This window comes from Barbus barbus, assembly GCF_936440315.1.
Source record: "Barbus barbus genome assembly, chromosome: 45".
Lineage (NCBI taxonomy): Eukaryota > Metazoa > Chordata > Actinopteri > Cypriniformes > Cyprinidae > Barbus > Barbus barbus.
The window spans coordinates 22,377,490-22,521,668 of record NC_136723.1 but is presented as its reverse complement, the minus strand read 5'-3'; the positions used below and the strand labels follow the sequence as shown (position 1 = coordinate 22,521,668).

The 144,179-nt window shown below is 36.2% G+C and overlaps 4 protein-coding genes across 5 annotated transcripts; 3 read left to right on the top strand and 1 right to left on the bottom strand.

Annotated features, from left to right (window-relative positions):
- The first annotated feature begins 24,615 nt into the window (after window positions 1-24,615).
- On the top strand, window positions 24,616-94,943 carry LOC306864151 (3',5'-cyclic-AMP phosphodiesterase 4D-like). 2 transcript variants are annotated; one of them, XM_079407897.1, is made up of 16 exons: window positions 24,616-25,756; window positions 62,898-63,089; window positions 64,718-64,780; window positions 71,430-71,466; window positions 71,985-72,061; window positions 72,204-72,244; window positions 77,753-77,865; window positions 86,750-86,843; window positions 86,944-87,113; window positions 88,500-88,598; window positions 88,872-89,036; window positions 89,464-89,563; window positions 90,198-90,352; window positions 90,439-90,561; window positions 92,310-92,492; window positions 94,021-94,943. In XM_079407897.1, exons 1-16 carry the CDS (start codon window positions 25,671-25,673, stop codon window positions 94,495-94,497), a joined length of 2,175 nt encoding a protein of 724 aa, XP_079264023.1. In that variant the 5' UTR covers window positions 24,616-25,670; the 3' UTR covers window positions 94,498-94,943. The 2 variants fall into 2 exon arrangements, with proteins under 2 accessions (XP_079264023.1, XP_079264022.1); XM_079407896.1 differs by lacking the exon at window positions 24,616-25,756 and adding an exon at window positions 46,767-46,915.
- A 6,159-nt stretch (window positions 94,944-101,102) lies between these two features.
- Window positions 101,103-127,605, bottom strand: LOC306864557 (ras-related protein Rab-3C-like). The gene is made up of 5 exons (XM_079408652.1): window positions 127,490-127,605; window positions 125,841-126,050; window positions 114,399-114,517; window positions 108,234-108,358; window positions 101,103-105,074 (listed from the first exon to the last, which is right to left on the bottom strand). The coding sequence occupies exons 1-5, from the start codon at window positions 127,511-127,513 to the stop codon at window positions 104,881-104,883; spliced, it is 672 nt and encodes a 223-aa protein (XP_079264778.1). The 5' UTR covers window positions 127,514-127,605; the 3' UTR covers window positions 101,103-104,880.
- A 1,770-nt stretch (window positions 127,606-129,375) lies between these two features.
- On the top strand, window positions 129,376-130,963 carry LOC306863824 (ATP synthase subunit C lysine N-methyltransferase-like; the record flags this gene model as incomplete). The annotated part of the gene is made up of 5 exons (XM_079407368.1): window positions 129,376-129,525; window positions 129,571-129,606; window positions 129,675-129,815; window positions 129,887-129,937; window positions 130,763-130,963. The coding sequence occupies 5 exons, from the start codon at window positions 129,376-129,378 to the stop codon at window positions 130,961-130,963; spliced, it is 579 nt and encodes a 192-aa protein (XP_079263494.1).
- Window positions 130,964-133,565: 2,602 nt separating this feature from the next.
- On the top strand, window positions 133,566-138,193 carry LOC306863924 (serine/threonine-protein kinase PLK2-like). The gene is made up of 14 exons (XM_079407524.1): window positions 133,566-133,784; window positions 134,063-134,170; window positions 134,256-134,372; window positions 134,459-134,588; window positions 134,765-134,948; window positions 135,036-135,234; window positions 135,331-135,478; window positions 135,564-135,658; window positions 135,740-135,875; window positions 135,968-136,048; window positions 136,132-136,291; window positions 136,372-136,501; window positions 136,977-137,087; window positions 137,179-138,193. The coding sequence occupies exons 1-14, from the start codon at window positions 133,575-133,577 to the stop codon at window positions 137,368-137,370; spliced, it is 2,001 nt and encodes a 666-aa protein (XP_079263650.1). The 5' UTR covers window positions 133,566-133,574; the 3' UTR covers window positions 137,371-138,193.
- Window positions 138,194-144,179: the final 5,986 nt, after the last annotated feature.

Below are 144,179 nucleotides of genomic sequence, written 5' to 3'. Positions count from 1 at the left end.
TAGGGTGAGTGATTTAATCAAACAAATGGAGTGCATAACTCCATTTGTGATGGATTAGTGACAGTCATTTTGGAAGATATTTGTCTTTGTATAGTGTTTTGGTTGTATATTGCAAGACTTGGTGTTTGAACAGGAAGGAATTCCTAGGAGTGTGAATGTGTGTTTGTATAGAGTGATTTATGCTCAAGGAAACGCTGTTGGGTTTACTGTTCGGGCGTGACAGACACTAACGTATGAAAGCATGTATACACACACACACACACACACACACACACACACAGAGAGCAGCTGTGGAGCTGACTTCACCTTCAGGAGCAGCACTCACTTGAGTCGCTTTCAGTCACTCTGTTGCCAAAACGCTCATGAATTAGCACAAGATTTGTTGCTGTCCAGACCATTGAAATGGTAGTTAGTGGATTAGTATATGGATGCTAGGATGTTCTGGGTGACTGCTTATGCAGGGCTCTAGACTCATTTTTCCCCACTGGTTGCTCTTTTGCAGCTAACGTTCTCAGTCGGTTGCAAGAGCACATAATTTGGTCGCTATTTATTTATTTATTTTTTGCTACAACATGGGATTAATCAAAGCATGCTGATGAACTTTTATCATAGTTTAGTTATATAGTAACGAAAGTGTTCAACATGCAACCCGTTCTTATTTGTTATTTGAATTTTGTGAACGGGAATTCCTCTTTTGCTGTGTTATAAGCCTGGCTTCATGCGCTTTCACTTTCAAATTCGCGGTCTTGGTGTCACGTTTTACAAGAAAAGATAATCATCTATGTTGCTTATATCTGTACACCTATCACAAAAGATGGATTTATTGTTATTCTTAATTAAAAAGCACAACAACAAGAAAACAGTAGGCTACAATGACAAACTAGCTTACATAACGTTTATTAACAAAAACAAATAAAATGAGGCATGGCGTACACCACATGCTGGATTATATACCAACTAATAAATTACAGAATGTATTGCAAACACTGAGGAATCAAATAAATAAGGAAAGAAAGCCTCCATAGTGTAACATGAGGTAAACCGCAAAGATAACAAGCTTTTGAAAATGAGAAAAAACAAAGAAAAGTAAAACTGAACTTGCTCGATGACAGTGCTTGCATGTTTTTAGTATTTTTCCCACAAGTATACCAGCATGTTCACCTTCTGGTTTAAGAAGTGGTCTTTTACTTTACTTTAGCTTGAAAACCAAATCCTCTGTCTGCCATCATTTCCTCGATATTCACACACTTTCGCGCCCGTGCTGACATGGTGAGTAAACCAGGCTCTACGCTTGAAGCGCTCGCACTGAAAGCACCTCTCTTCATGTGATCAGTGAAATCTGACTCCTGCTACAATGTGCCGCCGCTCTGCAACTTGCGCTGTACGGAGCAGACACTTTGGAGCAGCACAGACATGCACTCACACAAATGCGACCACGTCAAATTTTAACTCGCACATTTTCAAAAAAATGCTGCAAATGCAACCATTTTGGTCACAGTCTAGAGCCCTGTAATGTGCTGCTAGCAGGATACTAGAGCTCAAGTTAAAAGTAGGGGTGCTCCGATCAGGATTTTTTAGGCCGATCACAGAAAGCAGTATCTGCCGATCCGTCACCGATACCGATCTTTTTAAAGCCTTCATTTTATTATGTAGAATTATTTATAGTGATACTCCAATCAGGGTTTTTAGACATTTATTCAGGGCCTGAATTTAATTTTTGAAAATGAATTGCCCTCTTAGGTGACTCTTGTGAGAGGGGATTTTTTTTAATTTGAGGGGTGGAGGGGGCATTTTTTTTTTTTTTTTACATTTTTCAAAAATATGTGATCCTGGACCACAAAACCAGTCTTAAGTGTCAATTTTTCAAAATTATGCAGCTTGACAAGTTATGGACCAAAGTTTAATGTTTAGGTTTTTTTTCAAAGAGCTAAAATTAAGGATGAGAAAACACACGTAGCATCATGGCAGTAGTTTTGAAGTGATATTTGCAGTCAAATCTAATCTAAGCTACATTTTGGACTGTTGTTTTGTTATAAAATTAAATTAGTTTAATTATAAATATTTTAATTATAAATTATTTGGAGAATTTAATTATTAATTTAAGTCATTTGTAAGATAAACTTGTATAAAATCTAAAATATACAAAGTATGTTTTATAAATGATTAAATTATGTATAATTGGAATAATTTAGATTTTAAGGGGAAACCATTTTAATCAGCCAGGAGACATTAATTATCAAGTTAATGATATTTATGTTACATAAGATTTCTATTTTAAATAAATGCTGTTCTTTTGAACTTTCTATTCATCAAAGGATTCTGAAAAGGTTTCCACAAAAATATTTATTTTTCAACATTGATATAATATATAATATATATACATTTCAATAATCAGAAATGTTTCTTGAGCAGCAAATCGGCATATTAGAACGATTTCTGAAGGATCATGTGACACTGAAGATTGCTGAAAATTCAGCTTTCATCACAGGAATAAATTACATTTTCAAATTTATGCACACAGAATCCAGCTATTTTAAATTGTAAAAATATTTTACTGTTTTTACTGTATTTTTGATTTAAAAAAAGCAGCCTTGATAAATTAAAGAAATCTTACGGACCTCAAACTTTTAAACTGTAGTGTAGGTTATAGAACTTTTTTTTTTTTGTAACGGAAGTTGTTTTGCTTTTGTCATTGAATTTTGTTTTTATCCAAAATACGGGGAAGCAGTGGTGACTTCATGCATGCTGGTGCAGGACTGATGAGCGAGACATTAATTAAAGACGAGGTGAATCCACAGGCTTGACGCTGATGGTGCCATGTGTGTGTTTAATTGAGAGGACATGCATGATGCACCCACGTCCCTTTTGTTCACAGAACACAAGAGGCTTCGCTCATCATGTCAGCGGCGCTCATGTGTAAACACAAAACCCTCCACCGCACTGTAAATCATTATTTACCTCATTGTCTGTCACAGGAGCGCAAACAGTGTGAGAAGCAGAGTTTATAATTCAATGAGAACTAGAAAACACAACTACAACTCAATGCTGATCTCTGTCTTTATCACAGACTCTTGAATGCATAGGTTTTTCCACTTGGCAGCAGATTTTGAACTGTTTGTGTAGCACTGTTTTAATTCTTAGCCTCACATGCTCATTACGCTCAAATCAGTTATTGGGTTGAAAGCGAGAGCGGTACGCGAAGTGAACTGTGTGTGGAGCAGATTAATTTAGCGTTAAGAATATTAGGTTCGGTAATGATGCAGAATGGGTTAGGGAATATGAGCACAGTCCAGACTATTGACGTCAGCACAGCGCGAGTCTGGGTCTCATGTTATCCGATGAAGAGGCAGCCGCTTGTTTTTTTTTTTCTTTTGAGTGAGCATAACTTGTTTTGACATGCTTTTCTCTACTTTGCGTATTTAATAATTGCAGATTTGACAGAAATTGGTTTCATCTCATGACAAGTGAGCCAAACGTGAACTCTGAACAATGAAATAGATCCTTATTAGAATATCATTATTATTACTAAAACAAATCTGAGATTCACAGAAACATACAAGTCATTCTTGGAAAGCTGTGGAAATCGGAGATCCCTGTGGATGTTTAATTAGATTTTTATCCATATACGCACGTAACTCAAGCAAAAGATGCAGGCGATTACCTTGCATTATATAACACAAATCACAAATGAAGCTTACATAAGAAACGGTAAGTTGAAAGACAAAGAGGCTTTTCATTTCAAGCATTAATTTTTGGGGATTTACGCAGGACCGGCCCCTGAGAAGCTGGATTGCTTCAAACACTGTCTCCTATATTAAATCTCCATGTGATTTATACATGTACACTGAAAAAACTTGGGTGTTGGATTTAGTTTGAAAGAGTTTTCAATTGCTAGTAAATTGCACAAATAATTAATAGTAACACCTTGACTTAAATGTGAAATTTTGAAGTAGAAAGACTGAAAATTAATTTTCTTGTAAAACTCCAATCTTAACAAAAAAACTACTAAAACTTCTAAAACTTGTATCTACTGTATAACCTGTAGGCTGATGATCTGAAGCAGGAGCTGTAATGGAGGGTGTTTTTGAGTTCAAGAGAGATTTCATCCCTCAGTAAAAGACCTTTTAGAGCTCCGATACATTATTTAAGAGATGCGCCTGCAGTGCTTTCCTCACAATGTTCTGTTCGAGAGGAATTGGACAGACAGTCCTAAAAGGGCAGCAAAGGGGGAATTGATAGCGTCATTTGTTTGTGCGCTGTCTGCTTTATTTTAGCGCATGATGTAAACCGTGCAAATGCACTGAAAAACCCACAGCCAGGTGCACAGATCTTGTAACGAGGTGAGTGAGACGTGCTGATCCATCTGCAAGCTTTTATTAATAAACATAGAAAAATAACATGCAGGGTCAAAACACTAGAAAACGGGTATGACACCGGCAAGACACAAAAGCAATCCAAGGGCATGCGTGGGTCCTCGATCGGCGAACAATATCCAGAGGATTTGAGAAGAGGGGTAGTCCGATAACCTGAGCAATAATCCAAACGAGGTATACACAGGGACCGAAACGGTGAGACAAGGGTAAATCCACGATACAAGGGCGAGAAACAGGAAACGAGACTATAAACAAACTAATCTAAAACACAGAATGGCTCGGTAAGGCAGCTAACACTAGGAGAGTATTATACGCAGAACCAGACTCAGAGCTAGACATACACACAGAAGGCTCGGTAAGGCAGCTAACACTAGGAGAGTGTTATATGCAGAACAATACTCGGCCATGACAGAGAGGAAGTTCAAGGCTTATAAAGCGTGTGTAATCAGTGCAATCAGCTGTGTGATCAGAGCAATATGAGATTGGTGACAGCTGTGTGTCTTCAGTGCAATGGATGATGGGAATTGTAGTTCATGGGTGAAGTGCGACAGTAGTGTGGTGCAAGAGTCAATGTGATGGAGGAGTGACCTTTGGTGGTGAGTAAACGGAAGTCCACAGACCACATTCGTGACAGATCTCTCTTTAATAGGTAAAATCAGACAGTAGAGGCAAATGTAGACCAAATACCATGTATAACAGGGGTGGCGAACTCCAGTCCCGGAGAGCCGCAGCCCTGCAGAGTTCAGCTCCAACCCTAATAAAAACTCACCTGCCTGTAGCTTCCTAGTAACCCTTCAGACCTTGTTTAGCTTGTTCAAGTGTGTTTGATTTGGGTTGAACCAAAACTGACCGACATTCGCCACCCCTGATGTATAATATCAAATGTTAGTCCAACAGGACCCGGGACCTCTAATGCTTGCCATTACTGCATTTATTTGATCAAAGATGCAGTAAAAACAGTAATACTATTGTATTGTTCTAATATTATATTATTATAGTTAAAAGAAAAAAGATTTTTATGATTATATTTTCAAATGTAATTTATTCCTGTGATGAAAAGCAAAATTTTCAGCATCATTGCTCCAGTCTTCTGTGTCACATGGTCCTAATATGCTGATTTGCAGCTCAAAAAAACATTTCTTATAATTATCAAAACTGAAAACAGTTTTGCTGCTTAATATTTTCATGTATACATGCTTGACAAAGATGCTTGACTTTGAAAGTGATTTTGCTTGTTGTGTAATGCTATAGGAAATTATATGAAGAGTTTGGTTCCAAAACGCGATAAACGCCATTTAAAAACAAATTTGAGTTTCTGCCAAAATCAGTATTGCATCTGGTCGGTATAGAAAAGTAAATTTTTAATCTTAGGCAAAATGTGATATCCGCCGTTTTATTCTGTCATGTTTTCTCCATATCTTTCCAAACCGCGACAAACGCCAGTCTTCCTTCTCTGCAGTATGCAATACATCCACTCAACCATCACAGCGCACCATTCCACGCACTGTAGACAGTAATGGAGGCGCTTTGAATACACCGGGCGTCCTAATTTTCCTCATCTACTTTGTACTTTGTGATCAACAAACATAAATCGCATGTGATTGTCATCCGCATCTCGTCAGTAAAGCCGGTTCTGTGATTAGTAGTAAATCTCCATCACGTGCTTTCAGATGGAGCAGCATTTAATACACAGAGCCGTAGAGCACTGACAACCTATGCAATATCACGTTCGCAGATGAATCGCATTTGATTATGAACATATTGCGTAGCTTGTCAGTGTAAGTGTTTTTATTAATGCCATTAATGTTTTTGTTAATACAGCATATAGCACTAGTCAACTAAATGAATGTAACATGGCAAAGATGAATGCAATTTTGGAAGTTGAATGTAAGGGAAATGTAATTTTGGAATTTCTGTGGTCTAATGTGATGTTGTTCATATCACGTAACGTGGAAGCAAGGAGAATGCAGGAGGCATGAAATAACTTAAACTGTCTTTAATGATGAAACGGGGATAATCCAACATGAAGGCTTGAACATAAATCAAAGAAACACAGGGAATATAACGAGTAAACATGACAAAACAGAACTGAACAGACAGGAACTTAAGTACACAGGGCCAGATACGGGGACTCTCAGAGGTGAATTCAAGAACCCCTTCCATCGAGGCAACACGAGAAGCAAACGGCTTGGGAATGGTCTCCATGGCCATGACAGGAGAAGCAGCCCGCTTCTGAAGAACCCCCACAGACAAGACCGATTAAAATTGTTCCTGTGAACCATACTTCAGGGGACATGACTTGACTCTGGTCAGGGGCTGGAGCCTGCATTGGACTCTTGGTCAGGACATTGGAGCGAACTTTGGAACTGAAGTGAGCCACAGCCTTGATGTTGGAGTGGCCAGCCGGCTTGATTCAGAACGGCCGGCGGGCTTGACTTCAGATCAAACGGCAGGCTTGAGTGAGCTGCGGCCGGCTTGACTTTGTGGCAGCCGGTGAACTTGACTGACGAGCGGCCAGTGGACTCGCAGCGCTTGCGTCGATCCCGCCGAACTCCCACGCTTACTTTCAGTGGGCTAGGGCGGAATGAAGAGTGGCGACTTACATGCCGCGGGGAAAAAACAGGTAAACAAAAAAACTTACAAAAACCAGAAAACAAAACGGGGAGAATGTGCGCCGCTTACTGTTTAGGTCGAGTCTTCTGTCACGTAACGTGGAAGCAAGGAGAACGCAGGAGACATGAAATAACTTAAACTGTCTTTAATGACAAAACACAGGAATAATCAATTAACTAAACAAGAACAGGAAAAAAGACCATATAAGGAAAAACAGGAAGAACTCAGGGCAAAACAAGACAAAAACGTGACAGTTCGTGTTCTTGTTCATAATGAAATTTTCTTTTATTGTTGTAATTCATTTATAGCATTAACAAGATGACCCGTTAATTTCATTTTGGGAGCGATGACTGATTGAATGTATTTTCAGTCCAGTGCCTGTATATAAGATTAGTTTTGACCAAGTTCAGAGGCTGTCATATGTGGATAAACTTACTTTGTTGTGTATTTTCAACAGTTTCAATATGAAAAATATCTTTTATATTGATTCAATGGATTTATTGCATTTAAAAAAAAAAGTGCCATGGATTTATTGCATTTTGGGGGAAAAATAATTTGTTAGGTTAACCTAAAGATGCTAATGAAAGTTTGAAACAGAAAATAGTGGTTTTCATCTGCCACTTTCTTGGTAAAGGAAACACATTTTCACTCAAATTGATTTATAGCATTTTGGAACCGAACTCTTCATATATTTGTATATATTTACTCTTATGCATGGTCAGTTACTTTCAATGGGTAATTAATTCATATGAGTGGACTCACATTAGATAGTGAGAGATGTGAAAATGAAGTGATCCAGCCCCAGACACTTATGCTGATGCAGTGTGTGTGTGTATGTGTCGCTAATTACGTGCAAAGACTGCGAGTAACACACTATTAATAGAGCTGTGTGAAGGGCTCTGGAGAGAGACATAGACAGACAGACTGGAAATGGCTTATTAGAGAGAGGAGAGTGATTGTGTGTGTGTGTGTGTGTGTGTTTTGTTGGGTCATTTCTCAGTATTCAGCACTGCTGTGTGTGAGAGAGTTGAATATTCAGACATTTTAGTCCACATCATTAACACATATTTCTTCTCTCTTTTTCTGTTTTAGGTAAGTAACACTGGTGAAGACACATGCTGTCACTGCTGATGGTAAAACACTCCTGCTACTTCTCTTTCGGCCTGATTTACACTAGAAATCACTGACAACACAGTGAGTGTGGAGCGTTTGATACTGTAGGGTGTGATTTGGATTTATGGATTCACTTTTCTGCTTATAAATGGAAGGATCGTTTCTTTGGTCAGAACAGTGTTATTGTATTTCCTTTTATTTTGTTAATGCTTCATACACAGTTTAAACTTGGTTCTTTTTACTGTTATTAATGTTGCAAATCTATTTTCAGCATTAGTTTACTCTCAAAGATTATATTTTTCTTTATTTTCATAATTTTCTGCAGTAAATTCTGCTGAAAACGACTGCATCAACCTTTTGTTTTAATCTTAATCTCTATAATAAATTTAATAAATTTGAGATAAAAAAATGTGCACTTGTACATTTTTAGTATTCATAAAAATTGCTGTTTAGTTGTAAATCTTTTGCAAATGTATATTTTTTTTATTTTTAAAATGTTAGTTGTATATTATATTATATTATATATTTAGATATTTAAATTACATATATATTTTTTATTATTTGGAGGGTTTTTATGCTGTTGAACAGTGAGCACCCCCCCCCCCCCCCCCCCACACACACTTTTTCTAATATTGCGTTAATTATTATTAGTGACACAACAGTCATTGACAGTTCAGATCTGTTTTTACATTGTAAGATCTAATGCACAGGTTTATTTTTGACCTGTCTTTTTACCCTCACTTAACTTTAGACTATTAAGTGTTGATATTTTTTGCATCTTTTTGTGTTTTTTGGACTCTCTCTCACAGAGAGAGACACAAACCCCCGTTAGCACCTGCTCAATAACTAGGGGTGCGCCGATCCGATATTCAGTATCGGTATCGGTATCGGCTCTGATACGGTCAATTTCTGCCAGATCGGGTATCAGTCAGACGAGACTGATCCAAACCCGATATTCTGCGTATACTATTCTGTGTTATTGTTAAGCCCCACGGAAGCCACAAAAAAAATCATAAAGCACCATAAAGTTTTCATTCACTATATTCCAAGTGCCGTTCCACAGTTTAATGTGAGGTACGATGAATATTAAATTCAAGTTGACTTAAACTCTTCTCTCCGCTGCGGCTGTCTGTCATCCTCCATTCAGCATTCAAACTGAGTGTCGCATTCGGTTACGAGTCAAGACGACGAAACTCTCTGCAAGATTATTAAATGTTCCTAATATTATACTTGATCTGTAAATAAAGATAAATGGTTTTGCATAAAAGGACTTTATATTGCTGGAGTTTTGTTTTGTTTCTAAATCGTGTTCATTTCTGCCGTGTTAGAGCACAACACTGGAGTAGAGAGCACTTTGAATTGTTCTTCACGAGCACAATAACTGATTTAAAACTGTTAAAAGAAAAGGCTCAATAAACTATCGCACAGATTCACATTCTAAGCACGGGATGCACATAAGCGTTTTTGTGCCACTCTGTATTGGAGCCTTTCGCAGTGTTTCCCACAGTCTTGGACTCTATTTGTGGCGGCATATATGCAAATTCATTCTCTGCCAGCAGGAGGCGCTTTTAGAGTGCAGAGAATTAGCGGTTTGCCCGGTAACGCTGTACACAAATCGGCGCTCCACTCACAAAGGCTGCTTTATCAGACATTACATGCAAAATGAAATGAAAATGGCATCCAAAATTTTTTACGTTTATTCAATGAAGTCAAAACTTTTTGAAAAAATCTATTTGTGGCTGTTACACCTGGCTCAAAGATGTAACATAAAGGGAGACGACACGGCGGAATCAATTTCAAACATAATATTTATTACAACAAAACATAATGATACAAAATTGGAGCATGGCTCTGGCAAACTGCTCGAGCAACAAAGGAGCAGCCGCCCCAACGAACTCTCGCACCAGGTTTAAATAACAGCCAAGACGAGCATCAGGTGTGCTCCAGTCACGCCTCAATCACAGAACCTGCCAATGAAAAGAGAAAACAAAACACCCAAACCAACACAATCCTAACAGTGGCAGTCAGTTTTGATATTGTGGCGGGCCGCCACAAATAAATCAATGTATGGGAAACACTGCTTTCGTATCATAATACTTTTGCACAATGACAGATTGTTAGTTAATTATTAATGACAGATTATTAGTTAATAATTAATATCCTTTCTTGTTTGTCTTGTTTGTCTATCAAATGTTGCTGTCTCATTACTGTTCTATACATTTAAAAGAAATGTCTTTTAATTTTATAGTTGGCCCTATATATTTATATATACATTTTACTTTTTTCATGAACTTATTTTACAACCATACAAAGAGCAATGCGCAACATTTTACCAGATTTAGTCCAACACTTTTATTTGTTCCCCAATAAATTGTTTTTTAAATTTTTTATAAAAGTTTAGATTTTATAAAATTATTGTGCACTCATGATTTTTCTAGAGTAACTTTTGGTACTGAATTATCCACTAACCTAGTTTATAATAGTTATTACCTAGTTATTTTTTCTTTATAAGAAAGTTGTCTATATTTAGTAGATTATGTGTAACACACAAAAGAGTGATGATCAGTTCAACACACATTGAGGTAGAGAAATTCTACACTGATTAAAAAAAACTGCGTTGATATCGGATCGATATCGGTATCGGCTGATACTCAGAAGTTTTGGTATCGGATTGGGATCGGTTCTGAAAAAGTGGTATGGAGCCACCCCTATCAATAACCTGTGTGCCGTCTCTGAAATAACTGATGAATGGTAAATACTGTAGGTTACGAGCTCAAACAGAATCAAATGCCACAGGATGGGGTTTACCGTAAGGTTGCTGCTAAAATGAGACACATATGGGACATTTTCAACCTCTCAGCATAAACAGAGTTCCTGCGAGACAGATTATTGATCTTTAAACATAAAACCTGAGGCTACCGTTTCAGAAAAAGGGAGGAATAGACCTTATTCATTGAAGATGCCATATTTAATTTGACCATAACAAAAATACGGCTGTGATCCTGTTCAGTATTATCGTACTGTCGAGTCAGAAGTCAAATCCCATGTTCACGACTCATTTTGTTTTTGTGAACATTGTATTATTATATATAATTGTGTGTCTTTAGAGGCTTTTTGTTTATTTTGGTAGGACTGCAAAGAGTAGATTGCTGAAAAAGATTTTTCTTCAGTTTCCCTAGAATTCATTATGCACATTTGCACTGTTTTCAGATTTAGTAGTATTTCGTTAATGTGACGTTAGGAGAATGAGTCATTTCTTGAGTACTGTGGCCTAATTTTATCAGAAGCTGTTTATATTAATGAACGTATCCGTCAAGAAAACCACGTGTTCCCATATTTCTCTGGATGTCTGTTCTTTCTACTAAAACAGTCCCTGTTTCTTCTGTCTTTTTTGGGAATCGTTCTCAACGTCATAGGGCCTGCAGGATTTCATGGATTTGTGTGTATGGGAAAGAGGCGCTTTTGAAGGAAATGGCAGGCTACGTTTTCCCATGATTCTGACCAAACCACAGCAGCCCCACCCACACCAAGTGGTGAAGATGTTCATAAATAAACACAAGTGGGACACTCATGAAAAAATGACTGTGTTCAGCATCTTCAACCTCAGATCTAGAATAAGCTGAAGAAACGTCAGTGCTGGTTTGCTGTAGGGCTTGAAAAATGCCATGCAAAATCTCCTTAACAAAACAAACAAACAGACACGCCATTAGCTTGATGGTACAGAAGCCACTGCTGCACTGTGCGCGGTCCACTGCTCACGGTCCACTGCTCGCGGTCCACTGCTGCCACAATATCGATACAGGGCCAGCTGTATCGAAACTCGTATCATCAAATCTCTTTGACGATATATCGTCGTATCGAACACAGCACTACTGGCAGGTATTGTCCTGTTAAGTGCACAGTGGGTTGTAAATGAGCAGGTAGATGCTTTTCTATTTCCTGTGCAGTAAGTGATGCAGTTCTGAGATCAGCATGAATGATTGATGATGACAAAGTGCTGCTTTAGTGCTGGTGAAACTGCAGGGTTTCTCCACTCCACCTGTTGTTCCACCTCTTTAATGGCAGTGCATTGTGGGTTGCTGGTCAGGGCAGAGTCTCACTGCATGCCGAAATCATGAGTAGTGCTGTCCTCCCAGCAATGCACCATCACCTTAAATCTCTAGTACTGTACTAGTACTGATACCAATCAGCATGGCTTTGGCTTATAAGACTAATGTATTTGTTTGCTATCTGATTATAAAGGTGTTCCAGAGATAAAGTGAGTAGCATTTGATGGGGACGCACCTTTATGCAGAACAGCTTTTTCTTCATCTCACGTAGGTGGCCATCATTTTAACATTTGACTATAGTGCCTTTTTTGGTATAGTGGAATAAAATGACTTAAAGCCAGTGAATTGTCACTTGCAACCAGTTTTACTTCATTGAAGTGATACATTTGCAAATGGAAGGAATTAATGAAAAACATAAAGAGAGAACGATGGTGAAAAGTGGTCATTGCTTACCAGAACAAAGCAAGATATCAGTGTGTGTTTGTTAAAGGGCTCATCGGATGCCCATTTTCCACAAGTTGATATGATTCTTTAGGGTCTTAATGAAAAGTCTATAACATACTTTGGTTAAAATTTTTCAATCGTAGTGTAAAAAACACCTTCTTTACCCTGTCAAAATCAACTCTGTTTTCATCAAGCCATTTTAGTCCATGTTGCTTTAAAAGCTAATGAGCTCTGCAACCCCGCCGCTCTCTTCCGCGGGGTGACGAGCAGACTTTAACCCTTAAATGCATGAATGTTTCGCCAATCATTATTACATATTCAGGTCTTTAGTGACCCGGACCTATATATCCAGCATTTGAGCAGATGATTTTACCATCACTGTCATCATCAGAGCGCACTTCCACAGTACATTCAGCATCTGCCTCATATTCATGATCTCAACCATATTCTCAAAACAATGACTTCAAATTCAATATTTTGATCACAGGAAGCTTATTTACCACATCCAGCATCAACTGGCAATGACATTTATATTTCATTGCATATAGTTTTTGCTATGCATTAAAGCCATTCAAACTAATTACATTTTTGCTGATGATATTCATTTGTTTTATGCCTGAAGTAATTATGAGTGAAACATCACGTCATCATTGTGTATCAAACAGTGCCTTGCATTGCACGTATTGAGTCATCAGATATGTAAATATAGTTGCGCAGAAAAAAATACTTACACATTTTCATATCTGGGGTCTCATTGTTTATAATGAATAGATTGAGGAATACTAATAAAGTTGATGTCTAACTTGAATATGAAGGAGGGAGAGGGTGGAGAATGATGTACCGGGTCGCTAAAGACCCGAGGTATGCATTTAAGGGTTAAACTTCAGCCGCAAAACTGGCTAACTAGCACGTTATTAGGAAAGGCGATTTGCAAAGATTAAAATAACCCTTATACTCACTTCTTCTGTAGATTAAGCTGGGTCACGAATGATTCGCGTGAACATAGATGCATTTAGGCAGATCGGGATTTAAAAAAAAACACTGGGTGGATTTTTATCATTATCATTATAGGATGGATGTGTACACACACTTCTAAGAGTCGACCGATTATCGGCGCCAATATTAAGCATTTTTATGATAATCGGTATCGGTCATTTTCAAAACCGATGTGCCGATAAAATTATTTAATTTTGAAACGCGCTATTTGGCTCTGATGCAGCCTGTCGGAACTCACCACTCTGTGGCCTAGAGCAGTCTCCGCCCACCGCGCATCTGATTTGTTGAGAGTCAGGAGTCCGACCAATCAACGTGGAAGACTAAAGGCACTCTCACACCGAAAGCACTTGCTAACTGGTGCTGCTTCATTACGCATCAGTTATCTCTCAAAGGCAGCAGCAGATGTTGCTCAAGTTGCAATAAATTACAATCCACTACACTGAAGTTGTAAAAACCTCAATATTATCTATTTATGGTTTCCGCGATTGGGGGAAATGTGGGGGGAATCGCGGAATCCAGTCATATCAATGGAATTTACTGTATAACGCGGAGGCACGGAATTTGTCAAAATTTGGATGAATTAATCAAAAGTAGGTCAGTACACTTAAATCGACTCGCGATATGGACTATCTGTAAACATAAAGCCGCAAAAAGACTATTTAAATATGAATTCTGCATGTTCGGCGTGTATATGTGAATGGCACAGACGCGCGGTTTTGACACACACACACTGAAGTGCGCTACGCTCGCGGTGTTTTCCGCATCTGCCGTGTCACTAAATGAGGACATAAATACATGAACATCATCCCCAGAACTGCTCTGAGAGTTACTTCATGAGCATTTGACTGTTTCGTTTGAGTAAAACGATCGTCGTATCATAAATAGGCTACAGAAACTTAAGAGGTCCTCATGGCAACCCGTCAAAATAAAAGTTTGGTTTATTTACTAATACTACTACAATTATTACAACTTTTGTTTAAAAGAACAATCACACAATACGCTATTTCTTCCATGTTTTAATTTTATTAGTAAACCCATTTGTTTGCCAAAAAATAGAGTTTAACTCTCATTTGATTAAAAGATAAATTAATGTTTTATGCCTTCATTTGCACTGCACTGTAAATGAAAACTAATGGAAATTACTGTCACATAGGCCAAGAATAAGATGCTGTCACATAGGCCAAGATTAGGATGACAGAAATTGGGACATTTCAATAGGCTATTGAACCAAGTGAGCCTATAACAGGCTATTAGTGTTATAGTTTCATTAAAATAGTTGCGGTCTTCTTCGCAACTTCTACAATTGTCACGAGTCTGTTCTGTTTTTGTCATGTTTTCCATTGACCCAGTTTCCCCGATTAGTTAATTAGCTCCTCACCTGTTTCTGTTCTCCCTTAATGATGACCTGCCTTTATAAGCCTGAGTTCTCCCTGGTTCCTATGTCCGTTATTGTTTGATGTTACACGTTTAAAGTTCTCGTCATTAAAACCTCTCTATTTTTGGATACTCCTGTCTACCCATGTGTTTGTTCTGCCTTCCTGGAGGCACGTCTCGTAACAACAATGGAGCTATGAAGACAATTAAATTATTTACACTTATTATATACATTGCACTTTTTAAATTAATCAATTGATGTGCATTAGATGATGAATAGTCACCTCTTGTAGGTTATGATTTAGTCAACCGAAAATAATTAATGAAGAACTATGAGAGGTTATGCTATTACACATACATTTCTAACATGTAAATTATTGAAGCCAAATACTTACAGTTCCCCAAGCTGTTTAGCTGTAGTATTTAGTATTCATAGGCTTAATCATGAAGCATGCAGTGGCCCCACTTTTAACTCTCTCTTTATATATTACCCTTATTGTAGATGGATGCATGGGGGAAGACAAGAGTAAGAAGTGCAACCAACACCAGGGAAGGCCGTTTTTGTCAGAGCCCTTGTTATTCTTAATTTTGACATTAATTTTCATTTTTACACCAGACATATATATTGGTTCAAAATATTGGTTATCGGTCTACTTTGTCTGTAATAATCGGTATCGGCATCGGCTATGAAAAACACATTCAAACACACATTCCAACACACATTTATGTTCAAACAACTTGTAAAGTGAATTTGGCATCCGATGACCCCTTTAAATGTTTTTACTGTAAATGCTACTGTTGAAAAGTCAATTACGATTTTTGAAATATTTTAAAATAACTGTTTTCTATTTGACTATATTTTAAAATGTAATTTGTTTCTGTGAACAAAGCTGAATTTTCAGCATCATTACTCCAGTCTTCAGTGTCACATGATCCTTCACAAATCATTCTAATATGCTGATTTGCTGCTCAAGAAACATTTCTGATAATTAGCAATGTTGAAAACAGATGTGCTGCTTCATATATTTCTGGAAACTTTTTCAGGATTCTTTGAATTGAAAGCATTTATTTGAAATGGAAATCTTCTGTAACATTATAAAGGTCTATACTGTCACTTTTGATTTATTTAATGCATCCTCGCTGACTAAAGGTATTCATTTCTATAAATAAATCTAATAATATAAATCTTACTTACCCCAAACATTTGAACAATAGTGTATGTTGGTTAGCGTTATCTAACAGGTTGTCTGGCCTAAGTGACCTCAGCAGAAAACAAACATACATTTACAGTAGATGAAATATCGTGCACTTATTAGCAGTAATCCATGGTGTATTGATGCAGTGAATCTTGTCTTGATTTGTGACTGTGTTTCTGTGTTGTTGTCTTGGACAGATTCCTCTAGTGTCTGTTTTTGCACAGGTGTTAGCCTGCAGGTCGGTGTGTAAATGGTGAGTCAGAGAACAGTTTTCTTTTGCTTCGCTCTTTCTCATGCAGCTGAGCACCGCTGAACCAGATGTGTCATTAAACGGCTTCTCAGCCTGAGAGGAAGTCTTTCTTTTTGTTACTCAAGATAATAGACTCAATGCTCTTGACACGTGGCACTGAAAGCACACTACCATTTTGCTAAAATAACCCTGATTTGTCTGTTTGTATTAGTTTGTGATTTTGTCTTCAAACGCTGTCAGATCCGATACTCAAACTTGTGTGTTCTTGTTTGAGAACTTTAATGCGAGTGTGGGATTTCTCCCATGCCGGTTTCATCATCTGTGGTCAAATGCCCGAAGGCTTTTTTTTTTGGTTTTCCAAAGACAACTCTGATCATGAGTAGGCCCACACAGAATATACAGATTTACAGTTTACATTTTCTACATTGATTTTGGAGGAATTTTGCAGAATGGCTGTAAATGGGTTTAAATGTGCTAAACAGAGCTAAGGACACTCCTTTTAGTTTTAAAGAATGAATTCATTTGACAATCTAATGAATGTTAAATTACATTAGCATAGTGTTAGTTGAGTATAATTAATGCAATATTATATATTTATTTATATTTTGAATTAGCTTTTATTTTTATATTTTTTTCAGGTTTCATTTTAATTTTAATTTGTTTTATTAAGTTAGTTACAAGCTTTTGTCATTAGTTATGTTTTTGTTATTAATTTTTTTTATTAATTTTCAGCAATTTTAGTGCTTCAACTATTTATGTTTTATTTCTGTAAACCTTCTTTGAGACGAAATGTCTTGTAAATGTAAATTGAATTATTTATTAACCAATTATTATTAGCTATATATTATTTTAGGTAATTTTCATTTTTGTCATCTAATATTGTGTATTTTATTTTCATTTTTATTTCACATTTTTATGAAATTTTTCATCTAATATTTTTATTTCAGCTTTTTTATATTTATATTTTTAGTTATAAAATTGGTTTTAATAGTTTGTTTTAGGTAACAATAATAATCCAAACTAAACCCTATCTTCATTTATAATTTAAATTTAAATTTCAAATTTTATTAAATTTTTCATCTAATATTTTTGTTTTATTTAAACTTTCAGTTATCAAGAATGTTTTTAATAGTTTGACTTTTAAAAATAACTCTGCTTTATCAACTTTTATTTTTATTTTGCCAACTTTATTATTATATGCTAAATATTTATTTGTTAATATACTTTGATTCCATAATATTGCTGTACAGCAATATGAATTATGAACAGTAAGAGCTGGTGTATTATGAAGAGTTAATTTTGATTTCATGGCAACTTTAAGGAAGGCATGCAGGCTGTGTGGAAATTTATGAATGATGGCTATTGGAATACAGCAGAAATCTGTTCTGCTTTTTTTGTACATTTCTGTCCAGTCCCTAATCGTGAGGTGAAAGCCTCTGACAGCCTTGACTTGAGATCAGCCGACTGCCAATTGCATGTTGCAGGCTGAGCGAGTGAGATTTGCATAGACGTTCTCACTCAGAAAGGCTACCAAAGTGCACAGCTTCCAGCATGACGGGTTCCTAAGATTCTGGAGGTGGAGGCCAGCGTTATTTGACTTCTTAATTGCTGGAAGGTCTCTCCAAAGTTCACGACTCCAAACTGCCAGTGCTAGGTGCCAGCAGAAGTGGGCTGTCCGCATGCTAATGAGTCACGGTGAAGTGATCGGTGTGCGTAAATGTCACCCGCTGCGCTTGCACGCAGACCTGCACTGTTGACGTCAAGCGGTGCAGCACGTGCCGCTTCGAGTTCCCCACACACATTAGACATGCCTGTCGAGGCCTGCGACTGCATGCAGGAGATCAAGGGTTCCTGTTACTAGGGTACAGTTGCTTTTGTGACAGAGTGCAAAAAGAAGATGTGATCCGATGTCATGAAAATTGAGGACTTATTTTCCATTAACAACAACGTACACTGTACTACAGCATGAATGCTGTGCAAGGTGTTAGTGCAGTATTGCATAGTGCTAGTTGTTCAAATTATTTAATGATTTTAAAGCTGCTAAAATTCCAGACCATCTTAAGATGTGCTACCAGTGATCTGAGATTCAAATAGTCTGTACTGAAACTTGACAATAAAATAATTTACTCTTATTATATTGATATTATATTCAATTTCATGAATTTAATTGCCTTGTAATATAATATAAGACAATGAAAATATATAAGATATAAAAAATATAATATTTTTTCTTTATTGCGAGCAAAAGAAATGTAATGAAATTAACTAAATATAATTATATATAAATATATAATTATATTAAAATAAAATATATATAAATACAATTTCTGAATAAAAAAATTTTCTACACCATTTTTTATACCACTGTATATTACAAATCATCTCTCTCTGTGATGAAGTAAAGATGTCTTTCGGTTCGGTCTCTTCCATTGAGACATACTTGACAGTGTTACAATTTGACTGCAGTATCCAGTTTTTTTTGTTTTATTTTGTCTGCTGTACAATTGGAAGATGCTGCATTATGTCACTTCACAGTTGTGAAGTTTAACTTGTATAACTTTTTTCAGTCTTGCGTTCATTGATAAGAAGTGACTTATAGTCCTTCTGTTGCAGCAAATCACTCAGTCCCAAATTTCACTTTGAAATCTAGATTCTGTCTGTGTGACTCCAGATGAATCATGCACTTCAGTCAGAGGAACACGCTTTATTCACAGACATGCCTAGCACCCCAAATCACCAGGAACTCTTGAGGAACATCCCGTCCAGTTGGACTTGCTTTCTGATTTCTCTTTTGACAGATGGTGTTGGACTTTGCTTGCAGTAATTCACAATGTATCTGAAATTGCTCCATCTGTTGTGAGGCTGGGTAATAAAACCATTCATCTCTACGGATCATTCATTTCCTCCTGGTGCAGAAAGCCTTTCCTCCCACATTCCTTATTCCTCTGTTATGCCATAAGCACTGTAAATACTATATATCAGGGTTGATGAAAACTTAAGAAAAAATTATATTAAAAAAAACAAAAACAAATGGGGTTTGAAATAAAACTCAAGTAGTGATATATCTTATCAAATCACGATTATTAATTTTAGTTCTTAGTGAAGTTTGCTCTAGAAGTGTATTTTTTTTGTGTAGTCTGTTTCTCAGAGTGAAGAGCAGCACTGTTCATTTGCACACGTGCAACTCCTAACATTGTGTTTTCAGAGCGTCTTTTTGTGTTTGCTGCGTGCTCCATCTCTGAAAGTGCTGCGAGTTTAACATGCATTTGGAAACTCATTATGCACTTTGTATATATAATATGCATGGTCTCTTCATCCATTTATGTCATGTAGAGTCTTGTATCATGTTTGCAGAGGTTTTGGGGATCGCCTCGAATTACATCTTACAGTCTGACACGCGTTAATGAGAAGAATGAAACCGAATGCTGTGAGAAGCATGTCAGCGGGAGTTGATGGCAGACATATAGCCTTTCCTACTGCTTTTCTAAAAATCCTCCCACTCTTGCACAGTCAGCGCCATGCACTGAATAAAGAGCTCCGTCTGCAGAGACACAGTAAAGTGTAAAGTAATCCACGCTGGGTGGCATTCGGATGCATGTACAGGCCAGTGGTCTGTTCGTCATACACTCGAAGCACTGTCAGGTTTGCTCAGCAGGGGTCGGGAAGTGACCTTGCACACCGCTGTAGCGTATACCTGCCCCGGCTGCGCTTGACATTTCCCGTTTTAACCAGCCGGGCATCCCAGAACAGCCAGTGACAACCCCGTGCTGCACCAACACAGACAAACACACACACTCACTCTCTATTGGCCTTTCCAGCCTGTCCGACTTATATAACTCCGGACCACTGCTATTTTTGAAAACACACAAGATCAAGCATCTGATATTTTGTCAACAGGGAGATATGAAGAGAAAATAAGCTACAGTATATGCAGTTATTACATTCCCAGAAGGCTGCTTGCAACAAGGCTACTGATAAACAAGCAATTTATTACAATAAAACTTTTTTTTTAATGTTTAACATTTTTCAGCACGTTGTCATATAAATATTGAGCAAGTAAATTAATCATCGTAATTTGTTTGACTAAAAAGAAATACTGATTCTATAATTTGAGTTTATCTGACTTTAACTTCAGTTTGAGTTTAATAAAGAATTGGTTTGAATCCATTTGAATTTGAGTCATTAAAAACTGATTTGTTAATGTGAATTAATTTCAGTTTGATTTGTTCAATAGATTTTTTTCATTTGAATCAATTTCAATTTGATTCATGAAAAGATTTGGCTCGTAAGTGTCTCATTATTCATTTGTGAATCTGACTAAATTAATTGCGTTTGTGTATGTTTGTGACAAATGTGACGTGACACATGGAACCCATACTCGGAATTAGTGCTCTGCATTTATCCCATATACATATTGCCTATTTTCTCTAAATAAGATGTAAACAAGATAAAAATGATTTAGTTTGCATTTCATGCTGTTGATGAAGTAGATTCAGGAAATCAAAAAGAAGGTGGATAAAATGTTTAAAAATGCAACGGAGAAATGTAATGAGATTATAAACTACATTTATTTGTCTTTATTTACAGTATTGATATTGTGATGTGTGTGCACATATCACAGTTTCCATAAAAACATTAAGTGCCACATCTGTTTTTAGTGATAATATTAATCACGTTTTCTTGAGCAGCAAATCAGAATGATTTCTGAAGGATCATGTGACACTGAAGACTGGCGTAATGATGCTGAAAATTCAGCTTAGGTCACAGGAATAAGTTGCTTTTTAAAATATATTCAAATAGAAAACATTTATTTTAAATTGTATAATATTTCACAATATTACTGTTATATTGTAATTTTAATGAAATAAATGCTGCCTTGATGAGCAGAAGAAAAAAATCGTACCGACCCCAAACGTTTGAGCATTGTATGAAAGTCCCTCCCTTAGAGAGTCAGAGAGGAAATGTGAGTAGTTTAGCTGATGGGTGTGTGTGCTGGTGTGTAGTTGTGTTATCAGGCCGTGTTCCTGCAGGCAGAGGATGGGTGATAGGCAGAGGCCCTACTGAGGGTTGTAGATTGGAGACGTACTACAGCAGCAGATAGAGCCATGAGGGCCTTCAGCAGGAAATATGTTCCTCTTTATCTTCAGTGCTTCCACCCAGGGGGGACCGTTCTCTGGGCCCTAAGGAAGGACAGGAGAGGTGGATAGTGTCTATTACCAGCTTCACCCGCGGTCATAAGCTGTTCCCTAAAAATCCACATTTTAGCTATTCATCAAGTATTTCCTGTGCACTTAAACAAATATTTAGCCAAATTAGGCATGCACTGAAATATAATTTGGACAAGTCTGATTTATTTCAGCAGATTGCTGTGTTCAGACAACTTACTTCAATTAACAGATTTCGTTTGAATTTTGGTCTTTCCAAAAATTTAATTTTATGTTTCTTTTTTAGTTCAAAATGTTTCATATAATATAATATAATATATGGATGCAAAGTTTTTTTTTTTCTGGGAATAATAAAAAAAAGTCACTCTTATATTATATAATATAATATAATATAATGATGTATGAATGCAAAGTTTTTTTTCATGGGGAATAATAAATAATCGAATCATTTAATAAGATTTTACATTATATATAGCGTTTTTTCTTCTGCTGGATAGTAATAATAATAATCATGTTTATATAAAAATCTGATTCCATTATATATTATATTAAATGATTTGCTTCCATTATAAATAGTTTTATAGTAGTAATTGTAGTGTAGCTAATCACTTTTTCTCAAAGCTAACTTGACTTTAGTTTAATGAGCTATAATTTCAAAGTTGCTCACCATAAGCAGGTATGAGCCCTGCGGCTCTGTTTCGAAGATGAGTTTTCATGAGAGATGAAGCAAAGCTGTGCTGTGTTTTGGTAAGATGCTGGCTGCATGGCGCTGCAGAGCGGTTGGGGTCACTGCGGCTCTCCGGCGCTTCTGTGCGCTTTGTGTGTTCACATTGATCTGAAGTGACTGTGGGCATCAGGCTCTCGCTTGACTATAGAAAACACAAAGTGACATTTACGCCCAGCGCTGAGATGCACTGAGGTTTTAATAAGTAAATACTGAGCCTCTGCTGTGTGTAATATAAGGCCACAGAGCTTATGTAACAAATCTCAGCCATGAAAGAGATGTTGATGACTAAATCTTGTAAAAGCCAACAAACAGTGTTTTTTGTCATTTCTAGTGGTGCTTTTGAGGAGAGCATCACTATTATTATTATTGTTAGAGATGCAGAAAAACTAAAAAATGCACATTTTTATCCATCCCAACTTTTTCTAGTTTCTAGTTATCTTTCTGAATTTTTCATTTTAATTTTACTTCCATACATTCAGATTAGCATAGCAAATTTTGTATGTTTGCTACTTCAGTTCAAATTTAGGAACTGAAATGGCATTTAAAAGGCAATGAAAATGAAAATTCAGTTATGAATGCTGCCGCAATATCATTATTTTAACACCTAGACTCAGCTTTTTATGTGTTTCTTTGTTGCATCCCAAATTATTATTACTAAAGGTTATACATGCGTGCTGCACCATTTGTGCTATTGACTCAAAATAATTTATGCATCTTTTATTGATAACAGCACAGAGAATCATAACATGTGCACTTGATAGTGTCCAGCTTTGTGGCTGGTTCAGATGTGCATGCGTGTTCAAACACCTGAATGAACCAAATAAGACGTCAGTCACACGTGGCATCTGAAGCATTCTCTCAGCAACTATTTTGTAATTCCTACATCTCCATCCTGTTATGTTAGAATGATATTTTTGATTTATGACCAGGCATTGCTCTGTGTTAGGCCCTGCATAAAAACATCAGTTTATGTCACAGGAAATGATATGTCAGTGGCCTTTTTTTTCCCATTTACTTGAAGGGGTGAATTGAACAGGAAGAAGTACTGAAGGTATTTAGTTGGGCAACATTTGTAATTCTTTTATCTTGATTGTGCGCTAATGCTAACGACACAGTCATGAGTTTGTGCCTAGTGTTAATGTTGAGAGTTTTCAAATGTTTCACTGAAGTATTAACTTTGTCTCAGATGTTTCTCCTCAATAGATACAAATGAATCACATATAGTTCACAAATAGTAAGTGCATTGCAGTTTGAATGAAAATGTCGATATCAGCTCATATCATTTGATCTTGGCAGAAACAGATGAGAAATATTTGAGATCGCACTGAGATTTCTGACTTTGATATGACAAATCTGAGCACAGTTTGACAGTTATCAAGATCTCTTCTAAAATCTTTTAGGAGAAAAGAGGTCTTTTTCTCAGGAGAGAATTTTCAAGCAGGAGACACTTTATTTTCTCTCTAAATGCCATCCATAAGAAAGCTATAGAGATAAAATAGAGACCTTCTTTATTATTTTTCTATTCCATGGGGCGTTTCTAATAGACTTCACAATGGCAAATCTGAGCACAATCTCCGATCTCTTTATAGGAGAAACATGAGATCTTTTTGAAACATGAGAAAATGTTGAAGCATGAGACTCAATTTGCTCTCTCAATGCCATCCAGAAGTCATTTCTAGAGATATAAAAGAGATCTTGTGCATGATTTTTATTTCCCGTGGGGTGTTTATCATAGAATATGTCCATAGCAGTTCATCGTCATACTGATGAGGAATATTTGAGATTGCACTGAGAAATCCAACACTGATATAGCAAATCTGAGCACATTTAGAGACATTTATGAAGATATCTTAAGAAACTTTAAGGGAGAAACATCTTTTTCTTCTCAGGAAAAAATGAAGCAAGAGACTCTTTTTGCTCTCTAAATGTCATCTAAGAGATATTCTAGAGATATAAAAGAGATTTTCTCTATGATTTTTCTTTCCCGTGGGGCGTTTCTAATGCAAACATGGTGTTTTGTTCTCGTACCTTATACCCTAAGCACCCCAGGTTATGTTTGAGCATGCTTGTAGGACAATATTGCCTCACAGTATATCTTCTTAACTCTTTTCTTTGTTGTCATATCATTGTCATTGCTCCTGACCTTTGATATATTATCATCAGCTTTAATACCTCGCTGCAGAAACAGGCTCTTCCAGCTGTCAGGCGTGTGCTTTATTTAGCTCTGTGTGTTGTCGGCCGGTCATAGTTTCCCTTATGGGGCCCCTTGACGCTCACACACAGACAGTGAGTCACACAGTCTCTCCCAAACACACACACACACACCCTGTACAGCCCAGAGCGGGCGCTGCAGTAGAGCGAGAGAGAGCGAACGGTCTCGGGAAAAGAACCGGGAATCGCTTTATCGGCCAGAGAGGGAAGAGAGTGAGTGAGACGGAGAGAGAGAGAAAGAGAAACCCTCGGGTTAGGAAGACTAGTGATTGTTAAGAGGTTTAGCACGTGCTGTTTTCGCTGCATTAATTGGATTCTTGCAGCACCTTGACCGCTGTCACCGCCGGCCAACTCTGCCTTCATGTGATGACGGCCGGGATCAGACAGGAAGACGCAGGAACGCCGACAGCCCTGAGGTGACACTCTGTGTGTTTTCTCTTCTCTTGCTCGCCTCGCTCCATCTCATCCCCTACGGCTACTCCACCCATTCCTTCAGCAAACACCACTGAATTAATCAGAGCTGTCCGCACTAAGAGGATCAATAGCTTACGTGGTGCTTGACAGGAGCGGCGTACTTACTCTTTTTTTTGGGGGGGGACATTTCCAGGACTTACTGAATCGGACTTGTCTCTCCATGGCATCTGGGCTGTCTGCACCAGAAAGGGACGGCATGCACCTTTGGGTTTCCTTGGGGCACCGCCGTGCATCTCCGACGTCCAAATGAAGCGTTTTCCCAAAACTGTTATTAATGCCGAGACTTCATGATGAGGATGTACCACAGTGAGTTTCAAATCCCACACAAAAGGCAGCGGAAGGACCCTCGTTCTGCTCTCTTTGTTATTTTTGCTCTACTACTACGGAACAACCCCTTAACCCTTGAGTTTTTCCTAACATGCCATTTTCTTGCCTTAAAATTTGATTTACGCACACTGTCTATGTTTATAAATGGGTGAGGTGTCTTCTCGAGACTCTTTTGTGGAATAGCACACCAAGAAGATGTATTCTTCGTTGCTCCAAGCGGACTTGTTGTTTCGGAGATGCTTGGAGCAGGTTTCAGTGGAGGCATGTAAGTAGGGTGTATAATGGCTATCCCGAGGCCGGCATAAGAGTTATTTATTTGTGAGAGAGAGGAGCCAACCAAAACCACACCTTCGCTTAAATGAAGACCGGCCGAAATTACACAGGAAGGGAGAAAAAAATGATGCACGTCAACAATTTCCCATTCCGAAGGCATTCCTGGATATGGTGAGTAGTGAAAAATGGCTTGCAGAAGGAAACGGGACACAAATAAATGGGTCTAGTGTGTTGTTGTGTTCCATGGAACTAGGGTTGGTAGGTCACGACTGTTTTCACAGCAAAGCATTGAGGTTCCCACATATTGGTTTGTAGATTTGTCTTAATCTTGAGGTAAATATTGGTGGGTGTCAGCGTAGTAAGAGCAAAGGAGCTGATGGTAAGCCATGCATGAGAAGCATAGGGAATCCAAAGTATTCTTGCCTGCGAAGGCCCATTCACACTAAGAACGATAACAGGGTTTCTGCAAGTCTTAAAAAGGTCTTAAAAAGTACTTATTTGCATTTTCACAAATGAAGGTCTTGAATCAAAGCAAAAAGTCATCAAGATTAAAATCAAGATACATTTACTTGAGATACAAATTAAAGAGATAAAGTCTTGTTTTGGAAATGGAACAAAATTCACTGAGTTTATACTTAATCCAAAGCGAAACCAAGTTTTAATACCCAGTTAACAGATATCTGTTTTTGCTTTAAGTTGATTTTTATGATTATTTCTGTTTTAACCATATCAGTTTCTCATAAAACAAGATGACTTATGTCATTTTGCTTCTCAAATAAATGTATCTTGATTTTAAAAATCTTCGGGCATTTGGAGTGGAAATAAATGACAATAAAACAGAGGATCAAATTTGTTGGAATCGCTTTGATGATGTTTTTCCCTGCTGATTAACAATACAAAGATTGACAGCCAATCAGAATTCTTTAGACTTTAAAGAGCTTGAGCATTTAAAGTGGCAGATGAAACTGCAGCTCGTGCTTGTAATAAACAGAATGTTATTGTGCTTTTCTGTGGATATTCATCTAGTTATTGTTATACAGCACAGGTTACTATTAGGCCTTTGCTGCGTAAACGTCTTCTGATTTTTTAAAGTTGACTTTTATGTGATGAAAGTCGAGTTGAAGTCGACTAGTCTGGAGCTGTGACAAACACCTTGTGTACAGCTATGGCATATGACACAGCACTGCCCACATGGCTATTGCTCCTATAACAGCTTATTTTGATCAGTTCTTTCGTCTTTGAGTCGTTATATTTCTCACAGATTTCTGCTTGTTCTAAATCAGAGACAGATAAGTAGCACAGTAAAGATTACAGTCATATGAATGAATGCATTAATTGTGTGCGTGAATTAATTCTACCTGGCAGCGTCTCTCTACTAGTAGGGAAGCTGTTGGATTAAGTTATTAACAAATATATGCTTGAACTTTTCAGTTTCAGCTATTTTATTGAGAAATCACAGAACAGTGTTGACAATACATTTCTGCGCTGAATGATTCTGTGCACGCGATCTGCGCGTGATTTATTGTACGGCGCTACTGTCTGTAGTATATGTGTGTACAGTGCAGCAGCGCATTAGATTAGAATGATTAATTTACCTTTAAGATGTTTAAAACGTGCATTTTCCCTTTCAATTTCGAGCATCCAGTAATATAATCACACATGTCTTCTGGAGTATGAAATTTGTAATTTTAACTGTTTGGAAACGGAGCGTAAATGTGGATTTCTTATCCTCTTGCGCCCTCTATAGGACCAGCGACTAGTCGACGTTAAGCTTAAAGCGTCATGGCAGAGTACTGAAGTCGATTAGTCGGTGCAACCCCTCGTGGCCACAGACATTTTTTTAGGACCGTAAGCCTCATGGGGAAGTCGTGGCCTAATGGTTAGAGAGTCGGACTCATAATCCAAAGGATGCGAGTTCGAGTCTCGGGCTGGCAGGAATTGTAGGTGGGGGGAGTGAATGTACAGCGCTCTCTCCACCCTCAATACCATGACTGAGGTGCCGAACCCCCAACTGCTCCCCTGGCGCCGCAGCATAAATGGCTGCCCACTGCTCCGGGTGTGTGTTCACGGTGTGTGTGTGTTCACTGCTGTGTGTGTGTGCACTGCTGTGTGTGTGTGCACTTTGGATGGGTTAATTGCACAAATTCCGAGTATGGGTCATACTTGGCCGTATGTCACTTCACTTTCACTTTTTTTCACTTTCTCCAAACAGCTTTTGAAGCTGTCATCACCCAAATACGAACAGCAGGTTATGGTGTCATCACCCTGTTGTGGAAAACCTGAAAAACAAAACAGCGCCGCAATGAATCAGATGTGACAGCGGCGTGCTTTGGGTTTCATGCTTTGCTTCTCTCTAGGGCTCTATAATGGCATCACTCTGACATGCTGCTTTACTATGGTGATAAATGAGGTAACTGGAACTTTAGTGTGGCACATGAACAGGGATTTGGTCCAGGGAGTTCCGTGTTCCTAGTTTAATGTAGGAGTGTCACACTTTAGTTTCCTTAAGTCACAACTTAAACAGAGGCACCATAAAAGAAGCACTGCAAGGACTAGCACATGACAAATGACATTAAACAGACCTTTGGCGTCAGTTTAGTTCATGTACCAACAGTGCTTCCTAAATATTTGGAAGGAAAACAGAAATGTAATTTGCATTTTTCTTTGCTACGATCAAATTACAGTTGCGAAAGCACCATATGATTTCTTTCCCACCCTACAGCAAGACGGTATTGTTCTGTGAGAACTGAAAGCATACAAACGATGCTTTGTGCATGTGCGGGTGTTTGTGTACGTTTGCAAACTTTTACCTATATTTTCACTTCCACCTACACAGTGCCGATTATTTCAGAGGAGATGAATGTGATGCCGTAAACTGTTCAGATGGAGTTTCTGCACTCTTCTGGTTTCAGAAACTACAGGATTGAGTTCAGATCAGGAACCTGCTGCCTTTAAGATTGTGTGTTATAGCCTTAAGACAGAGCTCTCATCTCAGTCGTCTTCCCCGAGGCAGCACAGAACACTTGTGTGTGTATTTCCATTGACGTTCAATGTGAAAACCAAACATTTCAAACATTTCTGTGCAATGCTGTATTTTCAGGAGATTAGTAATACATCAGCTGCAGTTAATGCATTTGTCAGGTCAAGACATGTCAAAGCTTATTTCCCCACTGGTAAGAGCAACACAGTCTTCTTATGTTAACCAACTTCAGCCTTTTACATTTACAAACACACGTTTGCTTTGATTTTTATATTATAGAAATGGACTAATTATGTTGTTTTAAGCAATGAGAAGTAAACATTAATGTACATCACAAGCAGAACACGCCAAGTTTATGCAAACATTCGTCCTAATTACAGAAACCGAACAAATACAAATCAGCTTAGACGAGTTTTCTTTGAATCACCAATAGAAGACGCGTGACTTTCTTAACTATTATATTATATTATATTACATTTAGGGCTGTCAGTTTAACGTGTTAATTAATTAGTTAAGAAAAAATAACGCGATTAAAATATTTTAACGCAGTTAACGCGCTGGCCCTGCCCCCAGACCGGTACGTCATCTTATATTTCATACAGTTAACTGCTGACGAATATGACGCAGGGCAACAACTCCATAAATGCAGTTATGGCCTAAAATTCATAAAGTTAAATATGAGTTTTTGTCTCATATTTATATCATGTGATAAGAGATTTCACACGAGCAGCGAGAGCTGAAAATCACGAGTTTAAATGTGATTTTATACAGCAGTTGTTCAGTAAAAAAGAAGTTAATATTGTGTTATATTTTAAACACTATATTGTCTGTTTTTGCTTAGATTTGTCAACAAAAAATTACCTATAAAGTGACAGCAGAATTGTTGTGCATCTCCGAGCAACACAGCAGTGTTTAGTTTCTGAAAGAATCCGCGTTTTGAACAAATCGTGTGAACCGATGATTCAAAGGCCCATTCATAAAGAGAGCCCTTTACTGAATTCCTGAACGAATCAGCCGTTTGAATGAATGAATGACTCATAAAGACATTTACCGCCACCTGCTGGCAGATTTATCTTCTTATTTAGAGTATTATTTCATTTAAAAAAAGGGAAAAAAGCTTTAAAGGGATAGTTCACCCAAAATTTTTTAATTATGTCATCATTTACTCAAAGCTGAATGACGTTTTTTGAAACTGTTGGTAACAAAGCTGTTTTGGTTACTAATGACTTCCTTTGCTTTTCTCAAATTATCTTCTTTTATGTTCCATAGTTTATGTTAGGCCGTTATAGCCTAATTATTTATGTGTAATAAATTTTATGTTGAATCAAATAAAATATTTCTTTCTATAGCTACAATTTGTAATGTCTACTTGATACCTTCTCATTTAACACAAAAATAGCTTTAAATAATATTTTGGGTGTATTTTCACAGCCTAATGTAATTTGCAATTACCGTATTGACCCGAATATAAGACAATGTTTTTTTCTTGGAAATACATCTGAAAAAACGCGGCCGTCTTATATTCAAGGTCTAGAGACTTTGACATGTCAATAATACATCCACAACAATAGGTGACCCCAAATACACGTAAAAAGAAGGTGCCATGAAATATGTAATGTAATATGTGTTGTAAAGATCACGAGTGAAAACAAAAGAAAAAGAAAAGCTTACAGCGGCACAAGTTGAGACTGTCATGTTAGCCTGATGGGAACAAACTTCCTCTGTAAGTGATTTTAAAATATAAGACAGTACCCAGATTTGAAGACTACAATAAGATTTCACTTTTACTGTTAATAAAATTTTGGTAGGCTACTATGAGATGGATAGACTAAATGTTATATAATATTTTTATGGTATATCAAAAAGTGTATATTTTTTAAATCTGATTGTTTAAATGTATTTTTTCTAAATGTGACCGGTATTTATCATGCTTTCAAAACAAAAATTAAAATAGGAAAAATATGCAATATGAATTTTTTTTTTTTTCTCAGTAAAACACAAAATTAGTTTTTTCAAAAAGCCTTTTTCCAAAAGGTACATCTGGAAAAAGGGGGGTTGTCTTATATTTGGGTCAATACAGTAATTAGATTAATTAATCGACATATTATGTAATTAATTAGATTACAAATTTTAATCGACTGACAGCCCTAATTATATTATATTATATGTTGTGTGAAAGTTTATTTTATTTTATGGACTCAAAATATCAAAATAATATGAAATATCATATGCATCAAGTCTAAAATGAATTTAGGAGGAATTTGAATGGAATTCTATGGCCGAATACTTGAGAGAACAGCGAATGTCTGCGGACAATGAAGGAATTTTAAGCATTTTATCACGACTGTGTGATTAAGCCCAAAAATCACATAATCCCAGTCTCTCTTGGAAACACACACACACAGCCAAATACACATATTTTTCATGTTTGCATTTAACTCCCATTGAACTGAATGCCTGCTCCCCTACTGTGTTGTTTTGCGCATGAAGAAAGCTCATTTTTTCTTTCCTTCTGAATAGTTTTCAGGAAATATTGAGGAAGTTACATGCCTTCAGATGAATTATGGGTGCTACATTGTTAAATCAATGGAACTGATTTACTGAATAGCTTAAAAAAGACAGAGCTTGTCAGCATGCATCACCTTATGCAGTTTGGTTTCGCTTGATTGTGCTCATCTATTCTCTGTCTTCATGCATGTAAGCTTGTTTGAATGACCTTTGCACCTTCGCATGCGTCTTTGTGCCATCGCTAATTGGGAAAATCAATTACTGCAAAAAGCAGTTCAGCAAAATAATAAAGGATTAACGAGAGTGTGTTTTAGAGATGCCCGGCAATAGTCTCACAGTTTTTGACACCTATATAACATACCTTATGCAAGTACAAATACATATCGGCCAGTACAATAAATCATGTGTTTGGTTGCATGTACGTAGCATGCATTTTTCTGTTAACTGTTGCGGTGGCTGTACTCAAGACAGTGATAAACTGATTAGCTTTCTGATTCAGAAATGTGCTGTTTTATTAATATGCTGCACTTTATTAATATGCAGTGCCGCTATAACCTTGTATGCCTCATGATTCATTCTGTATGTACTGTATAACTGTAAATTTACTCCATTCATCTGTTTAGGAATCGCTCATAGAGCGACATGCCACCCATTAGTTGCTTCTGCACTACTATAGTAGTTTTATAACGGTTCGTTTCCCATTGCGACATTTACTGCATGCTGTCTGCCAAAGCTCCCTGAGTGCTGTCCCTGGAGCATGTGCCACGCTAGATAACAAATAACCCACACACACAGACGCTGCACACCAGAGACTGCCTCTTTTCTCTCTCTGTGTGCATTTAAAAATCAGTGCATGCTAGAAAACAGAGATTTAAATCATGCTAATTGTGTTCTTCCATCGTATATATCATAATGCATTCATATGCATTTAGAGTTTCCATAAATGCTAAAGGCAAAACACAACAGGCAAAACCATTGTTTTCTTTATGCACTGCTCAATTTTGAGATTTGAAGATATTTTGCTTCTATAACATGCCTACTTTCAGACTCGTGGAACACAAACATCTAAAACACAGATTTAGATGTTTCCTTATGTATTTTTTCATTTTTTTCCACATTTATTTATTTATTTATTTTATTTATACATTTATTTATTTCCACTTTTATTTATTTTCATATTTATGTATTTATTTCCACATTTATTTATTCCCACATTTATTTATTTATACATTTCTTTGTCTGTAGGGTAATGAGGAGGGCGTGTTTTACCGCAGGAATAGCGATCGAGCCAGAGTAGTCGAGGGGTAAGCTTTGAGGCCACAGTGTGGGATGAATGACATATCACGGGTTATTATTTCAGTTTCACGTGGGGGGTTGTTTCGGTAAAATGGCCATAAAAGGTAAAAATCTATTTAAACTGATTGGAAAAGATGCATTATTAAGATACCAGCACAATAACACACTCAGCAAAATATCGTCTAATTATCGTTATCGATAAAATCCCAGAAAATATTGAGATTATTTTTTGTCAATAACGCACGCTTGTAATATATATATATATATAGATAGATAGATAGATAGATAGATAGATAGATAGATAGATAGATAGATAGATATAAATATAAATAGAAAGATAGATTGTCATTCATGAGAATTTTTACATTATTTTTCACAACCCTTTATCCAGTGAACGACTGATTTTTTTTTTAAAGCTCATTAAAAGAACCAGTTCATTAAAATCATCTGCTCATGATTTGCGCTGTACGTTTGTTTTTGAAACTCTGAATGATGTGTTTGAATGCTGTCATTTTGCAGTGATGAGCTGTGGTGAAATCATATCCTGTATCTAGAAAACTGTCAACTCTGTTCATTCATGTGGTTAATGACTAAATTTACACCCTTTACCAAAGAAACACTGGTGCAATATGGGTAAAGAATTAGTCAAGTTATGGAAGTTGTAAACAAGGAAGAAAAGTCAAAATATAGGGAGGTGATTCACTTTTTCTAATAAATAACGGTTTCATTGTAAGTAATTTTAGAAGGGCACATAAAGGTCTGACAGGGTGCTTGATCACCTGAATAATGTGCCGTACCTTTTCAAAGGCTCTTGATTAAACCCTGTGTCTGTTCACATTTTCACTGAGGCTCTTTTGGCCCATAATTGCTTGTATTTCCTTTAGCTTTGAGGATCTTGTTTCTTGATTGGTACTGAGGTTGTGGACATTTAAGCACAAGCTTTCAGGCCCTCAGGGAATTTTGCAGTAGTTTCCAGCTGGGAATGTTGTTTTAAGGAACATGTTTCCAGATGTAAACACATCACAGGAAATGTTGATGGTAGAAGGCATGTCACGAGGAGGCATGACTTATCATGCAGCATTTCTTTACAACACCGATAACATATGCATGAACTGATATGTATATCTTGAATGCATATGCATTTATGTAAATTTTGATCAGCAAGGTTCTGCATGACTGTGTGTGTTCGAAACTGCACCGTTATCTGTGACGCACTCGAGGGTATTTAAGGGGATGAGGTGGCTTAACCTTCTTTTGTTCTCGTTTAGTCCTCCATGCGAGCACAGGTAGTCTTCTCTCCAGAATATGTCCTCTCGCTGAGGCCTAATCTCATTTGGACTTCAAAGAATGTTTTTCTTTTAAATACCCTCTTTGTTTCATTATTCACGTTATTTATTTTGTACCCGAAATAGCTGATGCCTGACGTTAAGCTCGGTTTCTTGTTGTCTGTATATGGAAACGCTTTGAAATACACTCTTAAAAATGAAGGCTCTTTATTGGCATCTGCAGTTCCATGAAGAACATTTAAAGGAATAGTTCACCCAAAATGGAAATTTGATGAGAATGTACTCGCCCTCAGGCCATACAAGATGTAGATGAGTTTGTTTCTTCATGGGGACAGATTTGGAGAAATTTAACATTACATCACTTGGTCGCCAACGGATCCACTGCAGTGAATGGGTGCCGTCAGAATGAGAGTCCAAACAGCTGATAAAAACATCACAATGATCCACAAATCATCCACATGACACCAGTCCATCATTTAATGTCTTGTAAAGTGAAAAGCAGTGTGTTTGTGTGAAACAAATCCACCGTAGAGGAATGTTTAGCTTCCAGTGAAAAGTCCAAAATCCATAATATTGAAGTTGTCTTGTCTGAATAAGGAGATGAATATGAACAGATCAAGCACCATTTACAAGTGAACAGTTCTAAACAAATTTGTCAGTGGATTTGGACAACAGGGGATGGACTTTTTCACTGGAGGAAGCGTTATTATGAATTATGGACTCGTATTTTGGACAGAGGCAATGGTTAGAATTTCTTAATGATGGATTTGTTTCTTGCAAACACGCAGCTTTTGGCTTCACAAGATGTTAATTGATGGACTGGAGTGGTGTGGATTATTGTGATGTTTTTATCAGCTGTTTGGACTCTAATTCTGACGGCACCCATTCACTGCAGAGGATCCTTTGGTGAGCAAGTGATAAATTTGCTCAATTTCTCCAAATCTGTTCTGACAAAGAAACAAACTCATCTACATCTCGGATGGTCAGAGGGTGAGAACATTTTCAGCAAATTAAAATTTTTGGGTGAACAATTCCTTAAACATCCATGGAAACTTTCCATTCCACAATAGGTTCTTTATACTGGAAAAGGTTCTTGAGATTCACACTAAGAAAAATATTGGTTATTTTAAGAATTGTTATCTGAAAAGTTCTATGGCCCCCTTTTGGAGACTTTATTTGTAATAGTGTAAACTTGTTGGTATTGCCAACAAGGAAAATGTGTTAATAAAACGGGGCTATTAATAGCCCACTACAATCACTGTCGTATAGATGGCCCGTAATGCTAATCTCTACCTGACAGGCTCTCTGTGTTGTCCGTGACAAAAAAACTTCAGTGAGAAGGCTGCTGGCACCACGTTTGCCAAGCGGGCCCTGCAGATGTGACGGCACAGAGGGAGTGAAAGCGCGGTCTCCTGTGGAGAGCATCATTAAAGCAGTCAGACGCTGAAGCTTGCAGAACGCGCCAACGGTAACTCTCTCATCCCAGGTGATCGGCCACATGGCAGTCACTAATTAAACCTGCCGTTAGAAAGAAACGTATTCCTCTTATTACAGGGTGCCACCGACAGGCTTCCAGGATGAGTGGCGTCTGTCTTCACCGCATTGCTCTAATGAGAAGAGCATCTTGGGTAAATGGAAAGACAAACTGACAGCCTTTGATTTCAAATTAGGCTTAGCAGACATTAGGGAAAATGAAAGAGAGTCGTATTTAACCCTATAAAACCTACTGTATCATATTTGACACAAATGTCTAAGGCCACTAAATTATCAACATGATTAAAACTTTGCCTTTGTCTGCTACATGCCTTCTGTCGTCTGATTGATAGTGTAAAATTTTTTGGAAGTAAAAGGCCTTCTAGTATGAATGCATACATATGAATCAGTTTTTTGAATATGAGTTTAATATTGTCAGCTATATCATACTATGGCCTGGTTTCACAGACAGAGCTTAGACTAAACCAGGATTAGGCCATAGTTCAATTAGGACATTTAAGTCATTTTTATAAACATGCCTTAGAAAAAACATTACTGCTGTGCATTTTGAGACAAAATAAAGGCACTGATATATTTTAAGATCAGTCAGAGCAAGTTTCTTTCAGTTGAAACTGCTTTAGATTTAGATTTTAGATTTTAGGGTCTAGGCTTAAGCCTTGTTTGTGAAACCAGGGGTAAATGTCCAATAATATGATACTCAGCAAACAACTTTAGATTTTGAAAAAATGTTTTGTCTAAATGGAAAACAAAGAACTCTGTTGATATTTATAGCTCAGTTTCATCTAGATACTTAAACTTGTTTCACAGCATTCATAGTCACATCCGTCAAGCTGAACCTGCCTTGACTGTGAATCTGATCCACTGAAGAGCTTTAGGAGATCAGCTCTGGCTATATGTCTCGTCTTTCACCCTTGCACCTTTTTAAACAAGTTTGACCCATGTATACTGCAGGGATGGGTGTTTCACATTTACCTACCTTCATTGCATTTGGCAGACACTTTTTAAAACAACTGTTTTCTACTTGAATATATTTTAAAATCTAATTTATTCCTGTGATCAAAGCTCAATTTTCAGCATCACTACTCCAGTTTTCAGTGTCACATAATCCTTCATAAATCATTCTAACATGCTGATTTGCTGCTTTATATCCACTTAATAATATTCAAAAACAGCAGTAGTTGCGTCGTTTTGGGATGTTTTGGAGCGCCAGCACAACAAGACGAAAAAGTATGTCATGATGGCTGTGGAAAATGAAAGACTGATTCGTCTATTAAGTTAAAAGCATGTATCATGTGACTTGTGATGTCAGTGGATGGTCATCTTGTGTTACAGTATCTGCCGGTGGCCGTAACTGTACCTGCTTGACCAAACCGGCGTGTGGCGTCAATGAAGAGTCCATATAAATGAAGACACCACCTTCCTTATTAGGCAGTTCAGTCGGTGAGGGAGGGACGGGATCTGAGCTGAAACAGAGGCTAGTTAACTTGATCTAAGAAAAACATTCCAGCGGTGCTTCCCAAACAATCTTGGGTCAACAGCCCTAAGCCTTTTGCTGCTTCCAGAGAACACCCTGATCTCTCAAGATGTCCAATTCCCAAAGACATCTGGATTTACTTATGTTTTGTGTCCTCTGTTCTGGGGTTTGTAACACACCCCTCCAGCCTGTGTGTGTAGTGCAGTATAACTCAGTCAGCTTATTGGTGTATTGCTCAGTGATGTCAGCAGGTCATAAATCACGGTTTCACCATCAACAGGACAAACATGGTTAAGTGAGCTATTGTTCACAAGTCTCAGTTTCACAGACGGCACCCCTCAGTTGCTCGGAGTCTTTTATCAGTCAGGAAGCTGTTGTATTGACATAACCCGACTCCAGCCACTCACCCACTGACATTTGATCCAGTCCTCCTGCGTTAACTTACTAGTTACAAGTGCAGATGGATCTATCTATCTATCTATCTATCTATCTATCTATCTATCTATCTATCTATCTATCTATCTATCTATCTATCTATCTATCTATCTATCTATCTATCTATCTATCTATCTATCTATCTATCTATCTATCGTTCTATCTATCGTTCTATCGTTCTATCGTTCGATCGTTCTATCTATCTATCTATCTATCTATCTATCTATCTATCTATCTATCTATCTATCTATCGTTCTATCGTTCTATCGTTCTATCTATTGTTCTGTTGTTCTATCATTCTATCGTTCTATTGATCATTCTGTTGTTCTATCGTTCTATCTATCGCTCTATATATAATTCTATCGTTCTATCATTTTATCTATTGTTTTATTTTCATCAAATTTTTGTTTTCAAAACTTTCAAAGGCCTGTTCAGTGAGCATTATAGGTTTGTCTTGGCATAATTAGTTGTTTGTGGTCTCCATTCAGAGTCATGAAAAACGGGTCTAAATTTCAGTTTAAAATGTTTTGTTTCCGTCATGCAAACCGCTGTCAGATGTGAACAGTCTTGTGTCTCAGCTGACTGCTTGTGATTACCCGAGACAGACCTAAATAACAGGTGCAAACAAGGGCCTAAAATGGTGCCTATTTTTGTTGTAGTTTCTTATTTTCCCATTTCTGAAGCTCCAGTCATCTTTCATGTAAACGTATTTCCAGTGGTAAGGCCGAGGATGAGGATAGGTAGAGGAGTGCAGGGTGCTGGGACACAGGTGGCGGAGTGGATCCGTGTAAAGCGGTGGCTAAATGAGGGATGGCAGGTGATGTGATTGTGTCGTCTCTGGGTCTCCATCATAGACATTGAATTAGACCAATCAATAGAGTCGCTTGGCAGGAGAAGGTCTCACATGGGGCCCGTTGCTCCTCCAGCCCCCGTTTGTTTTCCCTCCTTTTATTTTTCCAGAAATGCTCTGTCGTCTTTAGGTCAGCATCTATGTCCCAGAAGCCACCTCCAGCTGAAGCTTTTCCCAAACAAACTAATCAACTAGTCAGCCATCTTGAACCATATCTGGCTGCAACCTGAGTGGTCCAGTGGCAGTGCAGTTGTTAATTGTGCAGTCCTTGTATGGTGTTGTTCAGATCTGAGTCTGGAAAACATTATTAAATAGATTTGCTTTGTGGAGATAAGATATGAGAGTATCGCCCTCTACAGGCGTTCAAAGGAAACACAGCACCACAGACTTGTTACTCTGGTAGGCTTAGCCTAATAACACTTCATTAAAAAAGTTTTTACATTTAATCACAGGATAATTTCTCTTTGTGTGGTATATAGCTTCACTCCTGTGATGTGATTGGTTCAGCCAACCAGTAGGGTGGGCCTGTCACATCACAATATTCATCAATTAGTTTGTGGAAACAGTTTGGTTTGCTTGTTTCCATGAGGTGCACAGCAACAGGACTCCACCTGTAGAGGGTTTTGTGTGCACCTCAGGGACCACGGGTACAACGCTGATGAAAAATGCAGAAATTAGACGCCGGAGTTTAGACTAGCTGTTTACAAAGTGATATATTGCCACGCCAGCTGATCTACATAATGCTGTCCTCCTTTCTGTGCACATGCATGCAAACACAGCCAGATACCACCAGGTCAGATAATTAGATAAAAGATTGTGAAGCACTTTATTTTATTTGTTATATTATTCTATTTTTATATTGTTTTATTTAGTATTAATTATTCAACTTTTATTTGTTATACTATATTTCATTAATCTGATTATTAATAATTGCATTCGCTAATTTTTCAGATACCTTTATTATAAAGCATGCATGTAACCCAACTATTATTATTTAAGTTTTATTTGTTAAACTTAATTTGATTTATGTTTCAACATTTCAGTCCAAAGCATACAATTATAACAGCTATTATTTGAAATATTTCTAAATATTGTTTAATTGCACTTTTTTTCAGTTTGTACCTGGTGAACCTTCATGGAATGGTTTAAGTCCTCATAAATATAATACAGTTTTAATCGTGAATTCATATTTAACCCTGCTGTGTATTCAGTGGTCATATTTTCTGCCTAGTTACCCGACCAGGAATGACCCAATAGCAGCCTGTCGCTAAATGAATCATCAGTTTCAACCTCAGAACCCTTTTAGAGCAGATGGGATCAATGAAGCCATATCTTCTTCTCTGAATTAGTCATAGTTTTCTGTTTTGTAGAGAAATGAATAGTCAGGGGAAGAGGCTTTATGATTCCCACAAACATCTGCTGCTCTGCTGTTTTCATCACCAGCGCTGAACACACGGTCATAAATCAACACTGTCTATGTAAGCTCGTGGTTCCCTTCAGCGTGGAGAACGATGCACGAGCATACAGTAGGGTTTGTAACAGTGTTATTGGGTTTTCCATTCAGTTGTTTGTGCTAGTATCTAGAAAGCAGAGTGACCAATGATCATTAGGGTACATACAATAATGTGTTTTAATATGCAAAAATTCAGAATTAAGATGAACATTTGTTTAGCAAAATATTTGCTTAATTTAATTAAAATTATTTCAAAACAGAAACGTACATTAAGTATACATAAAATTGTCAGCTGATTTTGGAACTGATGTTTGGTCAAGTGCTTATTAGGGATGGTCACACTGGTCGAAACTGGTTGTCTAATAATCGGACAGTTTAAATTGAATTAATTTATTATTTATTTGTAATATGTACTGTTTTGCTTAAATTTTAAAATATTTAAAATTTAGCTAGAATAGTAAATTTAATCAGAACAGAATATACATTGTACACTGGTCAGCTAATTTGATGTCTAATAACCAACTGGTTGATTAGTAAGGGCAAATGAAATTAAAACACATTTTATTTTAAGTTTTTGTTTGTTTATTATATGGGTTATATATATATATATATATATATATATATATATATATATATATAGAATTATTATGCAAAATATTTACATAAAATACAGTAAATCAGAATGAATGACTTTAAGTTTTCCATATTTTTGTGCTTTAATTAGCAGCTAAACTTAGCAGTGCAGCAGTCCACCAAACAGACAGGTTTGCATTGGGTTTCCAAGAGCCCAGTCAATAAACATCAAATCAAAATAAGTTTCATCAGATGTTGGCAGCTCCAGCGGTAAACTGGCAGGTCTCTGGACGAGAGTGTATCGCCGCTGTTCCTCACATATGATGTTTGGCTAGAGGTTGAGCGAGGTTTTGAATATGACTATGAATGCTCAGTGTCTCTGCAGCGGAGGTGTCACATTGCCCCGTGCCGTGTTCATAAAGCGAGGACAGGGAAAGAGACGAGCTGATGTCAAAGATGAGTTTACCCGCTCGCACCGACCTCCTGTCCCTCGAGCTGCTCGCCAAACCCCGCTGCATGTCCACCAGCGGCTCGCCGTTTGCCACCAACAAACCCATCGACATTAAAGCCCGGAGAAGATGGTAACCGTTGTTTTTTGCTGTTTTTAACCGGTTTATTTTGGTGCAGCATACAGGTTTTAACTGGTTGCCTATGTTGGGCTGCTTTCTCTTCTATTGCTGTTTGTTATGCTAGTGAATGTATTTGTTTATTCTTAAAGCGAGTCTTGTGGAGAAGCAGAGCTCAGTCTGGTAATGTGTTTATATCATCACTTAATCACATTCGCCTTAAAGAGACTAATAGAGCCTTATCAGGTGAGAGACACTCACTCGGATTCACCTGCTATAGAAAAACCTGCTGAGAACTATGCTATTATTAGCGGTACTTCCAACATGGAGTGTCACTTTTACGTTTTGTAGTCAACTAATGTGCCCGGTGCTGATGTCTGGACCTCAGGGTAAAGCAAATAAGTTAAATGCATTTGTTTGCACTAAAATGCACTAAAATATTTGATATACAGTATGTGCATCCAATAACAAGCATGTGGATTTGACACATGGTGGAGTGATGGGTGCTGCTGTTAATCGGCCAAGAATGGTTTAATTTGTTACTTTTAATGCAATTGGTGTCACAAAATAACAGTGAACAATAATCTTAGCATTTATTAAATTTACTTCATTTTAATTAACTAGCACCTTTTTGGCCCTCATAATGAGTACAAACATGGCTTAATTTGGTTCAGTTCGTTTCATTTCACTTCTGTTGTGCAATTAAATGTAATATTTTATATTTAAAAGCAAATGTAAATATTTCTATAATATTTTATTAGGATTAATTAAGAGTAATACTGATGAATGGATGCTGTAAAAAGTTTTTATTATTAGTTCATGATCATGTTAAACTTTAATTTTGTAGCACATTTTTAACATTTCAGGTTTTAAATAATTTCAGGTTTCGATTTGAGCCGGATCCTGTTCCGGAAAATGTCCGATTTTGGATTTTTGCGTTCCGGTATTTGTTTTTAAAGATCCGGCATTAACAAGTGCAGATCGTGACAGTGCGTGCATGCATACGAGATGAGATTATGTAGATGTATTTGGAGCATGATTTGTAGATTATGTATTGGTCCTCAATATATTATTGACCAATGAACTTCTTAAGTTCAAAATCGCTCTCGTTGATTGGTGCTACTGCTTAACACACTCTCTCCAAAAGTTCCAATAATTTGTTTTGTGAGCAGCGGGAACATTTGGAGAGAGTGTTATAATACAAGAAATACCAGAAATAATACCAAATAAAATGAAATATTATAATGTATAAAAATTATAAACACTATAATCATAGCCTAGTTCCCCTCACTCCAAAACAAATGATTTAAATGTAACGGTATGCAGAACAGATCAAGAATGAAAAAACTAAAGCGAAACTGAAAGTACCGTTGGGCTCACGTACCTCTCTCATTTGGCACAAACCCAATGTTTCCGTATTTACAATGTATTTCAAGGTTAAACTATCATTTATAATGTAAGGCTTCATGCGCGTTCGCATATAAACTAAAAAGATCATCCTCTTCACATGCGCAAAAATGTGCTTGCATAACAGCAGCTGTAGACCGGTTATACTACAGACTCTTTAAATTGATACGTATGTTTAGCTGACTGTATTTTATTTAGATAATGAACAGACTGTGATGGCAACAGAATTGGATTTTGTGTGTGTGTGTGTGTGTGTGTGTTTTTATACCGATGGGGGCTTAAACCTGAATACACACAGACTCATGGGGACTTGTGTCACGGTGGGGACCTAAATTGAGGTCCCCACGGGTAAACAAGCTTATAAATCACACAGAATGAAGTTTTTTGAAAATCTAAAAATGCAAAAAGTCTCCTGTGAGGGCTAAGTTTAGGTGTAGGGCAATAGAATATACGGTCTGTACAGTAGAAAACCATTACGCCTATGGAAGTCCCCACAAGGATAGTGAAACAAGTGTGTGTGTATGTGAGAGTGTGTGAGAGTGTGTGAGAGTGTGTGTGCGTGCGTGCGTGATCAAACAGCTCACATATTAAATAGGCTACTCTATTTTTGGTCATACAGATAAGAGTTAGACAACCCGCAAAGTGTTAAAAAAAACAATAATTAAAAAAACCAACACTAGCTTCTCTATTCTTTTTGTATTCTATCTATTTCTTTTCTTTTTATTTATTATACAATTGACAAAAGCAAAAAAAGGCCTCTTAACTCTAGCTTGCTCTATTCTTTTTCTATTCTATCTGTTTTCGTTTTATTTATTATATAATAATAATTACAAAAAAAAAGTCTCGCTACGTGTACTGCGCATTGCTCTTTTGTTGATTTTGATTGCTTCTATTGTCCCCATTTGTAAGTCGCTTTGGAAAAAAACGTCTGCTAAAAGACTAAATGTGATGTTTACTTTTATTTTTGCACACTCGCAATAAAAAGAACATTTATGTTTTTTGTAATTAAGCAAACAAACAGGATGCGCGTTCTGTTATCTCGGTCCTCGGTTTGTGGATCGCCGCACCTCGCATCTGTTTTATATCTGTTAATTATTTATGTCAGATATATTTAGCATATTTATACCTTTTCTATATAGATTATGATTGTATTTTATTTTTATGGAAACTAATTTTATTTTTAAGGTATCTTAGGCCTATACATTTCCTAAAATCATGACCCAGGGTTTGAAAACCGAGGCTGTATAGTTAGGTCCATGCAGAAACTTGTGAACGATGCTCTATAGTTTAGTGACGTCCTTGAATGTCCCGGGAAAGTTGTATTGTCAGTGTCGGTCACAGCGCCTTTTAACTGCTGATTTGGATCCGGCAATGTTTCATTTACAAATTAAGCACTGATCACGAATGAACATGAATAAAAACATTTTTTGGCAGATAATGACATAAAACAGTGTTAATTCAGTTCAAATGCCTTAATTAAGCTTATGGTTTAAATCAGTTCAATTCATTTTAGTTCTGCTTATTGTAATTGTGCAATGCAAGCAAATATTTTGTATTGTAAATTTAGTTTTTATAACTTTTACATTTTGTAGACGAGTAAATAGTGAACATTTTATTTTAGTTTTAGTTCATGATACCAAATGCGTTAACTAGTACTAACAAATTATACCTTACTGGAAAGTGTTACCAATTACTATTGCTTATTCTTTAAGCTGGGGTCAGTCCGAAACTGTAAACGAAACCTTAGTGTGATGCATCAAATCATGTGGTTTATTGAGGAGAGGGGCTATGTTATTTTTCTTAGTGATGGAACTTGGACAGGAGTAGTAACCACATAGAGACATCCAACTGTGCACAGGGAAGTGTCACTTGTTGTTTCATGGCAGCACGAATTATACGTATATTATGTTTGTTAACCATTCAGTTACCTCCCTAAAATCAAATAAGAAACGCGCCAAAGATGTTTGCTCACCTGAAGCCTGGAGGAATTAAATTCATGCTAACTGTTTGCACTAAACTTTGTAAATGTCAGCCGTAATCTGATTGCTCTGTTATGTGAGGAGCAAAGCAGCTTAAGAGTGTGAGAATTTGCTCCATCAGCGTGTTTTATCACAGACCGGCTGAGATATTTAGTGAGTGACTCAGTTTGCGCAGATGGTGGCCAGTTAACGCAGGCGCTGAACCTGCTGATGACTTGATGGGTTTAGAGAGAATAAACACAAATAGCTTTGGCTCGTTCTTGTCTGGCCTCAACGCGGTTCAGTTTCAGATCCACCAGTCCATCAGGAGGAATTATACCAATGCACTTCCTCCCCCAGCGCGCTTCTTAAGGTATTACACGAACGTGAGGTGCACAAACCCACCGCAGAGGGAGCAGGAAACTTCAATTACACACAGCCTGCGGCCAAACAGGAGTGTGGTCATGTGTAAAGGTGAATCGGGAAGTGGATATCGCCCACAAACCTTTCACCGCCTCGTCTGTGACGATGTTTCTGCTGTGCTCTGTGAGGTTTTTGGTTTGTAGGCATGCAAATGTGGTGTGGTCACTTTAAAGGGATAGTTCAAGCAAAAATGAAACCTCTTTACTCATTCTTACATTGTTTCCAATCCCATAAGGCTTTGATATTTTTCAACTTGAGAAGTTTCGGTCTAGGTTACCAAAACTTAGAAGATCCAAAAAGGACCCTGGACCACAAAAGCAGTCTTAAGTCACTAGGGTATATTTGAAACAAAAATACATTGCATGGGTCAAAATTATTGATTTTTCTTTTATGCCAAAAATCATTAGGATATTAAGTAAAGATCATGTTCCATGAAGATATTTGGTCAATTCCATACTATAAATATATCAAAACTTAATTTTTTGGTTATGCATTGCTAAGAACTTCGTTTGGATAACTTTAAAGGCGATTTTCTCAATATTTAGATTTTTTTTTTACAGCCTCAGATTCCAGATTTTCAAATAGTTGCATCTTGGCCAAATATTATCCCATCCTAACAAACCATACATCAATGGAAAACTTAATTCAGCTTTCAGATGATGTATAGATGATGTATATCAGACACTTATGACTGGTTTTGTGGTCCAGGGTCACATATAGGAAGCATAAACTGACTCCTTATGATTTATATGATGAGCAGAATTTATTTAGGCTTTTATTCACATATAAACACGCATGTATATGGCAAATCACATTTGTTAAACACACGAAGCTTATATGTGCGATACATGCTTGAACAAACCTCATTGGTTGTCGCACTTCACACATGCACATTTAAAATTCAGTTTTTGCCGTATGTGATGTGCTATATTTACACTCTCAGAAAAAAAAGGTACTAAACTGTCATTGTGGTCGGCGCCAATAACCTCGTGGTTAGTACGTCGACATATAGTGCAACTGCGCTCGCGGTGACCCGAGTTCGGTTCCTGTCTTGAGGTCCTTTGCTGATCCCGCTCCCCTCTCTACTAAAAGCATACTACTATACACCGTCAGAAAAAAGGGGAGCACTTTATTTTACAGTCCTGTTCCTCCATGTACATACTTATGTGCTAATTATAGTAATTCACTAACTGGGTAATAGTTAGCTACTAACCCTGAACCTACCTCTGCACCTTTCCTTAACCCATTTATTTACCTTATTACCCAAGGTAAGTTAACTGTAAATATGTTCAAGTGCACGTACTGTGAAATTAATTGCAACCAAAAAAGGGACAAAGCTGTCACTGGCACTTAGCCTACCTTTCATCTGTAATGGCGCTTTTCCACTGCATGGTACAGCACGTTACGGTTAAGTACGGCTCACTTTTGGGGGGTTTTCCACTGGGTGCAGTACCTGGTACTTTTTTTAGTACCACCTCGGCCGAGGTTCCAAGCGAGCCGTACCGTTACCAAAACGTGATGTGTAAACTCTGCTGATCACTGATTGGCCGGAGAAAATCGTCACTGCCTGCGTCATTGAACTTGCGGCACGAGACACAACAGACCCGCTAGATTTAAATCGGCACAACCAGTGAAGTACCGAATACAACTGTTTTAAATGAGCGCACCTTTCTTTTAATAACCAAATAATGGCTGTTTCGTTGTCTGTTGAGGAAGTACAGACGTTCCTCTCATTGATAGCCGAGGAGCGGATCCAGCGAGAGCTTAATAGAGCGATGTGGAATTTTTCAGGAGTCACGGTAGTAGAGGCGGCGCTGCTATGACGACACTTGAATAATCCCGCCCACTCTAAAGCGGTACTAAACTGCAGTGGAAACACAACCCGAGCCGAACTGAGCCATGCCGAGTCGTACCACGCAGTGGAAAAGCGCCATAAGACCCACGGTTACTGCCTTCGTGTATGTGTGTCATTGTTTAGATGTGAATAAAAACCTAAATTAAATCTGTTCATCCTATAAATAGATTGTATTTCTTCATAAAACTTGGATTAAACCACTCAATTCGTTTGGATTCATTTTACAATCCCTTTTTGAGCTTTTTGGATCTTGTAAGTTTTGTTTCCTGCCCTTTAAATGGACCTGGACTTTTAAGTGCATTAAAAATACCTTAATTTGCATTTCAAAGATTAACCAAGGTCTTACGGTTTGGAATGAGTATATGATGACAGAACTGTTATTTTTTTAGGCGAACTGTCCCTTTAAAGAAGCGGTGGGTCAACAGATGCAGGGTTTCTGGTGGGTGTATGAGAAACTAGCGCAGTACTTTGAGGGAAAGCTGGGGTTAGTGTAGCCCTCGCTTGGACTCAGTGTCCCTAAGTGCTAATCAGATTACCCAGAGGGGCGGAGCTAGGGTTAACAGAGGCCACATGCAGATGTCTGTCACTCAGTGCGAAAGGGGAGGAGTTTGTACAACCCAGACAGTCCAGGAAACACTTGACATCACAAGACGAGGCTCTAGCTCAGACGCAGCCCCATGGACTTGCTGAAGGACCATATGGGCGACTTCATCGCCCCCAGCGAAGCCGTAAGCAGAGGCATGAAACGAAAGCGCCTGCTTAAGTCCTACAGGTAGCGTACGCGCTCAGAAACGCTCATGACTTGCATACTGGAGGTGGCTTCATCTTCTGCCTGACAGAGTGAGATAAGCTGATTCTGGTTTGCTCAAGTGTGTTTTTCTGTGGTAAGCTGGCAGAAGTTGGGGGTGGTTTGCTGTGACGTTTGTAGTTTGCAGTGGCAGGTCAAGTTAAAGAAGACTTGCTCTGTATCTTTCTCAAATTCTGGACATTGCTTACAGTATTGGACTGGACTACTAGACACACAGTAATTTCCTCATCTTGGTAATGAAATGTTATATACTACAGTGCACATGTAAATAAAGTAAAAGATTGTTTGCATGAATATTAGTTACATAAATGTGCCTGTTTCTATTTTATTTTAAAAAGTAGATGATGTGTAAAAGAGTTGTTCATAATTATTTTTATTAGAATAATTCAATATCTAATTTTAAATATGTAGCCTAATAATTGCAGTTCCCTTTCAGTCGGTCGCTCCGAGTCATGTCGGTGACCGACGAATTGGGATCCCAATTCCCAATCCCAAAGTAAAAACTGTACAAATGTGAAATATTATTATAATTTAAAAGAACTGATTCCTATTTGAATATATAAAATGTATTTTATTCATGTGATCTAAACTTAATTTTCAGCATCATTACTGCAGTCTTCAGTGTCACATGATCCTTCAGAAATCATTCTAATATACTGATTTGCTGCTCAAGAAATATTTATTATTGTCAATGTTGAAAACAGAAATTGAAATCTTTTCTAAAATTATAAATTCATTTTTGATCAATTTAATGCATCAATGCTGAATAAAAGTGTTATTTCTATAAAAAATTTTAGTGACTGCAAGATTTAGAAAAATAGTGTGCATTCCGGTGACATTTAAGAGTTGTTTGAATGTCAGACAGTACATTTTGTGCTATTATTTCATACATTTTTTTTGCATTCACTACCACAGCAGATCAGTTTAGGATGTGGAAAATAGGTTGTTTGCAAACACGGGATTTTGATGACGCGCGAAATGCATCTGGAGGGCAGGAAGTAATTTTTTCTCCATAGGAATCAGTTGCAGAAACTCAAGATGCCTGTGTTTTGCGTTGTTTATGAATGCTCAGATCGGTCAAATGGAGAAAACAGATTTAACGTATACGAAAATGTGTTGTTCATTCAAGAAATTCAAGAAATTGACTGAAAAACGCAGGAAAAAGTGGCTTGTAAACCTGCGTCTGCGGTCGGGAGGAGTCGATTAGATAATGCTCGTGTGTGCAAATTGTTAATATAAGTTATAATAATATATTAACATATATAAATAGATACAAGGTGACCCAGTCCGAATTCACTCAGTGCTAAACACCACACGTAGACATGATGTAAATAAGATTATTTGCAGTTCAGAGAGCTTCACTGATAAGGAACCGTGAGATTGCGATAAACGGCATTAGTGATTACATGGAATCGCTATTTGCTCGTTTTCTAGGCTATAATCAAATCAGAATTTAAATAAAAGCTGTTTTACGTGCTGCTAACAGGACCCACGGCCAAAAATCACTCCTGTTTATAACATAAGGATCACGTAACATTGTGTTTTTCTGTTTATACCTTTCTATTGTTATAGCATCTAAACCAGTACAGTACGCACTTCTACGGAGAGCTCATCTGTTCTCTTTTTTCAGTCACTCCTGACACTTTGCTGCATACAGGGTTTGTGTACGTTATCCTAGCAGCACGTAAAGCAAAACTTATTCAAATTACTGAATTGTTTACAGCCTAGACAGCGAGTAAATAGCGCTTCTATATAATCACTAAATCGCTAAAAGATTTTTTGCAATCTCACAATGTTCCGTTGTAATGAATGAAGCTCTCTGAACTGCGAATACTAAATAAATTTACATCGTGTCTACGTGTGCCGTTTAGCATTGAGTGACTTCTGACTGTCTCACGCTGAATGCTTGAGGTGGCAGCCTTGGATTATCTATTTATATCTGTATTAATATCTTAATATTATATCTTATATTAACAATTTGCACACACAAGCATTATCCAATCGACTCCTCCCGACCGCAGACGCAGGTTTACAAGCGACTTTTCCCTGCGTTTTTCAGTCAATTTCTTGAATTTCCCCCCTTATGAACAACACATTTTCGTACACGATAAAATCTCCTTGTGTTTTCGCCATTTCACCGATTTGAGCATTCATAAACAACGCAAAACACAGGCATCTTGAGTTTCTGCAACTGATTCCTATGGAGAAAAAATTACTTCCTGCCCTCCAGATGCATTTCGCGCCACAGCAATGACGTCATGTGCAAACGACCTATTGTGCGATATTCATTTTGAAAGAGGAAACTGGTTTTGGCCCAGTACGTTGATAAATTGCCCTGATGCATTTTTTTATTTTAAAGTTTCCTTTTCAAGAAAACCTCAAGTGTTACACCAAAGAAGTTAGTGTTGCTTTGCACTTAAAACGCCTCACATTTAACAAAGGCTACTTCTCATGCTTTTGCTACATAGCAAGTTCTCATAAATATGGAAAATATGTCAGTTTATGGGATAAATAGCAGCTCAGTGTGTGTTTTAATGTTTTTTACTGTGCTTTTATTATTTTTACTATTATTATAGCACGTTTTGTCAAAAGATTCCCACCACTAATGAAACTGTTTTCCACCAGAGGGCCTCCTTCCGTTTTTCTGCAGCTCGTCATTTGTTCAGTTTTTCTGGTGCTCTGCAGCATACATGCTTTCTCCTACATTGTTAGTCTGAGTAAATGCATGCATGTGCTTCTGTTTGGAATGAGTTGGATGTATATGTTTAAAATGATTGCGGCATGATCAGAAAAGCGTAATGCCATTAGTGTATGTGCAGCATGTGTGAATATCATTTTGCATGTACTTCATCCACCTTTTTGCATGAATTGATCGTTTTTTTATGTGAAAATGTAGCACAATGACGTGTTGCGTGGCCTGTCTGTCCTTGATGCATATCAAAAAGGCTCAAGCCACAAGACAGCCCACATGCCACTTACTGCTCAACTGACGTGTCGTCAGAATGTCATGAGACGTTGCTAATACTGTGCACACAATTTTCCATCTGCTATCAGAGCACAATGAGTTTGGTTATTCTAAAAACAGCTAAGCAGGGTTTTTGTATGTGTGCACCGTAACACAACTACTGGATTCCAGGAAATGTAATATTGTTATAGTTGCACTGATATTAAACAGCATTGCAAAAATGATCAGGAGGCAGTGAATGGATAGATTTGATCAAGAATTTGGCTTTTTATGATTGTATCAGTCATGCAGGCAACATTATCATATACTGAATTTACATTTAATTTGACTGACTGTCTATATGTATCTAAATGGGCAGTTGTGGCCTAATGGATAGAGAGTCGGACTTGTAACCCGAAGGTCGTGGATTCGAGTCTCAGGTCCGGCAGGGATTGTAGGTGAGGGAGTGAATAACCAACACACTCTCCACCCTCAATACCACGACTGAGGTGAGACCCTTGAGCAAGGCACCGAACCCCCAACTGCTCCCCGGGCGCTGCAGCATTGGCTGCCCACTGCTCCGGGTGTATGTTCACTACTGTGTGTGCACTAGGATGGGTTAAATACAGAGCACAAATTCTGAGTATGGGTCACCATACTTGGCCACACACCACTTCTCTTTCCCTAAATTTAGTTTTTTTTCTTCTTTCACTCAATATGTGTTTTCTTCGATGAAGATGGCAGGAATCATTCATTGAAAATTTCTGCGTATTTGGTGAAGTTTACAATGTAATCGGAGTGTGTTTATTGTAAAGTTTGGCCATTACAGATGATGTAACATCCAAGATGTAGATGAGTTTGTTTATAGGAACAGATTTGGAGAAATGTAGCATTCCATCACTTGCTCACTAATGGATCCTCTGCAGTGAATGGGCGCCATTAGAAAGAGAGTCAAAACAGCAGATAAAAACATCACAATAATCCACAAGTGATCCACACCACACCAGTCCATCAATTCACGTCTTGTGAAGTGAAAAGCTGCAAGTTTACAAGAAACACATTCATCATTAAGAAGTTTTTAACTTTAAACTGTTGCTTGTGGCCAAAGTCACATATCTGCTCTACAAATTACTTTAATTAGAGCGCCTGTCTGCTGGGAATCCAAGTAGCCTGAAATGACGGATGGATGTTGGGCCGCATGTTTAAAGTCAGGATGTTTAAAGTGAATGTGTGTTTATGGTTGAAGAGTTGAGAAGTGGATGTCGCAGCCTAAATCCTCTGATGTTGCGTGCTACTTCATGGATCAGTAAGTCTTTTTATTAGATCAGATACGGTCTGCTGGGCAGTATCACTCACACACACTCGCATGTAAGGAAATTCAATTGCATTCCCATATCTAAGAGGAAGAGCATCTCGAGTTCAATGTGGAGGAAGTGTGCAGTAAAGCACATCATGCAGAACACACACACACACATTCTTAAAAATAAAGGCTGCAAAGAGAAATTATGTAGTTGGATGGTGGAATGTGGGCGTTACATCCCAAATATGAATGTTATGTATTCCTTAATGGCTAAATTTGACTTGGTTAAAAATATCATGCATATTAAGAATTGGAACCTATATTAAGAAAAGAATTAGAGTGTGGTTGAACCACAACAGCTGTGTGGAGTCCATTGAAGCTTTCAGAAACACCTCTGTATCTCCTGACTCCTGTCAAGACTGTCATTCACACTCCAGCTCTTCCCCTCCTCTATCGCTTTCCCATGGATAGGCTCGTTCTCTCACATTTTTATTTTAATTTTTTTATGCTGTGTCTTCTCTCCTCTCACATGGGCCAGCCACATAAAACACCTTAGCAACCACCCAGAACACCCTTGCATCATGGGAATTTTCTTCAGATTCTCAGATGTTTCTCCTAAAATTCGAGAAATCAGGGCAGAGCTGAAGAGTTTGATGAGAAATGTTTGAGTTCATAGTGAGATCTCTGCCTCTTTAAATGGATGAAAAATGTTTATTTTAACTTTTCTGATTGAAATATCTGACTTTTGATTAGTGTTATTTTAGTGTTTGTTTATATACTATTATAGTTTTTTGATATTTTAAGTTAACTTTTATTTTTGTATTTTCTTTTTTTTCATTTGAATTTTACTATTCATTTTAGGCATTTTATGTGCTTATATAATTTTTATTAGTCTTTAATATTTCTATTTTTAGTTTTCATATTAAAAGATTAGTTTTATTAGTATTTATTAGTGGTCGGCAGATATTTGTCATTTTTCAAATATCGGCATCAGCCGATAAGTTTTTCTGTTTGGCCGATGTGTTGGAGGCAGGAGTTTTATTTTGACGGTGCTGAGAACGGCTGTGAGATCTTGTGAAGTGTGCATTTGTATCCTGCATGATCACGTGTTCTCTGGGTGACGGTCGGTCCGTGCGAATTGAATACGGACAAAGGGTAGAGTTCAGCTTCACTGGAGACGCTCGATCGACAAACTTAAAACTTGTGATTTCAAACTGCGCTGCGCTTTATCCATTTGCCCACTGCCATATTTATGTAATTTTCACTGTGTGCTGTGTGTAAAATGAGTGTTAGCTTGGCTTTATTTGAAAAAACATGATTCCCAATGCACACAAACTTCCCAGAATACTGAGTGCCTTGTTGGTTACAGTGTTTACTTCCTTTTTAATCATATTTTTATTAAATATTTAGTTATTTGTGGAAAATACTTATAAAGTATTAGTATAAGTAAGTATAAGTTATAAAGTATAAGTATGTTTATTTTACACATTTATTACACATTTATTCTTTAATCCATTTTCAAATGATTTAAAATTTCTTAAATATCAATTAAAAAATTATATCAGCTTTATATCGGCCACCCTTCTTTCCAAGATATCGGCATCGGCAGTAAAAAAAAAAACAATATCGGTCGACCACTAGTATTTATTAATATTTTTAATTTGTTTTTGTGTTTTATATATTTTGTGTTTTTATATTTTCAGTATTTTAGTTGAATAAATTTTAGTCACAACATTTCTGAGTTTCACCTATTTTTTTATCTAATATTTATATTTTATTTTATTTCTGATTCATTTAAATTACCAAAAAGTATTTTAAAAAAATTTAGTAAACAATAACAACACTGTTTTTTATATTTTGGTAAATTAGAGCATAATTTGAAACATCTGAGAAGCAGGAGGCTTAATTAAAAGTCTCAGTTTACTCCCCATACATCTTAATGCCGTCTTGGAGAATAAAATGAGATGCTAAAGAGATCTCGTTGGTGGTTTTTCTTTCCCGTGGGTCATGTTGTTCTTGTCTTGTCATGGTTAGCGTGTGTGTGTGTCCTGAAGTGGGCTCTGACGCCGTCACCAGCTGCATTTCCACCCCCTCCACTCCCTAAAGCCGTCCGCTCTGGTTTCCCTCGCTGAGATACGGCACAAACACACACGCAGGACCCTGAGGGTTTACCCCCCCAACACACACATAAACACACATACTCCCACTGCTAGGCCACTGCAACCCAGGGAAAAGAAAGTAGAGGAGGAGAGCAGGACTAGAAACGTGATATTGACTCTGGCTTACTTACCCTGCAGACACAGAGAGACAGAGACTCTCACTGCAGCCGCATAGTTTGAGCACAGAGCTGGATTATCTCAGAGAGCATGTCCATCACGGAGCAGGACGAACTCTGACAAGGTCTAGAGAAAACCGAGGGGCGACAGCACACGTTTGGCCATGAGTATCGTTATGAAACCGCGCTCACGTTCCGCCAGCTCTATAAGGAACACGGAGGGAATCTGGTAAAGTTTTACTCATGGCATGCGTCATACGATCGAAACCTGCTTACAGTGTAATGTGAAAAGTATAATCTCATAGTTTGATATCTGCCACAGATTTAATATTTATATATAATTATATTTTGGTATGCATATGGATATTGAAAGCTGATTTTTAAATTGTATATTTTTGGCTGATTTTAAAGCTGATTTTTAATTTTTCAAGTTAACATGTTTTGTGTATTATATGACAGAAAAGAAAGATTTGTGCGCTATATAATAATAATAATAATAATTAATTAATAATAATTAATTAATAATATTTGATATCAAATTTCATGATATATATATATATATATATAATTGATTTTTTTAATCTTTTTAAATAATTTCTATATGTATCTCTCTCTATATCTATACACACCCACACACACACATACAGTATATATATATATATATATATATATACACAGTGCCCTCCAAAAGTATTGGAACAGTGAAGACAAAATCGCTCTGTTGGCTGTGGAGTCAAGACATTTGCAAATATGATTAAAAGATGAATATGAGACAAAACTACAGAATGTCACATTTTATTATTAGCCGTTTCAACACATACATGTTTTAGCAAATAAAAAGAACAGCACTTTTAGAGTTCATCCCACTCATTGATGTGAGCATAAGTATTGGGACAGTTGAACATAAGGCAGATATAAAAGATTAAAAGCTATTATTTAGTTGCAGATCCCTTGCGCACAATCACAGAAGTGAGTCTGTGACCCATAGACATCACCAGACTCTTGGTCTCTCCTTTGAAATACTGTTCCCAGCCTTTAATGCAGCCAATTACAATTGTTGCTTGTTTTGGGGAGTTTCTGCCTTTATTCTCCTCTTCAGCTGGTGAAATTCATGTTCAATCAGATTTAAATCTGGAGATTGACTTGGGCAATCTAAGACTTTCCATTTCTTTGCCCTTATAAATTCCTTGACTGAACTGGCAGGGTGTTTTGAGTCATTGTCCTGATGCAATATGAAGCACTTCCCAATGAATCTGGTGGCATTTCCTTGAATATTGGTAGGCAAGATGGTTTTGTACCCTTCCAAATTCATTCTGCTACTGTCATCATACATTAAGTCATCAGTAAAGTTGAGCGGGCCTGTTCCAGAGGCAGCCATGCATGCCCATGCCATGACACCCCCTCCACCATGTTTTACAGATGAGGCTGTATGCTTGGGATCATTGCAGTTCCCTTTTTCTCTCCACATTTTTTCTTTCGCATCACTTAGATAAAGGTTTATCTTTGTCTCATTGGTCCATAAACACAGTTCCAAAACTCTTCTGGCTCACCTTTGTGCTTTTTTGCAAAATCTAATCTTGCCTTTCTATTTTTGGTGCTGGTCAGAGGTTTGCATCTTGCTGTGTAGCATCTGTAATTCTGTGTCAAAGTCTCCTGAGGACAGTAGATTGTCAGAGCATCACCACAGCTTTCTGGAAGTTGTTGGTGATTTTACAGACACGTCTTTTAGGATTCATTTTCACAGCTTTTATGATTTGTCTGTCATCAACTACTGTTGTTTTCTCAGCCCTTTGTTTTTGCTAGAGCTCTAACTGACTTCCTCTTTTCTTTTAGCATCCAAATAGCTTGCTTTTCTCTAAAAGTCAGCTCCCTCGTCTTCATCCTGGTTTGTGTGCGTCATCATCGAATGCAAGATTCAGAATACAGAAGTAACGTATATAACTGATACGACACATTCCCTGCTTTTAATATCTGAAGAATTAATGCAACAGGACACAGCTGATCACATAGAAAGACCTGTGAGGCAACTGCTCCAATACTTATGCTCACATCAGATAGAGGGATGAAACTCTAAAAGTGCTGAACTTCTTAGCTGGTAAAACATCTATGTGTTCAATCACCCAATAATAAAATGTGACATTCTGTAGTTTTGACTCATATTAAGTTTTTAATAATATTTGTAAATGTCTTGACTCCACAGCCAACAGAGCAATTTTGTCTTTACTGTTCCAATATAATCACCGCTACATCATTGCTATGTTTCTATAAAATAGTTAAATATTTAGTCAACCTGAAACCATTCTGAGTAAAACAGGATATTTCACAAGAAATAACGTAGAACGGGACCCATTTTATCTAACCAGAATTGACTGGATTGTAAAAAGTGGGCGGCACATAACAGAAATAGAGTCAGGTGGTTGAAGATGATGTTGAAAAACAAAGGTTTGGTGACGTCAGACCAAAAGGAAAGTTGTTTAGCCTGAGCAAGTCAAAGGTTTAGTTTTTATATGGAATAACTTGCACTAATGAATCGTTCATAATAATATCTGGAACAAGAAAGTAAATAGTCAATTTGGTTGAGTACAGAAATGAATTTCTGTAATTCTAGATGACCACTGCTAGTTCTTGTGTATGTGAGCGAGTCTAGTGTGTTTGTTGTTGGCTGACATAACTGTGGCATTAGTGCGGTGTAAAAATATCTTTGCCCATAGAAAGACGTGGCTCTTTTCTCAGCGCTGTCCTTCGGCCTTTCATAATCCCATTAGTCGAGAGCTTGAGTCAAATTTCAAATGTGCCATTAGAGACCGTTCACAACACAAAAGGCCACAATAGCTTGCGCATTCCACCGCCGAAATAAACATCTCAACAGTTATTATCCCACATTAATGATGCATACTTCCAGCTGCTCTATAAAAAGCACAATGTTTCACGTTGTGTTTGGTGACTTCTCTACTATGAGCATATTAAAGAGCAGATGCCCCAGCATGCTCCAGTGCACGGCTCACACCGTTAGTCTGCTCTGACCTGGAAACGTGCAGCAGGCCGCATTGCACACGCTCACAAAGGCACAAGTGCATCCTGTCGCCTCATGGCACGTCACCAAAACGACTTCTGTCCCCCTTGTGCGCCTGCGTTTGTCTCTCTGGACCCGTCTCCTGCCTGCGATCTATCCGGGGACGACCTTTGCCAAAATAGGCAAAGGAATCTCTCTTTCTCTCTTGCTGTGCGTTTTCGGCACGTTTTATAAATAAACTCATTGTCGTCTACGTGCCTGCAGTTGACGGTCAGGCCAATTAGAGAGGGCCCTCTAGGAACCCCGGGCCCCTGTCGTGCGTCAGCCTCTCAGAGTCGGAGCCAGATACCTGCCAGCGCACCCTTAACTTAGCCGACCCACCGTGCCTTAAAAGGAAAGAGGTGCTCTTTGATGTAGGCCGCGTGTGACGTTAAGCCTTCGGCATGACGTCTGGTGAAGCAGATCGGATGTGTCAGGCCGGCCTGCTGGATGAAGGATTACTCAAGAGTGTGTGCTGCTGCTGCTGTATGTGTGAGACGCGTCTTGAAGGGTTATTCTTTCTTTATTATGTTTAAAAGGATAGATCAGCGCAAATTGAAAATTGTCATAATTTTTACAGCATTATTCAGAAAATAAGCACCTGACTATAAGTTGCACTGGGTCAAAAACGCTTTGTTGAGAAAGAGAGGAATAAAAATTGCATTCAGTTATTTTATTGCTTATATAGTATTATAGTTTTATTAATGTTTAATTTTAGTTTAACATTTAGTAATTTTAACGTCATTCATTTCGTCATTTAGTTTTTTTTATATTTCTATTTAACTTTATTTTTACTTCAGTTTTAGTTTTAGTTTTAGTAGTTTCAGTTTAGTATCTAAATTTAAGTCGCCAAAGCAATGTTTCTAATTTTCATTTATTATCTTTTCATCTAATAATATTTTTTTTAATTTCTGATTCATTTCAATTACTGAAAACTATTTTTAGTAAATTCAGTAATTTTGTTATGTTCTTTTTATTCATTTTTTAATATTACTATCAATTTATTTTTATTTCTGTTTTAGTTTTCATTTTTATTGATTTCCAGTAATTTTATTGCTTCAACTTGGCCAGGCAACATTTCCAATTTTCCTTTAGTTCTCATTTAGTATCTCATGTTTATTTTATTTCAGCTTTATTTATTAACAAAAATATTTTTTAATAAGCTTTAGTTTTGGTTAACCCTGGTTGCATTGGTACGTAAGTCACATTTTATTACATTCAGAAATAATATAAAAATAAATTGAAATAAATAAAATGAAACATTTAAAAATGATAAACATGTATTTTAGTTTCTCTGACTGTGCAAAACATCCTTTAATTTGAATGGTATTCAGAATAGGAATGAAAAATATATGTATAAAAATACATAAATTAAAGTGGCATTCATTATAAAGAGTGTTAATTATACGCAGCAAGCCTTTATTTAATGGGAATATGGTAAATATTGTATTCGCTTCTTTTTTTTCTTTCAATGAAAGTCAGTATTTTACAAAATACCTTCTTTTGTGTTCCACAAAAAAATCAAAATGTCATACAGGCGTTGAACGACATAAGCGTGAGTAAATGATAATAGGATTTTCATTTTGGGTGCACAATCCTTTTAAGAAAGTTGCAAAGTGATTCAGCTGTCTTTCGTTCATAAACATTTCCATAGATGGACACTTGCTTTTACATGCCTTTGCAATTTAAAGATGACTTGAAATCAAAATTCACTCGGTTTACTTAAAAACCGAGAATCTTTCCGGAATCTTTCATTAAAATAGAACTACTTTTCCACTGATGTATCCAAGTGCCTGAGGTTCGGAAAAATAACATTAGCCAATAATATCACAGCTTTACATTCTAATCAGATCTAAAAGATAAAATCAAGTTATTTCCTGCTGAACATTCAGTATCACTAGGAAAAACATCAAATTACTGAAATTAAATGTGTTGAGAATGACGCTTCAAGTAAATGCGCCAATCCATGCATGTTTGTGGTTAATGTGCCTAAGCAAATATTCATTTAATATCCTTTCCCGATCCACACAATAGTTTGAAATCACAGTGAGCTTTGACGTTTAGTGCACATTCCCATGGTGACCATCCAAGTTAAATAGCCTTCTTACTGGTTTGGTTGTATTCTCACAGCGTTGCAGGCTGGTTATTAGAGTAGGCAGCGAGGTAATGCGGTATACCCTCCAGCTCTCCTCTGGAGGACGTATCACAATACACTACTCTGACAGTATCGGCTAAGGCTCAGGTATCTTTACGCACCCGTGGGGTCTCGCACTTATGCTGAAGTGCATTAGGATGATAGCGTGCTAATGGAACTGATGTAATACTGGCTTTCGTCATGAATCTGAGGTCAAAACAGACCAAATCCCACAAAAGGACAGGACATGTTCCGCTGCGGGAGAAACGTCCCACGGAGAACCTAAAAGCGAGCGGTTTTCCAGTCTCCCCAATGTCTCATTTGCTGTGCGTCACTAGACATCAAGGGGTTTGCTTAGCGATGTTCACCATGCTGGTGCATTTGAGAGTCCCTGACCTCTTATTTTTGTCTTATTAAATGAGCAAATGTTTGGTATTTGCAGCACAGCAAAGAGAAGGTCAGCCGACAGAAGTCACGCATATGAAAATGACAAAGGTTAGGGTCTTACCATACTGTAGCGTGACATGAGGGGAACGGTGTCTAACGTGTAATTTTATAGCAAAGACTTTCAGGACTTCACACTGAAGCATGTGGCTGCAGAACAAGAGGTCATTGATTTCTGCATCTCTCTTCTATCACCAGCTCTTCAAGGTCAGTCAGTCCGAGCGTTAAGTGACCTCACTGAGTCATGCCTCTCGAGTCAGGCTTGTGCAACATTCAGAACTGAACGGAGAATGCCTTTTAATCACAATTTAATTCCTGAATTTGAATCAGGCTTCAGGATTGCAACTTTAATTTCAGAAAGCAGGATTAAACATAATTCATATCAATTTTCAACAAGAAAATATGAGTTAAATATGGCTCTATTTTTGAAGAAAGTTTGGATGGATGGATAGATGTTAGGTGGATGAATGAAGGAATGGATGCAATGCGCTGGATGGATTGATAAATGGATGGATATGATGCTGTAGATGGATGAATTAATGGATGGATACAATGCAATTGGTGAATATGATGAGATAGATAGATAGATAGATAGATAGATAGATAGATAGATAGATAGATAGATAGATAGATAGATAGATAGATAGATAGATAGATAGATAGATGCTTTAAATGCTGTAGAAATTGTTTAATTTTTATTTTTTGTTGTATTTAATAATTGTGTCAGGCTTGTGATTTTTGCACAACCTCTTAAGTCTTGAGAACAGCGACGCAAAAGTGGTCAAAGTGTAAAACAGGAAGGAAAAGAAGTTTCTTGCTCACAGACCTCAAAGCAAGTGCCACACTGAGCTGAGATCAAGTAATGAGGACGACTCTCGCTGTATATCACACCATACATATGTGCTTCAGTAAACCTGTTAATGGACTCTGGAGCTGTCTGATTGTGTTAGCGGGCAAAACTGTTGGTGCATTTAGATCTTCACTGAGCTGACGGCTCTCATCCTTTTTAGGAGAGGAATTTAAGCTTGTTCCCCACGATTACAGATAGTCATTTATCACTGTATCTCTTCCTCTGCTCATCATTTTCCGCTGGAAAGGCCTCATACTTCTTGGGATTTGAAATCGGTGGTGTATGTGCATGAATACACGTCTCTCTCTGTGATACAAACAGACCTGCTCTTTTGTTCGTGTTCCTGTAATTCGAGAGCATCTCATCCTCACACAGTGTTCCAGATCCACGTGTTGTTGCTGCTTCACCTATTCAGACTTTCTAGGAAACTGCTGCTTATCTTTAAAGTGGTCAGAGAGACTTGTGGAGTGAGTCACTGGGGATTTGTTGAGGTTTCAAATGGGGACGCTCGCTGGGAAACTTGGTCACCTGATGAATCACCGGCAGTGACGTGGCGAGTACTTCACCGTGGCGATTAGCCGGCGAATAGCCTCTTAACACAATGGACGGGATTACGGCAGCTAAAGCCAGTGACAGTGTCCAACTGTGCGCTGGACGTCACTGGGAGGGAAACCCCTGTGTATCTGTCACTGCTAGCGTAGGTCATTATGATAAGCAGCTTTAGCTAAGGCTGTCCCCATGTGTTCATCAACATGCTCTCTCTGGTCTGCCTTCATTTCTGCTCAGGGCTGAAAGGTGATGAGTGGCGCCTCCTGGAGGCCGTTTACAGGGTTTCGCTCAATGTGTGCAAACTATAAAATGTATTTGAAAGTGACCAAGTATGGTTACCCACACTCAGAATTTTTGCTCTGCATTTAACCCATCCTAAGTGCACCACACAGCAGTGAACACACACACACCATGAACACACATCCGGAGCAGTGGGCAGACATTTATGCTGTGGTGCCCGGGGAGCAGTTGGGGGTTCGGTGCCTTGCTCTGTACATTCACTCCCCCCACCTACAGTTCCTACCGGACCTGAGACTTGAACTCATAACCTTTGGGTTACGAGTCCGACTCTCTAACCATTAGGCCATGACTGCCCCTATTTAGTTTTATGGAATTTAAGGGTTAACAATCTTAAATGGTATAAAAAACATCTTATCGATCATTTTAAGAAATCTTACATTTGGAGATGGAAAAAGCAGGATTCACTCTACAGCCTAATGTGAATATTAAAGGTCAAATCGTTATGATTTCATTAAATAAATATGAGCGCAGCATGTTTCAAAGTAGAAATGCGCCGCTGTTGCACATTCTCCAGACTCATGGTTTCAGAACAGTTCGCAATCAGTAAATATTGCGCATTTATGGCAAGCGATTGCTTCTGATTTACTGTTGATAAATTGACACTTTTACTTTATGGTGCTTTTATTGTAATATGTTGTAGATGGTTGTAAGAGTGCATATTTGTATAGCGCTTTTAACAATGCAAATTGTGTCAAAGCATCTTTACATCGGCTTGATATAAAGCTGGGTGGCTTTATATCAGCTTTAAAGTATTTAGACGGGGAAATAGTTTGTCGAAATAGTGTCATTCTCCTCTGGCCAGACAAAATCAGCAGTTTAAATCTAGGCTAAAGCAGAATCAGATTGTGCAAAGGACTCATTTTTGTTTGATGGCCGTCTTGAAGACAGGGTCTTCACTGGGGATCAGTCTCTGGGGCTTATCTAGGTGTCCTGGCTGTAGAGGTCATCTCTAGGTGCTGATCCACCATCTGATCTGGATGCAGTCTGGATCTGGGTGACTATGGTGACCTCGGAATAAGAAAGAAACAGACTAATATTAGTGTAGATGCCATTCTTCTAACAATGTAACAAGTACATCAGGTGTTTTGGGAAGTGTTCCCGGTTCCGGTTGACCTAATTAATGCAGCCTAATAATCCTTTAACAGATTTGAATATAGAAATGCAATAGTGTATTATGTGTAAGCCAGGTTAAAGAGATGGGTCTTTAATCTAGATTTAAACTGACAGAGTGTGTCTGCTTCCCAAACAGTGTTAGGTAGATTGTTCCAGAGTTTGGGCACTAAATAGGAAAACGATCTCCCGCCCGCAGTTGATTTTGATATTCTAGGTATCAAATGGCCAGAGTTTTGAGATCGCAGACAAAATATTTAGGAGCACCAGTGCGACTGACCCGATCAGCATATTTGTGTTTGCGCTGAGGAAGCTTCAAAGGTTTTTAACGTACTTACGTGTTTTTGCAACGTTGAGTAATGTATCACATAACAAAAAAAGTGTAGACAGAGTGTAAATAAGAGATTCATTGTGCATTTGTAAGGAGCTTCATTGATTATAATGGAGTTTTGGGAGTTAGCAGAAAAATTGGCTGGTGAGTGAAAAAGTTAATTTCAATCCTGATACAGTATATTAGCGTTTCCCAAACCTCACGCCATTCATGTTCTAGCACACTTTAATGCCCTTTGAATGGAACATATACACTCGTTTCAAACTGGAATCATGGCGGAATATCCTGTGATGTCCACTTCTCAGGGCACTTACGGTCGAATAGAACAAACGTCGTACATGATAAGAGATACATACGAAATATGCAGGGCACGAGGACTGGGATTGGGAAACGCTGCAGTATATAGTTAAGTACAATTTGAAGCAGAAATATTTGAAAACTTTTAAAATGTACTTCTTGTATTCTAATAAATTAAATAACTTTTGTAACACATTATATGATACACTTTTATTGCAACTTGGGTGCACATATGCTTCTTGGGAAAATGTAATGGTCAAACCCTGATTTTTGGAAAAAAAGCAGTGTATTTTTTGACTAATCTTACTGTTAACAGTTGGTTATTTGTTTCATAACGCCAGTATCTCTCTTTCTCTGTAGCTTTGACGTGGACAATGGCACGTCATCAGGACGGAGTCCCCTGGATCCCATGACGAGTCCGGGCTCGGGCCTGATCCTTCAGGCCAACTTTGTGCACAGCCAGCGGAGGGAATCCTTCCTCTACCGCTCCGACAGTGACTATGACCTGTCGCCGAAGTCGATGTCCCGAAACTCCTCCATAGCCAGTGACATGTGAGTACTGGAATCATTTAAAGCCATGTGACATTCTCTCATAACCCTTTACTTTTTTTGGTCAGTCAAGTTTTATTTTGATTTTGTTTTGGACTTTTGTTTCACTGAGCAAAAGCACACTAAAAATTAGACGTCATGCTTGTATTGTGATTCAGCGTAATTTCATTTGTCCATGCAGAAATAGATCTTAGTTTTCTTTTCGAGTAACCAAAAAGAGTTCAATAGTTTGTGTGATCTCATTTGATATAATTTCTTAAAACAGATAGAACTACAGGTCGAAAAGGACCTGTTAGCCCACATAGATGTTCAGCTGTCTCATCCATCAATAACATTGATGGTTCCCTGCTGTTTGAGAGTGTGTGTGTGTATTTGTGTCTTTATATGTAGTACATGTACATGTGTGTGGTCATCAGTGGTATGTCGTTTGCCCCCAGGTCACATGACTCTTAACGTCAGCCTCTCTCTCTCTCTCTCTGTCTACATCATTTCTCTTTCTCGCAAAGAGTCTTTACATACCTTTAATCACATAGGTACATTTTTGTAAGAAATGAATACTTTTATTCACTAATGATGACTTATATTGATCAAAAGTGACAGTAAAGACATTTATAATTTTACAAAAATGCCAATACATTCTAAAGAAATGCTGTTTTTTTTAACTTGAATAAATAAAATATCATGGTTTCCACAAAAATGTTAGGTATTAACTGTTTTCAACATTGATAATAATACAGAATGTTTTTTAATTAACAAATCAGCATATTAGAAGGATTTCTGAAGGATCATGTGACACTGAAGACTGGAGTAATGATGCTGAAAATTCAGCTTTACATCACAGGAAAAAATGACATTTTTGAAATATATTCATATAGGAAACTTATTTTAAATCATTAAAATATTTCAAAATATTACTGCTTTTGCTGTATTTTTGATCAAATATTTGCAGCTTTGGTGAGCATAAGTCTTCTTTAAAAACATTAGAAATCTTACTGACCACAAACTATTGAACAGTAGTGTAAATATGGCATTAAAACAGTATTTCAGGTGAAAACTCTCCCTCATATCATTCCAAACGCATGACTTTCTTTCTTCTTAGTAAAAGTATATAATTGCTGTCAAGCTACAAAAAAAGAGACAAAACACACCATAAAAGCACCATATGATAGCTGTGTGTGAGGAACAGACTGAGAATTAAGTTGCTGGAAATTAGACGTGCACATGATTTGGGAGCTACGGTAAAGATTTCCAAAAAATGCTGACTAAGATTCGTGTCTGTTTCTTGCTCAAAGCTAATGTATATGGCTTTAGAATATGTATATAGCCACAGTTTTACAGTGTTTTTCTTCTTTGGAGAGCTTGATAGCCACAGTACACATTAATAAACAAGTTTGGATTGACATGAAGGTGAGTAGATGATCTCTGAGTGAACTATTCCTTTAATACGACATGAAAAAAAGCAAAAGTAAGTCACTGAAGAACCTGAGAGAGACTCAAATGACACTCTAGCGGTTCGCTGACCTCTTTAGAGACATGGTCATTCATAACAGCCACTTCTCAAACCACAAAGGCAGAGGAACCAAGGTGTGTGTGTGTGTGTTTGTCTGACAAACCTGTGTCCTTATCGATAGGAATAACCACCTGCCGAGGCCAGGCCTGGTCTCTCGGAGATCTGAGCCGGTTATTAGTGGAAAGTAAGTTCTGTTTCTGGCTCGCCTGTCCTAACGGCAGCTCCTGGCCTTGCTCTTCCTCAAGGAATGCTCTTGCTTGTCTAATCTGCATCACCTTGCTTCACCTGTAGACGCGAGCATCACAGTCTCACATGCATTGAGAACCCTCACCTTACACCCTCACCATTTAATGCGCAGAATGACGACCAAATCAACCTGCGATGGGGCAACAAAAAATTAATTTTCAGGTTGATTTGATTGGGTGATGATTCTGGGCATTAAAACCTCTGTGTCGTTAGAGCGTAGGGGAACGTCATGAGAGAAATCGCATGGAGAAGACAGAGTTCGGAGGACATGTCGCTTGTGGCTTGGACGTGTGTGTGAGTGTGTGTTTGTCAAACTCCATCTTTGCCATGATCCTGCATTGCATGTGACACTGATAATGGTCGTTCAGAGGTGCACATGTGACTATTATTATTATTATTTCCTCCAGTCACCGTGAATGCATTCGCTCTATTGTGTCGCATAATTTAATGTTCTCAGCGGATTGATCTAATAAGCAATAAAATGCTTGACATTTAAGAGAGATGGGTGCTTTTTTAAACTCTTACGTCAAATGTTGAAATTGATTAATTAGATTTCGTTCTGCATTCGTCACAGTCAAACAATAGGGGGAGCCAACAGTACTCTAAAATGATGAGCTTTTGAGAAATACAGCGCATGCCATTAGTTGCACTGAGGCTCCGTTCCAAAACATAGTGAGCTTTGTACTGCCTACAGCTTCCTTCAAAGACAGCATCCTAACTAAAGATTGACACTCATAAGGGACTGATTTTGAGCGCTTTACATTGCTTCACATTTGACTTCACAATTGATTTCAGTAGCATTTTGTTAAGCTACCAATTCTATGCTCTAATAAGCAAAATGGCTTACAATGTTTTTTTTTTTTTTTATTGGAAAAATTATTAAATACATGTCAAATAAATATATATATATATATATATATATATATATATATATATATTTTTTTTTTTTTTTTTTATTCATGCTATTAGTTATTCAACAGAATATATTTATAATACAAATTTCTCTCACTTATTTTTATATAATATAAAAAATGTATAAACTATAAAATTTGTATCTTTATTTTATAATAATAATTTTCAATTATAAACATTTCTATTAATTTTTTTCAGTACTCAATGTATTTGCAATTTCTTTTGCTTTTTTATATTATAACATTTGTAAATCACATGTATGGTTTATATTATATAATTATTAATTATTATAACATTAACACTTTTCAGTACAGAACATTTTTTATAATCAGCATTCATCTTGCTTCTTTGTTGGAATATATAAAATGTATATAATATAAATTTATTATTATAAACATTTTCAATAATACTTTGGCAATGCATGCTTTTTTATTTGTCCAAAACAAAATACCTTACAAGTTTTTGCATGCTGCTTATCTTTTGGGGTAACCTTTGCATTTGAAGCACACTTGACACCTTAAATTGTTCCCTCAACTAGGTTTTAGAACAGAACATGTGAATACAACAGAATAGAGGTGTAATTATTGAATTATATCACGTCAGCTGCATGATAAAACAAGCACATGAACAGCAGAACGATCAAAGAGCCCAGATCGCATAGCTAAAGCAAATGGAACGGTGATGGATGATATCACAGGAAATTGTCTGATCAGTGCACTTCCTCTCTCTGGCCTGATCTTTGCAAGCTCAGAGCGTTTCTCTATGTAACCCTGCACCGGCTCATGCATTATGTAGAGTCCCGAGGGATGGCGGGCACGCGTTTTCGTTTCATTTCGCCTGAGAATCCATTCTCAACCCGGAATGGCAGGAAATATCATGTCGGTTCCTGATATTAACCTCTACCGTCACAACTGCTCTTGGAGTTTTAGTAGTACATCTGCCGTCTTGCACGTAATGTACTGTACTGATTACTGCTGGAAAGTCTGATTCATTTTTTGCCAGTCACTTTGTTCAGATTTCAATGAACAGGCTTCAAGACCCCACACAAATCTCACTTTTCACATTTGGGTTTTTTCAAAAGAATAATTCATTTTCAGTTTGAGGTCTCTTAACATACTCGTCTACATGTTTTCTTGGTATGCAAGCTTGATTTCACGTGTCATTTCTTTCCAGAATATCAGAAAACAACTCATAACGCAACTCAAATATGCTTTGCATTCTCTGTGTTGCCACAAGGGCGCTAAAGTGAGCATTAACATGAACTATCTTCAGAATCAGAATCAGAATGAGCTTTATTGGCCAGGTATGTTTACACATACAAGGAATTTGTTGTAGTGACAGAAGCTCCACAGTGCAACAGAAAGACAGTAACAGGACAGGACACAGGTAATAAAAGAATAATATACAAATAGGCAATGTACAAAATAGCAAAAAAACAATATATAATATAGACAATTATGTGTGTACAGGTCTGATATGTGCAAATTTGAAATGAAAAAAATAAGTATGTGTGGTAAATAAATAATAGTGTTGTGTGTTCCACGTTTAGTGTCAAGTGTTCATGAGATGGATTGCCTGAGGGAAGAAACTGTTCCTGTGTCTGGTCGTTCTGGTGCTCAGAGCTCTGTAGCGTCGACCAGATGGTAACATTTCAAAGAGGGAGTGTGCTGGATGTGAGGGGTCCAGAGTGATTTTACCAGCCCTTTTGCTCACTCTGGATAAGTACAGTTCTTGGAGAGTTGGGAGGGTTGTACCAATGATTCGCTCAGCAGTCCAGACTACTCTCCGTAGTCTTTTGAGGTCAGATTTGGTAGCTGAGCTGAACCAGACAGTTATTGAAGTGCAGAGGATGGATTCAATGATGGCGGAGTAGAACTGTTTCAGCAGCTCCTGTGGCAGGTTGAACTTCCTCAGCTGGCGAAGAAAGTACAACCTCTGCTGGGCCTTTTTCACAATGGACAAAATGTTTTTAATATTTTTGTAGTTATGCTCAGCATTTAAAAAATGCTCTGTCTTAAAAGTGCAATTACTAAAAAAAGTTTTTAATTGAATTTCTTTTCCTTTTCGCACCTTATTTTTAGTACCATTAAAATACTATTACTAATTATGATTATACGATAATTATACTGTTACTAATACTATTATACTACTTTTTATTAATGTTTGAATTAACATGTTGAATTAGTTTTTATTTTTAAATTATTTTAATTTTAGTCCAATTTTTCGTAATTTGTATGCATGTTATTTATTTGAACAATTAAGTGTTTTATTACTTAATTTATTTCACTTATTTAAATGTTTATTTATTTATGAATTACTTTATTTACCTTTTTTACTATGTTCTTGCCATGAAGATAGTCTTAGATGTTGATTTGACAGAAAACAAACAAACAAATGAAGTATTTTTCAATGCACAGGCCAAACATTGGACCGTTTTCAGCCTGATATTGCTGTGTGTCTTCTCCTGATGTTTTCAAGCTAAAGCTCACTTTAAGACGAGCCGCTGAACTTACGGCTTTGATAAGCTGCAGCTGCCTCTCCATTTAGCTCTTCTGAAAGGTCTGGCAGTCTCAGCATACTGAGCAGAGTGCTGATAAACCATAGTTAGTTCTCCTCTCCCTGCAACGCTGTCAGCATCAGAAACACACACAGATGTGGGGTTCATCTGGAGTTCACACGCACGATCTGGACACTCTCATCTTCAGAGTAGCGTGCAGGATAGCGTTCACATTCCCACTCCAGTTAAAGCTGCTCTGAAAAGTCTTGAAATGAGCAGGTTGTTGATTGTGAAATGGCAGCAGGTTGTTGCACTTGTCGAAGCCGCGGCCTTGTACTATGTTTAGCGCGCATGCATACTGCAGCAGTTGGACGGGAGCGCGTGATACGCTACACACGCCTGCCGGTGACCTTTTCCTCCCGGACGGTGTGTGGACATGTAGCGCTGAGGGAAGCCGTCATGCATACATGCACACACATGGACGTACAGACACACGGCATTATGCTAAACCGCAGGAGCGTCAGCGATACCCATGTGCTGAAACTGACTCGGGTCACGCGTGAAATCGGACGCTTCTTCAGCCAGCCGGATGACAGGCGGAGAGGGTACGTGGTGTTTAGGGCTGTTCTGGAGGTCTCGTTCTTTGCTCAGAAATCCAGACATGACCTCGAACTCCTCCCAACATACTGGCATGCTGCTCACTCAACTGCACACTTACTGCCTCCCCACCGCAGAGTCTAACTGCACTCACATGCGCTGCTGTCCTGCTGTCGCTCTCGCCACTAGCCGCTCACTAACTGCATTTCCAACGTGCAAATGAGCCTGAATGATGTGAAGGCAGAACAGTGACAGGTCAGGTTATCCCGTTAAAGGGGCATTCACACTGACACAGATTTACTACTCAAGTTTCTGTGCCTACAGTCAATTATCGGGGAAGTCATGGAAATAAATCAAATAATTTTTTTTAGTGACTCCAGTTTTTATAGTTATACTCAACATTAAAAAGTTTATTGGTTAGAAATTAAGCTTCGTTTTAAAAGTGTAGTTGCTATAAAATGATGGATTTTTTTCTGTTTTATTTATTTTTCTTTACTTTTACATCTGTAAATTCGTAGAAAACTTTGTTCTCATTGGTCAGATATATTTGGTTACTGAAGTCTCACATGTATGCCACTAATGATTAGTGTTATTTTAATATCACTGAGATACTATTATAGTTTTAATTCATATTTTGAATTAGTTTTTATATTTTCTGTTTTCATTTACATTTTTTTGTTTGTTTTTGTTATTATTATTTATTGTTTTTAATCACATAATTTTTTATGAATTTATTTAAAGCTTTATTTTTATTTTTTATTTTTTGCACTTTTCAAATGCGTAAGTGTGATAAAGGCCTATAGGCCTGTGTTGTCACATCACATACAAATTATGTTGTATTAAACATTAAATATCTCATAATAACAGGAAAACATAGTTTGTATGGCATAATATCTCGTGATTACGAGAAAAAGTACAGTTCTAATGACATGTCATTATTACAAGAAAATATATTGTTGAAATGACATCTCATTATTAAAATATAATTAAGTGGAAAAAAATGAATATATATGTGGCAGCAGTGTGCCACCATACATTTCAGATTTTAGTACAGTAAGTTAAATGAACATCAGAAATCTTGTATTTTTGTATTCCTTTTTTCATTTCAAGTAAAGTTTACATGAAAAGTAAGGAAAATTTGAGAAAAAAAAACCTTGACAAATAACCCTCCTATAGTGATGTAATCACTCAGTGTGAACAATTTATATTTAAACTGACATTATTAAAAAGTGTACTATAATTTACGGCCTTTAAGGGATAGACACAGGAAAGTGACTGTATCCTCTAGAGCAGGGGTTCACGAATGGGGTATGCCTACGAGTGTATACCATTAGCGAATTAATAAAAATTAAAACGTTTTTTGCAAATAACATGTTTATACAGTTGTCATGTAAATGTGAAATCTTCAATGTAAAAAAACAATTATCTTTTTGGAAAACCGTGTATTTAAAAATTATTGTGGAAAAAATGTAAATTAAAGTAATATGAATTTTGAGTGTAATAATAACAATAGCTATATAAATATTACTGAAATTTAAAACTGATAAAAATAAATGTTTTTAAAGTTAAACATGCAAATGTGCCATTCAATTATTGAAATATTTACTTAAAATATCAGGGGATACTTTAAGCAAATAATTTATGTCAAAGGGGTTTGGCTGACAAAAAAGTTTGAAAACACATCCCGTGTGTCACAGATCTGATAGTTTAAGGAGGAATTTACCAGGATGCAGTTTTTTGCATCATATTCCTCATTTCACACCACATTTCCCCATCAAATCAGGACAGTTAGGATGATGAACAACGGTGAGACGGGATCAGGCTGCTGCCTACCTAGTGAACGCTCAGTATCAGGCTATTTAAGTACCCAGTCAGCAGCATTTTTGGGCATTGTAGACACAACATGACCCAAACTGGGCTTTTGATGCCCAAAAATGCAGTCTGAATCTGAATCTCTTAGTGCTTGATGGAAATGTTGATGTTTGGTCGTTTATGATGTTTAAAACTCATGCAGATTATTTCCTCTCATTTTTGTCTTTTATCTTTTTGTTCTTGACTTTGTGCATCTTCATAATCGCTGTTGTTGCATAATGAAAGTTTCCTGTATTTTAAATACTATTCTGTGCATTTTTCAGTGGAACTGACACTTTTGGTGTGAAATGTTCTTGTACACGATTAGACTTGAGCAGCATGTGTGATGCTAACCGAATATGTTGACATAAAGTGTCACGGTGAGATCTGAATGAATGGAGGTCGTCCACACCACACACTGGTAGTGAACATTCACTAGCATTGAAAGCATTAATGCAAGCGTGTCCCTGCCTTGTTGTCTCTTGTCACACAGACAAACCATATCTCAATCCTCCTGAAGGACCAAACGCAAAAATATTATACAATCTGATTTTATTTTGGGGCAAAATCTGCACTTTTATTAATGATATGGTTCGTTTGTCATGACAAATGCATGCAACATTATAAACATGCGTATCACGCATTAAGAGAGTCATCATTTTCTTTGGCTATGTACCTGAGGTGTGTATGTCACACTGCTGATTTTCTGACTCTGTCCGTTCTCTTGCAGTCATGGAGATGACCTCATCGTTACACCGTTTGCACAGGTCAGTGACACAGGAAGCAGTTCAGGGTGAATTCTGGGATACATCTCATCCAGGCCCTTCTGCACTGTTGAAGTCAACATGAAACTCTTTTAATAATATTCATACCACACAGGATATTCAGCGAGAAATATTGTAGGGAAGGACTTTTATTCATCAGGAACCGACTGGATAGTGAAAAGTGCTTGGAAAAGAAGAGTGATTGGTGACGTCAGCCGAAAATCAAAGTCGTTTTATGATAAATGATTACGAAGTTAAACATTTTTTGGTTTTGGAATAACATGCACATGTGAATAATGCACAAAAAGACATGTGGACTTTACACCCTATTTAATAATACAAACAATACGTTTTAATATTTCAACTGCATATGTGAATTAAGCCTTTAATTTAAATGAAGTTTCACAAATGCTCAGTTTGTCCTAACTGTAATATTTAGTTTTGTGTTAAATGTGATGGATAAAACTAAATTACAGAGACTCAACGTCGATGACCTCTTGCGTTTTACTTTGCTCTTGAAGGTGCTGGCTAGTTTGAGGACGGTACGGAATAACTTTGCAGCGTTAACCAACCTCCAGCAAGACCGAACGTCCAACAAGTGAGTGCAGTTACGTCAAAGATTCAGCCTTACAATCGTCATGAACAGTTTTTGATGTGCAAAAAGAGCAGAAGAGGAAACAAATCAAATGTATCGTGCTATCTATAATGCTCTGTGCTTTTGTTGTGCTGAATTTTCACAGGCGATCCCCCATGCCTCCTCTCTCAAAGGCCTCCTTCTCAGGTGAGATGGTTTCCCTTTGGTTTTTATACCATTTCAGAAATGCAGTAATTAACTTGATTTTAAACCTTTAAACTGTGTATTTAATTCCGTTGTACTGTTCTCTCTTGCTTTACATGTTATTTCCCATTCATTCTATGTAAAATATTAATATTGAGCATTTTTGATTGCAGACTTTGGTATCTAAATGCAGTTTGAGATCTCTTCAGAAACTCTAGAAGAGACACATATGCAATTACTAGGATGAGAACATCTGAGAAGCAGAAGGCTTAGTTAAAAGGCTTATTTTGCTTGCTATTTAATGGAGATATTATGGAGATCTCGTTAGTGTTTGTTCTTTGCGGTTGGTTGTGTTGGATTTGGTTCTGTTGATCAAGCCTGTCATAGCAGCTGTAAAGCTCTAGGGAGCGACAAAACAACTTTCATTCATGCAGTAACCTCTTTTTTTCAGCAAGGCTGCTCTATTTTGCGATGATATCTTTTCTGTATTATTGTAGAAAAGAGATGCACTGCGTGGCCAAAATGTTTGTTTTGAAATGATATGCTTTGTATATTTCTCATTGGTTTTGATATTATTTAGATTTTAAACCTCTAACCTGAATTAATATTGGTCTAAACTGTGTATTAATTATTTTTCATCTCCTTTGCATGTGATTTCCCTTTCAATTGATGTGTAATAATAATATTGAGCATTTTATATTGAAATATCTGGCTTTTGATTGCAGACTTTGACAAATCAGAGCACGGTTTGAGATCTGAAACTCTAGAGGAGATGCATGAGATTACTGGGGTGTTTTTCCGAGAAGCTGATCAACACCAAATACCAATTATATTTTTACATTAGATGCTTATAACAGGTCTGGTCTTTGGGACCATGGACATGCTTATGTCCATACACTGTATACCGATGCATGAGAAATGTGTCTTCCAAAAGAGGTAAACATAACCTGCTTTGACATTCGTGAATCTTTTCACCCCATTCGAATTGTGCAAAGCTGTTATTAATAGATGTGGCGCAGCTGGCAGCCCGCCAATCTGACATGATACTCGCAAACACACGCCATCTCGCTTTGATGCTCGGCCAGAGACGTGCTTCCAGTTCGGGAAAGCGCGTGTTGGCGTCTTGCCGGGACTTGCAAGATGAGTCCATCAATCAAGATGCTCCCCATCACTTGGCCTTCATGCAAATGTCTGATATGGAAATGCACACAACTAACATCAACACTTCCCCAGTTTAGTGCACGTGCTAACTCATGCATTCAGGCCATATGAAAAAAATGAAGCCCTAAAATCAAAGTTAAAACCTCAGTGGCACCTGCCGATTCGGTCCATTATCGGCTCCTTCTATGTATAGCTGCTGCTTAAAACACAGAGGTTCCGCCCCTTGCTTTCTAATGATTCGACAGTGGTTGCCTGGCAACCTGAAGGCGGATGGCATAAGCATCTCAAAAAGACAGAGTCTCACGAGAATGACCTGGTTTTTCAAACGTGGCGTCTAGGTGATCTCGGGCTGGTTTTCAGAAGGTGTTTGCGTCAGCCTGAGGCTTCTGTTTCCCACGGCTGCTTTCTCGCTATTACTGGAGAGGAATTGTGTATTTCAAGACTGCTGACCCACTGAGGGGTGACATTAAGGTTTTCTCCGAAATCGTTTGGCATCTAGCAGGGCCAGGTGCTGGCTCTGAGTGATTTATCTGAAGTTTGATTAACTATATGGGTCAGTCGTTTACTAGAGAAAGGCCACCACTGAGCTGTGGTTTTTATTCATTTGAATTTAGCATAATTTAGCAGCAAAGTTGGTGAAACGTCAGGTTTGGACATTCTGGATATAGCAAATGTCGGTTTACCAGGTGTTTTTTGTATCATTTATTCAGAAAGAAAAAAAATTCTAAAATGTCCTAGTCATATTTCACAACAAAAGCAAACAGTTTAATTGGAGGCAATTTTATGATCATATTTGCAAGCATTTTATTTATTTATTTGTGCTTTCAATTTAAACTATATTTAAATAAATATTAAAATACTACATACTACTAATACTATTAAAATACTATAGATTTTTTTTTTTCATTTAAATTTTTCATTGTGATAGTATATTTTATATATTTTTGGAATATATTTTAATATGTAAATACATTTCTGTGATGCAAAGGTGAATTTTCAGCATCATTACTCCAGTCTTCAATGTCACATGATCCTTCAAAAATCATTCTAATATGCCGATTTGTTGCTCAAGGAACATTTTTGAATATTATCATGTAATTGAAAACAGTTTTGCTGCTTAATATTTTTAGTGGAAATCGTGATGCATTATTTTCAGGATAATTTGAAAGAACAGAAGTAGATTTAAATGGAAATGCATTTTAAATAGAAATCTTTTGTAACATTATAAAAGTCTTGCTGTTGATCAATTTAATGCATCTTTGCTGAATAAAAGTATAATTGTATACATAGACACCTCAAGGTAGGATTCTGATCAAATTCAAAAATCTCCACAAAAATGTTTGCTTTCTGAATTGCTTTATTTTAAAACTGTAGCTTTGTCTGGCATCCAGTCAGAGAGTGTTTGCTCAGTCTCTTGTGGAATCCACTCCAGAGTTTGACTGCAGCCCTGTCCTGCTCTGTCACAGCAGCTTCTGAGGGGCCGACCTCTGGTGTCGCACTGAACACAAGAAGAATGCCATTGACGTCAGAGGAGATGTTGTCAGCAAGGACAGTGGACCCCTGCTCTTGAATTCTCTGAGAGTGATTGGACAGCCGTTTGAGGAGAGGGCTAAAGAAATGGGGGGTTGGGGCGGAGAGAATGCCACACATGATGTGATCCTTTCCCCCACGTTTCCATCTTTTTCCTTTCTTAAATCTTTCATCTGTGCATTTTCTCTTTCTTTGTGGGGCTAGTGTGTCACCAAGCTGTTTTTCTCCCCTGACCTTTGAATTATGATAGACAAAGCTGCTGCTGACCCGAGTGTGTGTTGCACGCTCCGAGTCAGAGGTTGAGCAAATTTTCTCGGTATAGTCCTCTAAAGGTTGCCCCGTAACAAAAGCATCAAGATCCTGTGACCTCTGAAGTGCGTGTTGTGATTGTGTCATGCTTGTTTTGATGAATGCTTTTCTTGTAACTTTAGCTCTTCTCTGTGTAACTCAATACGCACGAGTAGAATTGCAACAGTTTGAGTTATTGTTTATTGTCTGTGCGGTGTGAACATATGCACATCCTGTGACGCAGGTTAAGGTTTTAAATGCACTTGTCACAACTGCACAGCCCCGACATAATCCAGGATTATGAAAAAAAATTAAATCTGGGCCTGAACGGATCGCATTGGTCCCATAACAAGGATTAATTTTCAGTGGTAATCAGCGTAGATTGATTGTCACGTAATCTTCCAGCATCGCAGTGAATGAATCTGCACTGGAATGGCATACAGCTGAAGTAAACAACCTCCCAGGAGCATTCTGGGACATGAAAGAGCAGTTGCTATCGCAAGCAATCTGTCTGTCACGAGTAAAGGCACCTCTCCCATCTTCCATCTGATACTAATCGGACTCCTGTGGATGTGGCTGTTTGCTGCTGATGAGACGTGTTGCACATTTACTCAGATTGTTTAGGGCTGCTTTTGCTTTAGATATATACTTGTATGCTTATACTATCTGCTGTTTTTCTCGCACTGTACTGATACAGCAATTTTGGCAAATACTGATAACCGATAATTATTTTTGTTTTAGTCGATAACTGATAAAATGACCAATACTGTTAATCCATAATGTTTGCCCTGTTTTTAAACTAAAATACAGTTTGAAATCACATTTCATGCATGAATCAGGAATCTAAATGTTATAATTTAACAGAAAATATGAAAAACAAAACCAATATTTATATTTCATACTTTTGAAACATGGAATAAAACAGAATTTGGGGGAAAAAAACTGTATTAATCTATCAACATCAATTTAAAATCTAATATTTGGTTCATCAGACTGATATAGATTAATTAAAAAATAAAAAAGAGAATAAGTATATATATATGTAAAAAGAGAATAAAATTATATATATATATATATATAAGAATAAACATTAATATTTTAGATAGATATAGTTGTCTTCATTATTAATTATATATTATATACATTTTTGAAAATGTATATCTATAATTTAAATAAATTAACAAAATTCTAAATATATATTTAAATTAGTGCGATTAATCGTATCCAAAATAAAGTTCAAATAAGTTTTTGTTTACAGAATATATGTGTGTTATGTATATATAAATACACACACATTCATATATATATATATATATATATATATATATATATATATATATATATATATTTAAGAAAATGTTTGTTTATATATTAAATATATTTATATATAATAGAAATTATGTGAATATAAATATATACATGAAAATATTTTCAAAATATGTGTGTGTCTTTATATATACATAATAAATATACACAGTACACACACATATTATGTAAACAAAAACTTTTATTTTGGATGCGATTAATCAAGATTAATCGTTTGACAGCACTAATGTAAATAAATGCAATTTACTACATAAATTTAAATTAAGTATGCATTTGTATACTGTTTTATTATACTATTATACATTTTATGTACAAAATGCTTACACATGTTGTGGTTAATTTGATCTTCCTTTCAGATGTTGTGAAACTCTAGTCCCCAGTCGTGTCACGCACAAGACAGAACTGCAGCAAGCATTTTTAATACACATTTGTAACAGAGATCTGGCCCCTTTTTGCTGACAGCAGTGAGTCTGCAGGGATGCTGGGCTCCTGCTCCAGCGCTCCGGTCCAGATCTTGCATCTCTCGCTGCGTCGTGCTCTCCAGCTCTGTAGGTTTGTGGTTTCACAGGAAGCTGCTCATGTTTGTGTAAAGCAATGCCTCCTATATCATGTCTGTGTAGCTGAGGTGCCGCACAGCTCTCTCACTGTGTCGCTTGTGCAAGCTCTTTTTTACGACTCTGGATACCGCTGTTGCCCAAGCTCTCCAGGAACACTTGGCAAAGCCCATCGCTTCATACAGGAGTCTCTGTCTGGGGGGGTAAAGCCGGTAGGAGGTGCTGAGGAGACCCTTTGCGGTTTCTCTCTTTTGTTGTGAGGCAGAGCGTCAGCTATAAGACATCCTCTGAAGTTCATGGACCTGTGGAGGAGACTGATTCTAAACCAGCGTATGGACATTGGATTGTTCAGGCAACCCGCTGGGAATCAGTAGAAGCGGATTAAAAAGGGAATCTCTGTGCTCGTATGTGTGTGTCTGTATATGCAAGGAGCATGGGGCTCCGGTGCGTCTCTGGAGTTTTCAGAGGGCAAGGAGCAGCTCGTACTTGATCCTTTAGCCCTCATCTTTTCAGCACAGCATGAAGAGTCACCCATGTGTCCACCCTGGGCATCCCAGCATGGCTGTGTACGACGTGGACGATATCCGGGAAGCCTCGGCTAGCCCGGTCAAACGCCTCAAAACTGACCATCCCCTTCCCTGTCTCCCTCCAGAGGAGGCCTACCAGAAACTGGCCACCGAGACCCTGGAGGAGTTGGACTGGTGCCTGGACCAGCTGGAGACCCTGCAGACCCGACACTCCGTCAGCGAGATGGCCTCCAACAAGGTGAGTCACCGTTCAACTTCCCACCTAACACATGGTATTTTCCACTTACGTCGCACCTAAGAACGAAGGGCTTCCCCTCGACTTAATGTCATTACCGCTGCTACCCAGGGGAGCTCAGGTAATTGGTGTGATTTGGCAGGGCTGTTGGCTCGCAGACAGGGGACGTTATCAGGTTTCGTTAGAGCCAAGATGGCTGCCCCAGGGGGGTGCAGTTTCAGGGAGATACACACACGAGTCATGTACGTGCGGGATTGTGAGTCAGGGTTGCCCATCACGCATCCTGCTTCGGCATGACCGACGACGTCTGATTATCAAAACACCAAATGCTTGTTGCCCCACTGTGTGAATAGAAACGGCCAATGTTTATGCATGCATGTGTGCGTGTCTAGCCCATGCTGGAAGACCTTTAGTCAGACTGAAGCATCATTGTCATTGGAATCATGGGTCTGTTCTTGTGGGAGGGAGGTCAGATTGCTGGGGATCATGTTTGGCATTGCTGATGACTGCACAGGCATCTTTTAATGTGGCACGCCGCCGTGCCCAGGACTGCAGTCTCCAGCAAAGCTTCCCTGTAATTCCTTTTTGTGGAGAGGGGTTAGGGAAATATGGGATAGAGGTCTTGTTTTGGTTTATGCGTTTGGTGTGAGTCTAAGAGGAGGGGAAGTCCCGGTATTACTGAAGGTCATGAATCATATTTCACATTAGAACTGGGTGATATAATGTTTGTTGTCATGTAAACCTTGAATGTCTTCTGTTGGATTTTGGTAGTTTGAATAGTTGTTCTACAAACTGGATTTTAAAATGAAAAAAATGACAAAAACATGAGCGGTGTTTGCATAAGCAAAACTCGCTGTGATGATGGCAGGGAGTTGTGGACGGTTTCCAGGGTGTTTCTGTGTGATCACTAGACTGTTCTAGGTGGTTTCTGGGGATTTCTAAGTAGTTGCATGGTGGTTACCTGATTTTGGGTTACTAGGTGATTGCTGGGGAGTTTTCCACCCAATTTAATCATCCACCACGTGCAAATTCTGACCATTTGAGGTTACATTTATGTCTATAGCACAAAGTTTAATACTTAGGTTTAGCAATGTGAACAAACCTCTAACCCCTAGTATGATATATTGTATTGACACAAGTATATTAATTCATACAAGTATACATATACAAATATAAACATAGGTATATATTTTTTGTATATGCATTTTGTTAACGCAAACACCTACAAATTATGAAATGTAAACATGTTTGTTGCAACATCCCGTATTAGACAATGTTTACATATAAATATTATTAAATCTATTCCTGCTATGATAATTTTTCACAATCTGCAGGCATTATGCAAACTGTTTACAGTGATGCTGATTACATAACCTCGCCATATCATCAGACTTTAGTGCTGAATAGACAGGAAACAGTCTTTGTAGAACTGGTTTTAGGTCAGACACTGGCTGTGTTTAAACTTCAGTTGCTGCGTGTTTGCTTCCTGGCCCAAGACAGAACAGTCCACCTTCAAGTTTCTTCTGTAGATACAGCTTAGTTCCCTCCTTCAATGTGCATCTGTGGAAATCTTTCACCTCCGGCAGGTGAAAATGGTGCATCTGATCAATTAGTAAAGTAACAGCACACTCTCCAGAAGTTGAATACTGTAAGTTAGACACATGCTTGTATATAGTGTCTCACTGCTGATATAGAATGAGATGCTGCGTGTCTAAACTAGCCCAGGCATGACATCACAACGTCCCGACAGCATAGGTGAGGGTTTTAACGTTCACACACAGCACAGCCAGACTCATGCTAGTGACGTAACTGCATCAGTGTTAGGCAGAGTCGCTAAGATGCTGTAATGTTTGCTAGAGGACCTCATTAACCTTTCGGCTGGGTGTCTTTGTGCTGAATGTGGTGCGCGTGCATCGTCTGTGCTGTCTCTCAGCCCACTGCAGGGCTCAATTTGGCTGCGTCGCCATGGCAACTGCAAGCATGTGGGATCCTGCACAAGCCTGTTTGTCTGCGCAGTGACAGGGAGGGCATGTTGTTGCTGTGTGTGTGTGTGTACTGTAGGTATTCTGTTCATCAGTATGCAGCGTGGCAGGCCTATGCCGGTGATTCGGGAGCATGCTCAGTGCATTCAAAAACAAACCATAAAACAGGGGTCGTGAAGGAGGCCTGGCTTCTGATTGGTCCGGTGATTCGGTGGCGAGAACAAATGTGAAACACCTCACACACCTGATCATCATAATACGATGCGAAGAGATGCAAATGAAGATGCTGCTCAGAAATTAACTGTGTTCTGTAACAGATGCAAATTTACGTGTGTTATCTGATCTCTGGTTGCTTTATTGCATAACATACATTGGATCTTAAAACATTGAATAATTCTAGAATGTACTGTTTGATAGAATCTTTTACGGTATCAATATGTATTTAGAGACAGATAAAGATTCAGACTCATCACCAATGACTATGAAAACAATAAATCCAACATCAGCAACTCAATAATCCTATAATCCCTCAACTAAGGGCTCAAATTTAGAGGATTTAAACAAACCCCTAACCTTAAGAATTAAACTACGGCATGAAACTCGTGCTGTTTGTGCTCCAGACACCAATGATTCCTTAAATTATGTGTTTAAAATAAGGGTCGGACCTCATCCATATCACAAGAAGATCACAATATTAATATATAATTATAAATATTTTTTTATGTTATATGAGTATTTTATTAATTAAATTATATATAAATCTACATGTAAATATACAATGTGTAATATTGTCATATTTGATCATTTATCACGTATATTAAACATGATATATTTATAATATATAAATAATTAATAATTGTAAATAATTATATTAAATAATAATTGTGTGTATATATGAATATAAATATATAATATACTGTATGTCATTTCTATAGCCATTTCACATATCACAAAATAAGTATATATAATTATAAATATATTGTTATATAAATATAAACATATGCACATTCATACTTACACATAAATATATGTATATATATATATATATATATCAAAAATATATATACACACTTATAAATATATATTAATACAATACATATAAAAAATATATTGATAGTATGTAAAATAAAGTATATAAATAATTTTATACATTAAGTTATAAAGCTTTATCAGTATTATGTAAATTAACACTTTAATGCCATCTTACTGAGATACACATTTTGTTCCAGAAAATACATATGGTACCAATTTAAAGACTTCCCATTACAGCAGATCTGGATTTACCAAAGTATCCAACTTCCCCTCCAAGAAAGCTCCTGAAACACCACACCACTCCGAGCCGAAGGGAAGAAAGACAGAAGGAATAAGACATATGGGTTATGGTGGGGGGTTTGGCATACGGGATGAGGGGGTATCTGTGGCCAGTGGCTTTCTTGAATGATTTGGATCCTGCACGCGTGCTGTGGTGAAGCCTTTGGCGTCCCATTGGTCCTCTCTGAAGCAGCGACAGCAAAGCACGAAACATTGAACGATACTCAAAGAGTCCGCCGACGGCTTTGATCAAAGCCACTCGAGGCCTGTGTGAGCCCAGCTAAAGACCTCAGATCCAGCCAGAATTCACCAGACTGCTTCACAGAAAACCACAGAGCTCTGTTTCCCTCACTAAAGAGAACAAACAGCCTTCATATGAGCGATACAGGCACATAATGTGCCACAATTTTGTGTCAACAATTTTTAATTCCTACATCAGATTTAGCGCTTTTGTGCACTTAAGCTGTCGGATCATCCAGTTCCAGAATGCATTTAGTATCTGTCAGATGTGTTCGGAATAATGTGTTATTATGAGTGTGCATGTTCCCAATAAAACTTGATGGGGCGATAATTAGATCTCCAGAAATAGCATTGCCTTTCTGATGACGAGCATGAAAGTCATCCCAGCAGATTTTGGGGTGTGGTCGGAGGTTTTCCCCCCTTGTTTCCATCAGCATGACACCGGCCTCAACCTGCAGCAGACTCTTCCTATGGCACGACCACACTGCCTCTAGTTAGCGCTAGTCTATAATTAATCATAATCCACTGTACTGTAGGATCCTGTTTCATGTACGCTAATGCCTCCATCATGTCACTCACTCTACAGCAGTGGTCGCAACAGGCAGCCCGCGGGCAAAAAGTGGCCCGCCAGCAATAATATCTGGCCCGCGCCCGCAGCCAGATTATTTTGATATTGGCTGGTTCTGTTATAGATCTGTCATGACAGAAAGACAGATTTGACTTTCTCAAATCAGAAAGAATGTGAATGATGGCAATGGACATGAGCGGGAAGTTATTATAGTTCTCAAGGAATTAGTTTGTTCCTTCTAGATACTGAATATTTTGAGCTGAAAGCATGATTTAAACAACTACAACACTTATTTACACGCAATCGCTCTCTCAATAATGCATTCAAACAAATGCAATTTTTCATCTGTATCTGATTTCGAATGAGCAGCATCGATCCGTAGTTAAAATAACTGACGAAAACGTACTGATATTTTCATTGCAAAAAAATAAAAAATAAAAATTGCACTGCAAAAAGCAGCAATTATGCCTTTTAATGCTGACAACCATGTAAATAGCTTGTCATGTGGTAGGAAAAAGTTTGCACACTAGTTTTCCAATAAGCCACGTTGAAACGATCTTTTATTTATTTTATTTTTTAATATAGCCCTATGAACAGAACTGTGATACTGAAATACTTTAGCCGTGGAGCGAAGGCAGAGCGGTGTTTCTGATTTCAGTGATCGTGGAGTTATTAAATGCCCAGAGCGCGGAGGAAATTGTTGACGCTCCACTCCGCTCACATAGCCTACTCTGCCTGTCACCGCCGCACGAATGTGGCATTTTGTTAATGACTGTCCTACCACAGGATTTAACACCGAGTAACAGCTCACAGTTACAAAAGACACTGTAAGAGTATGTCACAGGCAATTCTAGTTGCATTTTTCATCAATTAATTTCTTAAATTATCCTTTGACTATATTCATGCCTGCCATCTAGTGGCAAATGTTTTTTTTGACCCGATGCCAAACTTTGCCGGCCCCTGCTCTACAGGAAGAGCAGTGGTGGGCGATTAGACCAGTATGATATTGTGGTTTATATATTTAAAAAAGTCATTTTTGCTGGAAACACAATCCAAAAATGTTTTCTATATGAAGTTACATAATTATTTATTTTGATTAAACTTTTTGGCGAAAATATTAGATTATTTATTTAGTTTCATTCTTTTTTTATTTACTTGCTTACTCTTTTCTTTTTTATTCTTTTTATTTGGCCAAAATATAAAATTATTCATAAATGAATGACAAGTCTGACAGTGCAAAAACAGCTTCAAATGACAAAACAGCTTCTCAAAGTGTTACATAGTAAATCACAACTTTCACAACACAATTAATAAAAATACAAACAAACAAACAATAAATATTCACATCACAATCAATTCAAAGCAAAGCATTTAAAAATACCAATAACTTTTTGACATACTTTTAGAATTTTTGACAAACTCTTCATTCTTTACCAATCAGACATCATTTATTGTATAAAACCAGTGAAAATTATAATTTTTTATTGTCCAGTTTTTATATGCAGCATCAGTTGAAAATGTCTCTAAAATGTGATTTTGGGGTGGTGATGGCGCAGTGGATAAGACACATGCCTTTGGTGTGAGAGACCCGGGTTCGAATCCACTGTGAGACACCAATGTGTCCCTGAGCAAGACACTTAACCCCTAGTTGCTCCAGAGGTGTGCGACCTCTGACATATATAGCAATTGTAAGTCGCTTTGGTGAGTGCAGACTTAATGATTCTAAAGGTGGTGTTTTGTTCTTATTTTTGAGGGTTGTTCAGTAGGTTATAGTAGGTCACTAGATAAACTGACATACACAGCGATTCCCTCCAGCTTTATTTCCTTGTTTATAATGAACCATATAATGCGTTGCTTTGCATAAAGAAATGCTTTGACGTAAAACGCCACCACAGAGGCTTCATATTTCTCCTGATAATGTAATATCAATGCTGTATGGTAAAGGCTTCAGGTTCATATTCAGATCAGCCACAAACAAATCCAGCCAATGGCTATTGCTTTCATAAAGAGCCACTGATCTATCATTTGTTTTTCAAATGAGAACATCTTCCCTGGCCTCATGAAAGTGTTATATCTCCATATGAATGCTGGCATATTGTTCCAGACATGTTTGTTTTATTTTCAGATAGTCGTTCCCTTCTGCAGTTCGCAAGTGTCATCAAAGACGCTCACTTCTGATTAGCCTTTGATTGGAGAATGGAGGTGGACATTACCTAGGCCCTGTTTATCAGCAGGTCAATATTTACACTCAAACAGGAGTTTGTTTTACAGTCTGAGAAGTTTAACTACTTCCTCTTTTTGACTGTCAGTGGATTTGAAATTAATTTTACACTTCTTTGTGAACATCACATCAACAGGGCCATGCTTTGGTACAGTGGCAGTTTTTCAGTGGCCAATGTTGATGAGAGAAAAGAGGCCAGTAGCCTTATCAAATAAATCAATGAGCATTAAATATTTATGTGATTTAAAAATATTTTATTATTTGAGAAGATAACATTTATTTTTTATTTTATTTTATAGAAATTCAACCCAGATATTTTATGTATATTGTATTATAAAATCCAGTTAAATCCATTTTTATACTTTTTTGTTTATTTACTTTTAATTTGACATTTTTATGAATTTTATTTTATGAATTTATTTTAGTTTTAGCATTTATTTATAGCATTTGTTATGTAAGACTTTAAAGATGAGAAGCATCGTTTGGCTTGGCAAATATGTGTGACTCTAAAAGGTCCATCTTCCTTTAGGGTGAATCTGAAAATAAAAATAAAAACATATTGAGGTGACATTTAATCACAAATGAAAAATCTTTTTCACAAAAAAAAAATCATTTTACAAATACATGAGCATTAAATATTTATTAAATCTAAAATGATTTTATAATTTCAGAAGATAACATTTTTATTTTATTTATAGAAATTCAACCCAGAAATGCTTTATATATTTTAATGTGTATATTTTATTATCTTGTATAGTTTATTTTTTAGCTATTTTAATTTTATTTTAGTTTATTGTATTTAAATATTTGAAAGAAGTATTAATTAAAGAATTATATATAAATAATCACTATCATTGAGACACCACTATACAATTTTGACTCAAAGTGCATGAAAGAAAATATTTGAAAACAGAACTTGTTTATTATCCCTCAACATTGCAGACATTGATGTTAGGAATGACGCGAGAGGCTCCTGCTCATGCTTCTGATCGGTCATTGCCGATAATAACGGCGAAATATCATCCGAATTATATCGGTTTATCAATACTTGATGGGGTAACGTCAACAGATAGACCACACCAGGAGCCGTTCATGAGTCATCGGAGCACACTGCCGCTCTGCCGTATGATTTTACCAGGTACAAGGTGAGCTGTGAAAACAGTGCCGTTCTCCAAGGCCTGCATCCTCCATCAGCGGATGATGGTGCTCCTGCCCCCATCTCTCCCCCTCAGTAATGAGCCGTGATTGGCTGTGTGGAGGGGCACGAACAGCATCCATTACAGGAGCAGTCCCATATTTGGAAGGTGTTGAGCAGCCCAGCGTCTTTCTCGCGGCTCAGAGGAGCGAAGCCAAGCCATGTCTGCCAGCCTCCGCAGCTCCATCGCACCTCCACCTGATCCCGAGATGCAGTTTTTAGACTGAGACGGCAGAAGCATTCGCGTGGCGTTGTCTGAAGGATATAGGAGTGGTTTGTTTCTTGCTTTTGCGTGTTTTGGAGCATTAATGAAGATGCCTGAAGCTAATTATTTACGCTCAGTCTCATGGGGATATATAAAGGTATGGATCATGAAGCTGATTTTCTTTATCTTTAGTCTCGGATGTACAGGGATCCTTATTTAGGATAAACAGAGGCTGAGGTAGCAAAACGCAAACAATCAATTTTGGCCTCTGGGTATTTGCTTATCTTCATTTATTGAGTTTTGTTTTGTTTTGTGTCGTCATGAATCGATGTATTCAAATAATGTGCGGTGCACCACATGTAAATTGTATGCAAATTAGCAGAGATGAATATTTTATGCAACAATCCAAACAGGACAGTTTCTGTTTCAGTTTTGAAGGCTTTCGGGTGATCTTTACTGCCATACACAGATGTTTTCAGTGTTAATGGTGTGGTGTTGTAAATCAGTGCATTTTTTATGTAAAGATGAATATATTTTTAGGCCTGGCAAATTTATGTGACTTAAAAGTTTTGTCCTCCTTTAGGTAAATCTGACAAAAACATTCAGCTTCATCACAAATGAAAGGAAAAAATTATAAAAAATTATATTTTGCATGAAGAAAATGAAGCCTATTTAGCATGTTTTTGTATTGCAACATCATTTATATATTTATAATATTTTTCTTATATATATATATATATATATATATATATATATATATATACAACTTTTCCATGTTTATCCTTAAATTATAATTATTATGTTTTAATTCTTAATTATTCATGATGGGATTACAAATATGGATTTATTAATCCATGAAATGTGCCTGATTTCTAGATGTGGTTATTTTTAGATCTAGTCTGGTTTTATTTGAGGGGTCTGAGGGCGTCTGTTCTCACACTGATTAGAATAGACTGTTACAGCTGAATGATTTTAAAATTCAGTTAATTGATTAATTTATTCATTTTCTTTGTGTCACCTAAATATGAAGCATTACCATGACTGATTAAAACTCTATCTATCTATCTATCTATCTATCTATCTATCTATCTATCTATCTATCTATCTATCTATCTATCTATCTATCTATCTATCTATCTATCTATCTATCTATCTATCTGTGCAGTTCAAGCGGATGTTGAACAGGGAGTTAACGCACCTGTCTGAGATGAGCAGATCTGGTAACCAGGTCTCAGAGTACATCTCCAACACATTTTTAGGTAAAGCATCAATCATAAAACACAACGCTTTTGACTTGTCAGTGTTATGGTGAGGTTTGGCGCTCTGGCTCACGTTCACGCTCTTCCATTGTTTCTCCAGACAAACAGCATGATGTGGAAATGCCCTCCCTCCAGAAGGAGAAGGAGAAGAAGAAAAAGCCCATGTGTCAGATCAGCGGGGTGAAAAAACTCATGCACAGCACCAGCCTCACCAATTCCAACATCCCTCGCTTCGGGGTCAAGACAGATACGGAAGACTCCTTAGCCAAGGTGAGCGGCGTGACGCCAGAGGGGTTATTTGAGTTGGAGAGCTGCTTCAGACACTTCAAACTCAGACAGAACCTCAATCATCTCAGTTGAATCCTGATTGGACCTGATCGGAGACTCTTGTAGACCTTGACGAAAGGTCACTGGAGCTGTTTTGTACGATGACGTAGTTGGATGACGTGTGATTGGAAAGATTTTGCACCTTGCTGAAAAGAGCAGCTTGGAGCAGCATGTGTTTCCAATGCTGGTTAGTGTCATGCTGTTCACCAGGAAGCCTGTCGACCAGCATGGTTTTTAACCCAGAGCATACTGCTGGTTAAACTAGTATTCGTCAACACATTGGTTGATGAATGCATTCAGAAACAAATGCTGCTGTTTTCAGCAGGTCAGTTTTCTCAAATTCACTGGCTGTTTCTAAATCGAGTCCTGAATCATTTCTACAATATTTTCTGGCTGTTATAAAAGCCAAACCAACATCTATTTTTATATGCATTTTGCATATGGGTTTAGTCAAGTCACATTAATATATATAGTGCGTTATAATATACAGGTTATTTTAAAGCAGCTTCCCAGTAATAAACAGGAAAAAAAAAAAATTGTCATTATTCAGTTCAGTTTAGTTCAGTATTGATTCAATTCAGTTCACTATCAGTGTCAATGTTGCAGAGATCATCAATTATGTAGCAAACTCAATTCAGCTGTAAAGCAGCTCTACAGAAGACAATGGTGTTGATCAAATTATGAAACAAGTTTAATTCAACTGCAAGCAGCTCTACCGAAGACAAATGTCATTAATAGTGATGCACCGAAAGAAACATTCTGGGCTGAAACCAAAAATTTGATCATTTTTTTTAGAACTTTAAAATATTTTTTTCATTTAGCTGAAAAAACTGAAGCTTAAAAGACGTTTTATTTGATAACTAATTAATCAGTTTAACGTAATAATACAAAAATTGTAATTGCACATAAAGAGTTGTTGTCAACTTTTTAACAACAGAATTATTGTTTCTACTCCAATTAGTTGTTGAAATATAAACATTTAAATAATGGCTGTAAATTATTATTATTATTATGTTTTTTTTTATGACCGATTTATTCAAACATACATTAAATAATGAAGACAACCAGTGAAGTAAAATGAGAAATCAATATTGTCAATCCAGCACTAGCGTCCACACAGCTGGCTTGTTTGCCTTCTGTAGTTTATCCATGTCGTGTGCACAACATCACACCGCCTCATCTGAGAAACGCCAAACATCACTGTTTCCACCACTGATTTCACCCGATTGGCAAACTGGAAATTGCTATTTCGACAAAAAATGTATGGTTGCCAAAATTTCGGTGCATCAGACACAACAGACTGTCTAATGATTCGCTGCTCTGTTTCAGGAACTGGAGGACATAAACAAATGGGGCCTTAATGTTTTTAAAGTCACAGAGTTTTCAGGCAACAGGCCTTTAACGGTGATGATGAACACTATATTTCAGGTGAGACCAAACATTCACCGATCACCTTTATTTACTTTGCTAATAAATGTCTTGCACAATTCATCACTGTTTGTTTTCATAACTTTCTTCGCCTCTGATTTAACCAAGGTCACATGGACAGGGAAAAATTGCATTAACCAGTAATACCATAGCCTACTTTATATGACCCCGTCAAAACCTGCATTATTTAACATGCTGTGCCATGATGTTAAATGTGTTGCACCTTATCATAAATGGACACTTTATTCATCTTTCTGTTTTTCTCTCCTGCAGGAAAGGGATTTACTCAAAACATTTAAAATTCCCTTGGACACTTTCATAACGTACCTGATGACCTTAGAAGACCATTATCATGCTGATGTTGCGTATCACAATAACATTCACGCTGCTGACGTCACCCAGTCCACACATGTGCTGCTCTCCACGCCTGCTCTGGAGGTGAGTCCAAACAAGGCTTTCCTTGCCATTTTCAAAAGAAATGAGAACATTTATGGAAACTAAGGCTCCTTTGGAAATGACCATTGTATTGACGTCACATCGACCTATTCAGCATTCAACAACTGGGCGTTTGTTGGTCATTTCAAGTGCGTTGAGGTTCGACCATAACAGGGGTTGTTTACGTACTGCACAGAGGGTTGAAAATAGACAAGCAACAACTAAATTATGAATTGTTTTTGGTGCATCTAGCCTTGACTAACATTATAAGCTGATTACAGGTGAAAAGTTTTGCACGCGAGCCCTTTAGTTCATAGATTTGATTCGGTATGACCTTGCTTGTGCTACTTGCTGGATTTCTAAAAAGGTTATGTGGTGAAGATAATGTCTGCTTTCACTCACCGTACATCCACATGTTGTTCTCTTTCAGGCGGTTTTCACAGACCTTGAAATTCTCGCTGCCATTTTCGCCAGTGCTATTCACGACGTAGACCACCCGGGTGTCTCCAACCAGTTCCTTATTAACACCAGTAAGTGTGCTGTATGAATATATGAGTCATTTGAACCATATCTTAACAATTGAGAAAATAATAAAACGTTTTTAATTTTAGCAGATCAAAAAATATGTCTGCAGCCATGCTTTTTGTATAAATGTTTTAAAGTATTACCTTTTATAAAAAATAATTAAATATATATATATACATTAAGACCACAAATGAATCAAGTTATTCTTCCTCTAAAAGTTCCCCTAAATCTAAGGTTAATACTTACTTAGAATAAGTAGAATGCATAATTTGACCAGTCAGCATCGAGAAGGAGTACTATCCATTTGATAAATAATAATGCCCTGAATGACAGCTCGTGAGGTTTTATATCATAATGGATGGATCTATATGTTCAGTGAAACGGCTGGGAGCAGATCACTCAATCCCATCAGCTCAGAGACACATCTGTCCTCAAAACCACACATACATTTATTTTGACATAAGCAGAACTGATGCGCCGATAGGACAGATAAATGCGCCTCATGGGATTGTGTGTGTCTGTCTCCTGCGTCACGCTGTGATGAGTCCTGAGTCCTGCTGCTGACACAGCTGTTTGTCACGCTCATCTACAGATTAGCACAAGGTCACAGAGTTTCTGGTGTTTTCTTCATGTCTGCAGACTCTGAGTTGGCCCTCATGTACAATGATTCGTCGGTGCTGGAAAACCATCATCTGGCAGTGGGCTTCAAACTCCTGCAGGAGGAGAACTGTGACATCTTCCAGAACCTGACCAAAAAACAGAGACAATCGCTGCGCAAGATGGTCATCGACATCGTACGTCCCGCTCAAATGACATTTAGCATTGATGATGTTCCATCTGAATTCTGGCTCAAGGTTTTTTTCTCGCACGTTTCTCCAAGGTCTTGGCGACTGATATGTCCAAACACATGAACCTGCTGGCCGATCTGAAGACCATGGTCGAGACCAAGAAGGTCACCAGTTCTGGAGTCTTGCTCTTGGATAACTACTCAGACAGGATACAAGTGAGTCTTTTAAGCTGATGCGGGTCTATTTTGACTTCCTGTAAACTCTGGTTCTATCAAAACACTACTGAGTTTGTTCAAGCGGCCCAGCACAGCCACTTCTGGCTCAGCCAGTGGCGTGAATTGGGGGCGGGACTTTGTGTTTTGTTGACCAGCGGTGTGCATTTACAATCACAGTACATTGGAAATTCATAGAACTTCTGAAACTACATAGTGGGATTTAAAATAATATTTATCAAAATTACTTTCAGGTCTACTTACTTATTTTTTTAAGACAATTGTTTTCATTGATCGTAAATTAAAAAAATGCAAAAAGCAACATTTGACACTTTTTACATTATTTAAATGGTCAATTAAGAATAAATTAAAAATTCATAAACTTCAATGACTATCTAATGATATTAATATTTAACTTTTGTCATTTTAATATTTAAATGATTGTTTTATTTTATTCATGTTTCACAGCTGCATCTGACACACATGATTTAAATCGTTTTAAATATTATAAACTTATTTTTTATTATGATACTGATTTGTTGTAAATACAAGATGTAGTTTTCTCAGCTGCATCTGACTCATTTTACTATATTTAAATTGGAAATTCATAGAACTTCAGTAGCTATCTAATAAGATATTATTTTTTATATACTTTTAGTATTTAATTTTCTTATTATGATAACTTGCTAGTAAATATAAGATGTAGTTTTCTCAGCTCCATCTGACTCATTTTTCATGAATTAAAGTGTAAATTAAAAATAAACTGGAAATTTACAGAACTTATAAAAACTAGTTAAAATTTGCTATCACATTAGATAATTATTTATGACACTGATTTGTTGTAAATATAGGATGTAGTTTTCTCAGGTCCATCTGACACATTTTACATGATTTAAATGCTAAATTATGCAGAAATGATCAATTCATAGAACTTCAATAATGATCTACATTTTAATATTTAACTATTTTCAACATTTTAACATCTTAGGGTGTTTTCACACCTGTAGATCGATTGCTTTGTTCCGAAACAGGGATTAAAATTATTACAATGTTGCTTTTTATTCTTGGTGTGGTTCACTGTAACACAGCAAAGTTTCTAAACACACCAAAATTGTTAATACAAGTCACGTGCGAGTAAACTGACCTCTCATTGGTCAAAGTTCCACGGAGCTGGAATGACAATTGATGATTCATTTGGATAGCGAGGCAAACAAACTCTCTCTGACCACACGCGTCATCTGGAACGGCAACAGCTTTGAAGGCTTATTATTGTTTTGTTTTTTTTGTACATGTCAATATATTTATTAATTTATCATTTTGAGCAGGAGTCCAGGATTCGTCCAGGATTCGATTGTTAAAATGCTCCTATACGAAGAGCATTAAGACAGCATTATAAAATGAAAAGGCGCCGCTTTGATTTTGAATGGCGAAGACGTGCACACCCACTGCTTTTCACGGAACTTACAGAATTACCCATTATACAGTGTGATATATAGCCTGGTTCGTTGGTCCGTTGGATTGGATTGCTTTCTCACTACAACCGAACCGCTCCAGAGTTCATTTTTAATCGAGCTGAAACCACCTCGTCCAGGCGGTCTCGGACCGATTGTTTTGGCGCGGATCCGAGCACAATTGCCATGTTCACATATGCCCAAACCAACTGAGTTAAGAGGGGAAAGGAGCCAGGTTCCGAAACAACGCGTCAGGTGTAAAAACACCCTTAAACTTAATTGATATGATTTTCTTATCAGGTGCTTCAGAACATGGTTCACTGTGCGGACCTCAGTAACCCCACCAAACCCCTGCAGCTGTACAAACAGTGGACGGACCGCATCATGGAGGAGTTCTTCAGTCAGGGCGATCGAGAGAGAGAGCGAGGGATGGAGATCAGCCCCATGTGTGACAAACACAACGCCTCTGTAGAGAAGTCTCAGGTAGGGTCATCAATTCAAAAAGGAACTATAGAAGTTCTGGTTTCTACCGCAGAGTCAAAAATAAAACTGTTAATTGTAAGATAAAAGCCCCTTTCACACAGTAATACTAGTAAATTGCTGTAAAATTACCGGAACGACTTTACCGGTAAATTCAAAAATGCGCTGTTCACACAGGCAAAGACATTCCATCTTTTTTCCAGAAAAGCACCATTCACACATCCATTCCAAAATACTGGTAAATTATGTGACATCATTAACCTCCAAACAGCTGCGCTTGTATTTGTAAACATGGAGGGGTATATGCGGTCAGTATTTTTGTTGATGGTTTCATTTTTGTTTCAAACTTTCGCATTCATGCAGCTGCTTTTGTCCCAGAGACATTGTAATAGACGACTACAAACCAAAATACTGAACTACAGGAGAAAAAAACGCTAGCATCCGAAGGCAGAGGCGCTACCTGCAGCTAAAAAAACTGTTATGTTTACTCATATGGCTACACAGAGGACTGTGCGACGGACATGGGCAGTTCCACAGATACATGGGAAAGTGTTTTGAACAACTTCGATGAAGAGATGTGGACGGAACACTTTTGCATGTCCAGAGATACGTTTGAGTCTGTGCTGCAGCTTGCGAGACCCTCTTTGGAGCGTAAACAGTGCGGAGCGAATGCGTCATCTGCGTCAGAATGTTATGATTGGCCCGGAGTAGACGTCTTACGTCAGCGCGTTTTCTGAACTTGTACGTGCTCATACTGGTAATTTTCCTTCTGCGTAATTTACTGGTAATGTTACAACTTCTCATACCGGTAAAATTGCCGGAATGAATTTACCGGAATTTTTGAAAAGGTCCTGTTCACCCATCATCTCTTTACGGCAATCTATCGGTAATTTCCCGGAAAAGTCTGTATGTGTGAAAGGGCTAAAAGTGTCAAATAAAACAAATAGCATTGCAAAGAAAAATGGGGACAATTCTCTTTTTTCCTGTTAAATCTATTAAACCATTATGAATTCCGCAGACATTTAATAAATTAATGAACATAATTATTTATTCTATTTTTAATTTGTAGTTTAAGTTTTAGCAATTTTGTTAGTATTTTTATTGACAAGGCAACATTACTAATTTTTGTTTTGAGTTTTTCATCTAATATATATTATATATATATATATATATTGTTAAATTCAATGATGTTGTATAATTCTTTGTTTTAGTTAATAAAAACACTGATTTGTCAATGGAAAAAAATACTTATTTCAATTTTAGTTGTAGTACTTCAACTTCAGTTAGTTGCCAAAGCAACATTTCTTTTTTTCTTTTTTACATAAAAATTTTTCATCTAATATTTATATTTTATTTAATCTTTATTTCAATTACTGTACCTAAATGTTTTAGTTGACAATAAAACACTAATTTGCCAATGAAAAAATGTAACCTGTAAATTGCAATTAATACTATAGAAATATGAATAAAATTAAATCGATTTCTGAACTGTATGTGAGTGTAATTCTCGTGCCTGTCTCTGTGTCTCTAGGTGGGCTTCATTGACTACATCGTGCACCCGCTGTGGGAGACGTGGGCCGACCTTGTACACCCGGACGCCCAGGACATCCTGGACACGTTAGAGGACAACAGAGAGTGGTACCAGAGCACCATCCCACAGAGCCCGTCGCCCGCTCCCGACCAGTCCGAGGAGGGCAGCCGCTCCACCGGAGCAGAGAAGTTCCAGTTTGAACTGACGCTGGAGGAGGACGGAGAATCGGACACAGAGAAAGACAGCGGCAGCCAGGCCGAGGAGGAGGAGGAGGAGGATGATGAAGAAGAGGAGGAGGACAACAGTTGTAGTGATTCCAAAACTCTCATCACGCAGGACTCGGAATCCACGGAGATTCTGGAAGCGGAGGAGGGAATATCAGAGGAGGTTTCCACGGAACCCAGCATGGTGGATGAGGAGGAGGAGGAAGAGGAGGACGATGAAGAAGACGAGGAGGAGCAGCCGGCAGATACGTAGCAGCGCGTCTGGACGGCCCGAACTAGCTGCCGCGATGGCAAAAAACGCAAATATTTAATAACAGACAATGAAATTGAGTTCCAAAGCGCACGTTGCACTCCGAGACCTCGGCCACTCCTCTCTCGCTCTCTCTTTCTCTTTTCCGTCTCTCTACGAGCTGCCTGGAGACGAGAGGACACTAAGACTTTGGTAGGTTGTTGTTTTATTTGCACTCAGGAATAATATTTAGTCGTCTGTTTTTTCAAGCTTGGTTTTGTTTACCTTCGCCCTCCTCCTCCTCCTCGTCTGTGATTCTCTGTGGACGACAGTGAGGAAATTCCCTGCACAAAGCAATCGGAGGAGACGCCAGCGGGGATTGACGCATGAACGCGTTTCTTTGGATTTCAAAGAGACCTTATTTTCTACGTTTTAAGTCTTCCTAAACTTTTGACTGAGAAAAATTTCACAAAAGACAAAAAAACAAACAGCCCAGCGCTGTCATGGCCTCTTCGATGATTTTGTACGGTATACATACAGATTTTTACATAGTTACTTTTTAAATAACAAAACAGCAGCTGTTGTGTTTTTGAGGAAACGCGAAGGGTAACTTGCAAGTACGCGACGTGGGTAGTGCGTTCGCCACCATATTCACATCCCTGCTGTCACACACCCTCCTTTCAGAAGCTGTATTTACGTTGTTACTGTCTTTTTTACTTCGTCAAAAACTTTACCTCCAACGAGCCTCTTAACACCTACAGATGCTTTTTGTGCGTTCAGATCATTTCTGATTTATTTCTGCCTTGTTTTGAAGCAGTTATTTCAGCTACACTGCACTTGAAGCCTGTAAAAAATAAAAATAATATATACATAAAATGTGTAAAATATATAATGTTAATACTTTAACATTACAAGCACCAATTTAATATTACTACACGTTCAGTCTCATATATATATATATATATATATATATATATATACACACACACACATGCATGTATGTATATGTATATATATAAATGTGTGTGTGTGTGTGTCTTAATATTAATGCAAATAATATGTAGTATTAAAATATTAATATACATTACAGGCTTCAAGTAATGTGTTACGAAACATATGCCTTTATGAACTTTATTATTGACTAGTCCTTTAATCACCATTCAAAGACTTGTTTTAATGCAGTTCAAACTGACACAAGCATCCTGTTCAGGCTTTCTAACTCCAGGTCAAGCTTAGCTTCTTTTACTGGCAACATCCTGTTATGGGCGTATCAGACACTCAGCCATTTATTTGAAGCACTTCTGTTATAAAGACATCTGGAGATTTTTATAATAGCGTGTGAGACTCTGATTTTGTTTCCTTTTGCCTTGTTCAGTTTTGACTTGCAGGATCTCACACGCTGAGCGCGTGAAACTAAAACCACAAACTCCCAAAAACCACATCCATCCGGTGCATGCGTATTCTACAGTCGTAGAGTATCTGTCGTGCAATGCCTTTCAGAATCACCTGTGTTTCTCCATCTGTCACAATTCATTAGATCAGAGATCTTCTCTTAGGGCTAGATGCAGTTTAGCGTCAAAATCCACCTTTTCATTTCACGCCAAAACACCGGACACGCACTATGCGACACGTGGCTTTTAATAAGAAGGCTATTTATATCTGTATATGGTTTTAATTTATTGTTTGGCATCTGTTTGAAAGCAGTACTGTAGACCATCAACTGTAGCATAGAGCGTGTGGACTTGCAAGTTACTGGCCTCCTGTTTTTGGTCGTGTACATAGAACAAACTTTTTAAAGTCTGTAGTTAATATAATACGCTCACAGATACTTGAAACCTCGAGTAGTACTGATTTTGTTCTATATATTTTTATTTAAGTTTGTGCCATGATATTCTTTCCTCACCAGATGACCTTACCTGATTATGGTTTGTTTGTTTTTTTTTCTTTCGCTGTTTACAACGATGTATTTATTTTGCTGTATATATTGTAATGTTTGTTGTAAATGATGACAGATTTCTAAACTTCATCCCAGATGGAGTTGCTGTATTTGGTAAACTCTTGTTGAGAGAATGTTTATTATTATAAATACTATCCAATGTAAAAAGAAGAAAACGACGATGATGATGATGATAATAATATTCTGTATAAAAAGGAGAAGGTCACCTTCAAACGTGTGTTTCTGGAGATCTGGGGAAAGCCAAACCATTTGAGACGAGTCGCCACTGGCGTTTGGCCCCAGGGCTGTGCCTTAACTTACAAACTCTTTATTTGTGTCTGTTTGGTCTCTTTACGTGTTTCGGAGAACGATGTCTGCTGCCAGGGTATCAGGGCATCTTATGCGCTGCATTTAAAGCTAAAGCTTAGGACGCCTTGGGTTACTTCTTTTCATTTGTAGGTCCAAAAAAGTGGCACATAGCGAAGGCTGCTGTCAACGCAGCGGCTGCAATAGTCCCGGGACGGCTGGGTTTGCCCTAGAGGTGCTTGGCTGCTTGTGATCTTCTACTTTCATGCTGTTCTTTAACTTCGTTCAGGTACCGTCTGCTACCTTCATCTCATCCAGCCTTGTAGATGTGCTTGTGCACTAAACTGAACGAGTCCGTAGAGTTTCAGATGTTAAATAAGCATACTTTCTGACACGTATACTGTAGATTTTAGCAGCCCTGGACCAAAGCCAATCGTGGCTATTGTTATTAATTATTACTGGTATTTTTTCAATGTCATTAAAGGGATACTTTAACATTTGATTAAAAAGTTCTGCTGATTAAAAACTAAAACACTTCTTTCAGTCTCTTACAGTTTGTTGCCCGTACTTTAGATCCATCTCCAATCGAAGTCCATAAACTACAGGAAACAAAATAATTTTATATGCAACAAATGAAATAAAAGCATGGGTTGATTCCACACGTGTGTCGCGTGTTTGTATCAGCTTGAGATGTCTTGGTTAGCAGAAGAACATGATTTGGTTTGCTCGAGTCAAAGTGAAAGTCTTGCTGTTTGTGTTTCATCTACTGACTTGCTCTCATTTTCGATCAAAAGACGCTCTTGCATTAAATACACTAGGCACGTACTATTTTATATAGTGAACCTTTATGATAATATCAATGAATAAAAGTGAAAAATGAGCTAAACGTGTGAAATCAGTCATGCTAAAATACTTTTAGGAATATAAACTGGACACTTTTAATGGATCTAAAATATTAGTCAAAATGATATACTTTAGAATTCACCTTTATCTGAATAAAGAATATCGTATTATTCATTTCTAAGTGACTGATAAAAAGCAATATTAAATATATTAATTTTGAGATTTGTCATCTTATGTTTCAATCTATGTCCACTCATACTTATCAAACTTTTTTTTGTCGCCATCTAAAATTAATTGGTTCATTATGCGCTTATAACAAGCTTTATTTTAATAATAATAATATGCATGGTTTTTATACGTGCACCAATAAATAAATTACACACCACAAATTATATTGCGTTTCCAAGTGAAACTATATCGTCTCTTTGTGATAAAGGTAATACTGTGGCAATAATATTGGCAACTTTAGTACTCAATTAATGCATGGACATCACGTGGGTATAAAACTACTGTATCGTTCATTTTTGAATAAAAAAAACTACCTTATATTTACCATAGTAATCAAGGTTCAAGGAATAAACATTAAAATCAGACTCAGCAAATATGCTGGTATGGTATAATAATATGTTTGAAAAAAAGAACTCAGTGTAAACCACTGATATAAAAGCAAACATTAAAATGTGTTAGTTATTCACCGATCAAACTTGGTTTTGTAATGTAGATGATTAGATCATTCATAATGACTGCTGTCTGAAGCACTGAAAGCGTCATGTTTTTTATGCTTATATAGAATAAGGATGCCACAGTCGAGTTGAGCTTAGTACAAACTTTCTTTTTCTTAAATAACGAGGAGAGCAACACTGAAGAAATGAATGTGCTTCATCGTGCTTGTCTTTACCCTGTACTTCCGGCAGGTGGCAGTGAGACATTAAAACTGACCTTTCGAGTGGAGATGGTCATCATGAGGTCCTTCATCTTCTGAGAGAGTGTTGTTCATTTGAAGTGAGGTGTGCTACGGTTTCTGGGTTGAACGACATGTTTCCTGGAAATGGTGTGCAACGGGGTTTGAGATACGTTTTCTCTTGTTTGGTGAGTGTCAAAAATATCAGCCCAATCAGCAGCAACATGTATATAAACCAGAGACAGCTCGCACAATGGGTCCAAGTGAAGTCGTTTACAAATGTGTCCACTGCATGCATCAATTGAAGATATTAGAAGACACGAGTTTTTTAGTAACATAGCATATCAACATGATGATGATGAATTTGTAAGTAAATATAATTAACATCAAAATAAATTCACAAGAGCAAGCATATTGTTTGCACATGTTTATTTACATTACAATAACTGAAATAATGAGCACAAGTATAGATCTGGAAGTCTGTCTAAATATCATGCAGTAATTGTAATGTCTTCTGGTCCATATCCTTTCCTTAGGAAGATGTGCTAGACACTGATTAATGTAACATAAATACTATACATATTTATATATTTTGCTATTGTATTGTGGAGTGACACTTTCATAAACTTTTCTATGCTTCTCTGATTATATAATGGTAAATATTACAATATCATAGCACAACAGCAGTGATCAGCAATAATGATAAGCCTAATACAATAAAAATAATAAGGTTGTATAGATCATAACACAGTCTCGGAGGTAAGAAGTGGATTATCCTTCACCTGAAATGCGAGGATCACAATAATTAGGAAGCACAGTTTCCACAAATCCCTTCACTCGACTGGGATGTTCTCTTTTATTCTGGACGGCAAGGGCAGTGACTGTAACATCGAGCGTATTTTGCAGTATGTATTTATACCGATTTAATCAGGCTCCGGAAATTCTTCAAAAAGAACACAAATAATGGCCTTCTCAGCTGCCATAGTTGCAACACATCAGAACAGGGTGTTCAACACACCACACTGTAAAAAAAAAAAATAAGTTGAGCCAACTTCAAATTTTAACCAATTGCAACCAGCTTCAGCAGATTTTTGAGTTTTCTCAACTTGTTGTTTTAAGTTTATACAACAAAAAGCTGAGAATCTCCTACAAAAATAAGTTGAGAGAACAATATTTTAAGGCAACCAGCTCCAGTAGATTTTTAAGTTGGGTCAAGTAAGTTGGCTCTTTTTTTTTTTGTCGGTGCTGAACGCAGGCCTGGTTTACACCATGCTGGCAGCCAAGAACAGCCGGGAGCAAATATGAAATGAATGGCACCAGCATAAGTTTCAAGAGTTCACTGCACACTTTAATTCAAAAGACATAGACCCGTACATAGCAAAACTTAATAGATTAAACATAACAGATCCCTATAATGCCCCCGGGGTGCTTTTAACGTGTATCAATATAACGGATAGATTTCCTGACCTGCAGTCTCCTGATATGTAATCTTTCCCTCCTAACGTTACTACGGAGACTCTTTAAAAGCCTACAAAACCCTGGAGGGGTACAAATGGACACAATCAAATTTTTTGATGAATATTCAGTAAAAAGTTGAGAATCTCCTACAAAAATAAATTGAGAAAACTCAAAAATCTGCAAAAAGCTGGTTGCTTTAAAATTTTAAGTCAGCTGTGTTGTTAACTAACTGTAATTGTAGGTAGCCAGGATAACTATATCACTATGAGTATAGTATACATCATAAATGTAATAAAATCCCAGATGTTGTGTGTTAGCATGTTTTATTGCAGTGAACCATTTTAGTCGTCTGAGGAATATATAATAAAATGATTTCCCCTTTGCTCTATGGGACAATCGTGTGTGTGTATATAGGAAAATGCATATGTTCAATTAAAGATAACTTATCAATTAATTAATATGGGCTGCTTTTGGTGCTCAACACTTTTTTTTATTGGTCATTTTGTGTGTTTTACGAATAAGAAGGTTAAGAAGCTTAACAGTTACTTAAATGTAAAATGTTTTTTTCTCTATTTTGCAATAGTGAAAGACGGCTTCCCTTATTGCTCACGTCTCGGCTAGATTGCATGTTTTCTTGTGCGGCTGGATGTTGGACTCATTAGCGCGAGCGACCAGCTGGCAGAGGATTCTGCAGCCTTCCTTGAACAGATATGTTCAGGACTTTCTGATTTACTTAAAGGTATGGAAGTTTTTGACTCTACTAAAGCATAAAAATACCATAATATGTTTGCAGATATTTTTTGGCCATTTATGTAAAGGTATTTCAACAGGTTAAAAAGGACTGAATGAGATATAATCTATCAAATATAACAGCCACGAATGAAATCAAGTCAGTTTGAGGCAGAAAGAACAGTTCACTCAATAAGTAGAGTCTGTAATCACTTTTTGGCAAGTGTAAAACTGCATTTTATGGGTTTTATTGGCCATGCAAATGTGTTGCCAATGCAGTCCTATTTTACCTGTTGAAATGCCTTTAAATGGCCAACAAACCCATAAAATGCAGTTTTACACTTGCCAAAAAGTGATTACAGACACCAATCAGTTTTCAGCAGACGATCAATTTTCAGTACGACACCTAGAACAAAACCTTTTACAAATACAGCAAAAGAGCAATGAAATATCAACACAATAGGAATATTTATTGGTACTTTCAACAGTAATTGATACACTTTTGTCATACACACGCCACACATACAGAACAACCAGCTCTAGAGTGATTCCTTCAGCTAAAATATTAGAAATCACCGTGGATATCACAAGTTAGGTCCAATCATTTTTTTTCCACACAAACCAAAAGTTAGATCAGCACTTTTTAAAAAATACATTATTTCGAATAAAATCACAATATTTGAAATAAAATCATATTTTGGTGACGACAGCCTCAGATCGATTAAGACTAATTAAAATGAACATTTGAATGTTCCGAGGGGACTTTGGAAAATGTACAGTTTCTCTACGAGGTAAAAGCAAATCTGACATGTTATTGATAAAATTATGAAAATAAATAATTTAAATACAGAGGTTTACCATGGTTTTTTTGGACATAGCATGGTAAAATAGAATCTTTTGACATACAGAAATCATTACCATCTGATATCCAACTGAACTATAGTACAAGTACTTTTTGTATATTTAGATGTTTTCCCTCCCAAAGCTATGTTATGCATGCTGTACAGCTGAAATGACAGCTATTGTAAAACTACTGAATTGCAGTAGAGTGATTGCTGATATATAGCCCTATGCATGCGCTAAATGAATGAGATTTAACCAGAAACACACAAAGAAAAACCACAGAGATGACTTGCAAAAAGATACACATTTACTTTTCTCCACACTAGTATATACACCAACACACACACACTCACACACTGATGTAACTCCACAGTATTTTGTCTTAATGTCAGCACAAAGATAGTTTAACACAGAAGGTGAGGCAGAGCGATCATCCATACATGGGTTAAGATAGTGTGCAAAATCAGCATGGCACATCAAGACGCTCTCTCCACACACACACACACACACACACACACACAGTCATTCAACTATATACAAGAGATAGAGTTTTGAAATATTGCACTTGCTGGCCCATTGCACCCCACATACCGAGGGACGCATAAATGAACAAATAAATAAGATTATACAGATACAGGTATCTAAATAGAGATGCCATACAATTTCATGCAGCGATAATGCTAAATGTGGCTTGTGGTGGGGAAACGAGGTGGGTTTCTTACTGATTTTCTTTATTCTGAGGACACATCGATGAACTATTAGCTATATACGTACCGGCGCATTCAGTCTGTGACCGCAATATGTTTTTAATAATGCCGCCTGATGTTATATAAACTTTTTTTTTTTGGTACTAAGCTCACAAAACCACACATATCTACAGACCACACCATGTAGTTTAAGGGCTGCTTTCATTTTTGAACTTAATGCTACCTAGATTATTATACATCACATTGAAAGTTGGACAATCTCTAGGGACAAGAAGCAAATAAAACCATCTTGAAATAGAAGATGAATCTCATGAAATCGGTCAGCAACATGTCCAGGTTATATTTCAGGCCAAAATAATCAATATTTAAATTGTCATATTTCAAGACGTTTGCCCTAGAACTGCTCTTCCTTAGAAATGTTATATTTCTTACTCAAAAATGAAAAAACTGCCATCCACGGCCAAAGTCATTTACGGTTTGTTGGATGAAATATTGATGAGTGACTCTCTTCTTCTGAAAATAGCTGCCCCACACATTTCCTTGGCTATTACTGCATCATTTTACAAGACAAGCTCCAGCGAGCTTCGACTCGACTCAGGCGACAGTGAAGCGGTTTCCTTATAACATCTAAAATCACTGAATCCTCTCCGGCCATGAGCATAAAACAAGATAAGAGCAGGGACAGCAAATCACATCCTCCACAAAGTAGCTTTTTAGCCAGCCAGAGAAATGGAGAAAAAAGGGCTTGGGGAAAAAATACTAAATCCACTTCACCAAGAAGAACCTTTCGTTATCAGACACACGCAGCTCATGAAGCACATTTACTTTTCTTTTTCTCACTTTAAAGTCTGTTTGCTTTGAATAAATAGATAAATATTTCACTTTATCAATGATCAAACTAAATGTGTAGAAACATTAAATGCACATTTTCCTCCCTGTATCGAATACCTACTTAAATCCACAATATTATATTCTGACTGAAGTATATACAAACCTATATACACTAGATAGATCATGTATTCATATAGATGACGATGTAATCTTTAATAGTTATGCAGCTGATATCACTGATGGGGAAATTTCATTTCGATTAACATGGCATGAATTCCTGATCTACAAAACTGGCTGAGAAGAGTGTGTTTGTGTGTATTAATGCAATTTAGTAGGATTGCCATTAAGACCCTTTCCGTTGAGCACCTGATCCTTCACTAAACTCCACCCTAAAAAAACCAGCCAATCCAACATTAGCAACTGTTACCAGACAGGACGTCCGGTGTGATGATATAATGTCAATTTAGAATCATCCAAAACTATTTGAGAGAAAAAAAAAGAAAAAAAAATTTCACAGTTCGTAAAAATCTCCAGTTTACTCTAATTCGTAACTATTCGATAAAATGGTTTAAATTTGATTTTTTTCGCAAATAAGGAAGTGGAGTTTAAAGAAAGGTCAGTTTGATCGGGCTCTTAATCATAAACTAATTTGCAACTAAGTTTTTATTTGTAACTTTATAATTATGTTTATTCATAACTAAGGGGTGGAGCTTAGTGAAAGGTCAGTCTGATCGTGCTCAAAAATCTCTAACTAACACTTAACTACGTCTATAGTCATAACGACATATGTTAAGCTCCAACTTTGGTGAATTAACTTAAGGTTAGTTAGATTGTGCTCTATATCACAAAGAGTTCACAAAAATCTCTTAAGTTTTTATTCGTAACGTTAAATGAGGTTAATATGTAATGAAAAGGGCGGAGCTTACAGAAAGGTCCGTTTGATCGTACTCAGTCATAAAGGGTTCACAAAAATCTCAATTTTTATTCTAAACTAATTAGTAACAATATTTATCGATGTAATTATGTTTATTCAAAATTATACAAAATTACATTTATTAGAAACTAAGAGGGTGGAGCTAAGTGAAAGAACTCAAAGTCATAAAGAGTTCACAAAAATCTCCTGTCCATTGTAAACTAAACTACTTTTTTTATCGTAACTACATTTAATAGTAACTTAGAGAGTTGGGCTTAGTGAAAGGTCAGTTTGATGGTGCTCAAAGTCATCAGTTCATAAACAGCCGCTGCATGCATGTGGATGAAGTCTTGATGAACTAAAATAACAGGGCTGTAAAGGCCGTTAGGACTTTGATTGACACTAAAGAAAACAGTGTGTCAGAATGAGCTAGGCACCGTATACACAGACTTGACTCTAGTGCAAAGGTGCTGGAACAAAACAGGCAAAAGTAGCATTTGTACACAACACATTCTGGGTTCGTTTGGTCTGTTTTCACATGCATCAGACAGATGTCTTTGTCCGCTGCATCTTATTTTAAAAAGCGTCCCTAGACCCCATTGTGACTATGTTTTGGAATACGAGAAAGTGTGCTGTTTGAACAGACTCACAGGCCAAATATACTAAAAACTGATGACCAAAGAAATGCAACATATTAATATTTTTCAAGCTATTTCTATCCATACTGCTTTTTTAAACACTGAAAATCTGCTAGCCGTTGATCAAGACTGCATCCATATGACAGCTTTGTTTCCACTGGGTGTAAAGGGTCACATGACCCCTGACATGCACTGATCAGATTCAAGTTGTTCCAGCACCTGTATTCTATGACATTAAAGGATATATGCATCTATCTAAAGGTGTTACACACACACTGTTATGCTACTATGTAAACTGAGCACTAACAGGCACAGTTGGGCTGCTGTAGTGGAGGAGGGTTATCTGTTAGCCGGGCCGTTCCCTGGGCTCCTGTGGTCACGGCGGGGTCAGTCTCTAAGCTCTCTGACATCTTGTCACAGATTATGTCCACCAGACGCTCAAAGGTCTGCTTCACGTTGATGTTGTCCTTGGCGCTTGTTTCAAAAAATTCAAAACCTGGTAAACAGAAACAACACCAAAACACAGTTTAGATGTCAGAAAACATAGCGAGAAAATCATAATCTACATACATCTCACATCATCAAGGTTTTACTTGTATTTATATTGGTGAGGGCAATCCCAGATGCATTTCAACAAGCTTAGTTGGGGGAAAATCCAAAATGGAAGAAAAACAAACCAATTTTCATTAACTATTATATCTATTCAGTATATGCATATTAGGGCTGGGTAAAAAATATCGATTCTCCGATTTTAATTGATCTTCAGTTTAACGCAACGATATCGATTCGGGAAATCCCCGAATCGATTCTTAATGCGCGAGCTTCACGTAAGAGGATATGAATATTCACCTCTCGTCCTGAAGGTGTCACCATTTTTCGAATTGCTCCATTAAAAAAAACAACTGTGTGCACCCTATTATTAATGTAGATGTGTATTTCAGTAATAAACTTAAGTAGGAGAGTTTCAATTACCAGCATTTATATCAAAATATGGACCCCATGTCTGCAAAACTAACATTTTAAATGAAATATTGATAGCTAATCGATATCGAATCGAATCAAATCGAAACCATAAAAATAAGAATCGAATCGAATCGCAGAATTGGTCACAATACCCAGCCCTAATGCATATATTTGTTAAACATAAATATAACTAATATAAATTAAATAATAGGAATGGAAGGAAAGGACGTGTGGCCAAGTGGTAGCCAGTGCAAATTGATAAACAGAGGTGTGACGTGTATATTTATATATATTGTGACGAGTCGGCTGCCTCCCCCCTTATTATCATCACCACCCCGTCCCGTATTCGCCGCCCTTCACCAGGCTCCCGACGGAAGTGGGTGTGTGAGAGAGGAGGGGCGCTGAAACAGCCAGGGCTGGCGGCGTGTGATGAGGCGCACCTGATGTGAATAGAGCCTCATCACCGCCGCTGTTTAAATGCCGAGCGCGCCTCTCCTCGAGAGACCGGTCTCTTCCCCGTGCATGCACGCTGGTGTCCTCGTGGGTCCAGGAAGGGAGCATCGAGAAAGGACCAAGTTCCGCACCCGCGAGATGGCTGGACCCTTCCTTCCAGAACACTGCCCTCCTTCACGAACCCCGCAGCACGACGAGGACACCAGACCCCCTGTTTATTTTCCTTTGGACACTTTATTTTATTATTTTGTTTAATAAAAACCTCTCCGAGGCCTGACGCTACACCCACTGTGTCTGTCGTTTGCTCCTCCCGTCACAATATATATATATAAAAATATACACACACACACACAAATATATATATTTATACACACACACACGCACACATATACATATATATATATATATATATATATATATATATATATACATACACACACATATACACACACACTTTAACAAGCTTAATGAAAATAAAAAATGTTCCAAGGTGCCAAAATATTGATATTACATTAATATTTTATGTATTATTTTTTAATTTTATCACATTTATACGATACATATATTTTATTTATTTCTATATAAGAAATGTATTTAATAAATAATAAATAATTTGAATTAGTACTTAAATATTTATCATTATTAATAATAATTAACTATCATTATTAATAATAATACTTAATTATATTTAAAAAGTAGAAAGTGTATTTTGACCTTATAAAAGTATTGCATTGTTAGTTTAGTAACATATCCATCAAATGATTCAGTTGTTTGCCGAGTCTCGTGCATTTCACATGAAGTTAGAGTTAGGATATACAGTCAAACCAAAATATATTCAGACACCTTCAACATTTCTCACATTATAACAGTTTATTTGCTATAGTTTAGAAAATGGTAATAAAATATGACATGAACTCAAGAGTTAAACTGTCAGAACAAATTCATCTTGAAAATGTCAGATTACTTTGATAGAAAGGTATGTAACGAATTAGGTTGAAGAGCACACATTACCAATTTAGCTCAACGATTACCAAGCAATGCTTAATTTTGTTCGGCATGTGGTGTAAAAAGGTCACATTAGCAATTAAAGAAAAACACTTAAGCAACACATGGTCAGGTCAAAGTGTCTGAATACTTTTTGGTCCCAAATTGTTATAAATTTAACTGGTAGTCTAATAATATGTCACAGTTTACTTTATTTTGCTATCCTCATTTACATAAATTAACTATAGTGTCCTGCACCCACTAGTAAACTAAAATATCAAAAATTATATCTGGTGTCTAAATAATTTTTGGTTTGACTGTATATACAGTAGTTATGTTGAGCCTCTTAATTCAGTGACATTTCATAGCTGCTGTCTTAGAAGTTGCCTAAGTAGGCACAATGTGCTCTTTTTCTAATCATGACAATCTCTAATGAAATGTAATTGATGTGACGGTCTGGAAATGGAAATGCTTACATTTCACTGCTGGTTATACTCTGTATAATTGTGTATGTGACGAATAAAAATCTTGACTCTTGGGTATGTCCTCTTTCACACCAAAACAGTAAGTGTGTCTATTTTCACCATTCAGTATTAGTCTGAGCCATTCGCAGATTCTGGTGTCATCCAATTATATGCGTTTAATTATCGCCCAAGTTCAAAGCTGTGACTCCCTCCATATGTTCTAATTAATGCACAGTGAAGATATGCTAACATGAGAGCCTCCTATGGTATATATTCCATCACAGTGCTCATATAGGAGCAAAAATTAGGCTTTTTTATGGATGGTGAGATTTATTTAAAGTCATTTTGGAGCTGTAATTACAACCAGTTGGTCTTTGCCCAAAAATAGGTCACGTCTGTTCTGATCAGCTTACAGATAGAAAAAGGAAAATACAAAGCTGAATTTGAAAAATAATATGCAATCAACAATAGAGCACAGCACAATCAATAGACTTTCGACTTCAACAAAGGTTATGCATCCAATTAAAATCAGTATTTTGATGCAAATTGATCTGTAGCCATCTTGTAGGTTGCATGCCACGCTCTCATCTTCAAAAAACATAAATAAATCTATTAAACTAAAAAAAAAAAAAAAACTAGACAGTTCAGTCTCTATTTAATGTCCAATGCAAAATTTGGGTCTTGAAGCAAAACTAGTTAAAATTAAATCATGCTGCCCACCTGACTTGAGCACCTGTCTCTGGAAGACTCAAACTCAGTTTTTGGGATGAGGTTAGGACGAGTGAACTTACCCAGCTGCTCTGCCAGCAGTCTGCCGCTATCTGAAGACACAACTCTCTCCTCTTCCATGTCACACTTATTTCCTGCCAGGATGACCTGCGCATTGTCCCAGGAGTACGTCTTTATCTGGGTTGACCTATTTAAAAACAAGCAAGGATGTTAGGATTCACTCTCACAATGCCATTATGGCCCACATACAGGTATGCATATGAGCGAGCGCCACGGCTAGAACATGCTGCATCCTGCATATTTACACACTTCTTGATGCATTGCCTTATATGCATATTAAGGCCCAAACCTGCAGAAATAAATAAATAGATAACGTAAAAATAATAAAGGAAGAAATGGCTTAATAAACAATTACAATAATTTTTATATTAAATTTAGACCTAACTTTTGTGTTCATTTTTTTTATTTATTTATATATATTTATACTCATATTAACTTTTCCCCCCCATTTTTATTAATTTATTAATTTATTTGTGTATTCTTATTTACATTTATTATTATTAATTATTATTATTAATTTCGGCAGGTTTGGGCCTCCATATATCTTACCACCCGAAAACACACATTGCCCAATTATTTATATACATTTGTTTATTTTTATTATTATTTGTTATTTATTTATATTCATTTATCTTTCCATCTGAAAACATATCAGCCATTTATGTTATATATTGTAACATTTTTTATTCTTTCATTTATTTTTTCATATTTATTTATTTGTAATTTCTGTAGGTTTGAGCCCCCATATATGCAGTGCTTCATCTTCCCATCTGCAAACACATCATCCATCTCTTACTTAATTTTTTATTCTTTCATTTATTTTTGTACATTTTCATATTTGTTTATTTTTATATGTATTTATTTTAGATTTCTACAGGCTTAGGCCTCCATGCTCATGCAAATACATCACCTATTTTGTTTATTCTTTTTAATTAAAATTTTTATTATTACTATTTATTATTATTACATTTGTTTTTTAAAAGTGATTTATTTTAAGATGTATTTTTTTAATTATTTGCAAAATTTATTTATTTATTATTTATTTAACTATTATTTATACTTACGTATTTGTATTTTTCTGCAGGTTTGAGCCTCCGTGTATGCAGGGCTCCATCTTACCACCCGAAAACACACATTACCTAATTATTTATATATAATTTTTTCTTTTTTCCCCTTCTTTCATTCATTAACTATCAATTTTAATTTATTCTTATAATAATTTATTGTTAGTTATTTATAGATTTGTAATTTCTGCTGGTTTGGGCATCCATATATGCAGGGCTTCATCTTTACATCTAAAAACAGATCGGCCAATTATTTGACACATTTTAACATTATTTTCTATTATTTCATTTATTTACGTTTTCTTCATATTTATTTATTTATTTTTATTTATTATTATTATTTATAATATTTTTTTTATTTCTGTAGGTTTGGGCCCATCTGCAAACACATGATCCCATTATTTTTATTCTTTAACTAACTCTTTACTCTTTAATTTATTTTTTGTACATTTTCATATTTGTTATATATATATATATATATATATATATATATGATGCCATGTGTCTAAACAAGATGTTCAGGACCTCCAGCAGAAATATAGGCCCACAACATCAAAAATACAGCAGTATATTTTAGAGATGCACCGATTGCAATTTTCTTGTCCGAATCCGATTTTTTTGGAAGTGTGACCTGCCGATACCGATTTTTGCAGATTCCGATTTTCTTTCTAAGAACTATAATTGACAGCATATACAAACAAAAATCTATGTAAATTCAATTTACATAATAAAATAAATTATTAAACATCACAATTCCCCCAATCTGGACTAAGTTACAGATTTTCTCTCACTTATACAACTCTCAAAGTGCTCTGTGACTGGAAAGAGGAAGAAATGGCTAATGTAAAATGAGTTGCTATTTGTAACAAAACAGATGCCATTATGTTTATAAATGGAAATTTTTTCCCCCCTAACCTTATTAAATGTGTAATCTTTCACATCAAATTCTTACTTTGTTTCAATTAATTCAGTTAGCATAATAAGAAACTGTGGAGTTGTTACTATTCAAATGAAATTAGTATTAAACTCAAACAGAAGAAAACAGGAAACAGAAGCTGAGGTGCCATAAATGCATTTACACCGCAGAATTTCAAATGCATAAATAATTTTATAAGATTAATGTTTGTTTTTTTTAACATACAAATCAATTTTGAAAAAATGCAATGACACTTTTGAATATGACTAAACCACCAGTAGGTGGCGGCAAGTGTCTGTTTTAATGAGTGAGTCATTTATTCATTCATTCAACCGATTCATTCAACCGGTTGATTCATTCAGAAACTAGGCAAGTGACTCTCCTCATGAATCGCTCGATTCGTTCAAAAACATGCATTCATTCAGTAACGAAACACCGCTGTGTTGCTCGGAGACACACACCAGTTCTGCTGTTGCTTATAGGAACTATTTTTGTCAGCAAAATTGAGCAATAGTCAATATTTTAATCTAAGTCACTTAATTTTAACTTCTTGTTTATTTAAATACTATTGTATAAAATCAGTGTCACGTTGCAATCGTGTTGATATTGATATCGGGGAAACATCATGGCCGTATAATGTTGCTTATCTAAATCAAATTTATTGAAAATATATTTTTTTCTTCTACCGCAGTATGCATCTGTACATTTCTGTGAGTTATTTTGTGTGTGCTGTCTCTCTCACACGCTCACTCAGAATGTGCAAGCCTTATCTGGCACGACATAAATACATGATCAGTCGCCGTTTAGACTGAATGCAATTAAAATTAGAATCATTCTCACATGAAACAACGTGTTTGCATGCGACTGTGAGTGGGCGTGTGGCTGTGACGTCAAGAATCGGCTCGGAATTGGCGATACGTGAGACTGACGAGATGAGAGACTGTCATGCGAAAAATTGTCACATGCCACGCAAAGGAGAAGTGCTCACTAACACAGATTTAGACAGATTTGTGAACAATATTTGAGAGAAATAGGCCTTTTGTGTAGGTAAAAGTAAGTAAAAGTCTTAGATCTTTGAGTTCAGCTCATGAAAAATGGGGGCAAAAACAAAAGTGTAGCATTTATAATTTTGTTCAGTGTATGTACTGGGTGCGATTTGTGAAAAAAACAGAGGGTTTATATATAAACATATATATAATTTTCTACAGGCTTGGGCCACCATCCTCCTGTATGCAAATACATCGCCCATTTTTAAATTCTTTTTTACTTTATTTTTTATTATTATTATTTATTATTATAAAATTTTTGAATTGATCCATTTTAAATTTATTTTTAAAATTATTATTTTAAATTTGCTTATTTATTTTAATATGATTTATTTTTTATTTTTTTTCTCCACATTTGCAGGGCTCCATCTTCCCGTCTGCAAACACATCACCCGTTTAGAACGAATGTTTTATACACATCTTTTATACAAGGCTTGTTTTGGTGCCATAGCAACAGCAGACAGCTGGTACAGATTCAAAGGGGGTTCGTCACTAAAGCCCACGACACATTAGTGTTTGCTCATGTATGTCGTAGTGATGCTGCAGAGAATCTGGTAAGAGTTGTTTCTGTGTTTCCCCAGCGTTTTCACATACGTCTGGTTTAATTAGGTGTCAGTTCATTGACCGCAGCTGGAGTCTCTTGAGTAACGCCAGACTCAGTTTGTTCTCTGAGCTCAATTCTGACGATAAGAGAAGCTGTCACTAGTGCTTCGACTCTTTAGCTTGCAGAACTACAGGCTACTCATCATTTCAGGCAGTTATAGCTACCTTTTTGGAAAACAAACAAGCAAAAAAACTAGTTAGCTACATCAACTGTACATGGCAAATTACTACAAAAAAGGTAATATCTTTGTAATTTTGGAAATGCCTTTACATTAAATACAACTACATAAACAGATGAATACATACAAATATAAATAAAATTTAAATATTTAATTTATATTAATAAATATAGAGTTGAACAGAAGTACTTCGCTAAATATATATCTATAAAATATTTAAATATTTATAAAATGAGTGAAAAAAATTAATCCAAGATGACAGGAAAGTTTTGACAAAAACAAATATATTTAAGTTCAATATATTTATTAAATGTATTAATATAAATGTTCAACATAAATATTAATCTGTATATTATTACAATAAAAATATAAACAGTATATTATTTACAGTAACATTACTTATTACTAGAATTTATTTACTACTACAATATACATTTTTATTAATTTATGATATTATCAAATACATTTAATAGATGAAAATATATATTTTTAGTAGATACATTTGTATTTTATTAATATTTTTTTAAATATATTGTAAAAAATAGAAAGTGTATTATATTTTTATTAGAACATTGCATTGTTAGTTTAGTAACGTTACAATCGAACCATATTTAGCTGAATGTCAAGCCTCATAAGGATATGCTTTATGTTGCTTAAGTGTTTTTGCAGTCATTTATTCATGTCAGTATTCATGTAATTTTTTGTCGTTTTCTTTTATTCTACGGAAAAGATCAGCATCAACATGGTGACAGAATTGCATTTCAGAGTGAACTACTACATTGAGAAGATAACATCTGCTGATGAAGCAATATTACTGCAAATTCACCTCCGCAGCTCTGTCCTTTCAGTAAATTCAGGTCTCATTTCTGCTTAATAACCTCATAAAGCTCAGACGTCAAGTCTTCTCACGGTTGTAATGACTCAGCAGCTGACCCGGGTAGTCTTTTTCCACTATATTCATTCTGTTCCCGTTCCTCAGCCTCCAATCAGGATGTTCATTAGTCTCTTCTCACGCTAATTAAATCAACCTCTGCTCACGGACCACAGCCGAACGCCCAGCGGAGCCGATCAATAGGGCGGCATCCATAAAGCCCTGAACCGAGCCCTGCTGCCCTTTAATACTAAGAGAAATTTAAATGACTCTTATTAAATATTAATCAGATGGATTTCTGAAGACTCAGTGATGCCACTTTTCCTCTAAGGTCTCTTTAACTGCCCACAGAGGACCGTTTAGTCCACCGGAATTCAGAACTGAGTCGATTTACTCTCTTCGTCTTATTGTAAACAAAATGTTCTGTGTAAGTCTATTTGGTAACACTTTACTTAAAGCCTTTATTTATAATGCATGTTAAAGTATTGATATTGTACATTGTAATGCATTATATCTTTTCATACGTAATTGTAACCAAAGTTAAAATGCATTATATTTGAAGGTTTGTTTGTCATGAGTTTTAACTTTCTAAAGGTGCAACAATAAATAGATAAGTATTCAAATGTATTTTAAATGTTGTTATAATTATTAATGAGATCATACAATGCGTTATAAGGTACATTACAAGGCATAATTCATGCATTAAAACTACATTTGCAATGCATTATATATAAAAGCTTTAAGTTTTGCTGTCTGTTTTCATAACATCTCATCAAAATATATACTTTCTTCAAACCTATACTTATAAAATATCTATACTTAAAAAAACTTTATATATATATAGTATATATATATATATATATATATATATATATATATATATATATATATATATATATATATATATATATATAAATAAAAATGAATAATTCTGAATTAAATATATAATAATAACTAATTATATCATGACCTACATTTCATGGCCCAAATGAATCAAAATTAAAAATGTCCTACTTGATATTTTTCCCCACTTAATTTTCTGTTTCACTCAGAAATATATCACTTTATTAAAGTTAAAGCGGATGTGAATCACTGAGTAGAGCAAAATATTAAATATTACAATACAGAACCAACATTTAGTTTTCTTTGGAAAACAATGCAAGACATGCAAAGAAAAATTATATATTATATATATATATAGAGAGAGAGGGAGAGAGATAGATAGATAGATAGATAGATAGATAGATAGATAGATAGATAGATAGATGGATAGATAGATAGATAGATAGATAGATAGATAGATAGATAGATAGATAGATAGATAGATAGATTAGATTAGATTAGATAGATAGATAGATAGATAGATAGATAGATAGATAGATAGATAGATAGATAGCGGCCCTGCATGATCACTGTACGGCTGTGAGGAGTTGTCCAGGGATATTGGCTGCGATCGTATCTCCTCCCACACGGCTCTGGGTCACTCACCAGTCCTGCACCGCTCCGAACGAATCCTCGTTAGTGATGTCGTACATGAGGATGAAGCCCATGGCTCCACGATAGTACGCCGTGGTGATGGTGCGGTATCTCTCCTGCCCAGCTGTATCCTGGAAAATATACACAAAACAGCTTTCTTAGTTTGGGCACTCATTTGAAAAGGTTTAAAAGACACTTTTTTGATGGAAGCCTGTTTCCGCCACAGAATAAAAAAAAGAAGAATTTCGAGATATAAACATAATTGTGAGATATAAACTCGCAATTGCAAGGAAAAAGTAGGAATTCTGTCTTTATATTTGCAATTCTGTTTATATTTTATAAAAAAAATGTATGTTTATATTTTATAAAAACAAATATTATTATTTTATAAATGTATATCGTATATAAATTATAAATATCAATAATTAAAATATTACATTACATTATAAATTACTATTTTTTATTATCTATAAAAATTATTAGATTATATAAATTTTTAAAATAAAATTTTGAATCAAATTTAACAATTTTATTCATTTAAAAATATAATTTTTATTTTATATTTGAAATTTAAAAAAAAAAACAGAACCGAGAGAAACAAAGTCAGAATTGTGACAAATAAACTCATAATTGTGAGGAAAAAGGTCAGAATTGTGAGATAAAAAGTCACAATTATCTTTCTTATTTTTTATTCTGTGGCTTAAATGGGCTTCCATACTTTTCATCATAGTTTACATCAAAATACAATAACACAGTTAACATTACAACTTACTACTGGTCATCTCTGGCATCAAAATATGAATCAATCTTCTTTATGAGTTTACAATGATTTTACAGCAGTATTTTGCTAGAATTTTTGATTCCTGTATCTATGACTTTTCAGTAGTTATGGAAGTATGTTTACAAGAAAATATTATTTCAGTCACTCTACTTAAACTAGCCATTGTGCAATTTCTGAGTGACAGTTTCGAAGTAAATTCTACACCAATGTTTTTTCAATGTACACTGTAAAAAAAAAAAGATGGAATATTGAAGTATGTTTACAAGCACATAGTGTATATCAGTCTTCCTAAGATGTCATGTTTAATTCAATGGGTTACTTGCCATTTCTTTGTAATTATTTGTTAAATTTACTAGCAATTTCTAGGTGAAAGTTGTTTCAAAGTAAAGTAGTTAATTATTGTATAAAGAACCTCAAAGCAAATTTGACATTTAATTGAAGATATATGTATTTCTTATCATTTAAATATTCATTTAACATTTCAGCAGGCGTGATAAAGCAGAGTCATTTAACATTTAACGTCTTCCAGATTGTTCCCAAATTTAGCAGGGCCAAGGAGGAAGTGGAGACCTGCCAGGGGTTACCATGGCGATCGAGCAGTTCGGCAGGAAGCTTCAGTAGCCAGGCTGGGTGGGTGGATGCAATAGAGCAAATTATGGACCTTAAAGGGTCGTATTTTACACTTTTGTAGCATGTCATTTCTCCAAGCTGCCCAGTTATAATGCTAGTCAAGGATTCTTGCATTAAAAACAGCAGAATTTAGTTTAAATGACCATTCCCACTTTCTCTGTGCTTTGTTATATTGTTATGATGGTTGTTCATCAAGCTGCTGAATACTGAATGGCTATTGATATGTAAAAGTGGGCGATCATATGTTAATAAGCTCATAATGAGCTCAGTTTCAAGCCCTCCACATTAAAATGATAGCAAAATGAGTATTACAGAGCAAAGAAAATCCTGATGACACAAATTAATGTTGCGATATAAAAATGTAAAATTATTTTTAGATGTTGTTTTTAATAACCTTTTTAAAAACTGCTTTACACAAAAACACGTAAAAATATTTGTAGTACATAGAAATTAAACCATGTTAAAAATAGTAATAATACTTATTGCAGAATACTAAATTGTTATTTTAGTATAATTGAGATACTATTATAGTTTTTATTAACAGTTTGAATTAGTTTTTATTTTTATATTTTAATTTAGTCAAACGTTTAGTAATTTTAGTTTTTATTTTATTAGGTTTGTTTTTTATTTATTTAAATTAACTGAAAAACATAAAATGTTTTCTTGGAAACTAGCTGAAATAAAATAAGTTCCAGTCCAGGTTTGTTGTGTATTTATGTCATTTGTATTAGTTTTCATTATGTCAGTATAGGTTTTATTAATTTTATTTTTAGTTAATTTAGTACAAGTTAAATTAAACGAAAAAGAGAAATGTTTCATTGGAAACCAACTGAATTAAAATAAATTCCAGTTCTTTTTTTCTTTTCTTGTTTTTTTTTTCGGTTAACGTGCACTTTATTAAATAAAATATTTTTTTAAGGTTTTAATTTTATTTATCTATAATAACCCTTATCACGAATAACAAAGGCTCTTTAAAATCAAAATAAAATGCAATAAATTTTACTTGCAAAGGTGAAATATGTTAGTACATTCTGGTCACAGATTACAAAGACCGTCATTTTTATCTTTACAATAATGTGCACTGATCAATCAAAACGACTGAGATGTATTCATTTTGACAGTAAATAGTCTTCCATGGGCCACTAACACTGCTCTCTAGTGTGCAGCGGGCCGTGACAAACCCCAATCCTGCTCGGCCTGCAGAGTGTGTGCTCTTATCTGCCACAGACAGATCCAATGAGCCAACACACACACACACACACACACACACACACACACACACACACACACACACACACACACACACACACACACACACACACACACACACACACACACACACACACACACACACACACACACACACACACACACACACACACACACACCCACCCACCCACCGCCAGCCACAAAATAAAGCATCAGCCTCCATTAGCTTTATGATGATCTACTACCGCAAGGCGCAAGCAATTATAAAATGGGCTCTGAGCGTCTCTTTATGGCTCTGTGAAAGGCTTCTGTTTGGACACACACAGACTCGAGTGGACGGCTCTAATTACCGCAAACAGAGCCGCTGATAAGAGCAAACCAAATGCGGTCGCTCCCTGAGCAGATGCTGGTCAAACTCGTCCACGATCCCTCCAGAGAGAGAAACACACTCAGATTCACTGTCACAACGTACATACAGTCTGCTGGAGTTTCAATTATGCCTGTCGATCAATTAAAAATGTAACATTAATCATGATACACTGATTAATCAAATGTATCACTTATATTATTCTGACAGACCAGTAAAACACCAAATATGTTGTACTTTAGAAAAAGTAGCTAGTAAATAGTAATCAAATAATAAAAATAAATAATAAGTATATGATTTCTGTAATTAAATCAGCATGTTAAATTGAGTCCTACATTTATTAATACTTTCTTCTCTAAAAAAAAAAAAAATCACTGAATGGAAATGAAAAGCAGTGTTAAAAGGCAATTATAAATATTTAAATAATGATTAAATAATAAAAATATTAAAAATATAAAAAATAAATGAAAAAAGCCTTAATATTTCTTCTTCTCTATAAAATCATGAGAAAATGCAGCTTTAGCAGCCAAATACACAAAAACATTTTTTTAAATAAATAAAAAATAAAAAATTTATATAATTAAATAAACATGTTAAATTTACAGTCCTGCTTTTAAAATCAAACATAAGAAAACATAGCATCAGAAATCAATTAAAAAATTATTCTGTTACTGTGGTCCTTTTTCTTATGTAACGCCCTTGTGAGGTAAATAGGTTGTTACCTATTATTATTATTATTTTATAATTGTTATTATTACAATATTATTTCACATTGTCTGTGTCATACTGTGCAAAAAGTTGCTTTGAATCCCCTTTGCCTTGGTGATGTGGTCATCTGCAAAATTGAATCTAATTGAATCTTTTTCTTCCCCTTCTTGTTTGTGTAGTTATGTCTCGTGATTGCACAGTTTATGTGTCTGAAAATTCAAAAATACCACAATAAATATAATATACAAAAAAAGAAATAAATTAAAATATGATGATTAAATAATAAAATAAGAAATTACTATTACAATCAAATAAACAAATTAAATCAACAGTGAAAAATGAAAATGAAAAATACAAATTAAATAAAAAAATACAACTATAAAATTAAAATCAGGCATGAGAAAATATACCTTTAGAAGTTCATAAAATAAATAAAAACAAAAAATATGTATTAATGTGCAAATAATAAAATCAGCATTGTAACTGACAGCCCTACATTCAATATTTTCCAAAGAGAGAGCGAGCGCTATAAGATGTGTGAAGCAGATGGATGGAGTCTAATGCAAGCGGAAGAGCTTCATATCCGACACACGTAATGCTAGTGAAGTACGACACTAATGTGAGTCAGCGTGAGCAGAGAGACGTCAGTTAAAACTGTTCAGGGAATTAAAATGATGTCTACGGTAAACAACACCACATCAAGGCAAAACAGTAATACAGTAACTAAAACATAGAACTATTTTGGTCCAAATGACAATATATTAAGTCGTGAACATGTTTGGAAACGAGGAAAACTGGCTTACTTTAAAATAATTATATCCTTAATTTCACCGCCTCTAAAACACCCATTAGATGCTTGTAATAAATGTTCTTAGCACAGATTTGGTTTACGCACAGCCTTTTCTGTCTCTTACTCATTGGTTCGCAAACAGAGAAGATGATGGAGTCATTACTGTAACAGACTCAGTGCTGTTGAAAGGTCAAGCTGTCAAAAGCGCTGTGATTTATAATGGAGATGACACAACAACATCATACACTGTGACACAGGAAGAAAGATTTGGGGTCAGTCAGATTTTATAATGTTTTTGAAAGAAGTCTCTTCAAGGCTGCATTTATTTGATCAAAAATACAGTAAAAACAGTAATATTGTGAAATATTCTTACAATTTAGAATAGCTGTTTTCTATTTGAATATATTCTAAAATGTGATTTATTCCAATGATACAAATCTGTATTTTCAGCATCATTACTCTTCAGTGTCACATGATCCTTCAGAAATCAATCTAATATGCTGATTTGAAACTCAAAGAACATTTCTTACTATCAGTTGAAAATCCGTTTATAATTTGCTCTAATATATACTAAATATACTAAAACAGGAAAACCTATTATTTATATAGTACATGCAATATATATAGTATTTAAATTCTATAATTTAAATATTTATTATTTATAATATTGTTGTATGTATACATATATGCAGGTAAACACTGCTGGTTTGCTTTATTGTCATTTATAAATTAAAACTTTTAAATATGTCTTTGCATAAAAAAATGCATTAACTACTTTTTAACAAAAAAAACTGGAAATAAGAGATTTTCAAGCTCAAATGATGTTGATTTTCCTCCTTTGAGCATTAAAGGATTAGAAAAGAGAGAGAGAGAGTATGGTTTTCATTTCCTGTATGGCAAAGCGGCGGTGGCGTCATTAAGGTAATGAAGAGCATGTTCGTTAATGCGTCGGCCTCATTCTGACAGGGCAGGTACGTTTGCATGCCATCCGAGAGATTCATGCGTCTGGAGACGCTCCAGACCCCACGCTGAGTTTTATTGATCTGTGACTTGTGTGGACTAAACCTTTATCCTTTCATTAGGCCAATAAATTAACGTTAGACAATGTGAGCGAGTCATTTGGGAGATGGGCTGCTACCTCCATTCTCTGGGGCCGTTTGGGAGCAGGGCCACTGCTAGACCGAGAGCACTGATTTGATTTAGAAGGGTGAATACTGTGAGTGAGCAAAAATACTTAAGATCAGCAGCTGAGCAAATGAGGACTGGTAAAAAAACAGCTGACACTTTCACAGTCTGAGGGAGAGACGCTCGAGCAGAGATCACTTCAAAGAAATTCACAGACAGCAAGTCAAAGCACAAAGACAGAGAACCGCGACAGGTGATGAAGAAATGTCACACCTACCGTATCACTACAGTTAATGATGGTTCAAACTCGTACAGTTTATACCGCAGTACATCTACTGTAGATTTACAAAATCTAACACCATGCAAGTGAAGTCAAATTTCACTGTCGTAATATGCTTGTGTCTGGCATTTTTGCCGTAAGCAAACACGACTAAAACAGGCGATGAGCATTAGGACATTTAATGACAGATTTTTTTATTGGTGTCTAGTTCTGCTAAACCCGCCCCTATAAAAAAACTCACTGGTCCAAATTTTTGCCCCATATAACTGAATTTTAAGCAGAATTATTGAGAATGAGATACTATTATAGTTTTCATTAATGTTTTGATTTTAATTTTTTTATTCCAGAGTTGTTGTTTTAAGTAACAAAAACTGTTTTATGATTTTAGTTTTAGTTACCCATACTAACCCTGATATTAAGCATAAATATATGATCTTCTTAACTTCTGTTCTTCAACAATGTTCTTCAAATTACTTCTTTACTTATACTTTTGATCACATATCTATAATACATAACTTTTATATAAATAATAAATAATATTTATTACACTTAATTTTCATGGTATGAATAAATATGATAATAATATTCTGATAATAATAATGAAAAACTGAGCTAAAAGCACATATTTTAAATTAAACTAAAATTTAATTATTTGTAAATAATATATTTTAAATAATAATAATAACATATATACATATATGTTAATATATATATACACACACACACACACACACACGTATGTATGTGAGTGTGTGTGTGTGTGTGTGTTTTTAATTTTATTTACTACTTATATATAAATAATATACACTTATATAATAATATTACACTTCACAACATATACTTTTCTTGGCATGAATAAAGATGATTTAATTTCCGGAAGAATATTAATGTTGTTTCAATGATAAATTAGGTTTTCAAATGTCTGTTTGTTTTTTTTTCAGCTGAAAGGCCTTTAGTTTTCTTTTGGTTCTTCAGATTTCTTATCATAACAACACAGGCACCATTCAAGCGGACAAATTTAGCATCGCTTTTAGGACTTCAGAACGGCGTGCATACAAGAGCATAGAGAAAATCTCTGTGAATGAAAGGAGACGTACGCCATGGGGAAAAGGAAACATGCACGCACACACACATGAACTCACTCACCTCCTCGTTCTACCTCTACGATTTCTCCCAAAAGGCTTCGTGGTTGAACGAGTGAGTGTAAAAATAGCTCAAGATGAATAGTCATGTCATCGTGGTGGCGTCTCCTCTGACCATGAAGCACACGGACGACGAACGTACAGAGTTTTTGGGAAGAAATGAAGCGTTTAAAGCAGAGGGCTGGTACAGTTTTAAATCTAATACTAAACTGATAATAAATACACTCCCATCCCATGACTGCAAATAAGATTACAGATATTAGATGTTCATTTAATAAGCAACTAAGTAGGCTATAAATGACAAAATACAAGACAGAAAGCAAACGTTCTCTATTTTTGATTGTAAGCAGTGATAAGACATTTAACTATTTTAAGATTGTCAGTCATTTTATAAATTCTATTCATTCTATATATTAATATTGTGTCAGTAAATTCCATACTGCATTGAGAGAATATATTAAACTTTTTTGTTGCAAAGGTTTTTGAGTGAATTCTGGCTAAATATTGTGTATATTACATAAATATATATATTTTAATAATAGCAAGTGAGATTTATGATTTATTATTATACAATATTTACTCAAAAACATTTATGACATCACAACGTTTAAAGGAATATTTTAATGACAGAAAGTGAGATTATTAATATTAATTTATAAATGATTATACACAATATTCACTCAGAAATATTAGAAATTGAAAATATTTATTATCCATTGATTTTTGAGAAACTGGCTTGACTAATAGATAAATTATATAAATTATATATTTATACTGTTACAGTGAACTCCTTAAATCTACCAACAGCTTTGTCAGAATACAATAAACTATTTCAGCAGAGCTTGTACTTTGTATATTTATTATGTATATATAAAAGCACACACATACAGTATATATTTTGAAAATATTTACATGTATTTAAATATGTTTATATTAATTTATATTATATATAAATATATTTAATATATAAACATTTTTCTTAAATATGTACATGCATGTGTTTGTTTTTATATATACATAATAAATATACACAGTATAAACATATTATGTGAACGGAAACTTTTATTTTTGGATGCGATTAATCGTTTGACAGCACTAATATATATATATATATATATATATATATATATATATATATATATATATATATATATATGTATGTATATGTATGTATATGTATATATATGTATATGTGTATATATGTATATGTATATATATATATGAGACAATCAATCAATATAAAATAAAACAAGTATTACATTAATTTGTTAGTTAATTAAGTAGTCATGGATTTCAGATGACAATATTCAAATAATATAATACTGATATACAGTAAATAGATAGTCCCAGTACCAAAGGGGCCTTCAGTTTATACTGTGCATGATTTTCGCCCTATAGCTTTAACTTCTGTGTTATGTAAAACTATGAAAGGATTCTTGCCGAATATCTAATGTCATCTATTGGTTCAAGTGTTGATCCCTTACAGTTTTCATATAGACAAATAGGGGTACTGATGATGCTGTGTTAACTATGTAATTTACAAAATTCAAATTCATACGCTAGAATTTTATTTTTAGATTTTACATCAGCATTTAACACAATGAAGGTTGATATTTTGTTTGAACGGTTAATATCTATTAGTATCAACAGGTGCCTGGTTTTGTGGATTAAGGCCTTTTTGTTGTCCCGTACTCAGAGGGTATAGTATAATGGTCATCTGTCAGATGAATGCACTGTTAATACGGGAGCCCCTCAAGGAAGTGTCATATCACCTGTATTATTCTCACTGTATATTAATGATCATATTATGCAGATGATATGGCTTTGGTAGGACTTCTCCAAAAAGATGATATAAATGAGTCGGTTGAATATATGAAATATGCTGAGGAACTCTTGTGCTGGTGTAATAATAGTGCACTGATATTAAATATAAACAAAACTAAGGAATTAGTCATCAGTCGTACTAGGCAAGATGTTGCAGTTGTGCCTGTATTCATAGAGAGTCACCCAGTTGAGATTGCTGATAATATTAAATATCTTGACACATTCATTGACAGTAAACTGAGCTTTGTGGATAACACTAATTATATTTTGAAAAAATGCATGCAACGTCTATTCCTAATACGGAGAATCAGTAGGTTTGGAGTGAGCCAAAACATATTGGAGATTGCCTACAAATCATTGGTTGAGAGTGTGCAGACCTATAATTTAACTTCATGGTATGGGCACCTTAATTGTAAGCACAAAAATAGTCTGGCAAGAGTCACTAACACAGCTAGTAAAATCATCGGTAGACCACAGAGTAAGTTGGGTGAGGTTTACACCTCAAGATGTGTTGGGAAAGCGGAGTGTATTTTAAAAGACCCAGCTCATCCTCTGTGTGATCAATTAGTTTTATTGCCCTCTGGGAGATGATTTTTAATGCCTAGAGCAAAGACAAATATCTATAAAAGATCTTTTGTACCTGCTGCGGTCGGATTTCTTAACCAAAAGGTGTGATTCAGTATGATGTTTTTCTTATGTGTTTTGTAGTAGGATTGTGTGTTTGTATGTGTATTTGGTTTTCGCTGGTGTGGTCAAAGACAAATTTCAACCATGGTGGATAATAAAGATGTATTGTATTGTATTGTAAAATACAGCATACTGTGAAATGCAGTAAGTGAACTCTCTGTATGCCGGATATAGTGCGATTAGAGCAGGTTCAGAGGTGTCAGGTGATCACAGAGTGATCTTAATAATACATGTGAGGTACATGGAAACACTTCCTATTATGTTTCTTCTCAGAAACTCGTAATTAGTTCATTGTAACATCTCCACAACGAGCGTGAGGTGATATCTGAGAGTCTAGTTTCTTGACACACTTCTACAACCCTCTTCATTGAGAGCAAGGGGCGAAACGCTACTAAAACATGCGCTTAAATAAGCAGTTAAATGATGAGTTCACTGATTTTCAACCAGCTTTGTATCGTTAAAATCACAGTAGTAAATAAACAAACAATGTGTGCTATTTTTCTATTTCACCTGCACCAAAATATCCCATTTATAAGTCTTTTGACTTTTTTATAAACTACATTTTTGCATGTTTTGCCTGTTAAAGGCAAAGTGTTGAAAATGCTAAATCACTGGAAGAAAAATTTAGCTAAAAAAGCATATGATTATTGATATAATATTTGTTTTTATTATTTTTATATAAATATTATATATTATATTTATTCATATTTATTATACTTTTCTTGGTATTAATAAAGAAAATACAGCTTTGTATTGCTACATTGTCAATAATAAAAGTAAATGAACAACGTGTTATTTTTCTGTATTGCCTGCACTATATTTTTTTCTGTCTTTTTCTACCTTCCTTTTTCACATTTTTTTCAAGCATTTAGCACCAATTTAGCAATACCAATAACAAAAATTTAACTGTTTCTATTGCATAGACTGACTTTTATTAAAATTCTGTCTTTGTGGTGCATTACCCCTTTAATAACAGCTGTGCTTGTGTAAAAATGAAAGATTGATCATATAATCAATGACTATGGAACTCAGGTTGAAGTAAAACTGTCTGAATGAGCAATCAATCAGCATTCCGTCTCCACACATGACGTTACAATAATGATGTTATTGAATCAATGACGTCAATACCAATCAGTTCGGAAACCACATGCAGCAATTTTCAACACAGGCATTTGCTTTAAGCTACTTTCCGTACAGCTTGTGTATTACCTATAAAAAACATTACTGCTTTTCAATCAATCCGTACTGAAGATTTCATTGGCATTAAGGACAAAATAAAGTCGAGTGAACTATAGTTGGTGTCATGAAAAGATGATTCTCCAAGGGCTGAATCACTCTGGCAAAACTGAATCTCCAATTGCATGAATGAAATCAGTCGGTTTAAAACATAAAAACATCCTGTATCTGTCTGGTTTCTGAAAGCATGCATACTAGACGTCTAACAAATGTACAAAACATCATTGCACTAAGCCACTTTTATCCATCATGTTTGTTCACCACCTGCTTTGAGCATTTCAGCCATTTTGAGTCACACTGACTCATATGTTTGTGGCAAAAAGACCGAATTTGGTAAGTAATCGGTCTAGAAATACGATGCAACAAAGTGACTTTTGCTTAGTATTTTAGATAGTAAGTATCTAGTCATAGATTAGATTAGCAATCATATTAAATAAAGCAATGAAATTCAGCAACCTAGGCAATGAATATCCATGCACAAAGAGTCAGATGTACTATTTACTTTTGAGAAGGAGAGAATATCGAACTATAGTATGCTGGCATCTGTCTAATTTAGTGGATTGCAACCCACCATTTGAGAAGCACTGGGGCAAGCAAGGCATCAATTTAACCAGTCTCATTTCTAGCTACACAGCTAGTCTAATGAAACCTGCTGTCTAATGTAGGCCAACTCACCCATATCTGCAGTTTGATTCTCTTGTCGTTCTTGTAGACGGTTTTGACTTTGAAATCGATGCCCACCGTGCTTACAAACGCTGACGTGAAGGCGTCGTCAGCGTACCGGAAGAGAAACGACGTCTTTCCTACACTGCTGTTGCCGATGATCAGCAGTTTGAACATGTAATCGAAGTTCTGGTCAGATCCTTCTTTCTGTGTCGCAGCCATCTGGAACGAGAAAAGACCCTTTGATCAAAGCGCTTCGACAACACAGATGTGCATTTTATCTGCACCGATAAATCAACAAAACAGACATTTTATCTGCACCGATAAATCAACAAAACAGACATTTTATCTGCACCGATAAATCAACAAAACAGACATTTTATCTGCACCGATAAATCAACAAAACAGACATTTTATCTGCACCGATAAATCAACAAAAAGCTTATCTGCATCTATTATGCAGCTACATTTAATAAGATAGTGGACACTAATCAAGCAATTTTAAACTAACAGTTTAAAAACAAACACTAAACTACTATTTATTAACAGAAACATTTGGATTAATTAAAATTGTTTGATAATAATGACATTGTTATTATTTTTGATGATCGATATTATCTTTGTTTAATTGTCTGCTAACCGATATAGAAACATTTTAATTTCTGTCTTTTTTAATACAATTCTAATCAGACTAAAATATAATCATGAATAATAATAATCTACTCTATTTACGCTGTTTTTGTAATCTAGATTAATCTAAATACATTTTTCGTAATCAAATTCAAAATTATTAAATTTTAAAAAATTTATTGTAATATATCATTTTTATTGTAATATGAGATCTAATACTTCATGCATATCTAAGGAATAACTGCGAAAAACACTGTATACTTTGTATTTATACATATAGCCTAATGTATATTTATACACAATATAAAAATGACAGCAGTACAGTAAAAATGTAAAGATTATTTGGGTAAACCGATTATCGGTCTATAATTATTTGAAAATATAATCAGACCTAAACCTCTTCTTTTTTCTTTTTTTTAAATATACTTAAAAAGGGTATTAAAAAAAGGCAGATTTGACATATGGTTTAAATAACAGTAAAGACGAAACTTGTGAACTGGCTTTGAGAAGTACAGGCCTATTGAGCTTCTACACATTACACGTGCAAACAAACTAAATGTTTAACACAATAACAAATATCACATTTTATTTACGCTTGACATTAATCAAATTTAGAGCTTGTAATTGGCTGAAATAAATCATCCATAAAACCCACCCTCAAACACTATCTTAAAAATACAGTCAAGCTGACAATCTTTTAATTATGATAATGATCAATGTACAGAGAGGAAGCGATTAAAAGCTATTAAATGCTTTAGTACAGGACTATTCCCCCAACCCCCACATTACAGAGGGTTAGGGTGTGTTTCCATCAATAACAAATGTCCATTTTATTCACCCTTACGTTCATTTGACCATAACGACAGATTTAATTATGGTGAGAACGAGGTTAATACGTTATATGATACATTTCGCTTCATATTAATTTCCATACAATTCGGAAATGCTCAGGAAAACTGGAATTACAATGAAACAACTTAATATTATAAAGCCACATATGACAACATAAGCTTTAAAAGACAAGTTCAAACCTGCATGGATCCGTCCTGACGCATCCTACCGAAGCCCAAAGAGATTTGGCACGAATTCAGTCGGTTCCCGGTGATGCTCGGATCACTCCGTGTCCTCTGAGCATCAGCATCAGCAGCTCTGCTCTGCTCTGCTGTGCGCGCTCCCGGCCATGCCAACGTCACTCAGTCGCGCTTGCTGCTGGGAATTGTAGTTTTCTCGAAACGAGCAGTTTGTAGTCCTAAAACCCGGAAGACACTTGGTGTTTTCGATTATCAAATATCCAGCTTTTAATGCACAGTAAAACAATACTCTTGTATATGTTAACAATTTACTTTTAATAATAAAAAATTCACGTTTGACCAACAAACCTCTCCGAATCATATTAACAACAGACCTTTAAACGTTTAAATCCGAATTCAAGATGTATATAATTTATGTTTAAATAAACTTTTACTTAGTTTCTAATAAATTAGTTGAGAAACATAATTCAGCGCTCTACAGATTTTTTTAATAATAATTATTATTTTGTAATATTTTTGTTGTAATTATAATGGGAAATATTTTAGATTCTTAACAAATCACGGAATTCTATTTTTAACAGGTTTGTATAATTATGTTTAACACGATTAAATATTTACCAGAGATTTGCAGAAGTCCAGATCTCACTGGTTTGGTATCTGTCAAGCGTTTTAATCTGGAAAGCCTCTGAAAACCCTGGCAGGAAGTAGGTAAGGCAAACATTCTCACATTCCAATATATTTTAAGTTAAAAGATGGCCTTCTGTAGTGTCCTAGACAGATTAATATTTCGATTTTGCTCAATATTTCAGTGCCTAGAGACTCTGTCAGCGGTATGGATTGAGATGAGGCGTGTGTAACGCTACAGGACATGTTTCAGTTTGATTTCATCTTTTTAAAACACAAAGATGGTTCTTTCACCCTGTCTGGCTGCAGTCATCGTGAATGAGTTACGTTTTCCCTTTTCTCAGAGGAACTGCTATTAAATATCACAACAATTGCCTGTTTACGGACTTATCGACCTATTCTTCAAATATTTAGTCTGCATAGAATAATGGTGTTGTTTTTTAGTCAGAGCAAATCGAATTTTAATATAGTTATCTATAAAACATTTAGCTATAAAATGTTAAAATAATAAATTTCTTTAGTATTTGTTAAAGCTTTTGCAAATATCTGGCAAACATTTAATCGTAGGAAACAATTATATGAACCTGTAAATGTATAAAAGAAATATAAAGGAATGCTAATAATAATTTCAATATTTCGGCAAGAGTAGCCTACTAAAAATCCAATAAAACTGTAGTGGATGAACTAACTAAAACAGATTCAGTTTTGAAAAGCAAGATAGCGATACAATGATTTTATTTTAGTATTATGCATATACTTCTATAGTATTTATAAATATTATGGCTTTTATTTTTATATTTTCATTTTTAATTTGTTTAAATTTTCTTTTTGTATTTTTTATTAGTTTTGTTGTATATTTCTATTTAGCTTTACATTTTTTGTTTTAGTTATTTTTGTACTTCAACTTATTAGTTAATCATTTTAGTTTAAATTTTTCACCTAACATTTACATTTTATTTGAACTTTATTTCTATATATATATATATATATATATATATATATATATATATATATATATATATATATATATATATTTTTTTTTTTTTTTTTTTCAGTGGTGGTGATTTTCTTTAAACCATAATATTATTATTATTATTATTTATTTATTTATTTATACTTTATACATTTCTATTTTAAATTTTGTTGTTAGACTTTGATACCTGGAAGTAAGAACAAGTCTGTTAGCTTCTGATTCTAATTTCAATCCTACAAACAATATTAAGTTAAAAAAGCGATATGTTTGCCCTGAGATGCTTTACAGTATGGAGGACTGTATTGAGGTCATTCTTGAGGAGCACAGCAGCAGGTGGTTCAGTCATCAGCGGTCCGGCCCCAATGTCACCTTACTGATCGGATCTGCCTTCTCTGGAGTCTACGGACTCTGGGCCATGTTCTGCATGCCTGGACTCAGAGTCCCTTTCAGACTAAAGGTGCTTTGACTTTCTGCACATTTATCTCTTCTGGCTGACCTGGGATCAGGCGATGGACGTTTGATAAGTCATGGATAAAATGTCAGGTTATACTTCCTCTCATGCAGTAACTGTCCTATTCTGAAATGCAGGGTTTTGCAGCATCGTCAATGGGATTTCAATGCACAGGTTTTGAAATAAACTCCATATTATTGGCCTATTCAAGGAGTAAAGCATGCTGGCGTGGAGTACCACACACTGATATTCATTTCGTCAAACACGACTTCTGGAAGGTATTTCAGGTATTTTACATTATGTCAAACATGTCTATAGTTTTCCTTACTGCAGCTCTTTGATATTCCAGACTTATCTGTCCAAATACAGAAACGTGACCATGTTCCTGACTCCTGCAGTGGTATGTTGCTGGATTGACATGTGGGGGCGCTATAACATCATATAATTCATTTTCTGTCCGCAAATCCAACATGCATTTCATGAAGTATTTTCATTTTTATAAGATGCTGACACTTATTTTGTGTCCTTGCTTACTTTAAAACATGCAAGTAAGCTTCAATATGTTAACTTTAGTTGACGCATAAAATGTAAACAAAAAATAAAATTTTTATAGCATTTATTAATTTTAAATTAATTTAATTTAAAGTTAAATTCATTTAGAAATACGGTATTGTTCATTGTTAATTCATGAAGCATTAATTATGTTAATATAAGAAAATTGGAATTTACATTAATAAATGTTAATTATTGTTAACAATTTCATTAATTATTGTAAATGTAAATTGATAAAGTATCATTTATTGACTACAGTAGTTTTTAATGAATTTATTATTAATGAATTTTTATTTTTGTATTTTCCTCGTTTTACTTTAAATGTAAAGTTTTTATATTATTTTATTAGCTTTTGTTATTTGTATATAACTTTTCATTTTTATTTAATAAAATAGCTATTTAAGTACATCAAGTTACACTAAATGAAAAAAAATGCAGCTGAAAAAAAAAATATATATATATACACACACACACACACACACACACACACACACGTACTCCATTTAACATTTTCTTTCAGTTAATGTTTATTTCAAGTAAGGAAAATGTTTTTTTATGGTTTTAGTTAACTATACTAAACTTAAGTGTTAGCGAAACATCTTAGCCTGACTTTTTGTAAAGCATATGAGGGTTGAAGATTTTTTATGATGATTTATACGTGTCAACGTGGCAGATGGGGGTTCTGGAAGAGAAGTTGTTAAAGGAACTTCCTGAGGATGCCAGAGTCATTGTGTGCCGTTTCCCTTTTCCTCACTGGCCCCACAGCTGCACTGCTGGATCTGGATTAAACCAGGTCTGGGCTTATGATGTCCACACTGCTAGAGGACAGTTCTCACCAATCGCAGGCCTGAACCAGCCTTCTGGTCTCCAGTGAGCGGTCCATTCTCAATGGTGACAAACAAGCCACATGCAGCTCAGAAATTGAGATATTTTGCTCTTCATAAAAGCCTTACATAACAGATGATTAATGGTTCTGTGTGACTGTCAAAACTATGAATTTCCAAAGCAAGCTGAAATATTTGATGAGTGATGTTAAATAAATTGCTTGCCTTGTATTGGACATACACTGTACATTGGGATCTAACAGTCAGAGATCACTAATCAAAATGCTTCTATTTTACATTTTCTACTATTTAATCAGAAACTGACATATATTTAAGAGTTTCCAAGCATTTCCAGCATGATTTAAGCGAGGTTATTGTTATTTTATTCAAACAAAACAAACATCAACAAATATTATTGTAATAACAAAAACATATTAAAAATATTTTGATAAATTAATAATTAAAAAGAACAAAAACTATCTAGTCATTTCAAAAATAAAGATAATAAAAATGACAAAAAAAATGAAAATGAAAGCATAATAGAATAGTGTCTGACAGATACTAAAATAACACTGGAATTGCGATGATTCAAAGAGCATCTTGAATTTCACCTTTTTCTGTCAGTACAAAGAGTCACATGATCAATGCCACTCATTAACTTCCATTTGATTTGTGTGTTAGAATCAGACACATTACTGAATCTGAAATAGTTCTTTGTATTGACATAAAAACTTCAATGTTAAAATGAAACACAATCCAAGACTTCACTGTATGTCTCTCATATTAAAATTCAGTAAAGGAGCATGAATGAAACACTCTGAAAATATTATCTTGCATTCAGTTGGGATGGTTATTAGGGATATAATACATAAACATCTAATCTTCTGATGGATCATTTGTCTCATAATCTCCCTAACAGCCATATGAAAAGTTGCCTTGCATGTCTTGGATACCCAGAATAGATCTGTCACGTTTACATAATTATTATCACACTGTCCGCTATTTTACCCTCAATAAAAACTGATGCTGTGGGCTGGAAAATAAAGCTTATGCTTTTATGCAATGTCCACCATCTAACCCTGCAAACACAAGTTCCTCACTCTTCCACACATTCATGTCTTTACACCCTGCTATAGAAGAACCTTCCAGGCTGCAGTTTGACATCATGATTAATTCATTAGACATGTGGTCAGCTAGACATGAAAAGCAATAGGAAAAAAAAGTGAAAATGGGATCTGCTTTTAATTTTACACTGTTATGTGTTTTATTAAGCCGCTCTGTGAATCTGCATCGTTTGCATGCAATCAATATAAATGTTTACCTGTAATAATAACTGAATTCTGCATGTAAACACGTTATGTTTTAGAACTTGAAAAGTTCTGAGAAAAGTCTTCTCAGAACCACAGAACAGCATCAACACACTTCAGCCGATCCAAAATAAAGTAAACATTTCCCCACTCTTCCTCAAGACCACTTCAAAAAAAGCAGTGTATTGTATAGAATTTGTTACCTTAATTTGCAGAACACTGAAAACTGATGGTGCTTCGTTGAATAAAGGATCCTTGAGGTAGGGCAGTTTTCTGGATGTGAATGTTTAACACTGTAGTCAAATCATAGGCCTACTGTTAGATGCTGAGTGCATCTTGCAAAAATACAAAAAACATCACATATGCATTAGTCATGACATTATGTAAATATGTGGGGAAAATGGTATATTATTATCAAATATTATCAAATATTATATTATTATCAAATAAACATATTTATTTGATTTCTATCATTTAGACTCTAAAAATAATATTATGATCTATGTATGCTTCTTGTATATCTAAATCAATAATGTTATAAATCTGTTGGCTGTGTGTAACAGGAGTGTCAGTATGAGTCATACATGCGCCACACAACCAAATCCATTCAAACTAATATACATCCATCCGCATGGTGGCGCTGGAGAGCTTTACTGTAATATACACTCTCTCAAACATGCCCATGCATGTCCTTATAGATACAAAATCACAAACTATATGGACAGATTGAATAAAGTAATATTAAGTGAATAAAATGCGTTAAAAATCTGAAAACTTTATTATTTATAAAACATATTGTAAGATACAGAGGGGTTTGAAGTATAGATAAATAATAATAAAATATAATCGAAAAAATATGTTTAGTTTCTTTTTCCATGTTAAAGTTATACATTTAACTTCAATTTAATGTAGGCTAATAAAAGTCATTACAACTGTGCTTTACAGATCGGTCTATTCTCAGAAATACAATAATCCATATGAAGAGTTCAAGTGCTATTTGAAATTTTCTTCTAAAATGATAATTTTTCTCAGACTCCTGTGTGTAGCTTCAGTAATTTCACTTTAATGACAATGAATAAGTTCGTTTGATTGCATTAAAGTGAAATAACTGGACATAAATATAGGAGCCTGAGAAAAATGATCATTTTAGAAGAAATTTCAGACGGCTTTTGCATCTGAACTCTTCATATGTCACAGAACAAACCAAAACATTGGTTTTGCGATTCAAGCCGCTGTTCAGAGACGCGAGTCTACTTCCAGTGGAAATAAAAGAACTGGGCGGAGCGGCGCGGCGCAGCGCGCGCATGTATAAGAGCGAGGCTCTGTGGAGATTCCTCCCAGTCTGGACTCGAGCATGGACATACTCAGGACTTTAACACACCACCATCAGCATCATCAGCCTGTGAATAACGGCAAGATGTGTGAACACACACACCACAGACCCACCGAGAGCAGACGAGGGAAATCAGAGGATAATAATGCTCATGCCACGCAGGAAATGTCACGCATCATCTCGGATTCAGCCACTGGGAAATGTTACTGTAGAGGAAAAGTTTTGGGCAAGGTAAATATTTTACATCTGACTTAGGAAAAAGTAATACCATAGTATTTTTGGAGCACCATTTACCTACCATAATACAGTAATATATACATATTAATGCCAATGGTAGTAGGCTACTTTGAAAGTGTTTATTTTGAATTTTATGTTTCTATTAAACCAAATCAATAAAATAGTTATGCATAAGTTTACATAAGAGGTGACCAGCTGAATATATTATATTTATATGCTCTAGTTTATCATTGTCTTACAATGCATGCGCTCTCTCTCTCTCTCTGTTGTAGGGTGGTTTTGCCAAATGCTATGAATTTACAGATCTGAGCACTGGCAAAATGTATGCAGCCAAAATCATTCCACATACGCGCGTCTCCAAACCTCACCAAAGGGAAAAGGTAACTTGCTTTCCTGTTGTAATGTATTTGCACCTGGCTGCATTGTTTGAATTGCTTATTAAGCGTGCAACCATTTGATTGACAGATTGACAGAGAAATCGAGTTGCACAGAGCCCTGCATCACAAACACATCGTTCACTTCTACCACCATTTCGAGGACAAAGATAATATCTACATTCTACTTGAATACTGCAGCAGGCGGGTGAGTGCTATTGACGCCCTTCTTCGATTGATGAAACGGATCTTGTAGGAAATATTGTTGCTCATTTACTGTTTTTTTGTCTTCAGTCACTAGCACATATTCTCAAGGCCCGAAAGGTGCTTACAGAACCAGAGGTTCGGTACTACCTAAGACAGATCGTCTCGGGGTTGAAGTATCTCCATGAGCAAGAAATCCTACACAGAGACCTTAAACTAGGTAAGCAACTAACATATACTAATAATAAAGCCAACCTGTAGCTCAAATATGGCTGCAGCAATGCCAAAATCATGGGTTGAGTTCCCTGGCAATGCATAAACTGATAAAACATGTACCTTGAATGAAATTCAAATAGATGTAAATGTAATAAACCCCAATTCTGTTGCTCTTCCCAGGTAACTTTTTCATCAGTGAGTCTATGGAGCTCAAGGTTGGAGACTTTGGTTTGGCTGCAAAGCTCGAGCCGGTGGAGAACCGTAGAAGAACAATATGTGGAACACCAAACTACCTGTCGCCTGAAGTCCTCAATAAGCAAGGGCATGGATGTGAATCTGACGTGTGGGCACTCGGTTGTGTGATGTAAGTAAATTGACTGACTTTTCTCTTGAATTTCACGTAAATGTCATGGAAATGCATATTTATAATAGACAACTTGCATCCCAACAGGTATACCATGCTTTTGGGAAGACCTCCATTTGAGACTACTAACCTTAAAGAAACGTACCGGTGCATTCGAGAAGCGCGATACTCCATGCCGTCGTCTTTGTCGTCCCAAGCCAAGCATCTCATCAGCAGTATGCTGGCCAAAAACCCAATGGATAGGCCACACCTCGATGACATCCTACGCCACGACTTTTTCTGCCAGGTGTGTGTCTCTTTGTGGAAACTAAACTATCTTGACCAGTTCCCACACAATGAAATATTCAGTGGCTTTGAGCTTGTTTTTTCCCTCTTATATCAGGGTTTCACACCAGACAGACTGTCTGCTAACTGTTGCCATGCGGCCCCAGACCTTCACCACACCAGCCCTGCCAAGAGCTTCTTCAAGAAAGCCGCAGCCGCCCTGTTCGGTGGAAAGAAGGACAAAGCCAAGTACTTGGAGACTCAAAGTAAGCGCTTACTAGTTTAACCCAAATCATTTCTGGATTACCCAAATTGCATAATCAGACTAATAAACGTCTTGGCTTCTGGCAGATAAACCAACCAAGGAGGAGGAAGACATAAACAGAGTATGCCTTGACCTCCGGAAAACGTCAATCAGCCCTCAACCCTGTAGACAAACTCTTGAGGTGAGCTCCTTCATCCTCCGTCAGAGTTGAGCAGATAGTTTAAGATTGCAACCTAACCCCGCATTCCTTAATTTCCCACAGGACAGTAAAGCCCCCATCCCAGCTGCTGGAAAACCAGCTGTCCCGACGAAGGACACCAGCAGCAAACAACACATTAAAGACAGCATTCGAATGATAGTGCGAGGAACCCTCGGGAGCTGCAGTAGCAGCAGCGAATGTACGTTGCTCTTTTCTTTTTTTCCAAATTAAGGATGTTAATGGATGTTTTATGCAATATTTAATGGGTTTTGGTGCTTTTTGTGTTTTCAGGTCTCGAGGACAGCACAATGGGAAGTGTCGCGGACACTGTGGCCCGAGTACTGCGAGGCTGTCTGGAGAACATGCCGGAAGGTGGGTATCAGACGATCTGAACGCCGTCTGTTTCTCAATTGCAAAGTCACTTTTAATAATCCATTTTAATCTCTCGTTCACAGCTAATAACATTTCAAAAGAGAGCGTGAACAGCAGCTTCCAGTGGGTGACTAAGTGGGTGGACTATTCCAACAAGTACGGCTTTGGCTACCAGTTGTCAGATCACACAGTTGGCGTTCTCTTTAACAACGGCACTCACATGAGCCTGCTGTCAGACAAAAAGTATGTTGAAGATCCCAGATGTCTTTTTAGCTTAAAAGCCATTGATTTCATGAAGACTAACATGTCTTTTTGACCTTCAGGACGGTGCATTACTATGCAGAGCTGGGACAATGTTCAGTCTTCTCCACTACAGAAGCCCCAGAGCAGTTTATCGGCCAGGTCACCATCTTAAAATACTTTTCCCACTACATGGAGGAGAATCTGATGGATGTAAGTATCCTCGCTTGGTTGAAATGCGATTGCTATCAAATCAAGTCACCATTGTTGATATACTGCAGCACTTTATACAGTCCAGATTCAAAGCAGCTTCAAAATAATGAACAGGAATATAGAACTTTTTCAAATGTGAGAAATTCACATCTCTTAAATAGCCAGTAGTGTCCTTATTCAAGTTCAGTTCAATCAAATTGTGAAACAAGTTAAATTCAAGTTAAACAAGACAATAGTGTCATTATTTAGCTATTTAACTAGTCAGTTAAATGTGGATAAAATTTTCGTGTTGGAAAATTAATCAATTATCAAGTCATTTCAAGCAGCTCTACAGAAATCAATAGTGTCATTATTCAGCTCAAGTTTTGTTCAGTAGTGTCAGTGCAGATAATATTACTGAATATTGAGTGTCTTTAAACCCCAACTAAGCAATTTGCATCAGATTTTCTGATTACTACTTGCTATTCCTCAACAGGGAGGTGATTTACCTAATGTCACAGATGCAGGCAAGCCCAGACTTTATCTTCTTCAGTGGCTCAAGTCTGATCGAGCACTCATGATGCTCTTCAACGATGGCACTTTCCAGGTAAAACTTCACGTTTGTACTTCTAGAATGCAAAAGCACACAGATGCTGACGTGAAGCTACTTGATTTCTAAACGCACGCTATTCCTGCAGGTGAACTTCTACCACGATCACACCAAGATCATCCTGTGCAATCAGAGCGAGGAATACCTCCTGACGTACATCAACGAGGACCGTGTGTCCACCACGCTGCGCCTCAGCACCCTGCTCGTGTCCGGCTGCTCAGCGGACCTGCGCAGCCGCATGGAATATGCACTTAACATGCTGCTGCAGAGATGCAACTGAAGCGACAGACTGGAATACTTTGAAAGGACAAGAATGTGAACTACATACGGCTGGACGGGAGTGTCGAAGATGGGAGGAGATGTCATGGATTATGAGTTTTGCAAACGGACTGAACCGAGCTGGGCTGGAACCAGAGGCGACGATGAAATAATGACAAATAGATCTCGTTTAGGTCTTTTTTAATGCAGAAATCTTGCTTTGTTGAAGCCAAACGGAGGTGTTTATGTTGAGGCAAGGTGGTTTCAGCAAGGCGGGGTGGTTGGATGTAGCTCTTTTGAGAGCAGATTTCGTTTAACTGTGAAAACATTCCTGCTTAAGGACACGGGGCTGTGTCGTGAAACGATCCGATGCTGTTCTGCACGTTCAGTTCTTCCCATCCCTGTGTTGCAAGAAGAACCGGCTGCATTTCACTGTGTGGACACGACCTGCAATGCCATGGACATAACTTATTATCAGAAAGAACCCAGTATTTATTTATTTAATAAAGACGATCTTAGAATTATGTTGGTGTGAGCACACGTTATTTAATTGTTCGTTACAATAATCGTGACTGGCGCTTTGTCCTTTACTGTACGTCAATCTCCCGGGCCATCATGGGAGTTGTGACAAACTCATTATGCAAGGCCAATGGCAAAACCGCAATTAGCGTTTGTCTTGTCTTGATGTTTGTGTGAAGATTAAAGATGAATATTATCGTGGAGGTGTTGTATTTTGTTTCTTCTTTGAAGTGCAATTACCCCTATTGTCCCTGCATCTGAGTGCCAAAGCAGTCGATTACGTAAATCTCCAGGGGCCCGATGAAGCGACTTCAAAAACACACATTGTGCTTACAAAAGGGAAAAAAAACAAGAAAAGAGAGTGTTGTTTCACCACCTACTGTCTGCCCAGCACAAGCTCCCTACGCTGCGCTGTCAGGCCCTCACATGCACTATATTAAAACGAGTAGAAAAAACAGTACTTGTCTAGATTTCGTACTGTTTTTTTAATGCATTGCTTAAAACTACTTAATTGCATTTCATTTTTTGCATTTAGAACAGACGCATTTTTGTTTCACAAACGAAAGAAATGAAGCTTTACACCTTCACTGACAAACAACAAATTGTAAGTCTTTTCATCATGCAGTAATTAACAAATTTGTTATAATTAGTCATAATTTAAAGATAAACAGAGTGCACAAAAGCTAAATAAAAAGAATCAAATCGATGAATCAAACCAAAAGCATCTGAACACAAATGGCTCACAATGCTTCTTTTATAGATTATGAACTGCACAAAATCCATTGATTAGACAAAATAGCATGGAAAACCATGTTTAGGACACAACCATGACTTTACTGTCAATTTAAAATGACAGCTCACCCAAACATGAAAATCCTAGCATTTCCTCACATTCATGTCATCCACATTAGCTCAAAATCTCATGATCAATAACACTAAAAGTTAAGAGATTTTTACAATGACAGTCATTTGTATGTGAATGCAACTTCTTGCGACTTATGAATTAATGTCACTAAAACAGACATTTCTAAATCACTTTTCACAACAAAATCAAAAAAAAAAAAAAAATGTTTCGTTTTGGGGACCAATTCTCACTATTGACAACGTCTTTTGCCTCAATAAGGTAGTTGTTAAATTTAGGTATGGGGTTGGATTAAGGGATCTTAAATATGGTCATGCTGAATAAGGCATTAATACATGCTATAATAAAAACTAATAAAACAGCCAATTTGCTTGTAATATTCATGGTAATAAGCCACTAGTTCATAGTGAGAATTAGTCCCAAAAAACAAAACCTATTTTAGAACCATTAAGATTTTTTGCATTATTTTCCCACAGTTTTTACCATGTTTTCGCCCCATATCTCATTACACTCGCCATTCATTTTCATTGAATCTTTCCATATGACAAGTGAATGGTGACTGAAGCTATCATCCTGAGAAACCGCTTTTGTTTCCATGCACGCCATGGGTTAGGAACAACATGAGGGTGGTAAATAATAATGTATTAATTTTTAGATGAGCAATCCCAAAAGTATCATTGTATATGAACATGGTAATCAGTATGGTATATATCAAACATATATCTGAAACCATCACCCAGCTAGTTGTTTTTAAGTTAAAAATATCTCATCTTGGAATAACCGAGGCTCCATGGCAACCATTTATATCTCATTCTGAAAACAGTACTCAATGCTGGCCATTGCTGGCTTGCTTTTTTATTTACATTAGAAAGAGTTGACATATGATGTAATCCAGGGTCATTGTGAATATGTGCAATGGATAGGGGGAAAAAAGAAGAACATTGGGCCTTTATGTCACACAGTTGCCATGTCAAGCTTCAGTTTTCATTTTTTCATCTTCGTATCAAGCCAGCTGGTATGTCGTCTCTCTTGGCCCTGATGAGGAAAGATTCTAGGAACAGAGACGGGTTTGTTGTCCAAGATCAGTATAGCCCCACAGTTGGCTGCCTGGAGTCTCTTTCTAGCATCATCTGTCACTTTGAAATGTAGGCTATTTTGTCTTCTCTGAGTCAATGCCAGATTACTTAATAGGCGGAATTCACAAAATAACACTTTTTGAGTTACATAACACGAACACGGCCACCGATATTGACCAGGACAATTATCTGTCCTCTTACACAGACCTTCAGCACACAACAACAATTGACTGGATCTCGGAGTAATAAAGTCATAAAAGAACATTTATTAAATAAAATTGAAGGAAGGAATAAATAATAATAATAATTGTAAATTAATTAAAATAAAAAAACAGTAGTAAATTAAAATAATGAAAATAATTTATAAAATCATTTTAAATCATTATTATCATTAACAACAAAGCTACTGATGCTTTAATATTGTAAAGTAAATGACTGTCTCTGAGGAAAAAAATACAAAATTAAATAAATAATTTGATCTTTTAAAATATGAAAATAATATTTACTTTATAATGAACAACAATTATAATAAATAATAATAAATAAAAGTTATTTGAATAATAATAATTAATGTTATTGTTATTTTAATTTATTATTATCATTAACAACAACAACAATAATAATACTACATGATAATAAATTACCTATGCTTTAATATTGTACCGCAAATGACTATCTCTTAGTAAAACAAACAATAAAATAAAAGTATTAAAATAACACTGGATAAATAAATCTTTAAAAATATGAAATATTTATATTTAAATATAATTAAATAAGACAGCAACAACAATAATACTAAATATAAATAATAATGTTTATAAATTATTTTAATAATTACTGTTGTTATTTTTAATTTATTATTATTAATTTTATTTTCATTAATAACAGCAACAATAACGACAACAAAAGCAGTAGTAGTAGCATGCATAAATAAATAGACGATGCTTCAAAATTGCAAATCAAGGAACACAAAGGACTTATTTTGGCATTTTCAAGGCAAAAGAACACACTTAGCAAACATGTTTAAATCCGTTGACATGACAACTCTGAGTACAGCTGCAAATCAGAGCTCATTCTTGTAATGAAAATGCTCTGTGCTAATTCTCTTAAAGTCCCTCTTAAGTGCCGCTGATATAATTAGATAACTATAATCTCTGGAATTGTTTGCAGAATTGCATCCTTAGGTGTGGACAAAGAAAGCAAAGCACAAATGATAAATTACAGTAAGTGGATATGAGCAACTGCATATGGCATGTTTCCCAGTGTCATTATTGACCTCAAATACCTCGAGACATGCAGTATTACTACACAGTGTTCATGTGGTTCATGTCTTTCATTCCAGCATGAACAGTCAACACATATTTCACTCTGAGGGAGCTAAGCCACAACTTTACACTTTAAACATGAAGTACAGTAATATCTGTATATGCATAACAATCCATTCGGCTAAACCAGTTCATTATGCATGCCACAGGAAGTGCATCCTGATACAAACAAGTGAATTGTGTCGTAAACGAGGATACACTTCTTCCATGTTTTTTCTCAAGAGATGGCAAACAACATGTGAAGACAGTGAATCACACCCAATTACTTAACACTCATCTGTTGGCAAATCCGGCATCCTTCAGTAGTGTGTCCAAGTGTCCTACATTACACGGACACATCACACATTTGCCCCAGTTTCTCATGTACTTGTCCGTGTCTGAATCTGTTGTCCATGCAAGACCTCAACACGTCAGCTCTGCACCACAACAGACGCAGATTTTTCTGTCTTGAATGGAAAGCACAACTCTATGCAGAGTAATCTGAGATGCTTTTAGGGCTAATGCATCGACTCCAGCCTTTCATTGACGTGTCTAAACAGGTTTCATTTCACAGAGAAATTTGATTCAGTAAATTCGACCGTAATGTAATGTAAGTTGGTGGTTTCGACAAGATGGTGCATAAAAGATTTCATATCACATAAACAATCACATTAGCTCAAAATCACTTGATCAATAACAAAAAGTTAAGAGATTGTTACTATGACAATGACAGTCATGTGAATGCAGCTTCTTATTTGACAAATAAACCTCACTAAAATATAGAAGTCACCACAAAAAAAAAATATATATATATATACACAGTATATATATATATATATATATATATATATATATATATATATATATATATATATTTAGGACAAATAATGGAAAGTCCATTTTAGGGTCATTTTAAGCATCGTGACAATTTTCATAAGAGTTTTGCAATGTTTTCACCTCAATAATAATAATAATAATAATAATAATAATAATATTATGTGTGCAATAAAATTTATAAATTATTTTAATAAGAATTATTATTATTATTATATGCAGTAGCATTTTAACAATAATATTAATAATATTAACTATTATTATAATAATAACAATAATTTGTATTATGCACTAAAATATCAATAATAACATTGATAAATTATTTGAATAATATTAATAATAATACATGATAATAAGTGAATCATTGTAAATCATGGAACATAATGGACTTATTTTGGCAAAAGAAATTTAACTAAACTAAACTAAAATTAAATTAAATAAAAAAATTAGAAAATGATGAGCAAAACTGAGCAAAAATGATGAGCAAAAATCTGAAAACACAAAAGAGTAGAAAGAACATGTAAATAAGTTGGATTAAGAATAAAAAAAAATTAAGAACAATGAAGTAATATACATCTAGAAGACTTATGTACCATTGTGCACATCATATACTGCACATACAACTAAAAATATGTATTTATCTAGGAAGTAATTACTAAGTATCTAGCACTCAGCTGGCATGAACACTATAAGTTTACTGAATTATAAAAACATGTAGATAGTAATTGGTGTGTTAGCTATTTAAGGTGGAGATGGCCTGGGGGAATAACTGCTCTTGTGTCTGTCCTAATGCACAGAGATCTGCAGCGTCTGCCTGAGGACAGGAGCACAAACACGCTGTGGATGATCTGACCTGCCCGTTTCTTCATTCTGGAGATGTACCAGTCCTGAAGGTTGGGCAGGTGCACACCAATTATTCTCTCAGCTGTCCTAACAGTCCGTTTTACTTTTTTATGACTGATTTGGTGGCTGACCCAAACCAGACAGCTATGGAAGTGGACAGAGCCTCTGTAAACAGAATCATCGTCGTCTCGGATGAGTGTTACTTTACACATCACATTCAAGAGAATTTAATCAGTGAAAGTGAATCAGTAATGACTGAATGCCAAACAATGCAGATGCAAATAATAATAATAAACGCCCCAAAAGATATGCTTGCTTGTTTTTTTAGGTGGAAACAGAGTATGGACATTTCTTTGTGAGATGCACCCATGCTCGTGATTTTTTATTTTTTTACATTTTAATTATTAATTAGAATGCTTTGTCTTTAAGGAAGTGAATGAACATTTAAAACTTCCACAGAAATGCTGTTTCCTGCATATTTGTGGCTTTGCAACGAGTTCATTCATGCCGTTTGGCACAGTGGGAAATGAACACACATCTTCGAGTTTCCTCAACAGGACCACACCTGACATTCCTCAACACAACTGATGGCTTTTTCTCACAGATTCCCTTTCTTAAGATTGTACAATATTTCACCTTTTACCCACATTCAGCAGAATTTAGTTCATACAGGAAATACAATCCACAAACGACAGTTTATTTAACATCTCAATCGTTTCAGTACTGAGAATAAGATTAAACTGAGAGGCTTGCTTACAGGCCTCCTGTTCCTCAGATATTTCTCCTTAGAAAAACAAGCCTTAATCTCCTCTAGAGTTTCAGAGAGGATCTCATTTCATGAGACTATGAAGACAATTCATTTCTTTAGAATAGCATGCAACAAGGAGCAGAGGAAACTGGGTAAATGTTGCTTTTAAGCTGACTTTAACGCTTTCATCTTCTGGAGCAGCAGGAATTTAGATGCTTAATAAATTAACCCTATAAAGCCCAATCTATCATATCTGATACACAATTTTCAATTTTGCTGTTAAACCTGTTGTACACAATCTACATGCCTTTTGATACCTGATTGATAGTTTAGACTTTTTTAGCAAATAAAAGGCCTTTTAGTATAATTGTACAAATATCAGGTTGTGGTTTATGTGTCTTTTTGCTATGAAATATTCAATTATTTGTATAAAGTAAACATAGCTTAAACATTGCTAGTAATATTTCACTTACAGGACTGAAGCAATTTAAGATTACATGTTTATCCATACATAATTTTACCAGAAAATTCATGTTAAAATGTGAGCATCATAACCATCAGGCTTTTGAGGAACGTTTATTTGTTCATCTCTCATTTATCATTGTATTGCATTGCATTTTAAGTTCAAAACTACAGAGTTTTGAT

What these genes read in the sequence shown, in the direction of transcription:
- LOC306864557 (XM_079408652.1), bottom strand. Translation starts at nt 127,513, where the DNA reads ATGCGTCAGGACGGATCCATGCAG. An exon ending in GTCAGGACGGATCCATGCAG is followed by an intron (nt 126,051 to 127,489) that starts GTTTGAACTTGT and finishes TTCTCGTTCCAG; the next exon opens with ATGGCTGCGACACAGAAAGA. An exon ending in GAATCAAACTGCAGATATGG is followed by an intron (nt 114,518 to 125,840) that starts GTGAGTTGGCCT and finishes TATATTTTCCAG; the next exon opens with GATACAGCTGGGCAGGAGAG.
- LOC306863924 (XM_079407524.1), top strand. Translation starts at nt 133,575, where the DNA reads ATGGACATACTCAGGACTTTAACACACCACCATCAGCATCATCAGCCT. An exon ending in AACCTCACCAAAGGGAAAAG is followed by an intron (nt 134,171 to 134,255) that starts GTAACTTGCTTT and finishes TTTGATTGACAG; the next exon opens with ATTGACAGAGAAATCGAGTT. An exon ending in GCCACGACTTTTTCTGCCAG is followed by an intron (nt 135,235 to 135,330) that starts GTGTGTGTCTCT and finishes CTCTTATATCAG; the next exon opens with GGTTTCACACCAGACAGACT.
- LOC306864151 (XM_079407896.1), top strand. Translation starts at nt 46,821, where the DNA reads ATGGACTTGCTGAAGGACCATATGGGCGACTTCATCGCCCCCAGCGAA. An exon ending in GAGCCGGTTATTAGTGGAAA is followed by an intron (nt 64,781 to 71,429) that starts GTAAGTTCTGTT and finishes GTTCTCTTGCAG; the next exon opens with TCATGGAGATGACCTCATCG. An exon ending in CATCTCCAACACATTTTTAG is followed by an intron (nt 86,844 to 86,943) that starts GTAAAGCATCAA and finishes TTGTTTCTCCAG; the next exon opens with ACAAACAGCATGATGTGGAA.